Here is a 144179-nt window from a genome sequence, read left to right on the forward strand (position 1 = left end):
AACGAACACTGTGCACGTCTTCGACTCATTACAAAAACCTCAAAGCTCGCCTCGCAACACAAAATTCAAAGCGTTGTTGAATGCGTACGTAATATTAATTATTTTACCAATTTGATTTAATTAAGTGTTATATATATATATATATATATATATATATATATATATATATATATATATATATATATATATATATATATATATATATATATATATATATATATATATATATATATATATATATATATATATATATAGTATTACTTTTCCCATGCGTTTCAGCACAATGAAAAAAGTGCGTGGACAAATGGGATCTACATCCAGAGCCACATTTCTAAAATGGACAGCAATAAAGGTTCACAAATTCGATTTTAAGCGTTTTTAAGCGTTTTTGTCAATTTCGCGCGTAAAGTAGCTCAAACTTGGTTTGTTATGCACGAAACTTGGCACACAACACTATTTGGTATATATTATTGTGTTGAAGTGGTTAGAATTGAAAATCATAGTCATATGTTAGAAATTACGTGTTAAGTTGCGATTTTATACGTTTTTAACCGTTTTTAACCGTTTTTGGCACTTTCGAGCGTAAAGTAGCTCAAACTTGGTTTGTTTTGCACGAAACTTGGCACACAACACTATTTGGTATATATTATTGTGTTGATGTGGTTAGAATTGAAAATCGTATTCATATGCTAGAAATTACGTGTTAAGTTGCGATTTTATGCGTTTTTAACCGTTTTTGACACTTTTGCGCATAAAGTAGCTCAAACTTGGTTTTGATGCGAACCCGGGGCTGATTAAGGCATTGGTTATGCAAGGATTAATGTTGTGCGGAAGCTTTGTTTAATGACACAGACAAAAACTACAAATGATCATGAAAAGAACACGAAGCAACCACAAACACTTAGACAATTTTAATCTAGCAAACTGTCGATTAACCCTCTTTCAGCTCAACTTCTAGGAGTCCACGGGGATTGTTAGAATGGTTTTAGGACCTTGATAGCTAGATCTAAGTACCAAGATTCCATTTCCACTTTAGCCTAGGTCCTGGATGCATAGGTTTGGTCTCCACGTGTCGTGCAAGGTGGTCTGGTCACTAGTTTGCTGCTGTGTCGTGAGGTCTGTATGTAGCCTTGTGTGGGCTCCTTTGGTATCTTCATTTCATACAACCACATTTGTATCAGATTTGCACGAAACTTGGCACACAACACTCTTTGGTATATGTTATTGTGTTGAAGTGGATAGAATTGAAAATCATAGTGATATGCTAGAAATTACGTGTTAAGTTGCGATTTTTTGCGTTTTTAAACGTTTTTGTCAATTTTGCGCGTAAAGTAGTTCAAACTTGGTTTGTTGTGCACGAAACTTGGCATACAACACTATTTGGTATATATTATTGTGTTGAAGTGGTTAGAATTGAAAATCATAGTCATATGCTAGAAATTATGTGTTAAGTTGCGATTTTATGCGTTTTTAACCGTTTTTGACACTAACATCTATTTTCTCTTAGTGCTTTCAACAACCTTCTTCTTCCGTTGAATGCGGCTACTACGCGCTGAAGTACATGGACGATATTATAAAATCCGTGAAGGAGTTTGGAGTCAAAAATATAGATACCGTAAGTATTTGTTACGTTCTTAAATATTATTGGTAAAATCTAATGTTTATATATTAATCTTTTATGTTTATATTATATTATAGGTTTTAAACGACATTCCGAGGGAAACACGCCCTTTAAGAAGTGGAGAGATGCGCGAATTAAAAGACAAGATTGCCGCGTATCTTGCTAATTTTTGTCCTTGATAAATTGTAATTAGTATAGATTATTTTTTAGGACTTTAATGTATATTATACATACATATATATATATATATATATATATATATATATATATATATATATATATATATATATATATATATATATATATATATATGTATATATATATGTATATGTATATATATGTATATGTATATATATATATGTATATGTATATATATATATGTATATGTATATATATATATGTATATGTATATGTATATATATATATGTATATATATATATATGTACGTACATAATATTATATTATATATACGAGCGAGAGTTTATTATTACAAAGAGATTATTGTTGATTATTTGTGATTATCATTGGATTAATTATTGTTATTACATTGTATTATTATTGGATTATTATAAGGATAAAACGAAAAAAGAAAAAAAAAATAGAAGTATTTGCTGCGGTCTGAGGCAAAACCGCAGCAAATAATGCCCACTTATTTGCTGCGGTTTTGCCTCTGACCGCAGCAAATACTCCTTCTTATTTGCTGCGGTTTTGTATTGACCGCAGCAAATAATGCCTTTTTTTGATGCGGTTTTTAACCGTGGCATTTAAAGTAGGACATTTGTTGCTATCACTATTGCTGGGGGCCAAAAGCGCAGCAAATAATGGCCAAAAAACCGCAGCAAACGAGGTTTTTTCCACTAGTGTTTGTTACTGCAATTAAATAGAAGATTTTCCCTACTAATTGCTGTAATTTTTAATCCAAATTTAATTATTTTGATTTTTAGGGTTTTTCCTCATTTTTCATTCATGCACACAAGGTGCTTGATGAATTATTTGTGTGATTACAGATTCACACTTTGTTGATGTTTGTGTGACTATAGATTCACACTTAGTTTATATTTGTGTTGCTACAGATTCACACATTTTTCGAAGAAGCAATTATAATTGCTATTGATTGATTTTTTTTTTTTCAAGTTTAACCCATTTAATTGAGAAATTGAAGTGATTTCTCTTTGTTGAAGTGTAGCCATTATACTATCTTGCTTTTCATGAATCTTGATTATGTTTTGTAATTTTTTGTTATGGGTGCCTAAATTGAAAGAATTGATTGTTGGTGTTTTTTGGTTATTGGCTTTTCTTTGATTGTTGGAGAATGGAGTTTTGGGCTGTTTTTAAGTGTGGTTTGTGACACTCTTGGTTTACTTGTTCGCCTTCTCCTAATCATACTTGTAACACATTCATCATGTTACTAATTGTATACTGTATATGTAATGTGATTATTTGTATTTCACCATAAATATCATTTTATTATTCTTAAATGCCATTGTGAGAGAAATATAAAAAAATAAAATTATACCTCTAATATGTCCATTTGATATTCATCAAATAAGGATCTCTTGCCATATATACAATTGAATACAACTAGCTAATATATACTCGATTAGTCTCTTGAAAGACTGTTTCTTTGAGAGACATATCTCAAATCCAGTCCATTAAATATTAATGCCTACTTACTATATTCTTAACAGCTAGTCTCTTGAGAAACATATCTCAATCCCAGCCCATTAAAGATTCATGCTTACTTATCGTATTTTTAATGCCTGCTTACATTATCCTTAATGCTTAGTTATCGTATTCTTAATGTTTACTTACATCATTCTTAATGCCTACTTACAATATTTTACAAAATATATAATGGGTTGGCCCATTTAGAGATGGTCTCTCAAAGAGATCGTCTCTCACAAAAATTTGTGTATTCTTAATGGCTACTTAAATTATCCTTAATGTTTACTTACCATATCCTTAATGCCTACTTTTAATATCTTAAATGTCTACTTACATCATTTTTAATTCCTACTTACAATATTTTAACAAATATATAATGGATCATTCCAATTAGAGATAATCTCTCAACAAGACCGTCTCTCACAAGAATGTGTGATATACTCCCTCCTATTCAACCTAATTGTCCCATTTAATTTTGGCCACTATTCACTTATCACTCTTAATTTGTATTTTACTCTTAATCTATAAGTTAAAATATAGTCATGTGAGATTTTATTTGATTCATCTTAATACAAGGATTATTATATCAACTTTTTATAATTTTTAATTAAGAATTATTTGAGATATTAAAGGTTAAAATGTTACCTCGGCAAATGTAAAAAATTAAATGGGACAATTATGCTGAATAGGAGGGAGTATACTATTACTTGTATGCAATAGTTGCATGTAGGGATGGTCATGGAGCGAGTCCAACTAGATCCGAACCCGGACCCTATTATTTTTTATAGATCTTGACTCGGACCAAGACCTGGACCCTTAGGGTTCAAAATTTCCAAACCCAGATTCAAACCCTCCGGATCTCATGCATATAGAGTACTTAATGAATCCTTAATGGGTCTAAAAAAGAGTCTCTTTGATTTGTCAACTTAAAATAATCAACAGATCAACAAATACTCAACATTAATAATAAAATAAACAACAATCAACTTAAAAAAAACAAATAATCAACATTAATAATCAAATAAACAAATAATCAAGCAAAAAAATAATCAACGGATGAAATTCGATGATAATCAAAATAAATAAGCAACGCACATCTATTGATTATCTGATGATATTCAAAGCAACTTAAAAAAAACACCAAACAAACAACAGAATTAGAAATTCACACGAATTTTATGAAATTCCAAAACAAAATAAGAATTAGATCACACCTTGAGGCAGAATAAAAAATGAAGAAGGCTGAGTTGGGCTTAGGAACTAAGGAAGAATTAAGGAAGAAATAAGGAAGAGATAATGAAGGCACCGTGGGTGTCAGAAGAAATAGGAAACAAAGCAGGTTTAGCAACTTACATTTAGGAACATAGCACTATATGAAGTATATATGATATGAAATGGGTCAGAATATTTAATTATTATTCGGGTCTGAGTCTACAGGTCGGGTCTGAGTTCGGGTTCAAGTCCAAACCTTTGGATCTAGACGCGAACCCTTAAACATTGTTTTTAGATCGACCCGATCCGGATCCGATGGGTCTTAAAATTTAAGACCTAAACCCTTAAAAATGGGCCGTTTCGGGGCGGATCCAACAGGATTCTGGGCCCATAACCATCTCTAATTGCATGTATGCAATTGTTCATATATGTTCTAAATAGTATGCGGCCTACTTTTCTTTCAAATCTTAAAAATATTTTTATTATAAAATTTAAAAGTTAAAAGATCAAATTCAAGACTTAAATGACCAAATCTAAGATTTAAAAGACCTTTTTCAAGACTTAAATCGATTTGGTTTTAATTCTTATATTATAATTTTTTAAAAAAACCTTCAATTTCAAGACTTAAAAATTCAAAAAAGCTTAAAAGATCGATTTCAACATTATTTTGGATTTGGTCTTTTAAGTTTTAAATTTGAATTGAAAAAAAATATATAAAAATTTTTTTTTTAAATTAAGTTACTAGTTGGGCTTTTGTTGAGATTAATGTTTGGAATTAGCAATTTAAGTATTGAAATTGGCATTTTAAATTTGCTTAAGGCATATACTTGGGGTTTTTAAGGCATATATTAGAAATAGTGGTTTCACAAGAGATTTGCCTTTTAACTTTTAAGTCTTATGACCTTGTGTAAGAAGCGTTATTCACTTTTCAATTAAGACAAAACCTGATTTTCAAATATAGATTATAGAAGTGGATATCCGACATTTCGTATACCCAAAATCCGAGTAGCAGGCTAGTTGGGTAGTTGTTTGATCAATGATCTAAATCTCGACCCGATTTATTTGGATAACGGTAATTATTGGATAGAAAATAATTACTTGTAAATTTCATGGAGAATATAATGTAAATTATACATACATTAATAGATAGAGCAAGAGATAACTACGTAACTATTTGTACATGGCTAGATATAAGGAATCAAAGAGATAATACTGTAAGGGAGATAATCAAGAGAGTCTAAGTTAATATTAGTACAATTTTAGAGATCAAAATCAGTACGATATTCAATCCTTAATAGTAATTGGATACCTTGATATATCGGGTCGGAATATCGGATGCTCGATTTCGTCGGTTATGTTTACTCTGTCAATTTATTTGACCAAATTCAACGTGGAAGAATTAAATTTCTGGAATAATATTGAAATCAAGTAAAAACAAACTATAATATTATCATATTATAATGAAATCAAGAAAAGATATTGAAAATATATTCCGGATCCAAGAAAATGAGTGAATTACTTCTTAACAATAATTTTAATCATAATTTAAGTTTATATCGTAGAAAATTATAATGCGCAAATAAAATTAATTTGGGTTTTGAATACGTAGTTTGTATTAAATTATCAATAAGAGATCACAATTATGACTAAAATAAGGATACAAAATATTAACTTAAACAAAATAATAGAAAATAAAATAACCTTACTATCCTACATATTAAAAAAAATCTTAACATCCTAAGTCTAATATTCTGAAATAATATCTTTATTTTATTCTACTTCTTAATTTTCTACACTCCCCCTCAAGTTAGGTCTCGAGATCACCGAAATCGTACTTGCACAATAATTTTCAATTCTTCAAATCCAATCGCCTTTAGCAGAAAGTCTGCTAGTTAATCTTTTGATTTTACAAAGGACATTTTAATGACCTCTTCGAAAAATTTGTCATAATTGATTTTCAATTTTTTGAGTTTGGATAAAAGGTCATAAAATAAGTTGGGTTGATTTATTTTTATTTCGAGTCAACAATTTGAATTTTGGGTTTTTGGATTAATAGAGATTCAAGGATAAAATTGGGTTGATTTTGTTTATAGGGTAGATAGGTAGAAGATATGAGTTGGTGCGTTAGTTCGCGGGGTCAGTGGATAGGGGATTTTCAATTTGGGTAGTTTTAGATTAGATAAGGGTAACAAATGAGTAGTATCCATATAAAACTCATTTTTTAGAAACATACTCTTAATTTTCATATTTGATATTTCTTCCTCTACTGATTTTTGGATTTCTGAATTGATGGGTTTAGGAATTTGGTTATCCTTGCTTACTTCTCCCTTAGGAAAACATTTCTCGGGGTGTTTTTTGGGTTGGGGTTCGGGTGTTTTTGCTTCTGGTTCGTTTGTCCCTTCTTCTTTTGGAATATGATTTTTGTCTTTGTCTTTACTCCTTCTCTCGCCTTTGACCGCGTACTAACTTCTTCTATATTACTCCCCCTCGTGACCTCACGTTGGATGGTGCTATTCACGGGAGGTAGAGAAATTGGCCCGTATAGAGTATGAATCCAAGTCCATAATTCATGGGCAGTAGTTGTGAATGAAATAACGAGGTCGATAATGTCAGAGTAAATACATGCGAGAATCCATGACATAACCCTACTATCATTTTGTTTCCATTGTAGAGTTATGGTCGTCGGGGGAATGCAGTGATATGATTAAGCATCCCTGATCGCCAAGTTTGATTTTCATTTCTTTACACCACTTGGTATAACTTTTTTTGTTAAATTTTTCGAATACCTTTGTTTTTTTTTTATTGACTTTTTGGTTTGTATCGATTTTTTGGTTTCTTTGTTGGAAAAGGTTGCTCAACCTCTGCCAATGAAAACATCTTGTTTTCCTATCTGATTTTTTTTATTGGTTTGGTTTGATTGGTTTTGTTTTGATTTGTTTTTTGTTTGGATCGATTTGGATCAATTATGATCAATGATAAAATACCAATAGAGTTTTTCCGTCCAGTAAAACCTTGAGGCGTTGATACCATGTAGAAAATCATAACACAAAAATATAACCGATTTGAGTTTTAAATACTTGATTTATATTAAATTATTAATGAGAGGAACACCTCTATTTATACAAGAGATTAGGACTAAAATAAAGAAACGAAATATTAACCTAAACAAAATAATAGGAAATAAAATAACTTTAATATCTTCAATATTAAAAAAATATCTTAACTTCCTAATTCATAATATTATGAAGTAATATCTTTATTTTATTATATTTCCTAGTTTCCTACATATATAATGTATAGAGTCTTTTCCCTTAATATTGCCCCCAAAAAAATAATTCCCACTTTAGGTATTATGGGAAAGTATTTCCCACAATACCGTCCACGTAGGATGGGTTTTAATTTATTATTTTTTTTATTTTTTTAATATAACCGCCACATGAGACGGCGGTTTTGTTTAGAAATCCTAAATAAACCGCTAGATGAAATGGCGGTTTAGAAGAATTTCATCTTTTTTTTAAAAAAAAAATAATAATAATGTAATGAGTAAACCGCCACATGAAGTGGCGGTTTTATACCTGTACAAAACGCCACTTTCTATTTTGTTCTTCACTTCATTTGCCTCCTTCAAACAAGCTGCTGCCGGTTATCTCTTTAAAAAAAAAATTCTTCAATCCTCATTTACTTCATATTCACTATTCTTCTCATTCAACTAAATTAATCAACTACATTCTCATCTTCTCCTTCTTTACTTGTTTAATTTCATCATCATTTAAGGTAATAACATAAACCCTAATTTATTTCAATTTGCAAATTGAATATTTTGTTCACTATTGTTGTCATTTGAAGTTATAAATACATTGATTGTTTGTTATATTCTCCTTATTTCATGATTTAAGCTTACATTCTACACATTTGTAGTTGAATTTTATGATTTGATTTGTATGCATATAAAGTGTTTGATGAAATGCTTCAATGAAAGTTTATTACTTTGTAGGGTTAGTTTAATGGTTTTAGTATATTTTCATGGTATTTTTAGCTTTTATATTTGAAATGAACCTTCTAATAAGTGTTCTAATACCTTAATATCACACATTCTTGTATTCAAATTTACACTTCCCTTTCTCACAATGAACAATTAAGTGTATGTGAAATCACTTGAAAAACATGTTTATATTTGCAGAATATGGATCATTATCCCGTTATAGTGTATTGGGGTGGGGAAGTAAGTTATATTGAATCCGATGTTGAATCTGATAATATTTATATGATTATTATAACACTTATGTATGTAACAGCGATCATGGCGATGCCGGGCCCAATTGATCCATCAGTGCTTACGCTTCAGGCGACACACAGGAGCGTATCTGCGTGGGAGGGCTCCACTGCCCAATTGGTTACTCGTCAGCACTACCAGGCGAGTACGTTACGGTGGGAGGTGGATGACAGGGTGTTAGACGTAGTCGAGCTAGCTGGTTTCAGATACTGGGAGACTTGGAGCGCGTAGATGAGTACAGTTGGGGAAGTGCTACCCTAGCGTATCTGTATCGTAACTTATGCCGAGCATCTCGTAAGGGTGCCAAGGACATGGGTGGATGCTTGATGTTGTTACAGATATGGTCATGGGAGCACATTCATATAGGGATGCCCATTATTCGGACGGTTCGACCGGATGGGCAACATGATCAGGAAGATGACGCGGATGATTTTGAACCGATATTAGGGTCACAGCATCGGCGCGGGATGGATCCTTTGGCAGTAAGGTAGCAACACTCAATTCACTATTCAAATTCATAATTTGACTATTTTATGATAGATGAAAATGTTAATCAATGTTTATTTGTTTGCAGCTGGCTTCGCGTATATCTTTCGAGATCCCACTCCCCACATACTCTCGTCTACTACAGGGATGCACTAGATCGAAAACGGGACGAGCAGGTTAGTAACATTTACTATTTGTATTAGTTATGAATAAATTGTATACATTACTAAGCATATTGATTTCTATTACAGATGACATGGCAGCCTTACACAGCGGCTAAGATGGAAGCTCTACCGCACATATGTACATCGGGCCACGAGATTTGGAGATCGCGTTGTCCTCTTATTTTCTTTGACATCGTCGAGCTACATCTCCCGGATCGTGTCATGCGTCAATTCGGTTTGGAGCAGGTAATTCCGCAAGCCTGTGACACCCAACGTCAACTACATGCGATCGATCGGAGGACTGGGGACAAGAACTACCTCGTACGACATAGATCGCATGTAGATGCGTGGAACGACCGAGCATCTACATTGGTTGGAGGAGATAACTTCACAGGTCATAGCTCTGCTATGTACATGAGTTGGTACAGGCGCATCTCCATATTACGTCTAACGAACACCGCAATTGCGCAGCCAGGATCACATTACCATCCGACATCTACATTACTGGTACGTTTTCTTTCAACACTCATAACAAATAGTAATAGTTTTAAGTAACTGTTTTAACAATATAATGATAACAAACAGGCTGAGCGCATCCGATCAGTGTTGATACAATGTAATGACACGATTCAAGGGGCCGCTACATCGCCAGTTGACGTGGGCTATCGGCTATGTTCTCAGACCTTAGGCTCCATTAATGCGTCGTTGACCGATGCATTGAGTCAAGCGGGTTATGAGTACCTCATACCGACTCCACCCGTCATTGGCGACGTAGATGACACATTCCACACTCCTTCTCCAAGGAGTTCAGCCCATCGAGGTAGCTCTTCCGGAGGATCCAGTTCTCGGTCCACAAGAGGCCGCCAGCGTTCATCTACTCAGGGTCGGTCTTCCAGATCGCCATCGACATCCGCTACTATGTCGCCGTTCGTTCCCCCGTCTTCCATCAACACTCCTCCGCCACATCCATCGCCTCCGCAAAGGATTATCACATATCAGCGTGCTAGTCAACGACGAGCTCCTACTCTTAATGTCATTGCGGAGGTTGACGAGTTCACACCATCATCATCCACCGGTGCGCAAAACAAAAGGGGCCGGGGGTTGTAGTTTAACAAACTTTGTATATTCTTATATTATTTTAACTTCTTGTATATTCTTGTATGATTTTAACTTTGTATGTTCATGATTGTAATATATCTTCGCATTATTTTCATAATTAATTTTTTCAAATCAAGCTGGTTCGTAATTGATTAATATGGAATAGATGGTATTGAACTAGTTTAATGCAAGTTACGTTCACTATTTAGGGGAAATGAAAGAAAAAAAAATTGTTGCAGGCCACCAGCAAACCGCCACATGAAGTGGCGGTTTACCAGGGACCAAACCGCCACATAAGATGGCGGTTTGCCTTGACCAAACCGCCACTTCATGTGGCGTTTTTGTGCTTTATGTAAACCGCCATCTCAAGTGGCGGTTTGGTCTGAAAAAATATAAAAAAAAAAGGACTTTTCCACGTGGACGGTATTCTGGGAAATACTTTCCCAAATTAGATAAAGTGGAAAATTTTTTTTTTTAAACATTATTCTGGGAAATGTCTCTAATATATAAAGTACATTATTATTTTATCCACGTTCTGTCTCAATATTAAAACTAAATATATGTGTAGTGAATCAATTAAAATAAAAGAGTAAATTACATTTTAGCACGTTTTTTAAAAAATTATAAATTTGATACTCAATGCTCCTTTTATTCTCGTCTTCTCTATGACAAAAATTTGTGGTAAACATCCCCCTACAATGAAGATAAGAGAAAGAAATAAGAGATGTAACAGTTTTACATTTCTAACTAACGTAATTTAAGTTGACATCTGGAAGACAAATTACGTTTAAAAAGTATTATTACTTGAATTAGATATTTAAATATTCAAAATCAATTTACATACGAGATACGACTCAACGCATTTCGTTTTTAAATTGGACAATAATTTTAGATTAGGATGAGAAGGACGGAACGTGACTTAAAAAAACACGAGTGAAAAATGATACCCCTCCATCTCAAAGAGTTTGCAATATTTAGATTTTCCACGTCAGAAATTTTTGGGAGATTTGTTACAAATTCTATGAGATATAGGAGTATAACGGATCTAAACTTACAAATTGAGATACTTGAAAACCGAAATAAATAGAGAAGAAGAATTCATGAAACTGACATCAATCTGTTGACTTGGGCCCGTTCGGTGTGTAGTAATAAACGGTGGTAATAAACGGTGGTAATGAAAATGAAAAACTAGTGTAATTTTAGTTGAAAAATCTCTTGCCTACCTTGATGGCCATGCTTGTCCAACTCCAATCATCATATTTTCTTCATAAAATTCATTCCAATACATTGCCATCAGGAGAAGTGGTATTAGGTGGTAATGAAATTTTGTAAACAAAAAAAAATTTTGCGATCAAAGTTTCACAATGGGAATGATATGGAACTTTGATGAAATTTTACACTAAAATTCATTCCTATTACCACTATTTAGTACCATTAATCAAACGGATCGTTAAGACTCTAACATTGTTCTCGTAGAAAGTGATCAAAATGGTTATCAAAACAAAAACTAACTTGTGTTCAATCAAACATACATGAGCCAAAATACTAAAATTCTCAAGTCATACCTTGATAGTTGATAGTTCGTCGTTTACAAAGTAAAATGAACTTGTCAAAACTCCAAAAATACCAAGTTAAATCTTAAATTAATTTTGAATTGAACATAAATCAAATATTAAAATAATTTTTACTTGAACGTAATCATTATAAATTATAAGAATTCAATTATTTTCACGGAGAAGAGAATCAAGACGCTATTAAATTAAACTCTATTGTAGATTTATAGCAATTGCACTAGGGATGGCAATAGGTCAGACTCGGCTCGAATTATACATATTCCGACTTTGCTCCGGATTTTAGTCGAACTTTTCTTTTTCAGTCCACCTCCACTCGGAGTCGGATTATGCATACTCCAAGTTTGCCCCGATTTGGACTCTCGGACCTCCAACGGAGTTGGATACGGAGTCGGATTATTATCAAACTTTATCGTTGTGATATTGTACTAATGATTTAAAGCATACGAAGTTAACAAAATATATTTTTTAAATGCAATTTAACAAAAAAATATGTACTTTGAATTCAAGTTTAACATGAGAAATATTCCTATTACTACAATTTAACAAAATTTTCTTGCATTTTAATTTGGCGTATTTTATTTCTTTTGATCTGATTTGTCGTATTTTGATTGATTGATCTAAATAAAAATACCAAATAGTTTTTCAAAATCGAAAATTACAATTAGTATGAGAGAGAGCTTGAATTAGTCACGTCTAGAGTTTTAAAGGAAACAAAATATTGGGTTAAAAGTCAAATTCAAAGTCGGATTTCCTTCATGGTCGGAGTCGGGTCGGAGTGTCGGATTTTTAATAAGGTCCAACTCCGGTCCGTCTCTAACTCGGATTCGGATCGTGAAGTCAGAGTTGAAGTTGGATAACCTTTTCCTCAGACTCGAATCGGATTATTTTCCTCGGATCGAGTCGGACTAGGGTCGAATTCGGAGTGAATTGCCATCCGCCCATCCCTAATTGCACTCCTTGAGACATGGTACAAAACTTTATCTCATTTATTTAGACATGGGTGATTTTAGACATGAAATATAAAGTGTCAAACTGAACAAAACTCCACATTAAAGATGCTTAAATTTTTAATAACCTAATTTATACTTCTTTTACTTTATATTTATATGCAGTTTAATTATTTTAGTTTTAGACTATAAAAGTTATTAAAAAATATGTAAAAGAAACTGACTTTATAAACTTATTATAAATTTTTATTCCGTCTCATTTACCAACAACTAATAACAAGTCTCTAATAAAATAAAAAATGTGATTTTCAAAACAAGTGTCTAGCATGTATAAAATATAAGCACCATAATTCATCATCTTACTTGTACTCCATATTTAATTTATAGTCCGAGTTACTACCTCCCATTCTTGCAGTCAAGTAAAATTTTATTTTAATTTATCTTAATATTAATTATACTTATTAATTTTTTATAATTTATAATCATGCGCAATAAGAATTATTAATATATTGGCTAGCGAGCAATCTTAAATGGCACATTAGCCTAGGATAGGAAAAATTAATGGAATAGAAAAATAGAAACAAAAATTTGAGATGAGGAAAATGAAAGCTACTCGAACTTTAGTGGGCAATTGATAGACATTTCAGAAAAAATAAAAAAAAATAAAAAAGTTTAAGAGTAGTCATTGTTATTTGTTACAGAATAGAGAGTATGAAAAGGAGTTCATTTTTGTTGAAAAAGAAAAAGATTAGAAATTGGTTGTTAAAAGGGTCCAAGTTAATGTAAATAAGGTTGTCTTTAAGTATATTGAATCCATTTCCGATCTTATGAAGTACTTGTATCGGTTTCATAGGCGAGCCACACGGAGGCCAGACACTTTTTGCCTCCTCCTACTAATATATTATATACTCCCTCCTATTCACCTTAAGAGTCTCATTTGACTTTTTACGGATTTTAAGGAGAGTTAAAAGTGAGACCCTAAGGGTAGGAAAGAGAGTGGTATTATGGGTTTTTAATGTAAGGGAGGAAAATTAGTATGGGTAATGGAGAGTATAATTGAAAATAGAATAAAGCTACTAAGGGCATAAAAGTAAAAAACCCATACCAAAAATAGAAATAGGACAATTAAGGTGACTTGACCATAAAAAGAAATGGGACACATAAGCTGAATAGGAGGGAGTATAATTTAAAAAGTGTATAATTGTAACAAAAATTACTATAGGTTAATGGTAGGGATAACGTATTTGTAATTTAAGGTTAATAGATCAAACCTAAATTTGAACCATTATTTTTTAATAGACTAATAAATTTAACTAATACTATAATGTCATCACTATTTATCTTTCATAATTTCACATTTATCCATATGTGTGCTTATATTTTTACTACCTTAATTTAAATAGTGTTTTTTTTAGAGACTTAGAAGGCAAAATATATAGAGTCAAAAAGACTTAATTTTTTTCAAAAAAGATAATTATAGAAAAGCTTCAACTTTATTTGTTAAATATAATTTTTTTGCTATGATTCATGTTCATTTCAGTCAATATGATTTTAAAATTTTCATAGTTTAACTAGTTTTTATATGATAAATAATTTGATAGTATATAGAAAATTTACCCCGTATTTCAAAATTCTGGCTTCGCCCCTGATTGGTTTAAATTACAAAATAAGTAATTTTAATTTAAATTTAATTGAAATATTCTCAAAAAATTTATCATATTTTTAAATTTTAAAGAATATCACAAATTAGATTTTAACAAATTTACAATTTTGTAATCTAAATTTATGCACTATAATATATATGTCAATGGGTCCATTCTTATGAATTGAAATAATAAAAATTTGGTAAGAAAATAGTCCTATTTGGTGTTCTTAATAATATTGTTGTTATTATAGAAATTACTTTTCTATTCGACAGCATGTTTGTATTTTATTTTATTAAGAAAAGAAAGCAAAATGACATTATATATGATAGACTTAAGAGACTTAAATAAGAATATCGAACTTAAATTTTTTTTTAAGAAATACGGTATTTATTGGACAAGATCATATGCTAAAAAGAAATAGATATTGATTTATGAATTGTTATAATTTGCATGCATTGTTTTTGAAGATATATATAGTCAAGTTGGATCTAGAACAAAATCAAATGATCTTGATAGTATTAAAAAAAAAAAAATACATTCATCAACATTTTGAAAATTGCAAAAAGTTTTTAAATGAGAACCCCCACGATTATCCAAGAGCTTTTAAAAACTAACATCTTGATTTAATATCTTTTCAGTCAAAAGCTGACTTTCATATAATGCTTTTGCATCATTTATTCTTCTCACTTCTGTGAAGACTGAAATGTCGATTAAAATGGATAATTATTATTTCCAGATTAAAAAAAATACTCCATGCTTGGTAAGACTTGAACATGAGTAATTGTTGTGATATAGCAAAGCTCTACCAACTTAACTAGTTTACATATTATATATAGTATCTTTAGATATGATTTCAGTTCAATTTAACTCAAATATAATAACTCAGTTAAGTATGTCTAAGTTTAACGACTCCTATTAATAGGTGAGTATCATGTGTTAGTTTGGTGATTAATTACTTTTTGTATTTATTTTTGTGACAACGATTTGACATTCACCACCATCACAAGAAATTATTTTTTTCTCCCATACTTTATCGGTAAAGATTCTCTTGCCAACCTATATTAAAAAAAATCTTATGAGAAAAAAGATAAAAATGGTCTTATAATTTTCAATAAAGTGTCATTATAGATAGTACTCCCCTAAGACAATGGGACCATCATCATTATTATCATCAAACTTAGTGTATTCCGCTCGTAAAAAACTATAATCAGGGTCTAAGGAGGAAAGAAAGACGACAACTCATACCAATAAAAAGCTGGGACCATACTTATGAAATGATGGGAAATGAATGGTCCTTGGATGCTAACTAAGTAACTATAGCCTATAAATAAGAGGGAATATTATAAAAGTATAACCTCACAACCTAGTACTGTCTTTAAAACACACAAGAAATTAAAGTAGAGAATGGGAGATTTAATGTGGGTTAAAGTACTCTTAATTGTAGGAGTCTTAATTATCCTTAATTCTCAAGCTCAATCTTTTCCAACTAATTTGGAAAGCAGTATAAGTAATTATAATTCAATTTCTAAACATAATCTTAATATTTTTGAATTAGGAGATTATAAAGTGACAAACTCACCCATTAATGTTAGGAAAAGAAGATATTCTGCTCCAGAACCATTAATAATTGTTTCACCAATACAGGAAGGTTTTTACCCTGTACTCTTGTTTTTACATGGTACATTGACTTCCAATGAAGCCTACTCTGAACTCTTTTATCACATTGCTTCCCATGGTTATATTGTAGTTGCTCCTCAGGTAATTTTACTGTCTTTTTTTAAGCTTATATAGCGGTATAAATTCTTCTATTTGAAGTTGGTGGGTAACATAGAAAAATAATTGTCTCGGTTAGAGTTCATTTGGGTTAACGTTTAATTTCGAGTCAGGTGTTACAGTTAGTTTAAAATCGGTTTTTGTGTTCACGTTGATTTTTACTTTATTTTAAACCCATTTTGAAATCGGGTTAAGTCAGGTTCGGGTTAAGGTCGGATAAATATAAAGTCATCGGGTCTGTTTTGAACAGCTTTAGAATATTATATTATACTTCATAATTAATGACTTTTTTAAAAAAAAAATTAATGAGCTTTTTTCAAAAATTTTCCAAGGAAAATCATTAAATCTACTTAATTGGGTAATTGGTATTGTTAAATTTGTTGTATTATTCTTTGTTAATTAAGTTAGTTGGCCAAGTTAACTATTTGGCTAATTAAAAAAGTTAAATTCATACTTAATCGATTCATATATCTTAAGGGTTTTGAGTTAGTCGGGTCAGGGCTCCTAAAATGTTCAAAACAACCCTGCGTTTACATCACACATGGCCATAGTTAGTTAGTTGCTTACTTTAGGTGGGTAAGTTAGTAATTTGGCTAATTAAGAAAGTTAAATTCACTCTTAATCGTTTCATGTGTCAAAGGTTTTGTGTTTTGGTTGCGGGTTCAGGCGCTTAAAATGTCGAAAACAATCCTGCGCTTTCATCACGCATGGATGGGTGATAATGGTCTGATTTGGTCTAATCTGATAGTAGACCAAACTAAAAATTCAGGTTTAAAAATCTTCCAGATTGGATCGAACCGTTTAAATCACTAGACCAAACCGGAATAGTTTGTTCTAATCTAGATTGTGGTTTTTATATTTATATTTTTTCCAATTTAATATATGCGTTTATACAAATATTTCCCAACTACAATCACCAAATATAATAATTTGTAATTAATTGATTACATTTACATCATTCAAACATAAAGTATATTACTATAAAAATAACTACATTTCGAAATATCTAGGTAATGACCTAATTTTTTTTAAAAAAACTATGTCTTTTAGTCATTATACGATTTGTGGTCTGGTCTAAAAAATGAAAACCAGGACCATACAAAAGAACTATAATTTTTTTTGAAAAAAAGAACAAACCGTTCACATCGTAGATCAGACCAAATACTAAAACTTCAATTTGATTTGCGGTTTAGACCACATGGTTCACCCCTGGACATGGGCATAGTTTGCAATCTATATAACGCTCATATATACTTTGTACAAAAGAAATACTTCAGCTAATTAGTGTTGCAATGAATCTCAAATTCCTCAGCTATTCTCCAAATTCAACTTCCCAAGTCAACAAGCAGAGATAGACATGGCAGCAACAGTAGCAAACTGGATACCCTCAAATCTAAACAAAGTCTTACAAGACAGAATCAGCCAAACAGTACAAGCCAATTTCAAAAAACTAGCAGTATCAGGTCACAGTAGAGGAGGAAAATCAGCCTTTGCACTCGCCCTTAATTACACCAAAACCACTAAACTTACTACCCACATTTCAGCCTTAATAGGTCTTGATCCAGTCGCTGGAAAAAGCAAAAACCAGCGTTTCGAACCTTACATTTTAACCTACGAACCCAACTCTTTCGACATTTCGATTCCAGTTACAATTATAGGCACAGGACTAGGCAACATAACAAGGCTATTTATACCGTGTGCACCCAATGAAGTGAGCCATCAGCAGTTTTACGATGAGTCTAAGAAAGCGTCACATTTTATTGTTTTGGAGTATGGTCATATGGAGATGTTGAATGATCGGTTTTTCGATTTGTCGTGGATAATGTGTAAAACTGGGGATGGGCCTAGAAGTGTGATGAGAAGAACAGTTGGTGGGATTATGGTGGGTTTTCTTGATGCTTATTTTAGAGGTGATGGTGAAGAGTATTTTGAGTTGTTGGATCATCCTTCTTTGGCTCCTACTAGTTTGTTTGTTGAAAAGAAAGGGTACTCTGGATTTGTGTCCAATTTTTGAGTTGATTATTGCATATTCTGTAAGACAGTATCAATAAGTTGGGCCTATGAATTATCAACAATGATGTTATGAAATAAGTTGTACAAATTGTATAATCTCTAATTCTTTTTTGTTTGCGTACATGTTTGTCATCGATACAATTAAATTAACCAATAATTATTTGTCGTACAAACTGAATATGATTGTAATTATGGGGCAAGGGCAAAGAGATCGAAATATATGGTAGCAACGAGTAGAAAATTAAGTGTAAAATGAAGAAATCTCTTTTGAAAAAGTCACAATGAAGAAACTCATAAAAAAAATCAATTATAAACGAAAGATACGTCGTTACTTAATTGAGATTTCCAATATAGTTTAGAGATTTTTAGTATGCTTTGATTATTAGAGTTTATGAAAAAGTCTAGATCTATAAACAAATATAGAAAGACTAAAATTATTAAGTTTATAAAGCAACGTTGTAATTTGGGACTAAGACTAAAAAATGAAACGGTTTTGGTGAAACTTTATCACCATTATTGTTTTTCTTCACATAGGTTCCTGACATACATGACAACGAGTCGCATTCGTGCTAACTCCTCAATGTGTTTTGCACCCATTTATACGATAACTTATCTTCTTCACAAGTAATCTTAGAGTCATTATTTGTGTTTTAATTTGTATTATGGATAAATCGTTTGTCATCTTATTATTTTCCAAAAAAATCTTCTTTCATCAAAGTATAGAGCTTCACAAATTATTAAATGAGACAATTTTATAGTGAGATTATCTATCAGACTAACTCATTTACATTTAGTCTATTAAAGTGGTCATTTATAATTTTAAAGTGATTAATTAGAAAATTAAGCTAAATATATAGGTCGATCTTATAGTAAGAATGGTCTCATATAAGACGATTTGTAGCTTTATATCGCCTAAGAATATAATATTAACAAAAATTTTCATATGAGATGATCTTCCTATTATACTATTTAATATATTATATATATATATATATATATATATATATATATATATATATATATATATATATATATATATATATATATATATATATATATTAAAGTGATCAATTAAAGTGATTCAAGGATAGGGATGCAAGCGGGGGGGTCTAATAGGAGACCCGCCCCATTCCCGCACCATCAGGGCGGGGATAGGTCCCGGTTTGATGGGTCATGGGGCGAGTACATGTATAACATTTATACCCACCGTGGGGATGGGGATGGGTTTTAGGTGATACCTGCTCCATTCCCGCCCCGCCCCGCCTCAAGATTTGTACAAATTTTGGGACTTTGGATTGATTTACTTTGGATGATTTTGAGTTGATGTTGAAATACTTTTGTTTTAGACATGTATATTTGTTTGAGATTTTGGTTATGTGTTTGTTTGAGACTTTGGATATGTGTTTGTTTGAGACTTTGGATATGTAATTGTTTGAGATTTTGGATGTGTGTTTGTTTGAGACGGAGTTTGTATATGTATTATGGATTTTTAAGGCCCAAATTATTGAATATAAATATGTGCACAGATGGATATTAAGCGGGAATTTGACGGGTGGTAGGGCGGGAAAAATGTATATTAGACGGGGATGGATACCCAGATGGGTGATGGGGCGGGGATGGTTTTAGATATAAAACCATCGGGAAGGGAACGGAAAAAAAAAAATTATACGATGGGGATGGAGATGAGTATTGCATTAAAAATGACGACGCAATTTATGTGTTCTGAATAGCAGATGGCTTTAAAAATGACGACGACGCATTTACTTTCTAGAACCTTCTTTCCTCTCCTTCCCTTTTCTTCCAACAACCTTTCTCTTCCTCTTCGCACTCGCTACAGATCACCCTTTTGCTTCTCCATCTCTTCAATGTCCTCCGAGTCATCACCTCCACTCACTCATACCATCACCCTTCCGGGTCAACCTGTCGAAATCGTTGCGGCACCTGGTCTCACTCCTTCTGATTTCAGGTAAATTACAGCATCATTATAACGTAGTAGTTGTGATTTCTTGGTGAATTTTGCAAATTGGGTCCTAACTTGTAATTGTTAATGGTGTATATATAGGAATGCCATAGAGTGCTCTTTATTTCAACAATGGCTGAAAAATATGCAGGGTGAAAATGGGGCACTCACTGATGGGGTCATGTCTTTGAATAAAGTCCTTATCCAGGTAATAAAAACCCCTTTATTCTCTTCTATTGAATTTTATCTACAAATATGATTTATTAGTGAATAATGATAGAACAATCATGTTGATATTTTTATTGAATGATGGGAATTCAATCTTGTTTGAACTTCACAAGGTACACATGGAACAATAAAATAATAAAAGATAGTGGTAGATGGAAAAATATAATCATGTTTCTATATGGATGATTGATGAAATGAAACTATAACCGTGTGATGGTATGGATGAAGTCTTAATATTATTCATCGGTTGGCTACTAAAAGATGGCATATATTTGCTACTGTGAGGAAGGTTTTCTTTGCAGCTGCTAGTTATTTTGTGTACTTCATTTGGTGCAACTGGAACTTGGCTGTTTGGGAGAGAAAGGTCTTGACTATTGAATCTTTTGCTTTTGACTAATATTAAGTAAAGAGCTAAACGTACTCTTCATAAGAAGACTCCTAGGGAAGTTTTTGATTGGCTAGATTGTTTGTAATTTAGCTAGCTTGCTTGCTGGGGATGGTTCTGTTTGTCTCCCCATGTTCCTGTTGGAAAAATAACTTACATATGATCCTACATCGAAGAATTAAAGAGAAGCTTACTAACATATAAGCTTGATGGGCTACTACTATTACCAATTGGTTTTAGGATGGACCTCACCGGGCTACTACTCCTAGTACCAATCAGGCTTGTGTGCAGTTAGCTCATGAAAAATTTATCAGTTCCTGGTTGTGTTCTCTTAGTTGGTTTACAATGATACTATCATCATCTTCCCAAAGACAGATATTAATTTATCAGTTAGTCAAATTAGTTGATTCAATGTGCTGTATCACTTATCAATAGATATAATCCACTAATAGATTTACCCTTGTTTCCAAACAAGACTATAAATTCCTTGAATATGATTGGTTAGGAGTCGAACATTGTGAATATTATGTTACTAGGTTTCAGGCTAAGAGCAACACCTCACATATTCACATTGCTATATTCCTCCCTATCTTCCTACATGTGGGTATTTGATGCTTGTTAGAGGTGCTTGATCAGTTTTTTGTTGATTTGGATGTCAGGGAGTGGATTACTTTGGCAAGCGTGTTGGTTTTCTCAAGTTTAAAGCAGATATCATTGATAAGGAATTAGGAAAAAAGGTATACATCTCTGGTCAGTTAGATTTAATCTTTAGCAATCAATTCTTCTGGCTTGTATGTATGTGCCTTATAAAGATCTATATTCAGAGTTTGCTATCCTGGATTGTTGAATGTTCACTTACCATTTACCATCACAACATTCTTACATTTCCGAAAGGCATGTCTAGGTTCCAGGGATTGTGTTTTCTCGAGGACCAGCTGTAGCCATCCTTATCCTTTTGGAGTCTGAGGGCGAGACTTATGCTATTCTTACTGAACAGGTACCATGCTTTTGTTACGCGAATGTGATACTGGTACTAGAACCTATGTGGATGAATTAAGCTGCAAATAAATTCTGGCCAAAGTTATAAATTAATTGTGTTAATTACTACAATAGTTGATACTTGCCTTGACGCTAAATTTGCAATAAAAATCTTTTAACGTGCTATGGATATCCCCTTGGTGCAAGGTTAGGATCCCTACTGGGCGAATCGTTTTGGAATTGCCTGCTGGAATGTTGGATGATGACAAAGGTGATTTCATGGGAACCGCAGTTCGTGAGGTCTGTCTTTTGCCTCTTCCTCTTTTCCTTTCTATTATTGTTTTATATAATTAGTTATGAATGTTGTAGTTCTAATCTCATTCTAGACTCTGTGGAAGTGCTATCATTTTGTTAGAATTGTTCTGAAAATGTTCACTTCCAAGTTCCAAGTGGATGTTTCAATTAGAAACATAGCATTCTTGATTATAGAGTGGCAAGCTTTTAATCACTCCATATTAACGAGGATATCAATGAATTGAATTCATGGTTCTTGAATTTTTTTTTTTTTTATGGTTATGGTTTCCTCGTAATTTAATATGCATGTTACAGGTTGAAGAGGAGACTGGTATACAGTTGAATAAAAAGGACATGGTTGACCTTACAGCCTTCTTGCATCCATCAATCGGAGGGAAAGTTTTCCCGTCACCGGTTAGTAGATCTCAAAACCTATTACTATCTTTTATTGAATTTGTTTATGTGAGTAATGAATTTGGATTTGTGAAGCTTGAAAGATATGTTCATTGTGTCTTGACTTGATTTCTTACAGTAAAACATACTCCCGCCATTAGGCATGTCAAATAGCTTAGGTTAAGTCAAGTTTGTGGTCAAATCTTATATAAACGAGTCGGAAGCCCTTGATCCGGACCTAAACCGCTTAATTAATTGGTTTGGAAATCGCAACTTTGACCTGATCTTTAATCTTGTAACAAACCCCATCAACTTGATTTCAAACCACTTAACTTGTTTAGAATAATAGGGTTTCATTTAGGGTTGTTAACATTAACTGCTTATTGTTTAGGCCTCAATTTTAAACTTTTAGTTTATGAATTGTCTATTTTTTATTTATTACGAAAATAGGAAAATGATAAATGAATTAAGTTGACCAAGTTTGTTTCAGGTTTAAAATTTTCACCTTAACCTAAACAAATTAGGTTAGATCATTGGTCATTCTTTATTATCGTTCACACATTTAAATTATCTTTTCATCTTATTCGCACATCTCTCTCACTTTCCTATCATTTACTCCATTCGTCCCATTGAATTTGCATCATTTTCTATTTTGGTATGCCCCACTTAATTAGCATCATTTCTATTTTTGGATAATGGCTTACCACTTTCTTTTAATCTTATCCATGCATTTTAACACTTTTTTAATTTCATCCACACAATTTATATTTCATTTCATTTATTACTACTTTTTAAAAAATACTCATCTTTCTCTTTAATGCAAATCAAAGAGGATGGAGGGAGTACACTTTTTATCTATTTTTATCTATTTTCTTGGTTCTCTTAATATTTGTCCTTGAAGCAAATGCTATAGGACATATGTAGTATTGGTTATATCCTTCTCTCTAGCAATTGCTATATCTTGAATGAATTGTCATCTATTTAGCATTGCTTACCAGATCGTTTTTTGTCTGAATTTCTGTTAGGGAGGGTGTGATGAGGAACTCAGCGTCTTTTTGTACCGAAGTCAGGTGGGTAAAGATACTATTCAGCAACTGCAGGGTAAGAAAACTGGGCTTCACGAGCACGGTGAGCTCATAAAAGTGCATGTACTTCCATACGCACAACTTTGGCGCTCCACAGCTGATGCCAAGGTTCTAATGGCAATTGCACTTTATGAAATGGCCAAAAGAGATGGACTGTTGTCGGAAGTTTAGACATATTACGAGAGGTTTCTTACTTCTCCGTGTTGCCATGACCACAATAACTTCATTAAAAGCTTCAGCGGCTGATGCCCTACTATGGAGATCATAAATTTTGAGAGAATTTCGTCCTTGAAGTTGTCAACGATCATGGTAATTTTGTTAGGGGGCATTTCAATTTGGTTGTATAATGTATTAGGTGTGTTAACTAGTCAATATCAAATAGTGGGGGATGATAATGAAAATGTAGCTTAATTTTGGTGAGAAAATCTCTTACAAGTTCAATTGTTATGCTTATTGTACTTTAATCATCTCATTTTCTGTTTTTTAAAATACTCCAACTACAAAATTAACAAGGAATACTATGAAAATTTGAAATAAATGAGATTATTTATCTACTTAATTCCAAATATAAGATTCGCCAAAATAAGCTTCCGTACGTCCAAGCCTAGCCTCGGATAAGTCGCTGTTACTAACAGCGAATAAAGAGAAATAAAAAAAAATTAAAAAGTTGAAAGTCGCTGTTACTAACAGCGACTATCAGGTTTTTATTTTTTATTTTTTTTTAATTTAAAAACTAAACTAGCCGTTGTTAATTAGAAAAATAATCGTTAGGAATGTGAAAATAGCCGTTGTAATGTTGTTGTATAAATAGGTCCATCATTTCTCATACTTCATTTTATCCATTCTACATCATTCTTCTTCTTTTCAATCAATTGTTAAAGTTAACATAAGGTATTTTGTTAGTTTTATTATTGTAAATGTAAATATTATTTTTGAAAGTTCACTAACGTTACTATATTATATGTATTATGTAGATGTCAAAGGAGCATTGTATTGAAGAGCTTTGTGATTGTGGTTATGAAGTTGAGATTAATACTGATTGGAGCGACTTCGATCCAGGGCGTGAATTTGTTGCTTGCCCTTTCTACTTGGCTGACGGATTGGGATGCACATACTTTCGCTGGATTGCTCCGGAGGGTACAAAATGGCATTAATAATACGGCTTGAGAAGGAAAAACAAGAGCTTAAAGATGAGGTATTTAATCTAAAGAGACAAATGAATGATATGGCACATAGGAAAGAAGAGACTGAAAGAATTATGAGAAAGTTAAATAAGCCTTCTTATTTACGGACGCTAGTTTAACTTAATGCATGAAGTATGTAATTGGATTTGGATTTGTTGAACTTGCTTGAAATTGTGTTGAATGTTGGATAGCAACATCCTTATTTGAATATGATTGTATGTTTGTTTTTGATTAAATTCATGCTGCATTGTTCGCGGAATGATTCATCGCCCAAAAGTCTGAGTAGTTAACATCAATTAACTCATAATAAACGTGTGATACTACGGTAAAAATATATACATCTACATATATGTTACAATTTACACACAAAAGACCAACAGTTACAAATGAGTATGTACAAATGTTCAATAATTACAAAACTATTGTAATGCTAATCCTCCTCCTGTACCCTGTCTAATTGTGACGGTTTATGACGCCTCCTACGATAGTAAGACTTAATTATTAATGAAATGTTTAAAGTGTAAGTTGTATGGACAATAATCAATGTTGAAGAATACTTACAAAGTGCGTCATCGTCGGTGCTGTGGGATTGTACTGGGATGCCGCCAAGATACCTCGTGGTGTCATCCATCGTCGAGTAATGGAGAGGAACCACGGCATGTAATCCGCCGTAGTAGGTGCGCCTGCAGCGTCGATCGGCGCACCTTGGGCAACCAGATCTAGCCTGTGCTCCCAACGAGCGACATGGCGCCAGTTGACCTCTAGCCAGTTCTTGGGTTCCCGACCCTTGCGAGAGTGGTGGAGCTCCGCTTCTGTGTCACATGGAGGCGGGATGCCCTGTACCATCCCAAATTGGCGCAGTACGCGCTCAGGGAGATGCACTTCGACTATGTCGAAGCAGATCAGAGGTACAGATGCTCTCCACGCCCCTGACAATATGCCCGAGTGCTGAGGCAATGCAGCGTATGCCTCAGCGGGGTAAGGGTCCCATAGAAACTAAACGTGAAAATTCGATTAATAAATTACTCAATGTGATACTTATAAAACAAGTTGTGGTGAAGTTGTTACCTGGTCAGCACGTAATAGATCGAGTTGATCGCGGTAGAACCCCACGCCCGATCCAGTGTGGGTCTTGTTCGTCTTTCAAATGACCACCGCGATCCATATGGCACATGCGGGGGAGGAAGCAGTGGTGGCGCAAATGCACCACGACCCACACTCCTCATCGGTTGACCAACAACGTATGGCGATACTTACCATACAAATGTGTTCCGTCAATGGCAATAACGGGTTTGCAATACTTGAATCCCTCAATACTAGGTTGGAAAGCCCAAAACACGCGTTGGAAAGTTCTAATACTAGGACGGACATACACACCGACATCATTATCTTCCTTAAAGAACCACTCAACTACGGTGCCGGGGTTTGAAATTTGCAGTGCCTTCAGGAAGCATGGAAGAAGAGGATAAGAATCTTCCCACGTACCATAGATGGAGAGAAGGGCTTGTTGTTTAGCACACCATGCCCGCTTATAGGTCACTTCGACACCGAATTGGTCTTTCACCATTTGACGACAACAGAAACCTTAATTGATGGGTCTTGAGCAACACAATTTCTAATACGATTGTTAATCACGGAAGATGTCAAATGAATGTGCCCAGCTGACACGTTTTCAGTACATAAAACACAACCCCCATGCTTCCCTTTATAAGTTAATCTCCCATGACGGTGAATAGGAGCTCTTCCTAGCCCTAAGCCTCCTACCACACCCTCTCTTACACTTCAACGTGAGCAAGGTTTGATTTGAAGTCTCAGTTCGGTACTCAACGTTCCTACGAATATGATACAATCTAACAGCGTCCAACAAGGCATCCTTGTTGTCAAACATCATACCCTTTTGAAACTCTTCTTCGTCGGTGTAGGTTGTATCACAATCCCAAGACCTCCAAGAGTTGTCCTCAAAGTGTTCATCTAGAGGGGGAACCAGTGCATAGGGTGTAGGAGCAACGATTGTTGGAATGTTTCCTAAGGTCATGTCATTAGCTAGAGCCTCCTCATCAACACCCACATCGTCCTCAGAAGGAGCTTCAACGAATTCATTACTCTCACTATTAACATCATCCCAAGGCTCATTTGTATCTTGTAAGTTAAAAGTAACATCATTTGAGACTTGAAATTGAACTTGATTGGGTTCATTACAAGGATAAGAGGAAGATGGAATAAAGGAATTTTCGGTTTCTTGGGTAGGGAAGGGCGTATGAGAAGGGGCAGAAGAAGTTATATTCATAAATGCATTTGTTTCCACAACGTTCACATCTTCGTTCCCTAGGGGTACCTTTTCTACATATAACTCTAAAGAAGGACTAGGGGTAGACCTTGAATACTCCCACATTGCATCTATAGCCTCCTCATCCTCAACCGGAAAAGCTAACAAATCTCCACTCAGATTGTATTTAAAACTTAAATTAACAGTACTTCTTGTAGTGTCAATGCCAATCCTAGAGCATATAAAATGTTTAAATTCATTCAAATCCATGTATGAGTTGCATGCAAACAGTTTACGTTTTCCCCCAACATACTTAACATTATTACTAGTTGATCGAATTGAACCATTCCAAAAGCATACAACAGTCATACGAAATGAAGCCATTTCTACAACAACACATAAAAAATCAACATCACCATCAAGTTCATAAATATATGACCACTATACATTTTACATTCAACAACAAATTCTGGAACAAACTTTTAAAAATGAGGATCAATGTAAATAACAACTACATTTGATATAATCGTAGAGCTCAAGTGTAAATGCCCACTACACATGACATACAGTTTAAAATCACCACCAAATGAAAAAATTTATAATAAAAACGAACCTCAATTAGCTGTAGATCAAGAAGAATTACTTAATTGCAAGCTTGTCAACCTACATTAATGTGAAAATTGATTAAAACACAACAAACCCTAATTTTTCGAATATTGAAAAAAACCACAAAAAAAATTACCTTAGGTTGATCTAGGAAGACTACAACACTAATTACTGGTACAAACTTGAAATTTGATGACTTTAGTTGAAGGATTAAAGTTCCTTACAAGGTTGGAATGAAGAAGGAGAAATTAGGGAGATTGCAAATGAAAAACAAAATCGCGAAATGAACTGAGGAAGAAGATGTCTGGAAAATTAAAAACCTGATAGTCACTGTTAATAACAGCGACTTTCAACTTTTTAATTTTTTTTTTCCCCTAATTCGCTATTAGTAACAGCGACTTAGCCGAGGCTAGGGTTAGACGTACGGAAGCTTATTTTGGGACATAAGTTTTCCCGAATCTTATATTTGGAATTAAGTAGATAAAAAAACTCATTTATTTCAAATTTTCGAATACTATTAGCTACTTACCTCTACTTGAAAGATAATGTTTTGCTGGAAGAATTAGAAGGATGGGACACATCAGATATATTTATGATGAAAAATTGACCTTACATCATGATTGATGATCAAGGTGCAAGGTTGTTATTCTAACAATCCTGCAAAAATAGGCTGTATGATATAATATAATTATACATCACCTTGACGTTGTAAAAAACATCAGTTCAACTAAAGATCTGTAAAACACCCAGGAAAAAGGCTACAGTAAAAAGCATATCAATGTTCGAGTAAGACTATTAAGTTACAGCAGAATTTTCTCATCAAAATGACGAGGGGAATTACAAAACTAGTTGTTGTAAGCAGCATCTGCGGACGATGTATCCATATCATTCAGGCCAAATTCCTCATTCTGCTCCCAGGTTCTTTCATATTCCTCGTCTGCAAAAACAAATCAAAATACCAAATTTTCTTAGCTTTTAGCCACAATTGAGTACGCTTCACGTACACCCTGTTCAAACTACTAAAAAAATATGAGATTTCAAAAGAACTAGTGTCATGTTTTAGCTGAAGAGAAGGGGGGTGGAAGACATCAAACAAGTCATAGTGGCTTGTCACAAATCATATGCAGTTGTACCATCAGAAGCACAAAACCTCACTGCTTGAATAAACAAAACTAGCAGCGGGGCCAATATCAATCGTAAAAGCTAAACTAAAAAGTCACCAGTAGACTTGTATACGAGATTTTAAGCAGACTACCCCATCTCCCGTCCATTTGATTCATGACATACAGCCCTTCATTAAAATAAAAGAGTCTCAAATCAAAGTCTCAAATCAATACTTCTCTGCTCTTGTAAAGTAGAGGCAAACGGACATAGATATTCCCTTTAAGGGCTCACTTGGATTGAGTGTAAATATTTAAGGGAGTAAATAAAAGTCAAAGTAGGATAACAAAGTTAGTTAGAAGATTAAGGAATTTGATTGTTACAGATGTGGAAGAATTGGTTAGAAAGTAATGGAAAATGGATAAAATAGCAATTAGTTCCTCATATTGGGTATAAATTTACCCTAGAGAAGGGTGGGGGAATAGTTTTCTCCAAATGAGAGAAATCATCCTCCTTTTTTATTCATTTTTTTAGTTTACACTCATTCTACCTCTTTCACAATTATTTCATTTACTTCATTTACATCTCTACTTACCTTTATTTCATTAGTTTGACTTTATTACCCCCTTAAATATTTACACTCAATCCATCCAAGCCAGGCCTAAAAGGTTACAGAGTTACTATTAATAAAGCAGGATGTATAGTTTCCGTTTGCCTCTACTAGTTGCATCATACTCGTCTTTAATTAATAGCGTCTGAAGGGAACTGTATTTGTCACAGCACAAAAGAAAAGACCATAACGAACTCACATGTGAGCTGAGAATCATCTTTGATGTCATCAGTAACTGGCGCAATAAAAGAGTTGGCCAGAGCATCATCAAGAATCAAAGTCCAGCATTCTTCCAGGCTCAAAAGCTGTAAAAAGAGCAGTATAAAGTCCGATTAGATACATGTAGTATTGCAGACTTTCACATCACTGCCAACCATATACATTACAGAAGTACTCATAAAATGTACCTTGTTCAATCTTGTTTTGAAATCAATCCATTTCTTTTTTTGTTCCTCATCAAGACTGTCGCCATCGGTAAATCCATGCAACCTCTCCAGATCTGCACAGGAATATTTTAATATTGATGATTAAGCAAGATAAATGCACCCTAAACAGAGTGTATCGAACTTCAACAAGCATAGGTTACAGCACAAATACACAACTAGTTAAAGGGTGTCTAAAAGTAACAAGTTGATAAAAGAAACACATGTTTAAAAGAAGCCACAACATTTAATAAAATATAAAAGAGAAGCAACAGGCTACTATTAATATCTTGTAAAAATTTTCATTACATTCCGATTCTTTATGTCATTTTAGCAAAATTATCTTCAATATTAAAAAGTTAAAAGCTAAACTGGCAGCACAATTTGTTTTGAACAGCCTCAGCTTTTTCGAACAAATTAAGGATCAAGCAAAAGCTTTTAACTTTCAAGATGCATCATGCATATTTATCAAGAAAATTCATGTCTGCCCATGGAATAAAATGAGGCTGTTACATTACATAATAGCCTCTTTATAACGGATTTTGAGCCTACCAAACCGCAAAACCCCGTTATGTAACCAGTGATTTAAAATCTTGGAGTAAAACCATCATATGTTGTTATTCTAACATATTAAAAACCATTATCCTTTTCTATAGTGTATTAGGTTCAAAAAGGTCTAATATATTTAATTTTTATATATATTTTTTAGAAAACTTGAATCATAATAAAAAAAAATTTCAATTTAACATTTCACATTGCAATGTCCACAAAATGAGTCGTGATACCGAGAGATGCCGCATCTGCGACATCACGACTGCTAATGAACATCCACAATTTTGCTCTAAAAGACACAATGGAACTTCAAACACCTCGCCTATGTGCAGCAACTTAGTAAGCAAAAGTGTGAAACTAGTATGCACCAGTGACAAGCAACTAACTGCTAAGGTTCCTGGGAGTGGTTAGTACCACCAGTAAGGTTTCCTTTAGAGAAATATAGCAATTTATAAGACACAGTGACGGCAACTAAAAGCACCAAGTAGTGATAGAAGAGTACTTACTTTCACAAATTTTAGTCACCAGACCTTCAATAGTTGTGACCATTCCTCCCAATGTTCCACTGGCAAGCTCCAAATCGATTTCTGGAATCTTAACGCTAGCACTATCTGACTGTTCACGAGAGTAAAAAAGGTGGTAAAATTCTCATATGAAGTACATAAATCTGAAAATGTAGTAATTGTGCTTTGGAGCATATGTAGCAATTATGCTCTGCAACATATAAAACATGTAATCTGAACCGAGCTCCAAAAATCAACCAAAAAAAAGGAATGAATGTCAAAAGATAGAGAAAAACAAAAGGCAAGAGACCATTTGAGTTAGACTCGTTTTTTAAACACTTCACTGCTCTTTTAGTAGTAAGCTGGCTAATGATGATTATTTCTGATTCCAACTATTGTTTTACTTTAAACAATCCCATTTGTTCTCCTAAACAATCCACCAATCCAAAAACTTTCAAAGCTGATAAGTTTCTTTTCAAATTAAAAGGTCAATCCTTCATTCCCCTTCTATTGATTATATGTATCTATCTTCTATCTCTTCCATTCATTCACCACTACTGGCAATTGTTCCCCTCTCAAGAAAGTATTCACAAAACCCCACTTCCAAGCCACACACTTTCTCTCAACCACCTTTTCCCTTGACCTCCCTTGCTTCAAATCGATAACCCATCAAGAGCTTCAAATCGATAACCCATCAAGAGTAAGAGGAAGAAAAAAAGTTGGAAAAAAAAGTAAATTCTAAAATTCATGAAAGAATTCACGGCGTCGTTTTCTCTTTCTTCAACATGAAAGCAAATGTAAGCTTTTTTTCTTTTCAATTTTTTTAGTTTTTTTTCGCCTTCTCTCTTTTAATTGTATTTTCCTCTTTCTCTGTATTTTTCCCTTTATCTTCTTCACAAGTACTCCCTCCCTTCATCTTCTTCACAAGCTTCAATGGCAAATGTGAGAATGACAATTGGGTTTGCAAAATGGAGTTGTAGCCTTGTGCAATTTGACGTACCGGGAACGTATCCAACACTGGTATCTGTACCGGACATCGGTGAGCCGGCGAAAATGGAGGGTCCGAGTAACAGCTGACCGCATAAGTTGAAACTTCCCAGAATCAATGTCATCTCCTTAATATAGTTCACCCTTCTCCAACTCACCATTTTTTACAAGAGAACAAAACAAACATCCCATTTTTGCATAATATTGATTCGCATTGCGTTATTGAAGAGATCGTTTTAATACTCCCCTCACCATAGTAATTCTCCTACTAATCCTCTTTAGTTACAAATACGACCGTCCAATCAGTTTTTATACCTATCATCCTCACACATGTTATAAGACATAATACAAAACATCATATACGAAGCTCATTGTGCTCTTGCATATAAAAAAATAGCATATTATAATGAAGAATTTCAATCACAATACTTGCTACCCTAAATCAAAGATCTGCGAAATTTATTCTTACTGAAAACTAGAGAAATACTACATGGAAACCCTCTAATTTTCACTTTTCTACATGGTAAACAAAGTTTTCCTAGTTCTATGGCAACCTCAAGTTTTGTGAATATACATTGCTGTGAGCTTATTTAGTGAAAAGAAATAAATTGTAGCTAAAAGGTCAAAAATTACTAAGATACTCATATTGCATTCAATCTCATCAACTCCCTTCTTCCCCTCACAATTCGTTCTTCCCACCTTTATTTCTTTATCTTCAATCCATTAAACACCCAAATTCATTGTCAAAGGCAATCCCATCAACAACTCCTTTAAAATTACAAAAGAAATCTGGATTCACCACTATCCACTTTCATATCTCCGTCCCTCTATTGGACTTTGAAATATGCATTCCCTTTACTATAACCCATCGGCAACCAACCTCCTCGTTCTCCTCTTATAAATTATTTTTACAACTTTTCCTTTCCTACTGCTATTGAGACCACTAGTTTGTATATTTAGCTAAAGAATTTTTCAAATCGCACCAACTAATTTGTGCTTGATCTTTTAGTTAAACTCGTGCAGTTGCTTCAGCAAATTCTGAGTCTCACACCAGAGCAAATCATGTTTTGCCTCCGAAGTAGAGGCATCAAGTGTGCTTTAATTGCAATAATACCTTCGACAATAATGTCCACATTACTAATACCACATAATTATTTTTCTAGGGTTTCTATGATGCATTGAGTTTTAAGGCAAAAACAGATGGCTCGTGTCTTTTTTTTTAATACAAATGAATTCTTAATTTTTTGGTAGAGTGAAAGAAGTTTTTATTGATGTCTTGATCTTCCATCCTTTTTGGATTTTTGCGTTGAAGAGGCCCCTAGCTTTGGAGATCCAAGAGTTAATGCTAGGAAAATGAAGGGTAGACAAAATTCTCATACAGAATTTTGATAACACAACAGCAACAATAACAATCCAAGAGCGTTAACCCAAAAGATTGGATCGATTACACAAACCAATATATCAGTTCCACTGGTTGTCTATACAAATTCTTCTACACCATTCATTCCAATTTTCAACCATCTCAATTTGTAAGTCTAGATCTTTCATATCCTTTTTCACTCTCGTCTTCCAAGTCATATTTGGTCTTTCTCACACTCTTTTTTAAGTTTCCTGACTCCTGAGCTTTAAATTTTATCTTCCTTACAAATTCGCTAATATTATGTCTAACACATGCCCATACAAAAATTTGATAAATTATTCTTATTTTGATTTTAGCGCTAGATTGCAATCAAACTCAAAACAAATGGTGATCACTAGATTGCGAATTTATGAACACAGCTAAATTTGGCAATATATTTCTCAAGCAAGCTTTCATTAGCAAAAAGTGCACTAATTTTCTTGGCCTTATTTAGTTTATTTTTAGAGCACAAACCACTAAGTTTTGAGTAAACCATTTAATGAAGAAGACTTGTCAGACAAGAGGTACTTTTAAAGGAGCGGATGAAGCTGTGGGTAGTGACTAAGACTTGGAATATGTTTCGGGGGATGAGATTAAATTGTTAACTAATCTCTTTACCAAGATATGAAGTACAAGCAAGATGCCAAGTGATTGGAAATTAAAAACTCGAGTAGCTATCTACACAACAAAGAGGATGCATAAATGCACAAACATTTCCTGAAACTAATTTGGTTTCATGTTGAGACCATCTTCCATGGAACTAACTATTTGAGGCCATGACAATTGGAGTAGGGCATGTCATGTAGGTATATCAGTTTAGTCCAAGATATGTATGAAGAAGCCCAAATCAATACAAGGACATATGGAAGAGCAATAATCACCTTAAAGTCCTTTTTAAATAGATGAGATCACATATCCTATAGAAAAGAAGTTTCATGGTGCATGTTTTTATTGTATTAATGGACAAATCAACCAAGGTGGCCACAAAGGTTTAAATAAATTCCACCAAAGTCCCATTCGACCAACACTATATTATACGGGTCAAAGTGAGAGTTAGAAGAGAAAGACATAAATATCAAAGCTTGGAACTTTGAAGAGGAAAAGATAGGCCAAAGATGACCCGGATAACATTAATGATGAATAACATGAAGAATTGTAATTTGCAAGAGCATATGATGATTTAATAAAAAATAGTTCCAACAAAATACAGATGGATAATCATTGGAATTGATATTCTGAGTTGTATATTAGTATTAGATAGGATTAAAGAAAGTAAAATCTTTATTTCCAACAGTCTCTCACATTAATTAGGACTAGTTCATGTAGATGACCTCATTTGTAGGGATTAAGAATTTAATGTTGTTTTGGTAAAAAAATTGAAATGCATCTTTGAGCTTGCATAAAATTTCTTCTAGTTATTTTAAACTATGAAACAAACTAGTTATGAACGCACACCACAAGACATGGATGTTGCATTCTTAAATCTTAATCTTCCCAAGAGCTCCTGTTTCTTACACTATCAGCTCATTTTCAAACAAATAAATCAACTAAACAAACGAAGAATTAGATTGTGCAATGTCCACAAGAAATGGAAACAGACCTTAATCACATCACGGCTCAAATCTTTGACATTTTTTATAATAACTGTGGTTCGCTTTGCTTTCTCAGATATACTACCTCCGGGCTTCAACTGCATGGACATCATAATATGAGGGTTGTAGCAAAGGCATATAAAGAAACATTCTGCAAAAGTACTTCTACATAAAATCAAAGAGGAGAAATACATACATACCTCAGAATTACGGTAGCCACAAGCATCACAAGTTGATGCCATGACGATTACTTCTTTAAAGTATGGAATGTCTTTCTTTTGTAAAGGTCAACAAGAACACAAGAGATACACTATTTTACTCTGATTCACTTACACTATTAATAAAACTGGTTGCTTTTATTTTTCCATGTGTTTTCATGCATATGAGCTTTTCTTACCATTAAAAAATATCTCCCAAAAACTATAGAAAAAAGAAAAAAAAATCTACATAGAAATAAAGAACTCACGTATAAAGTATATATTTAAAGGATACTAGTAACAAACATTCTTGTTTCGCATCTACTTGAACAAGTACCACATGTTGTTGGGAAAGTCATCACCTGCCAAAAATCACTAGGGGCACTTAGATCACAGAGCTTAGCTTCTTCAGATTTATTAATAATGTTTCTTTTATTGTGTACTGAGACAGTACCTCTTCTGGTGCAGTATATCGGCATATAGCTTCAACAAATTCAGCTGTATTTCCTTGTGCTATAGCTTGGCGACCAGCCCTAGCTCCAACTGCACCATGCGGTTCCCTAGCAATCTGATGAATAGCATGATTTTCTGTTCCAGTCACTGCTTCCACAGACTCTCCTATCTGAGGTGTGTCAGCAACATAGCCGAGTGCCGCTTGCTGCTCAGGAGTTCGCTCATAGAACTTGAGAGATAGTGATGGATCTGGAGATGGAGCATACCTACATTAGATAAGCTAATGTCAGCTTTAACAACCTGACACCGACATAAAGTGCCTATCAAGTACCAAATAAAAGAAGATAAAAGGGAAAAATACCTATGGAGGCTAGAACTAGGGGAAAAAGAAAAAAAAACCCTTGAACATTTTGACAGCGAGACAACAAGTGTTCAAAAATAAAAAGAAACTTGTTTATTTTATTCAGTTGTGCAGCCTTAGCAAATCGACATGCATCTGTCTGGAACATTAAGAGAATATAGAAGAGGATTGGGAAAGGTGAATGCATAAAAAATAATTACTCATTAGCTCTCAATAAATGTATTAAAAAGAGAAAAGAGATGCATAAAGATTAGCACTTACGGGTTCTCAATAAAACTATTGCCAGCAGGATCATCCAAAACAAAAGTAAAGGAGAAATTTGCAGTAGCGCATGCCCTCAGCTTCAAAAGAAACTGGTCTATTGCTTCTGCAGTGTTAGGGTCCACTTTCTACTCACACAAAAAAGATTTCAGAATATCTTAACAACCTAGTACTTGAAATGATTTGATTACAAAAGGCACAAGCACACACACCTTTCGTTCTTCTTGAAGTGCTTCCAAACCTTCTGCAGCTCGAGTTAATATCCCTTCTACCTAAAAAAACAAATAATTATTATAACACAAAGGGTAGAGTGAGGAATAAAGATCTGTTTACAACAGTCATATAAACTTGAAAAGAGAATCATGAGCCCCATCGAACACGTAACAAGCTCATGATCACAGAACTACTGACAAGACTAGCAAATTGATCTTCTCAGTAATTTATGAGCTCCTCATCAATTTGATTAGAAAATATGCCTTCACTTTATTTCAACCACGATAAAAAATATACAAGGGTAGAATTACATGAATATTTCCCAAGTAACTCAAAAGATTTTAAACAATGGCAAACAACTACAAAAATCTGAAACCAAAATATAACAAATCATGGATATACGTCAACATAGAAATTAAAACATTTACTCCCTTTTTGCTCCTCCCTTGGTCTTTCTCCAAAATATATTACGAGTTACTTAAAATTGTAGCCTTTTCCTTTCAAATTTTGAAGGTAAAAATAACTGAATTTGAGCAACTAGTTGCACACATTCCACATTTCATTACCCCAATGCCATCAAGTGGCTCCCATCTAGGATGGGGATTGGGAGGGTCAATTGTACACAACCTTACCCTTATGCCATATGTGTAACAAAGCGGTTGTTACCGAATACCGATTGACCCTTGGTAGCTGACGTCAAATGCAACTTCACATAAATAAGTACCCATGATTAAATGAGTCATTTCATTTTAGTCCATAAATAAGGACTCCACTTACAGTAGACAAGCTTCCACGCTGAGCTTCTGGAGGAATCTCAAAATCCAGCTCAGGAATCTGCAAAAAGAACAATCAGTTCAATTTAGGAGGGTAAAATCTGTTGTAAACTTCTAATGCTATCAAAAGTAAGGATACAATAGTAATTGGAAAGTTGAATAAAACAACCAATCGGGTACTCCACATAAAGATGACCAAACAGTGGCTAATCATGGTGAAAAGATCAGGCAAAAACACATAAACAATTATTTTAACTAGCCAGTAAACATGCAGTAAGGGACATCGTATGTCACTCACTCCATAACCATGTTAATTGCATAAAGTCAACAATTTATAGATATAACTAACTAGGCTACCTAGCTACATTTCATAGAGAGATATGGCCGAAGGAAGGCTTATAGGAAATTTTGACAACCAGAAGTTCATCTCTAGGTATAATGGTCACTAGATGTTTCAAATTTCAAAGTCTTTAGAGAATATGTTATGTTGTGCTGCACATAGGCAGACAGAGATTTGGATCACCATTCACGACCCAAAATAATCATTTATCAATTAAAGAAATAGATATCTTGTATAATTGATGGTAATTTTCAGGAGAAAGTTAACTCGTCAGATTACTAAAAATGGCATTACATTTACGAGGATGACCATCTAATATCAGTTAATGAAATAAAGATCAAGATACAGAAGCATCAACACTGTAAATATATGTAATATGTGTAAGATAAAAATTGTGTAAGCTAAGAACAATAAAATCAAAAGCTAATAAGCCACAAGACTTGCGCTGCAGTCAGAAAAAGCTAAATGCATTTCAAAGAAAGTACCTTTATTGTAGTAGATTCAGATTTCACAACTTGTCGATTTAGCATCTGCAATCAGAAACTGTGAGACCAGCTTATGAAACATAAAATTGTAGAGATGGGATAATGTTTATATAAATACATCTTTGGACTCATAAAAACTGGTTTTTTGAGAAACTAACATTAAGCAACACTATTCAAGTACAAATTTATTACAGGCATGTATAGACCTTTGTATCTCCAGCAGGAAACTTTAGAGTGTAGCAACATCCTCGTGGCTGTAACTCACCCGCGAACTGAACCTCATTGTTCCTGCCACGGGGAAAGGAATCATAATTTCGTATTTTTCAAATCACACTTCTCACTAATTACATTTACTAAAAATAAAATGAAAATGAAATCAATGAGTCTAAAATGCTGAAAAATTTTATTTTATCAATATAATTCCTTTCCAATAAAAATCATCCCAAAGGTCCAAAAGTCCTCCAAAAAAATAATTGGGAGACACTAATGACAAGCTAGTTTTTGGAAGAATGACCACCATGATCACTTAAAACTATTGTTGCGCCAAAAAGCATGAATCAACACAATCTTTTGAGAATTACTAGTGTAATTTACCCACGGGGGGGGAGGGGGATTAAGACAACCATAATTCTAAATTTTCAAGCGTTTTCTCTAATCAAGGTGAATAATCTACAGCCATAATAAGCATGCAAAGAAAAACTACAAGTGATATTACCTCTCACCACAATGTGGGCAATCGAAAGCCGATAACAAAATCTGCAATGAGAAATGAGATGTAAACTTAAATTCAAATATGCCATGCAAATTGCAATGCCAAAACAAGAAGTGCACTGAAACATCAACAAAAGTCAATGCAATCCAAAATTCAAAATTTATTCTTACACCATTCACTATCATCAACACAAATCAATACAATCCACAATTCTAAATTTATTCTTACATTAATCACTATCATCAACAAAAAATAATCAATTAATTGCAAAATTTTGAACCAGAAAATACAAACGCCAATTAAATTCAATTAGCAAAAAAAGGACAAACCTTTCTGAAATGAGGAATTTGAGTAAGCATTAGCCTTGTGGTACCCTATCAAAAGAATAACAGTAAATCAATCGAAGCTAGTTTAATTCACTAATCACTATATATCAATCAAAATCAAATTTTAACAATTTAACAACGCAAATTAGCTGAAACAAGAAAGAAGCGCAGGACATACATTTTCGCCGCAACGCATACAAAGACTCTCAACTTCATAAATAGGAACATCATCATCTTCGGCGGAGAGAGCTTCAACAACTGATCCTACATCGACAATTTGGTCCTTGCTTCCCTCCATTTTTATTTTGATTTGAATTTGTAAGTTATTTTGAGTTTGCGGAAATAGAATAGCAGATAAATTATTTTAGGGTTCTTCTGGTTTCAATTGAAGAGATGCCTCTGCAAAGAATTTGAGTAGGAAAATGGAGTGATTGTGAAGAAAAGGGAGAATATGGAAAGAGAGTTTATGGAGTTAAATTAGGAGTTCTAGAGCAAAGAAGAAGGGTCTAACTCTTTCGATTCTCTATAACGGCGCTTTGCAATACTCTTGTATGTAATACGGCACTAATCGTTTTCATATTTATTTGTGTCCAAGGATGATATTCAGGTGAAATTATAGAGGTTTTATATTGTATTATTGGTATAAATTTGGTGGATAATGTGTTATTACATGCATAAAAGTCTTACTCGATATGGGTATTGAGTCGTAGGTATCAAGTTTTACTTGTCTCATATCCACTTGCTCTGTATCATGTCTACCTGCCTAGCCGCATGCCTATTTGACTCGACCCATACATGCCCATCCTATATCTTCAATATACTACTTTATAATCAACTTTGTATATTTTTATTAAAAATTATTGACAAAAATCAAATGTGTGTGGTGCTTTGGAGAAAATAAATTTTGTAGAAGGCGGTTGAAACTAGATGGTTTACTTATTGAGGTATGGAGATGTCTAAGAACAATTGAAATGACTTGGCTAACTAATCTTTTCAACAAGATTTAAGAGACAAATAAGATCTCCAGGACTAGAGAAAAAAATATTATAGTGCCTATTTATAAGAACAATAGAGACGTCCAAGATTGTTCTAACTATTAAGGATAAAACCTATGAGTCATACGATGAAGTTATGGGAAATATAATAGAGATACGTATGAGGAGATGTAAATCCATATCAAAGAACCAAAAATTGTATGAAACAAGTAATGGAGTACTTTAGTGTAATGATTTGAATTGAAGATATAAAATAGGAGTAGAGAAACGCGAATGCTTTTATGGATGAGTAGGCATATTTTGAGGGATTTGAAACAAAGATTTAATAAATGGTTTTGCAAATATTGAGGGAAAGATGAAAGAGAATCGTTTAAGATGGTTTGTGCATGTACAAAGATACTAGCGAACCGGTAATGAAATTAGAAAGTTGGAGCACACGAGACATAAAAAGACGGCGAGAAAGACCGAAGATGACTTAAAAGGCATAAGTGGAAAAAGATATAAATGACCAAGACTTACGAATTGAGATGATAGGAAATCGAAATAAAGGGCGAAGAAGAGTCCATGCGAACAACCATTGAAGCTGATAAATTAGTTCATGTAGTCGATCTCAATCTTTTGAGATTAAGACTCGCGTGGATGGTGAATAGGTGATGGATATGAAAATTTTAAGTGGGCATGGTAAGAAGGGCATAACACACCCGCCCCCATTTTTATATCCCTATATCTATGTTTTGATGTCATTACTCATCAACATTTATCATTTATATATTTCAAAGTTGGGTAGATTTAATCTTTAAGGTTAGAGGAAACCCATTAGATTTTAACTTTATATGTATCTATCATTTTGAGTTTAGTATTAATAGTGATATGTTATAAATATCACTGTTAAAAGTAAAATTTAGAGAGATAGAAAGTGTAATTAAAAAGTCTTTCATTTAAACTAACAATATCAACAAGATGGGATAACTTTTGTTTTTCTTCCAGTTTCTAAAATTTTATACACTTTGAAATAGAGCATAGGCTTGAAACTTCAAGTCGAGCTTTATTTCAACGCCAAATCAAGGTCTTGGGTTGGCCGAGAATTTATCAAATTTAAGCTATATTGTAACTTGTAAGCATTAAGAAATTATAAAAGGGTCTAAACGAGCCGTATTCAAAAGAAGATCAAAGCTACAAAATGTTCCTAATAGGCACCAAATAGTATTTGATGACAAATTCCTTCCGATAAACATTTTCTATCGCCAGATGAATTCAAATTTCTGCCCATACTCATCATTTCAACAATATGAATTAGTCGCCTTATAGAAAGATAAAGTATGCTCCATTATTGGCGAATGTACTTACCCAATAATAGATAACTATTCGGACAATACAACAATATTTCGTTATGCAATACTATTAAGTGACTCCCATTAGTGTAAAATTTGTGGGTGTCAAATTTGTGCAACTTCAAAAAAAAATGTACTATAAACCATTATAATTGAAAACCGGACAACACAAGATTCATCGTAAAACGGAACAAAATTGTAAAGGGATTGCTTCTATATTATTAATCTCTTTCGATGAAATCCAATAAATAACCAAAATCTGTAATTCCTATGTCAAATTCTCTCCTTTGTAATTAGCAGCTACTCTTGTGAGAGATCGTCTCTCAAAGAGACGACCTCAAAACAAAAGGCCCACATTCTTATTTTTCTCTTTAATTTGTATTAATTGGGCTATTTAGCTCATATATCTAATACGTCTCCCGGAGAGACCGTCTCTCACAGCAATTTTTAATTAGACTTTGCTTACAAAATCAGGTTTTGCTTCCCATATGGTAGTTCCGTCGCATGTGCAAAGCTTCTTATAGTTCTCACCTACTCCTGCACTCCTAGCGATCACTGCAGCTGCAAGGCCAGGATCAGACTTGTCCTCTGATGAATATAGAACAATGGACCGGCCGATTAAATCAACAATCCTCAACATCTTCTTGGTTCCTGAATAGTAACTTTCGCCTTTCTCATCAACTTCTAGTGTTCCCAGATCACCCAGGGCCTGGGGAATAAAAATCATGCTTGTCATTTCAAATAATAAACAAATAACATAAACTTTTATCAGCACGATTTCCCTTCACAACAAATAACTACTACCATCGAGGAACTCCCTCTACATATTATCCCTGTTAAACTACAATCAGTTTTCATAATAGGTTTTGTATGATACTGGATGTCGGAAGGTAGCTCCCAGAAATCTACCATTATAGTTCTTTGAATTGCCAGATTGTATGCATGCAAGGAAAAAACATCTAGAGTATGTATACATGCAAGACATGCATAGACTAACATGCCTCAGTTCCACTTCCTTCAATGGGTGGATTGTAAACCTTCCCTGTACTAGCTGGACCTCTAGTAAGATCACCAAACTCATTTATTGACCAGCCATGCTTCCCCGGACGCAACCCACTGAAATTTGCCTCGATTCTAGCCAACTCCATATGTGTCTGGGCTAGACGAACTACTCCGAAGATATCTGGGCCTTTAAATTCAGCGACAGCTGCAGAAACAAGGAAATCTGCCAAAATGATGCAAGATTAGCTAACATATGGTCGAGAGACTCGTCTCTTAACTTAAAAAAAAAAAAAAATACAGCCACCCCACTCCTCTCGTCCAACAAGGAGGCAGTTTTCAAACAAACTTATAATTTAGTATTTTAACATCTCACATTGAGAGAAACCAATGACTCTCATAAGTTTAATAGAGTCATAGACCAATTCAAGACACATAATTATAGTTTGATGAAGCAGATAGGTGACTGTAACACATTAAATACATAAACTGTAAAGTAAACTTCACATCAAAGTGAGTTATAGGATTGGCACATAATGAAGACAAACTTAATATAAAAGTGAATTATTGGATTGGCATACAATGACTGCGAGTTCACGCTAAAATCATCATCTTCAAAGGTGAGACATATTTATCAATCAAATTAAATAATCCAGAATTACCCACCTTCAGGTAAACCTTGACCAATCAATCGAGCTTTACGGCCGGTTTTCTCCAAAGCATTTTCCATGGTTTTCACAGGTGAAGAACCAAGAATTCTAACAACTTGATTGCTCAAGTCTACATCAACACTCTTAATACCTAGTAAATGTAAGACAAAAGAATGTGCAATCAAATAATATTGAAATTCAAACATGTTTTATGTGCGCTAGTAGTTAAAGTCAGATTAACATATACCTTCCAAACTCTCTAGTTTACTCTTGACAGCACTAACACAGTCTTCACACTTCATATCCACCATGAACTCTGTCTGTTTTAATTCAAAATTGGATCACATCATAACAAACAATAACTATTTTAAGGACTAAAAATCCAATAATTTCAGCCAAAGCTAAGGTTATTAGGTCTATGGATCACCACGGCTTTACTATTAGACCCACAAATTTATTAACTTCCAATTAAAAATCATGAAAATATTGTTTGAGCATCCAAAACTACAAGGTGTCAAGTACACAGCCTTCATATAAAAAGTTCAACCTCAATGCTCCACAGAATTCCTATAATGAGATTAAACTCATATCCTAGTGCCAAACATTTTTGGCAATTATAAAAGATTTATAGCTACATGAAGAAATATAACCAGGAAAATATACCTAAAGTGCATATCTTTGATACTTCCACCACCAATATGGAAAATAAAAGATTAACACAAAGCATCATAGTTAAGAAGTCTCAACAAGAACCCCACACAGCCAAAGCTGCAGATAAATCACGCGAGACATTGCTATTTGAATAAAGAAACAGTGAAAAGAAGAGAAGCTAAGGGGAGATGTATTTTTCCTCATTTGGAAAGAACGGGATGAGGGTGAGAGGGAGGGAAAGAGGAGAAAATGGAGGGAAATGTCCCCTTTTTTCTTGAATATTAACAGACTTGGAAGGAAAAAAAGAGAATTGAAAACCATCCCTATCCCTTCCCTCTTTTTCTGCTTCATCCAAACATGGAAATAGCTCTCCCCAAACTCCCCTCCTTCCCCCCCCTCCCCACCCTACATTGATATCAAAGTTGCCTAGTTGTCAATCTCATAGTCATATGTTAATGCAAGTACTAAAACTCTTGAAAATAACAATAGATTTGAACACATAATCGAACATGCTCTATCGTGTACTTTGGAGAAGGAGAATATGGTTGTGTCGAGTTATGGTGAATTGAGGTTTGGGTCGATACATGAAGTGGTCGATGTGCGGGCGCATGAGGCTTGGCTAAGGATGCTAGACCACGCCTTGAACGAGGCAAGGCATGGTAGAGTAGTTGCTCGAACAAGGCAACACGCAAATAGCAAACAGAAGAGTCTGCTCGTTCAAGCCCCATGAAGGCTCATTCGAGCAGATTAGAAATCAGCAGGCAGTAGATTAAGGTAAGGCCCTTGAACGAGCAAGCCATTGGCTCGAACAAGCGGCATGCCAAGAGTCCAACCATAAGTTTCTATTTACGTTTTGGGGATTGAAGGGGGCATTATTTCTGAGTTTATTGTCATGCGTGATTCTAGAGTGTAGTATACCTCTATATAAAAGGCACATACATTCCTAGAATTAACACAGAACATTGTGGTGAGGGCCAATATACAAGTGAGAGACTAGGGTGTTTACCAAGAGAGTTTTAATCTTTGTATCAGTATTGTTAGATCTCTATTGTTAGGTGATAGTTATCTTGAGAGATTATTCTCAAGTTTGGAAAGGTTATTTATATTATATTGTTGAATCAGATATAAATTAACAATTGTTGAGGAAGGTATTCAAGATAACTCATACATCTTGTGTTCTTCTTCAATTGATTCTTATTGTTGTTTTCATTTGTAAAGCTCATTTATAGCTTTCATTTCATTACATTTTATGAATAGGAAGAAGGACAATAGAACATTTCATATACAAAATTAAGCAAGCAAACGCATAAATTAGCATATGCTTAGTGTTATAGCAAATAAGAAAAGTATTAACACATAATAGTGATTTAAGTGAAACGATGCACAATAATCCATCCTCCAGAATACTTTTAATCACTTGCTACTACTTGGATAAGATATTTTCATTCAAAACAGCAAGTATTACTTATTTCTAAGATCCCTAAAGTATTACAATATAAGCTTTAATTGTTTCTATAATTCCTAATTCGGCATATCGTAGTATTACACAAAACCAACACAAAAAAGGAGAGAAAACAGATTGGAAAACTTACCATTAAGTCCGGCAAATTCATATTTTCCTGCAAAGCAAGCAATAATCAATTTCAGTCTAACAGCTCTAACAAAAATCAAAAATTAAAGAGAAGGAAAAGAGAAAGACAAACATGAGAAGATTTGGCATCCTCCATTTGAAGAGCAGAAGGTGGAGAGATAAAATTCTTGGCAAGTCCCAATCTAGTACCAACGCCGGAACTCAGAATTGATTGAGGAAAGAGAAAGCGAAAGTCGAAAGGTTTGAAGATCGGAGAAGGAGAAGAAGAAGAAGAAGAAGAAGAAAGGGAAGAAGCGATGTAAGCAGCAGGCAGAGCTGTGGCTGCAATGGCGGTGGTAGTTGTGGCAATTGACCTCAATATCATCATTTTAGTATAATTTTGATTTTCTCATGGTCAATTATACAACGCAAATTCTAAAATCACTGTGATAATACTTTTAAAGTGATGATTTTACTTACTTTTGGAATGTTTTTTTTTTTTGCATTAATCACTATTTAATTTAAATTTATTATTTTTAATCTTCAAAAGATAGAAATATACTAGTTTCAGAATGAGATGATCGCATATAAGACTTATTGATATGCATATTTTTAATTTTTCAACAATTTTTTTTTAAATTACGGCAAAAAAGGTTAAATGAATTGAACACATAATTTTAGCTCGAATGAATTCCTATTTTTTAACTTAATTTTAGCTGCTTTTGATTTTTTTCATCTTATTTCAAGTATCACTTTTTAGATGTATGTTAATTTGCTATTTTATATCAGTTTAGTTTAGTTTTATTTAATTCAATATTTTCATTCTAAGACAACATATCTCTAATTCTTTTTAAGAAAATTATATATTTATCACATTTCATCATAAAATATATATTGAAAAATTAATATTCCTAAACACAATATTAATTTTATTACTTTGTTAATCCTTTATTTTAAAAAGGTGAAATTTATTAATAATAAATCAACTTTACCTCAATTCGATGAAAAAAAAATGTTTAATTTTAAATAAATCCACATATTGAGTATTATTGTTGAAAATAAACACTCATCGTTCGTTTATAAGCCTCTTTGTAAGTCAAATAATTAAGAATAAACAATAACTAAATTTATTTTTAGCAATTATATTAAATAGATAGATTATCAAAAAATAAATAATAAATGAGTTTATTTCTAGCAGATTAATCGATGTTGGTGAGAATTTTTTGCTAATATCTTGCATTAATGAAAATAGGAAGAATTATGCCCTTTCTCTATTTGTTTGACTTTTGTCTTATAGCCCAGGCTGTGGTAGTACTATTAGCACATAAATAGTGGAAAATGAACAAGCTTAGATTAAATAAAAAGATTGTTACAATATTGATGTCTACCCTAGAGAACTACAATTTCTCTATTAATTCTACAACAGCATTTAACAATAAAGGTAGACTTTACAAGAAGTTTCTGTAACAAAAATGCTTCATTAACAAATCATCTCAAATTAGCCAGTGTTGAAAGAGAACCACACCAGACCGATCAACCAAATCCAGGCGGAATATCAAGATCCTCATCATCGGCATCAGAAGCTCGCTTGTGCTTTCCAGATGATGAAAAACTAGGAGGAGGACTAGAACCATCTTTCTTTGGTGATGGATCAACATCGTTACGAGGTCCTCTCGTAAGTTCTTCAGACTTATTACTAGGATGAGACTGTTGTGTTTCAGATTCTGAATTGTGATTGTTTGCTACTGTATGATTGTGCTGAAAGCAACCTCGAGAATCTATATGATTTCCATCAGACATTGTACCATTATAGTCTCCAGAAGCTTTGACAGAACCACTTGATTCAATTTGTTCCTTTCCTGACGCTTGACCCGAGGAAGAAGCTGATTCAGTCTCGATTTTTCGATGAGGATTCAGTAGTTTATCATAGACTGACTGCACTGTCTCTCTTATTTCAGTTTTCATGCTGTCCCCAGATCGAATAATCTCCCATAAACCTTCTGAAATTTGATTCATTACGTTTTCACTGTTTTAAAGATACAATTTAGACTAGTATTTCATAATTTGGTATGTCATAGTTACAGCTCAGAAGGTAAGCCATGAAAAGTACAGACCACAGAGTAACAGAATAATGATGCAATTCTTAGTTCTAATATTTACTAACTGCTGCATCAACTCTCCAAGCAAACCAATCAAAAAAATAAGCACCAAAGAGCTCAAGCACATAATCAGGCTGACATGAAGAAATATAGAGTAAACCAAAGAATAGTTAAATAGAATACCAAATGACAACATGATCAATCTGACTGTACTTGACCATTTTAGTATCTGTCTGTAGTAGCTGCTTCTTTCTATGTCTCAGTGAAAGTAGAAAAAGAAGAACATGGTGTCTTTGTTAAAAATTGAAAATTTATCCGTACTGTGGAAAAACATCACGATGGTTTCCACTGCCGGAACATCAATTCTATGTCCAACAATCACATGCCACCTGATGTGGTCAACTTCATTTGTAATCAAGATCAAAAAAATTGGACTATGCGTTGCTCAAAAGGATCTGAGATTCATTGCAAACTAAAGCTTCTAAGGCTTCGCTCACAGAGAATAATCAGTGCCATGCATTGTACTTAATCAAGCAAGTGGAACGGCTTGTGGGATAATCTGATTTATGGTGTTAAGTCTAGGAAATACATAAGAACACAAAATAAAATGGGTTGGTGGAAAATAATGTTGGTAGGCTAGATTCAGCTCAACCTATTTTACTGGCTATTGTATTTTGCTCAAATCATTTTTTTCAAAGGTTGCTGAGCAGGATCAGCCAGGTAAGTCGGAATCAGCTCATACTTACACATGCATGAATTATCTTTGAGGCTAGTTAAAGAGGATTTTAGAAGGGTGAATTGTGTTTATAATAAATCACATAATATTCATGTACAAAATGAAAAGATCAAGGATTGATGAAAAAAGTACTTTAACGATTTGTTAAATGATGTCAAGGGTGGTGACATGAGACACCTTGATGGAACGGGTGAAAGAAAGCACAGCTTATGAGATGGATAAACAAATTAGAGGTAAAGGAATCTTAGAAGAAAATGTATTACATTTGAGTCTTGGATATGTTTAGGGAACAAGGGATTGAATTCACAAACCTCTTTTACAAGATATCGAGAAGAAACAAGATACTGAAAGAAAGACCAGCAAATAAGCACTATATTCCTATCTTCAAAAACAAAGGGGATGCAACTACCGAGCAATTAAGCTTATTAGCCACACACTGAAACTATAAAAAAGGGTTATAGAACATCATCTGAGAATGTATACGAGCATTTTAGAAAACCAATTTTTATTTTATGTTACGACGATCTACCTTGAAAGCTATACATCTCATGCTGAAACAAAGGGTAATTGCACGGTAAGGAAAAAAGAACCTCTTATTTTATTGAATGAGGTGTATGATAAAGTACCAAGAAAAGTAATTTGGTGAGTTGTGACAAAAAAGTTTGCCACGTGTGTGGATCATTATAAGATTTATTCGTATATAGTTCTTTGGAGTATGACAAAAATGCATCCAACTTGTCCCAGTTGGTAGCTCAAAATGGGCAAGTTGGTACGCTATGTCCCTCCCCATACGCATACCCATCACCTAATTACCACCCATGACCGAGGTAAGCATTCAAATCCATCCCCACCGACTATGGCCAACTTGGTATACGCTATGCCCTCCCTCACCTTAAATTTTCATACTCCATGTCCTCATTATATGTGCTCCATACATACGTAATTCCTTATAAATTTAATTGTATATCTAATTTTATTTGAACCACACAATCTAATTTTTGTCAATAGTTTTTAATAAAAAGATAAAAAATTGATAAAAAGTAGTAAATTGTAGCTTTGGTGTGACCGGGTATGGGGCGAGGTGGCTAAGACCTTATACCCATCAACTACCCACTACTCATGACGACTAAGACATTTCATACTTATATCCACCTATTACCCACCAAATTCATACCCATGTCTGCTCCAACTGGGGCGGATGCGGTGCGAAACCTATGTAATTTTACTCGGCTTCCATCCCTAAGTACGAGGAAGTACAAACTAGAAATAGTCATTTTATTAAGTTATAACGAGAGAATGAGACAAAACACAAGTTAATGCAAGAAATATCTAGATGAGATGAAAATAGAGAATTAGTTGTGGATGAGATGAAATAAGAGAATTAATTCGTGGATGAGATTCGGAGTAAGAATGTGGGACCAAAGCCAAAAGTAGAAATGTAACAATAAATTGAATGATCCAAAATGAAAACTATAGCAAAATCAAAAATACAAGGGGAATATATCCTATTTAATGCAATAATAACATAGCGGAAGTTGAAACTAACCGAATCTCATCATGAATTGCATCACAAAGCTGCCTAGGTATCATATTTTCTGCACCAGGACGATTCAGTGCTGCAGACTGCTTAACTGCAGAAATGATATTGTTCCGCAAGGTTTCCTGTAATGACCAAATATCAGAAGCCAAAGAAATATCCATAAACCAAGCGGAAGCAATGCAATCACTGTAGGAACATTGAGGAATGTGGTGTGTGATGCAAACAATAATAGTGCAAGTAACTAGAATGAAATAAGCAATAAACATTAAACAAACTAAACAAACAACAACAAATTTACGAAGCTCACCAAAATTTGTTACATCCTCACTAGGGGCTAGTGTTTGATTCATATGTTTAAAGAACAAAAGCTTGAAGCTCAGAAATTTGTAGGTATTACAATGGTAGAGCAACTGATGAGAGTAGGAAAGAGATATACAAAAGCAAGGGAAGCACAATAGGAACATTGAATCTAGTCCTAACTCCTAAACACACAAAGAGTGACTATTTATAGGCAAAGAAAACAAGGGGCAACAACTTAGAACCTGGCAGAAACTCGTAAATGAAGCAGAGTTGGGATGCTCGTTCGAGCGCTCCACTACTCATACGAACAGCCTCAGAAAGCGACCCACTACTCGTTCAAAGCTTTTCCAAAAAGCTTCATACCAATGCCAAAATGTTCCAACTCCCTATACTTGTATCGATATAGCAAGAAAACTCTTTTGCACACTCTTCTTCACAATGATTCATCTTCTAGATAACACATCTTTGTCTCCCCATGTGCATATGTATGGAGATTCCCAAGCTTACCTCAATTCAGGCAAGACAAAGATTTGAAAATCAAACTCTTCCTCCCTTACTCTATGAGTCCAAAACTTAACCAAGTTAATGTAGGAAAGTAGAATAACTCTTAAGAGAAATTAGTTATTTTTTTAATTAGTCATTATTTAGTTTTCTTAGATCCATAAGATTAGGATATTCTATTTTTGTTATATATATACGAGCTCACATTGTACATATGAGATTATGAATGAAATATAGAAGTTCTTAAAAACCCTAAATACTTGTTCATTGTTTTATCATAGTATCAGAGCCTTAAGGTTTCTAATTGATTTTTTCTTAAAAACCAGAAACACGTTCTTTAAGCCTCATCATTTACCCTGAAAACTTACCAAATAAAAAAAATGGTTGGCGATATTTTCACAGAAATCAAAGCAATAGAAACCAACCAAGAACAAAACTAACAATTAATTCCAATGGAGCAAGTCTTACAAGTTACAACTTCTCCAACAAGTTTTCTTATTATTTTCTGCTAATCAAGATTAGCCTATTCACCATAATGACAAAAATGCCTTCATTCATGGGGAAATTGAAGAAGATGTGTATGCATACCACTAAGTTTGTCTTAAAATTTTAAAAATGGAGAAGGTTGTAAGCTTAAGAAAGTTATGTATGGGGCTGAAACAATCTCCCAAAGCCAAGTTTGAAAGATTTACCATAGGTAATAAGAGATATAGATACAGACAAAAGCAACTCTGATCACACATGATTTTTAAAGAAATGTAATAATCAAGTCACTTGCTTGATAATCTTTGTAGATAATATGATTATTACAAAAAATGATACAGATGAGATATAGGCATTAAAGAGAAAGTTGTTTCAGGAGTTTGAAATGAAAGATCTTAAAAACCTCAAATACTTCCATGGTATTGAGGTGCTAAGATCAAAACAAGGAATAATTCCCCATGAATGAAGGCATTTTTGAAGTATTTGAAGAATTTGTGTAAGATGGATATTCAAAATCCTACCACTTAACTTGAGAGTGTACGAAAGTAGAACAAGTCTTAAGAGAAAAGTTAGTTATTATCCTCAATATTAGGATATTCTTTTTTATAATTATGTTATATCTATGTGCTCACAATGTACATATGAGATTAAGTATGAAATCCAGAAGTTCGTGAAAACCCTAAATTACTTATCTATTGTTTATCAGTTCAATCAATTTCTTGGGCGAATAACAGTTACTGATAACAACAAATCTAATTCTAACAAATGGGTATCAAAATTTCCTCAACGACATGTTACTAGAAGGAAAATTAAAGTCCAACAATTAACAAAGTGATAAACTGAAAAAATCAAAAACATAACCAATGATAGCTTCATTCTATCGATTACTTCTTTCAAAAGCATTGGGGTTTAACATAAGTATAGAATTGAACATCTGTACTAGATCAAAACCCGAATAAATCAGCATTATTGCCACAAAGCTTCAACAATGGCTCAAATCAACTATGATTACGTAATATGCAATAGACTATACAGCAATAAAAATACTCCGATCATAATCATATTATTATATAGAACATAATATATCAACGAACAAATAAATAAAAAATTGAAGAAGGAAGGGAGAGAAAAAAGAATACGTTTTGCTTGAGCTGACGGACGATTTTGAGACGGAGGCGGTCGAAATCGCCATCATCTTTGAGTTTAGATATCACTTCTTCTGCATTCATCTTGTCTTCCTTTCCTATTAGCGCCTGCGCTTTCGCTCTTCTCTGTGATTATGATGGACCATGTCTTTTTAACTACTCTAAGACTACACTAGATAGTGAAATTGCAATTTTGCAATTGTTGCATTGAATTCTTTTTCCACAAGTAATTTTTAAATCCACGGATAATCTTAAACTTCCAAATTTTTTGTTTCTGGTCAAGTACTTATTTTGATTGGATACTGAAATATGTGGTTAATTAGGGTGATTATTCATGACGTTTGTTTTTTGAAAAAAATTTCATTACATTAGGTTAGAGTAGCACAATATTGACAAAAAAAGTTCTCTTTTGTATATCACGTGGAAATGTTAGAAGGTCAAGATTACCACGTGAATTAAAAAAATGTTCGTCTACGACGTGGAAAAGCTGAAAGTTTAAAATTACCACATATTTGTCTTTATAAATCCTAAAAATACATATTTGTCTAAAATAAACTAAAGTTGTAAACCTTTAACCAAAGTTGGAGTCGAATGTCGGATTGTATTGAAATAGGAGTCGAATGTCGAATTGTATTGAAGTAGGAGTCGAAGAGGATTGTCATTTTATAAGATATTACTCCAAGTAGGAGTCGAAGAGGATTGTCATTTTATAAGATATTACTCCATCAGATTTCGACTTGGAGTAAGACTAAATAATCAGATTTTAACTTCTTTTCATCAAATTCGAATCAAATTGTTTTTCATGGATTTATTTTGAACGTCTTGTAATATAGCTAAATATGACTAAATACATTTTTTGTCTAAGACTTATAACTTCTGATCAACTAAAAATATTTAAGTTTAAACATTACAATCCAAATCAATTTAAAACATGCAACAATACTAAATGTCTTTGAAAACAAAAATAAAAGCATAAAAACATAAATAAAAGTAACTCCATATTAAAAGCTGAAACACATTTAGCTTTTCATGGAAGAAATGGATGTAAAATTGAGATGGACTTTGGTAGCAAGGGTAGATTGCCATTGCCAACAGTACACGACGATCATCGCTACACCAACAACGAAAGTTATGCTTTAGAGTTCACACTAACAGATCACATCACAAGGCAATAATATATCCTTACTACTAAGATTATTCGTTGATACAAAGTTTACATGTTGAAACATTTTTGACCATTAAAATTAACAAGCAATTATCATTAATCTGACTAGCTATAAGGAAACCATTGTAACATAATTTGTCAACTAATTTTTTTAAATTCATGATTCGTAATATATATATAAGTAAATTAATGAATCACGTGACAACGAATGAAACCCAACACTCACATGAACTAACAAAACAATTGTTTGTCAACAAATTCAATGATGTATACATATTATACTACACATAATGTCTCCAAAACCTACCCCCAACCCTCCCCCGAAAATTTGGCCGGGGGAATGAATGAAGTATTTCAGCAGTTTATCAAATCCTAATTCCTGTACAAGTCTTCTCTAATCCTAAGATCATGTACTGTGGGTCCATTAAGTACAAAAATATTTTACAACCAGAACAAGAGGCCCATGAATATTAAAATTTATGGTCCGTAAACAATACTAGTGAGACTCCTGCCTATGATTCCATAGTCTCGATGACTAACAATTCGATCAAGCCAGCAATTCTAGCCAAATTAGAGATATGAAGATCAGTGACGGGACCTTTTATGCGAACCTCCATGCTCACTGTGGCTATGTCTACAAAAACAGGAGTACAATAAGCAATATGTACTTTGATTTTGTACAGCCAAAATAAGAAAGAAAGTAACTTACAAATCATCATCTTGTTCTTTACCAGATGAATTTTCTTTTCTTCGTGATTTTCTACTTTCCTGAAAGTAGATTACAGAAACTTGTAAGTTGTCAACAACTAAAAACATACCGTGAAACTAATCTGCAAAGTTATAATTGATAAGGTCATTCTTTCTTTCATTTATATTATTTGGAATCTTATGTATATAAACAAATCTGAGGATACAACAAGAACAATATGCGAAATCATGTCAACAAATCAAGTCTTCAATACCCGAATTTATTCAGCAGGAGTTACTGAGTATAAGCACAAAGGTTTAGAGCTAAGATTGTTTTTCTGGTCACAATACAATATAAAAAAAATAGTTACACAAGTAACTAGATTTACATTACTATGATTAAGACTACAGAGAGCTACCATGGTTTTTTCTTTACAGTTTACACAATTTTGCTATTCAGGAAGATCTAGTAATATCTCACAAGAGTAATTTCGAACATCATTTCAAAGAGTAATCCATCTGATAATAGTGACAACTAACAAACCGATATTTATTGGAAATAACTTGAGTTAATGCCAAAGAGTCGCCTATTCTTCAATCACATTCTATTATTTTGATGACATCTAGTGTATCCCAACTAGTTCCCACCTAAACAGGGTTTGGGAGGTCAAATGAATGCTATCTTAACCTTGTGATAACAAAGATTGTTTCCATCTGACCCTTGATAGCATACATCATTTGCAACTTCACGTAAATAAGTGCACACAATTTACTGAACCATTTTAATTAAAAAAAAATATTATTCGGCCTATTATAACTAGGACTTCACATATAATATAAAAAATTGAATAAATCCCTAAGCACACTGGTCCAATACTCCAATCAGCTACATCAATTTTGGTGAGATATGTATGGTCTCACATATTATATTACTGCTGGAAAAGGTCTTAAAGGTTAAAGCTACTTTTTCTTGCCCATATTGTCTGATTAATAATGGCTGAATGGAGCTAAATATATAGACCATAAGAGTATAGTATAGTTTGATAAATTTAACTATAGTCTATTCATTCATTTTCCATCAGCCACCGGAATGAAATTCTGAAGGCAACCATATGCATGGGCAACAAGAGACCACCCTAGAGTTCAAACCAAGGATGTAAAGAAAATAGACAAATCATACAAATTATTTGAATGGATTACCTGCGAAATGCCTCTAGCATGAGCCTCCAGGTATTCCTCATAAGACTGCGGCAAAATTTCGGGTCAACAACATCTAATAAAAAACTTAAACCAGATTCCGTAATGAACTAGCAAATTAAGAAAATCACAGAACAGATTTTAAAAAAGGACAGATGAAGATTTAGATAGGAATGAACGCAAATTGATGGAAAATCTGCAGCAGAATGCTTGCAGTTCAGATTTTCGAGAGGTCTGTAACGCTTCCAAATAGGTAATAAAATAGCACACATATGTCAAGCCTCATATTCTAACCTTCCCCTGTTCTGTTTATTCTGCTCAAGCATGATAGATGCTTGTCATTCCAACATCCTGATCAATAACAAAATTGTAGATAAAAACTGCTCATAAAAAAATTATTTCATCTTTCCCAAGTTACTCTTCTTTTGGTGCCTTTATAATTCATGAAATAGGTAGCTTTTCTTGATTCCTAACAGTACCCGAGACTGCTATCAAAGAAAAGACTACTTCCCATCAATCTAAAGGTGAAAGAATTACAAATTGGACGATTGCTTCAGTATGAGAAATTGCTTTGAGGAAATGTGAGTACATCCAAGAGCTTAAAGAGTTCCACAATGCATTTCAAACCTTAAGTGAGCTACTAATATAGCGCAAAAAGGCATAAGAAGACACCTAAACCTTCATTCTAAAATATTGTGTCTAATTGTTATTAAAGAAGAGAAGAGGAAAACATGAAGAATTCAGAAGACGACGACAACGACGACGACAACTACAACAAAGATGCCAAGCCTTTATCCTAAAAGATTGGGGTCGACTACATAAACCAATATATCAGTTCCAATGGCCATTCACATAGAATCTTCTTCTCCATTCATTCCAATTTTCTACGATCTCAATTTATAAGTCTAGATTTTCAATATTCTTTATCTCTGCTCTCCAACTCATTATTGGTTGGCCCCGCCCTCTTTTTAAGTCCCCTTAGCTCTAACTTTCTATCTTCCTTACTGATTCGCTAGTACCCCATCTTTGCACATGACCAAATCATTTTGAACAATTTTTTTCATCTTTTTCTCAATATTGGCAACTCCTATATCCTTTCCTATATCATCGTTTTAAATTATATCCCATCAAGGTATGCCCACTCATCCGTTGAAGCATTCACATTTTTGTTACTCCTATCTTCCAACTAAAATTCTTTCTATAGGCCTAACATTTTGATCCATATAGTATTGTTGGTTTAATTTCATTCAATAGAACTTGCACTTTAGCTTTAGAGGAACACCTCGATCATATAATATCCCAATAGTTGTTCTCATTATTGCTACCCCACACTTAATTTTGTAAGTTACATCTTATTGGATGTCCTTCACTACTCTGAAATACAGACCCAAGGTATTTAAAGCATCCGCTTGGAACTATTTATGTCTCTTGTTATGTCGTTTGTCCGAAAAATACACTTTATGTACTCCGTCTTACTGCATCTAATTTGAACCCTCTTGAGTGATGTCAACAAGGGTTGAGCCTTAATGAAGGTTAAATATGATTGGGAAATCTTTTGTTGCCCTCTACATGTCCTAACATTCGTTTTCATTTCTCCATGTATATTTTGCAATATATTAATGCATTATTTGGGAATACCCTTCTTTGTCATTGCCCACCAAAATACTTCTTTACCTAGTCGTATGCTTTATTGAAATCAATAAAAATCATGTGCAACTTTCTTTTTCTAACCCTGTAGTACTCCATCATTAGTCTCATAAGATAAATTGCTTTCATTGTAGATCTTCTAAGTATAAATTTAAATTAATTCTCTAATATGTTGATGCATCTCCTTATACATATCTTTATCACTCTTTCCCACAACTTCATTGTATAGCCAATGAATTTAATTACTCAATAGTTTGAGCAATTTTGGATATCTCCCTTGTTCTTTTAAATGCGTACTAGAGAACAAAAGGTTAAGAATCTAGAAGAAAGAAGATGAATTAAAGAAGAAAAAAATTGAAAGGAGAACAAAAAGAGGAATATTAAAAGAAGAAACCATAAATAAAGAATTAGACTAAAATTTGGAGAAAAAACTAAAAAATGGATGAATAATGCATAAGAAAGAAGATAGAGTGAGAAAAAAGAAGTAACCTAGTAAAGGTGGAGGCAAATGAAAGTCCGTTGTTTTGGAATTATAAGCAAATCCTTATTTTCTTCTTTTGCTCCTTTTATCTCTTCAAAAACAAGAGAAAGTCCTTTTTTATCTTTCTATTTCTTCAAAGTTTTGTCTAATTGTTCCATTACATAATAAAAAATGTTTTCTCAATAGAAAAATGCAAAAGCGCATACAGGGAAAAAGATGTAAGGCACAAAAAAGCACACAAAAGCATACACCTTTTGTATCTAGATGAGCCCAAACTAAGAAACGCGATTTTTAAAGTCTACCTTCGAGGTGTGCTTTATAATACTAGCTTAAAGCCTCATAATTCATGCCAAAAAATGTTCGTGAGTATCTATCTATTCTCGACCTGACACGATGATAACTAGAAAACTATGAAAGTGTGCTAGTTCCTTGCGAAACACTTTAGCCACAAAATAGTATAAGCGTGATTCACACATGTGAGGTGAGAACATTTGTCAAACAATCAACCACTACCAAAGCCACACAAAAGGGACAATCCTTTAATTAAGCCCAATAAGAAATCATCCAATACTTGGGGTGGAATAAGAAGAGGTTGAAGAAGCAATGTTGAACTATGGAGTCTTGCATGTGATACCAAGCTTGTAAGGAATTTCAAACTCAAACCACATTAATTACTAATCCATTCATGTATCCTATAGCTTTATTCCTGCTCACTGCTCCACAAATACGTTAAGCTTTGTTGATCTATACTTTGTGCTTTTTGTGTAAATAATGTCTAACCCAATCATAAACATCTTTTTCCATAAATGGATAAATGAGGCTTCAAGGACCAAAGTTTTCACTAATAAGAAATTGATTGGTTATTTTGCATTAGAACATCCCTAAGTCCATGCCCTGCTGCATCCACCTCAAGAACAAATAGGAAAAATTAAGCATGAGTACTACACTAGAGGCATTGCCTTGATTAGTTGCAGAAATGCTTGTGGCTGCACAAGAACATCGAAGAAATTGTTCTTGGGATGAGATGTAAACGGTTATGCAATCCGAGCATAACAACCTTAAAAGTTTATGTTGTATCGTATAAAACCCAAATGCATGCATTTCCATCAAATTTCTTATTTCTAGCCATCTACAATGGAAGTTATCCATCTTATGTGACAACAAACAGAGTACTACAGTCTAAAAAATTTTACATCATGATGTTTATTTATTTGGAGTAAGAACATGACAAGGTCTCAATAGATAAACAAGGTGCCACATAAGTATATCACTATAATCCAAGAAATGTATAAGGAAGTATAAACCAATAGTAGGACATATGGAGGAACGACTTACAGCATACCAATTACGAATAGTCTACATCAAGACTCTTCTTTGAGACCTATCTTTTTTGCAACATAATAAATAAAATACCTTGAACTCTCCAGAGAGAAGTATTATATCTCAAGTTGTTTGCTACTACATCTTATCAATGGACAAAACTAGAGATGGAGTCAATCTAAGCTAGAGATATGGAGGTAGGCTCTAAAATCATAATGATTTATGCTAAGTTAAATTAAGACCATAGTACAAAAATGCAGTAAAAGTCGAGATCACGATAACGACACTATGAAACAATTACGCGAGATATGTGATTATTGACAAGTCAAATGAGTTGAAAGCATGAGATGTCTTTTAAGATGGTCCAAAACGCGGTTTTATAACACCCTCATAATGCGAAAAGTATCAGTTTGTTTTTTTGGAAATCCATTGCAACGCGACTGATGTGATATGATGTGTCCTTGTTTTTGTACTATGTAAGACAAATATGAAATGTCGCTTCAAGATTAAGGATCATATAGAGGTGATGTGAAGCTAGATACAAAAGGGCTTGAATGTGTTTCAAATACATCGGTTTAACTTTTCACGAAAATGGAGATATTGGTTAGATTTTTAAGCATAGGGTTCATTTTGGATGGTTCAAATTCAGAGTTACGATCGAAATATTATGCAGTCGAGATATGCCAATTATATAAATCAAATATTCTACAAAAATTGCATAAGACCAATACCTATATGGATTAAAATGTTGGGCTTTAAAAGAAAAAATCGTTCTAGGACGATAAAGGTAGTTGAGATGCATATGTTAAGATGTGAGTATATCCTAAAGGAAAAAATAAATGAAGAAAGAAGCAAATGCCCTCGAATATTGATGACAAAACGAGAGAAAACCATTACATTGGTTTGGTCATGTGCAAAAAAGAGCAAAATGAACTATTTAAAAAAGTGGTAGGTTAGAACTTTGAGTAGCTTAGAAGAAGAGGTTGGTCGAAAATGACATGGATAACAAGAGGTGGAATGACATGAAGAATTAGAATTTGCACGAGGATACGAAAATAGATAGAATTGAATGAAGGGAGAAAATATATGTAGATGATCATTGAAATTGGATTTCCATAGTTGTAGATTATATTACATTTAGTTAAAAAAAAGCATGATCTTTATTATCGACAATTCCCATGTAAATTTGTTATATTTATGTAGCCAACTCAATATCGTTGGGGTTGAGGCTTTGGCGTTATTGTTAGCTGGGTTCAGGCACTCTCCGCCTTAAGCCCTTAACACCCATATCAACTCCTTCACTTCACAAAAAAACCTAATGCCTACGTACTATCATCAAAACCCACTAGACATCAACCTACCTATAATAATTAAACAACTTCATATATTCTTTTAATTAACATACTCCATTCTGGATACATGTACCATTTATTCTGTGTGAAATGCACGAGTATAAAAATCACCCACAAGGGCTAAGGCCACAAACATGTCAAAGACAGAGGGACTCTCAAAGAGAAAGAGAATTATAGGATAAGTCATGGGAAAGAATGAAAATGAAAGTGATAGAGAAAGAGCAGTATGTGGGTCATATACTCGGACAGGCAGAAAGAGTGAAAGAGAGAAGGTTCACCTTCACAAGGTGTTGCTAACAGTAGAGGACTAGGTGATAGAGAGGCTCTATAAGATCAGGCTTGAATTGCTTTTTTCCGTTTTCATATTTAACACTTTCCCATCTTATTAGAAGTCTAGAAAAATAAAATGAATGGCTAAACCAGAACCATTTAGTAACAACCTTAAGGCCTAGGGGCATAAGCAATCTCAATAGAAGTAACAAAAAGTCGATATAATCTCGAGCAGAGAGGAAATGATTACACTTTCCCTATATTTATGAAGATCATGGTGTTTCTTCTCTCTGGGTTTCAATTTTTATTTACTTGATTTTAGAAGACTAAGGATGAGAAAGGATGTCATACCATTTCCAGAAATTCTTCTTCTGAAAGGGTGCTACAAAGGGGACTAGTTTCACTCAAAAGCTGCTGCCCTTCAACTTGAGAGGATATCTTGTGATCAGCCGGCGAGTCAAAAATATGTTCGCTATGGCGGGTAATATGCTTAGGCTGTGAACCTTTACAAGTATTGATAGGAAAACTTTCAAGAGAATATAATCCAACAGATCCTTGATGCGCCATGACAGACCCACTAGCATCAGTATGATATTGATAAAGATAAGATGGATAAAGCATGTTTTTTGTTGCCCAAGTCAAATCCATAGAAGGGGAAATATACTCCTCATCTGAGAAACAAGATCCAGACTCCAAACCAGGCTTCCGCATAGGCAATATGTCCCTGAAATAGAATATCCAAATCAGATTACAAACTACCTACCAGATCTAACCTGATTAGCTTTGCAGAACTAAGCCTATCATAAACACACCTTTTGAGAGTTGGGTCCTCTTCAGGTTCTCTATCAATAAGTTGACAAAGTGCTTCTCCTATTTCCGGAGGCAGCTCCTGAATTTAACAAAAAAGTTGTAATACATCTTTACTTCACTGTGTTCAAAGTTAAGATAGTAAGGGAAGAAACTCTTCACATATTTAGACCTGACAATCTCTGCTTATTTTGACAGGTTTGAACTCATTCAATGGATTTTTGAGGTGAAGAGTCTTATGAAATGCTAAATTACTTAAGCGCAACCATTTGACCCTAAAACTCCGCCCCCATGGATTATTAGCGCCAGTTCCTTGAGTCCATACATTGTCCCGTCGCCGACCTACAGAAGACATCATTTGTGCATACCCTTGGAAGAATCCGCTTGAATTGACACTAAATATCAGTATTACTTTATGACAATTCTGCAACACAAGTGTTCTTCGGTAATATACAATATCAGCTAAATAAAACATCACATCAAATGGGAATCAATCTTACATAAAAAGCTTCTTCCAGTATTGGCTCATTCATTACTTGGGTGGCCCATATTCCCCTTTCAATTGAGAGTTGGATATTTTCATGATTTAAACTCTTAATGATGAAGTACCTTGTGTTGCACACCTTATCTTCTACAACTAGATTTGAATTGTCCACTAAATCATTGTGCTCCTCTTCTTTTGCCATAGGAGGGTCTCTCTTCTCATATATTCTACAACTGGAACTCTCTAAGAATAAGATACAGCCATGTTTAAGTCAGCATTTGGATTATAATTAATCAAAAATTCATAATGCTGAATGGAAAAATCAAAGTGATAGATATAAACTCTAACCAAAAGTTTCCTTAATGCCAAATAAAGGCATAGCAGTATTTCCAAAACAGAACAGTAGACAAAGTAAATCAGATAAGCCTAGTACATTGAAATCAATTGAACGAATCATAGTGCAAAAATATGGTTTTGGTTTCGGTCACAGACGCAAAAACGGATTTTTCGGTTAAAGCCGATGATTTAAGGTCAATGCGGCAAATATTTTGATTGCGGTAAACATTACGATCGCAATACGGTGATGTGACCTTGTTTTAGCATTATGCATCAAACACAACTCATCTGCATGTATGAATAACTATAACTCCTGGTTTATGGAAGAGCAAAATATGCACCCAACCAAAAAACCAACGTTTGAAAAGAACTATTTTTTGACAGAAGGATGCTTTGAAAGGAAGGTAGAAATTCCCAGCATAACCAGATGAAAAGGTAGTTGATATCATCCCTTTTATTGAGTTGATATTATATGAAGAGATAAGCTTGGTTGCTTACAAAGAAAATGCTTAAAACGATTGGACCGTAATGCATAGTGCTTGGCAGAACAGTGAAACTACCAAGTGCCCAGTAGTATCTTATACTTCACAGTTCACACTTCTACCATGAAAACACACTATGAATCAACATTATAGCTCTGTGCCAAAACTGAAGTCACCAAATGACAAGATACCACCAGGACAGGATTTTTAATGCCATAGATCATTAATCCTACAGGAAAACTGACATTTCAGCCACAGATAGAATATTCTGACCTACATTTCTCCCATGGATCAACTAGCACAGCTATTTATCACCCGCAGGGGCAAAAAAATGGAATAAGACCTATAGTAGTTATTTCACAAGCATATACAATAATACTCAAATCCTCCACATACCTTTTGAAACTTGCTTCAAATCCATGTTGAACATGGATGCTAGCCTCAAAATAGTAGAAACCAAGGGAAAACTAGTGGCAAGCACAATATCCAAGCCCAACAGGTGTGATTAACATTTAACATCAGAAGTTAGGCCAAGAGACAATGGGAATTGTACTTCAAATATCTCATCCTCTACGGTAAAAAAGATTCACTGGAGCAAAAGTGTTTTTGTTCTCTTACAATGTCTCTAAAGGATATAACAGTCATAGTAAAAATCGCGAATTTCATCGTGATTGTGGTGATGGTCACGATGTTGCGAAAGCGACATGCCGCAGTGTTACGACTCATTTTGCAGATATTGCAACGTGAATTGTGAACTTTTGAAAAATTCACTTTATCAAAGTAATTAAAGTTTTCTAGAATATAGATTTACATCAAAGCTTATAATAGACCTTTGAGAACCCTAATACACTTTTAAAAAATAATCACTAATATGTTGAAACAACAACTTATAATGGCGGTTACTCTATGTTTTTAAATCCTAGGTTAAGTAACGGAGTTTTGCAGTTCGGCAAGTCCAAAATCTGTTATGAAGCGGCCATTATGTAACATTATGGCCTCATTTTATTCCATGATACAAGTACATATTTAATCTCTCCAAAATTTCAAAGATAGAAGTTTTGATAGTTTGAGATGAATGCTAAGAAAATACTAAATGGAAGGTAGGATTCCAACATATTTATCTGATCTTGTCCAAGGTTAAAAAGATGGAGGAGTCATTTTCTTGGCATTGGTTGTCAGCCTATCCTTAACTAGATGGGAAGTGTATGCAAATTGCAACGACTATGACAGAAGTTTGTTCGTTATTAAAGCGTGCATGTATTGAGAGTTGAGATTTGCCATTGTTAGGAAGAAAGAAAAAGGCATGCATCTTTCAACCTCCCCTCTGGCATGGAAAGAGGGGATGAAACCAAGACCTAATGGCTTTGAGAGAAACTCGATCAATTGAAGCAACAATTTCTTGAGTATCCTGGCTGGTTGCCAAGAAGAAACCTATAGCCGCCATACTTTTGGACAGTAATATTTCAAGTTTCAGCTATAGGATACAACTGACAGCTAAATTTTAGACATAAAACCTCTTTGAAGTAGGTATAAACAATAAGTATAAAGAATCAGGTACTCAACTTCTTCAAACCTCTAACAAGCACCCTTTCTCCAGGGGCAGGGTAAAGGTTTTGAGGGTCCTGTTCATTTGAAGTTGTTAAGAAAAAATGGGGCCTCCTATTCATAGTTCGAAAGAAATTAGCTATTTGAAAATTGAAAACAATCAATATTTCTGTTTTCTCGTGTTGGAAAATTGAAAAGGAAGCAATACAATAATTTCTAATATTTTCAAGTAAATTACTGACAACAAAATATGCCATAATCCAAAGCACAAATGTACCCTTGAATTAACAACAAAGCTGTTTTTGATTGACCATTCTTTGCAAACTATAAAACAGCTATAAACGAAGAAAGAGAAGTTGAAATGAATTAACTAGATTAGAGCTGGCTTTGCCATAGACATTGGAAACAGGGATGAGAGCTGAAAAAATTTTTAATTTCAATTGTTAATTGTTTAGCTTATGTTCTGATTTGAGAAGTACACTTGGTAAAATATTGTTTTTGTTTGCTGAAAACTATAGATATTGAAGAATGCACTTCGAGAGCAAAAAATGGTCAGGTAATCAAAGACTTGATTTGGGGAGAATTTAAGGAAAAATTTAGGATACATTCATAAATATGAAATTATGTGCAGAAGATGAGATGATTATCAAGTAGAAAGTAGGAATATAGAATATTTATTGGTTAACAATTGCAAATTGCAAACGTGGAAGCTTGAGTCATGGGCCTCGATTTATTACCCAATTAATTTTAGAATTTCCAAAATGCTTTTTTACAATTCCGAATCAGCAACTTACTACATTAAAGATACAACATCAGCCAAGCAACTAACACATTTAAACTGTGTATGACTTCAAGCAAATCCAAATGCCCCATAGTTTTTGTGCCCTACAGTTGTCCCCCATGTAGAGATTAACCAGCACCTCCTCTGCCTTTCTCATTTCTCCAGTCTCCAACACCACAAATTCAGTTCTGAGAACGAGTTTAATTGAGTGATACAGTGGAAACATTTTTTAGCTCACCAGTGAACTGTTTAACTTACATAAGTGCACATGTTTCATGTTACTACGGTGTAGATCAATGGAAAAACTTATAACTTTCTAATCATACCCTATCTAATGCCAAATATATTCTTACTTTTTATTATTGGAAACCCAAGCATATTGATCCTATAAATACATGTGAAAGTAAATAAATTCTGTAAACTACTCACTTAAGTGACAACCTTCTTTATTACTCTTTACAATAAAAGACAATAGGCCCGCAACCACAGCTAAGTATTTCCATTGACCACACAGCCTAGTCAATTTTATACTGAATACCTCCACCCTAATCACGATCTTCTACTAGGCCTAAAACAGAAATAAAGCTTTTTAAAGGCCTACAATTCGAAAGAAAGAAGAGAATAAATAGACAAAATAAGTTATTTACTCCATTATATTACCCCATTTCAATGAGCAGCTTCTACCTAGGCTCCACCTAGGCAAAGTTTGGGGGTCAAATATATGCAACTTTACCTTTATGATAACAAAAGGTTTAAGACTGACCCCTGATAGCATTTATCTGTTACACATCAAAAAATTGTACTTTCAAATGATCACGCCTGAGCATGACCAACATATAGATAGAAAAAAAAATCCCCACCCTCCTCTCATCCTTCTAATAAAACTAAAGAAAAGAAAAGAGAGAAAGAGAGAGAAAGAAAAAGAAGAGAAAAGGCACAGGAGAGATTAGAGGTGTGTGGCATAGAGTAAGAGCAAACCATTTCAAAGTATATGCAAGCTCGGAACCGACAATGATAAACAATTTGGCTTGTTGAGGATGGAATGACTATTGAGTACACAGAAATTATGCACGTAACCATGGTGAGGAACGAGAAAATGGTGAGTGTCTTTCACATTATTCCCATCTTTTATCACAATGTTCTTCCGCAACTGGATCTAGAAATAGTAACAGCAAATATTTATAACCATAATTGAATTTAGGCGATATTTGGAGTTGGTTGGAGGATGGAAGTCAGTAATGTACCTATGATTGAGTTGCATACAAAGATGAATGTGACATTCATTCTCATCCAACCATTTCAAACATTGTGAAGGAAAACCATAAAGGCACAACCTAAGTGGCCACAAACCTTAAATTTGTCATCACCAATTAACCATATGTGGCTGGCAACAATGTGGAAAACAATTGAGAGACAAACAATCGACAGATAAAAGAAAAGTCAAGTTGGGGAGACATTCGAGGTTGGCGTGATAGTTGTCGATAAGTGGGTCTACCAAGAGACGTAAGTGGGCAGTAAGATAGAAATCAAATCAATTCTGCCATTCAATGGGGTTATCCCTACTTCCAAGCATTGGCATGGAAAGAAAACACCCTAGGTAGACAACAAAAATGCCAAGCCTTATCTTTGGCTACATAAACCAAAACAAATTAACATAAAAAATCATCAATAACAAATATTATACTTTATTTGAGAACTATCAAATACTAATCAGTTAAAATACAACAAACAAAATCAATTTCAATGACCATCCACATAAATTCTTTTCTTACATTCATTTCTATTAATTGTCATATGAAACTGCAAATCCCCATTTTCCATGTCATTCTTCATTTATGTTATCCAGGGTCCAACTCTTCTTCTAAGCTACTCAGAGTTCTAATATTTCAGTTTTCTAATTTGTGCATTGTCCACTATTCTTTGCATATGGCTAAACCAATGCAAATTTATTTCTCTCATTTTGTTTTCAATTCGAATTATATCCTTTAGGATATTTCTAATTATACATCTTAACATACGCATCTCAGTTACACCTATCTTCTTACAATGATCCATTCTAAAAGGCCAAGATAGTCCAATGGCAGCACTGTGAAATTTCTTATTAACCATAGTGCCACACGTTGATCGCATAATATAATGGTTGCAACTCTCCATTTGACCTACTCGCATTGAATTTTATACTTTACGTCACAATCAATAAATCCGATTTTGTGAAAAAAGATTCAAAATACTTATAACACTCGCTTTGAAGGGAGCTCCTTCATATCTTACTTTATTGTATTTAATCATCCATGCCAAAAAGACATTTCCGAAATTCAAATTCTCTATCTTACTCTAATTTAGTTAAACCCTTAGGATTCTATGTTCTAACATTTGCCTTCACTCCTCTAACTCATTAACCCTATCTCTCATTTCTTTTATAGCTCCAATACAATACCATGAAACTTCGCCCATATAGGTCTTGTTATTTCATCTAGAATCATTACAAGTAGCAAAGGGCTTAAAAATAACCTCAATGTAGATCAATCATGATTAAAAAAAAAATTAAAAAAAAAAAAAAAAAAAACTCCAAATGCTCCTCCACGTCCTAATATTAGTCAGTATCTCCTTATACACATCTTGGAATCTCCTTATATTGATAAATTGGTTCATGTCTTCAAATTTTCTCAAAATCTTAGATGAAGTAGTGTCCATGTTTTTGTATCTATATTTAAATCCCTAGCAAACTGCATAGACTATTATCTACTCTGCAGCAAGGGGGCACAATTAGTTGGTCCATATCTTTAGATTTTCCCATTTGTGTCCTTGTTTTATATTTGTGTCCAAATCCATAACCAGACTACATGGATTGGCGGCCACTTCACATTAACAAGACCGGGGACATACAGATATCAATACTGAGTGATGCAACACAAATCAATTGATGCTTATATCTTTTTAGCTTATAAATATGGTAGTGTCACCATATATCCTAGTTAGAAAGTTCATCAAAGGCCTCGTGATGAGGTATCTTATACTATATTTTACTCGTAGATGACCTAAGCCTCAAACATATGGAATAAACCAAAAAATCAAATGATGAGGGTTTATATTCAACAAGTTTTGGTAAAAAAAAAAAAAAAAAAAAAAAAAAAAAAAAAAAAAAAACCAAAATAGAGTTGCAAATGTGCAACTAACATCTTTAAGGTGTTTTCATAAACCTTTCAAGATCTAAATAGTAGATAAACTATATCAAATAACAAGTAGAATATACTCTCTTAGCTAAGCATCACTAAGATTTCTCGAAACATAGTGAGGACTCCATGAAATAGAGACATTTGATAGTTGATATATTATGTATTCAGAAAATTACGAAAATAGATATTTCTAAAATACATAAAGAAACAGCACTTACTAACCCCACATAAGAAAGCTTTATTTAATACTATATATTAATGGAAACATATGACTAAGATTTGTACAAACACTTATACAAGATTTAGAAAATTTTATAAGCTAGCGAGAATCAAGATCACAATACAAAAACCCTCAAAAATCTACAAAATCAAGCATGAGTTATTTCAAAAGTGTAAGCTTGAAAAAGGATCACCGACTCAACAACATGGACAATTTTAACACAAAGATCATAATAGCACACTGAAGAATTTTGATAAAGTACTTTTCTTAACAAAACAAGACAAACTCCTTACTAGCCAAATAAAAAAGCTTGAATTAAGTACTTGCCATGGCCCATGAACATACCTGGTTCTTCCAAATTAACAGCATCACGCTTCTGAGATTTAGATGAATCAAACGTAGATGGACTTTCCTTTAAAGTGTCAGTGGACATATCCTATTTCAACAGTTATAAGACAAGAGAATATGCACTAGAATAACCAATTTTTATAAAGAAAAATCTACCACTCCACTACATCTACAATACTACAACCAAAAAGGATTTTGAAAATCAATAAAGGGGGGAAAATAAATATTTGTGGCTTCAATCATCTTCAGCTAAAACCACATAGAATTGAGTAACAATGTTAGTAAAAATAAAAGATAACATGCCAAAGATTTTGGAAAACCTTCTTCATTTTGAGGAGTAAGCCTTTATATTATAGCTCGTTGTTCAGGTTTGAAAACTTGCAATTTAGCACAGTATGTTCATTTTAATCAAGATGTTGCTCATCATATCAATGCAATCTCTAGCTCAGCGCTCTAATAAGTCAAGACAACATGCAATCTAATAGTAACTAGTTTTTTAAAAACAAGGTCACATGATTTCAATTTAAGTTGGTCGATTCAAGATATGAAAGAATCAAGTTAAGCAACTCAGAGTGCGACTCAAAAATGCATGATTATGTAATATTTACTTTCAAAAACGTTTTCATTTCAAGCAAAACATTTTTCAACTATATTTTGAACATGTCCATGTCATTTTCCGAGACTAAATTGGATTAACAAAATTTAGACATGTGGGCATTTGGTTTCAAGTTTAAACTCAACTCGATCCCAAGTTTGAGTTCAAGCTCAAATTGCAAGCTTGAACTTTGAGTTCAAGTCAAGCTTCATAATTTTAAGCTTGTGACTTCAAATGAGTTTAGCCAAACTTCAGCTCAACTCGCATTATTATCACCCTTATCTCTACTTTTCAAGTTGCAAAACACAAACTATCTATATGTTTGTAATGTAGATGAGGTATTTAGTCTCAAATGATATTGAAAATTTAGGCTTTTAGTTATCGCACTCTTTGCCAATATCCAATTCCATCTGCTCACAAAAGGGTAGACCAATCCTTAGTTAATATTGGGTTCTTAGAAAATTGGGACTCGTATAACTGTCAATGACGCACGCACTTGGGAGGCACCCAAATGAATTCATCCTCCCAGACTCCTCTATGTGACTTAAAGGTACTTGAGACAGCACCATTCACCGCTTCTAGATTACTAATACCCTTTCATATATAAGAAATTATCTAATTTAATCCTAAGGGAGCAACACAAGAGCAAATGAACATTTCATTTATACAACATATAAGCAAGTAATTCAAAAAAAAAATTGCCTATGTTTGTAATAGCAAAACCAGGAGTTTGGTTTCATATCCCCTCCTCACCTCCCAATATTCCCCATCCCCATTCCCGAATAAAGGGTATCCAAAGATGCATACCTACTACACTAATAAATCCATGTAACAATACATGAAAGACATTATATAAATAAGCCTACAAGGCCACAAAACACTACTTGACACATCTCTCAGCCTCAATTTAACTTCAAATTACCAAGAATTATAGATGAAGGGTACGCACTAGTGCAAATTTAAAATATTTTGACACCATGGACATTAATACAAAAGCAAAGAGGTGGCATATAATAGACCTATAAGTAGAAGTCTTCATTGTGTCAAGGGACTAGTAGATTGGCAAAGATTTGCCTAATCTTTGAGACATTGACGGCTACCCCTATTTTTCCTTGCTCTTCTTTAATGAAATTCATCACTCAAGACTACCTATATCACCTTAATCAACAAAATAAACACTAAACTAGCAAATAGTTTCTTAAGCACAACATGGAATTTAAAATTAAAATTTAGAAAAAATAATAATTTGGTTTGCACCCAATGCCCAAAAATACTTAAACTTTAAAATTTTCCTAATGTTTGTAATTACACCTACTAACCTCCTTGAAGAAACATGCTTACAAATCCAAAGATTGTATTGAACAACAGCAAAGTGAAATTACAAAGGACAGAAAACGGGTACAAGATTTGCTACAAAATCCAATGACTTACCTACTTGATTCTCAAAAAAAATATTATATGTATATATTTTTGGATTAAATTTTTAAATAAAAAAGAAGAAATCCCTCAAATGAAATACCTTCACAAAATAAAATTGAGGACAAGTAGGCAGCATACCTCAAAGAGTAAAGGTACAAAAATCTTCAATTGGTAGATCAATAATTTGGGCGCAACTTGGGGAGAAAAGAGGAGATACAAAATCAATATCTAAATCACACTTTTATGAAGAAAATAATAATCTTCCAATAAAAATGAGAGGAAAACCATCAGACTTATGATATTCCGTCCAGCCTAGAACGGTACAAGCCTCCTTTTTCTCTTCATTAATGTGGTTTGCTTTTTTTCTTTTATATTCAACCCAGTAGGTTCTTCTACAAAGAAAAAACACGATGTCATATAATGGTCAAACTTCTCAATTAGAAAGAGGATAAGTAAGGAAACTCTAGATAACTTCGATAAAAGCTTTAGTCTATTCACTTGAAATACAACAATATGAGCTTTTTAAAACTTATGAGAACTTACATGAACTTAACTTATTTTATTGGTCAATAGAACTTACGTAGTCCTTATCTTAGCTTATTGGGACTAGTAAACACTAACAGAAACACAATATAATTTGTCAAAACTTATATTTCTAAAATGTGATTATGTTAAGGTCAAAATCACGAATCTTAAAGAAAAAAATTTAAATAACTCTTCTTTAGGTACATTATATATACAAACTATTGCTATAAAGTAGTCAACACTATCGCTGAACATTTTGTACTTGAGATGGGAAAATAGGTAAGGCTATAGAGGTGCAGAGGAAAAGATACACACATTTAAATAAATAAATTATTGATACCTAATGAATATATAATTCTAAGGTTTTTTTGTAAAGAAAAATTTATTAAGAATATAATTTTCTAAGTTAGCATGGACACACCAAACTGTCAACACACGTTATATGCTCCGAAAATTTCCATGTACAGATTAATAACATCCTTAATTTATTTGCTACTAAGTCCTATTATTAATTTCCATCAACAAATCACTTATATATGGCAGGCCATCTCGGATAATTTAAAGGCCCCGAGCGAAAATGATAAAATAGGCCCTTAAATGGAGTGCATCATATTTTTTTGATTTACTACAAGTTTATCAGTTGAAAACACTAAATCAATTATCAATTAGGCAAAGCAACAGATTTTGATTTTCAAAATTTAAAATTTAAGTTAAAGCCAATTTAGTACTCCCTCCAATTCTTTTTAGTTGTCCCCTTTCCTTATTTGGACAGTTCACCCCTATCGTCTCAATTCCATTTTAAGACATACATTTTTAGGTGGTCCCCTCATTTTCTTAATATTAAAAATACCATTAGACATGGATCTACTAGTTTAGGCGATCCCTTCATTTTCTTAATATTATAAATACCCAATATTGTACATCGGTTTACTATTTTAGGTGGTCCCCTCATTTTCTTAATATTAAAAATACCCAATATTGCACATGGGTCTACTATTTTAGGTGTTCCCTTCAATTTCTTAATATTTGTGCTTTAAACTAAAAGGGACAACTAAATTGAATTAGAGGGACTATTACTTGACCATTGATTTTAACATAAGAAACATATAACAAAGAAGGACTATACAATAAATTAGAAAAATAAAACATATTGTCAAAATGTATCAAATTAGCAGATGACAACACACACATATAAAAATAATAATTCGTTAGCCTACTAATAAAAAATTGACAGTCTCAAACTTATTTTAACAATTTAAACTATAATTTCATATGTTGATTTTCATCACCAAAAGCATTGTTTAATCTCTCAATAATCTCGATTGAAAGTTCATTTTCCCAATCTTAGAATAAATTTTCTTACCATTAATTTTCATAAAAACTTCCTCATCTTCATAAAAAATTTTCATAAAAAATCTCCCACCAACACCATTACCACTTCCTGCAAACCCTTTAAAATCTCGAAGAAATCGAACCTCCCTTTCCTCTCACCACCTTATTAGTATTGTCATTATATCATTATTTCAGGCATCTTGAAGATTGGCTTTCACCATCATCCAATAGAATTCTCATATCCCATTTCTTGTTTCCGTCTGAATCAAAATGAGATATCAACAAAGTTTCTTGAGGAAATGGGATTCGAGAATTTGAGGAAAAGGCTTTATATCAACAACGTTTCCTGTATATGGATTTTTATAAGAGAGCATATGAATTTGAGAAGAAGTTGGAGTTTAAGTCTAGGAAATTAGGTTTTTGGGACTTGAGATACATTAAAGCATGAGTAGTTGAACTTGAGGAGCAGACAATTTGGGAAAATGAAACTGAAATGGGTTTTAGGCATGCGTATTGATAGTTGTAGCACCTGTTACACCTTTAATTATTTTTTAAAATAGCGGGTCACTGGGCCTCCCAAAAAACAAGGCCCTGAGCCATTGCTCATAGTACTCCTGTTTTGGGCTAGGCCTGATATACGGAAATATTAGTAATATTCGTGAATTTACATGTAATTTTGTGAACAAAGTCCTATTCAATTGTCCATATGGACCTTGTAAATGGATGGTGGTGGATATTGGGATATTCAAGGGTAAAGATTCTTACCTTAGAATTACCATGAGCCTTACCTATAAAGTCACAAATAAGCTCATTACTATTACCAAATTACTACCATATATTAAGCACAATTACACAATATCCATTACCTCAATGCCATAAGTGGAATAATAAGATTATGTGATTAAAAAGGACCTTAGACAAGGAAGTGGTAGGCTAAAGTTGACGTGGATAATAGAAATAAGGAATGACATTAAAAAATTGAAATTTGCACGAGCATAGGATAATAAATAAGAATGATTAGACCATGGTCATATCATAAGATATCTCATGTTTTTGACTGTCATTATGATAATTGCATCACTCGGGCTACCGCATCACTATTCCATTATTGCGATCACAATGGTTACCACATTTTCAATGGCATGGTATAAATAGAAATATTGCATCAAAACTAAAAATTGAAGTAGATAATACCATACTTGAACAAAATCTAATTTATAGGCTTGTACCTTTGTATATCTTTCCTATGCTGCAAAATTACTCCACAGCTTGGAAATAAGACTAAACAATTGTTATGAAAAAGCTTAAAGACAACTATTGTCAAGTCTCAACCGTTAAAAGTCAAGATCAACAAAAACATACTTTTATATGATCATTCATGCCTCCAAAACATGATGCAATAATACAATTCTGATCACAATGACGGCGCGATAACAGCCAAGAAACGGATATCTCGGTCAATGTGGATGATTTTAAGACCAATACAACCTATATTTGGTCGCAGTAAACTCAAAACCCTATAAAATATAGTTGCGATAAAATTAAGTGACCTTGCTTTTACACTATGCTCCCAATGACCACTATTACAAAAATCCATGCCTCAACAATCTCCTTAAATTTTTATGTTTTTAGGTCCCTCTCCTAATCCTCAATAAACGCACTACAAGTTTCCCAAATACGCCACATTGATCCTTCAACAAATGAGGCCACCCATATGACTAATAAGAAAAGAAAACCTTGTGAATTAGCAATTACAATCAATTAATGGTCAATGCTATTGCAATCTTTATAATAACCATAAAATCAACACTTCCTTTAGTTATAATCACCAAATGTCCAAAATAGCTCAATATGACACTCTGAACACTAAAACATACTCCCTTGGTCCCCAAACCAAATGCCTTACAATTAACAATCCCACCAGGTTCTTTTTCATGAAACTTTGCCTTTTAAAAGGGAGAATTTCAATTGAATATAGAAGTATAATATTATCCAAAGCAATATGAAGTTAAACAAAGTGAAGCATAGTAATCAACCCCTAAAAATCAAGCAAAATAAAAGAAAATAATCGGAAAGAAGCATAGAAAATATAAGAGGAAGCATTCAAATTCAATTAGGAAAAACATTCAACTACACAGTAATCGGAAATAAAAAGAAAGGAAAGAAATTGTTGATATGTTTTGTTCCCCGAATTAAAAATAGTGTGCACCCTTTCATTGAAGGACTCTTGCCTTACAAAGTTGTGCTACTCGTATTTTTCCGATTATATTCCGATATTGATTATAAATCCAACTCAATTTAACAGAAATTAGCGCAAAATCTAAAGAAAACTTGAATTAGAAACTCTAAGCATCAATAAAATCAAACAGTAAATTGAAGAAGAAATAAATTATACAACAATTAAGCAGAAAAAAAAAAGAGTACCTGAGAGAGAAGACGTGGAAGACAAATATTGCAAGGATGAAAGTGCAGGAAAAGGGGGAAAACCCAGAGTGGAAGAGAGGGACTGAGGGACTCTGGAAATTTTTCGAAAGTTCAAAATGGAAAGGATTTTAAGAGTAGATAACATTGACAGCCTTTCGGTTTCCACGCGGTGAAAATACTTCATCAATTACTTGCTTCCAATTATATGAATGGGTAACGATCAACATCCAGACGGCAAAATGGATATACATATGCGGTTAATCTGTTAAATTTTATTTACTCCGTTCTAAATTAGTTGAAAATGACATTATTTATTTATTATTTTTAATTTAGAATTAGTTTTTAATTTATAGATTAAAATAAAGTTAAATAAAATTTTGTTTGATTCGTTTCATTGTAAAGATTATTAGTATCAAATTTTTATAATTTTTTATTACCCATAATTTGTGATATTTAGGATTGAATTAGTGCATTAGACTGCTTAAAAAAATAAACGTTGCAAGTAAATTGAAACAGAGGAAGTACATGATAAAAATAATAACGAAGAACACCGTCTTTTCCATTTTTTTTTCACGTGGTAGTTATCAGGCTTCTAGTCTAGTTTATAAAATGGAAAATTTAATTTTAAAACTATGAATTTTCCCTATTCGACTTTTAAAGCTTTCAACTTTGATTTATTCTTTAAAAGAATTCAACTTTTAACTAACTTTACTTTTAAGATATTCCAATTTTAATAATTTGAATTATGGGTTACCTTCTTCCTCTCTTTGATTTTTCTTCTGATTTCTTCTTTAACCAACCTCTTTACCATAGTCTCTTCATCTGATTTCTTAACCAATTTTCATCTTTTTTGATTCTTCATCTAATTTCTTCCCATCAATCATGGTCTCTTCACCATTTTAATCTTTATTTATCTCTCACATCCTCATTTTCTTGCTCTTTTCAATTTATTAACTATTTGTGTATTAATTAAATAGTAAGTCTTTAAATCTGAACAAAATAAATTGAAATCATGCATAGGTTTGAGTTCTTGGTCTTAATCCATTAGAAATCTCTAAAATTTAATCACAAACTCATCTCAATTTTTGATTTAAAAACTCATCTCAATTTTTTTGGGTAATCAGAAACCTAATTTAAATTTTTTAAGGAAATATTAATATGAATAATCTAATTTTTAAGCCATATGTTGTGAATAATCTGACTTTTGACGTATTGTTAAATAATCTAATCTTTTACGTTTTTTTGCTGCCAACATACCCTACAACCTTGAAACCGGCAATTGCAAATCACCACTAGCCGTTACAACATCGGCAGCCCATCTTCTTTATAAAAGAGCCCTTCTTCTTCATAAAACAATCCTCTTCCTCTTTAGAACACATCCATGAAAGTACCATATTTTTAACCCAAAAATTTAAGTGAGAGAAAATCAATTAAACCCACTTCAAATTTTGTAAAATTCCTTCAAGTTCATCAAAAATGAATTTCCATTGTTTTTTTTTTAATCATTATTACTAACAGCGAGGTAACCCATACCATAGGCAATGTAAAAAATAGCTTATTTTTGTGATTAATTTCAAAAGACGTTAAATTTTTAACAAAAATGAATCAAAAAGACTCATTTATTTCAAATTTTCTATCGTAGGTAGTATAAATTGAGTTCATTTGTAAGGTTTGATTTTGCTTGTTCAAAGTCTGGACATGTTTGATACATTTCAGATCACACCAATACTACAAAGTATAAAAACAAATTGTTGTATGAGATAGTCTCATGATAAGACGCACCACATATTTAGTTTTATTAATTCACTTATTAGTTAATTTTTATAAAATGTTTTTTTCTAACTACTCAAAAAATTTTAAATGAAAAAATTAGCCTCTCAAAGCATAACTGACGGAAAATCAACTTTGGTTGTTACAACTCTCACTTTTAGATGTTAAAACGTGTGACAACTTGTTTGGTAAGCGATCATCGATAAGATATGGTCATATGTGTAGTCATAGGATGGTGTGCGTTGATAGGAGGTTGTTGCATTATCAAGACTCTGTAGCTTGTGGCTTGGTGGTCTTGGGTAGGATGCTTGCTTATGTGTAACCAATGGGCTTATGATTGGAGTTGTGGTTGTTTTTGACTGGGGTTGTGTTTAAGCTTGGCTCAAACTCATTTTTTTAGTTTCATTAGTCATGGGTTAACTCTCTTAAAAGGAGGTGCACCTCGATGAGGTAGGTACAATTTTGTTAGATGGGTATGGATGAATTTCGGTTTTGGAAACATTGTTGATTGATATGGTGTTTTGGCAAGCTAGTGTTTTCGTCAAGGTGGAGAACTATTGGATGTGGTGACTCATACTCAATCTCAAGACTCTTAATGATGTGGAACTTTGGAGGTATATGCTGTTGAAAAGGGTGCATTTAAAGTTCCGAAGTAGTTGTGCAACATTCTTCTCCAAATTCTGATGCTCGTCCAACCAAGCCGCTCAACCCTTTTAAGTCACTCGACCAGATCGAGCAGATTAGTCAAGGCTATTGTTTTGTTTCGAGCGGGATATCTTTCAAATATTGTTATAAACCTATATAAAGCTCAAGTACATCTTTAATAGTAATGAGAGGAAGACCCTTGTAATCATCAAGAGGGAAATTAGTTTAGAGAGAGAGTGTGCCACAATCAAACTTAGTGTTTTGGTGAGAAGAATTGAGTTTTTTCTATTTTTTCATAGAAGCATTCTTTGGGATTTTTTGTAAGTTTGGATTATAAAATTGTAATCAAGAAACTCCACATTAATAAGATTGTCTTCAATTGTTTTGGGTGGGGCTTTATAGTCTGATATCACATTTGTTATGGGGTCAAATAAATAAACGCATAATTTATTTAGTCAAATCCTAAACCACTCACCTTGGTCCACTAACTTTCTAAAATAATTATCTACTACTCGCCATGATCTACCACTACCACCTATCTTGCCCATGATGTCCATTAATTCATTAACAACCTTTCATTCCACCATTATAAATACTTGATGCATCATTCATTTACCTGGAAGCTTATTTATTCCCAATGTTACTCCGCAAAAATACACCGCCATCCTACTTACAATCTATACTAACCAAATATTCATTTAATTGATCTGAACTCCTCTTACAATCTGTTAATCTTGTATTCATTAAATATCATACATTCATTGATTTTTGTTTTCCGATCTAAGCGTCGGAGGGGTTTTCCGGGAAATCTCCTTCGGGCAAGGCTAACGTTATATTACAGGATTTGAGGTCTCATCAACGGAACAATTATAAGCACTTCAACATACTGACAGTTGTCCCCCACTACACCTTATTTTCATGTATTTTAAGTGTCTTTTGCACTTCCTCATTTCATTACCGAAACAACATTAATTTTATGATTTCCTCACCTTCCAAATTATTATATTTTCTTTATATTTTGCATTTCTTTACTCATTATTTGTAGTAGAATCATCATAAGAGAGCAATTGCTCTAACAAATTGCTTATTGATTATATGACCGTTTAATTTATGAAATAATATTATTTATACAATATAATTAATAAAAGATTTAAAGTTTTTCAAATGCCAATTTATTAGAGCTCCAATAAATGAAATAGTTTTAATTTAAAAAATAATATTAATTTAAAAATTAAAAATTTTATAATAGACATAACTTAATTTCTCTCATGAAATGTATGTGATAATTGAATACAAATATTGCACCTGTAATTAATCATTGATTAAAATTAGAACTATTAAATATTTAAATACTAACAATTATCGACACATATGATATTTATCATTCTTAGTTAAGAATTAATTAGTGCATGGCGGTTGGGCTTTGATTAATTAATGTCGTCTTGCTGACAGTGATGTCCATTTTTCTGGAGTAATACTTTATATTATACAATCTCATTCCAAAACTTTACGCATTGAATAGGGAAATCGTAAAAAATAAACTAATATATGTTCGATCCGCTAAAAATAAATTTAATTATTATTTTTTAAAATAAATCAACCTATTTGTTATAATTGTCGAAAAATAAACTTAACTATTGTTTATTTCTAATTCTTAACTTACAAAGATATTTTGAAGATTGTTAAAAACAATAAATCAGTTTATTTTAACCAAATATATTTAATAGGTGAGTTTATTTAAAAATAATTAATAGATGGGTTTAATACTTTATTATACAATCTCTTTCCAAAACTTTACACACTGAATGCATTATTATAAGGGGAAATTGTAGAAAATAAACTAACATATGTTCGATCCGCTAAAAATAAACTCAATTGTTATTTTTTTAAATAAATCAACCTATTCGCTATAATTGTTGAAAATAAACTTAACTATTGTTTATTTCTAATTCTTAACTTACAAAGATGTTTTGAAGATTGTTAAAAATAATAGGTCGTTTTTTAGTAAATATACTTAATAGGTGGGTTTATTTAAAAATAATAAATAGGTGGATTTGTTTTTAGCGGATTAAGCATAGGTTGGTTTATTATTAACAATTTAACCTTATTATAATGGATATAAGTGGTAACTGTTGTTTTGTCGTGACTCAATTTTAGCTATATTTTTCCTTTTGAGTTACTATTAAGGTTGAACAAAATTTGGTCTAAATCGCAAACCAAATCGAACCAAACTGTAATTTGAATATTTAATTTAGTCTACGGAATAAACAGTTAAATTTGGTTTTTTTAAGAAAAATTACAATTCCCGATTTTTATTTTTTTTAGACCGGACCAGACCCACAAATGTAACCATCCCCATATAGTATAGCTAATTAAAGTGAATCAATATCCCAATTTAATGAACAAAAGTATGACCACATTGTAGATTCATCAGCAAGCATTTCAACATTTAAAAAATTGACCAAATACATCAAATTCAGTTTTAAACTCAATAATTTCAATTCACTAACTGGGAAGCTTACAAAAGAATATAGAAAGATGATTAAAAATTATCTTTTTCTGGAATTCAACCATTACTACTGTGATGCTATTAAAGTAGTAATGGTTCGTGGTTGCTTCATTTCCAGCAAAATTAAAGCCTACCTTTAAACCCATTTTCAACTACTCGTCCACTCATCTCACTTCTTTCTTTCTCTCTTAATCCAAATCATTCATTATACATTTATAGTATCACAAACAAACACAAAGATTTTCTTTAAAAAGCAACAAAACACAAATTGTGCTATACTTTTGGGACGAAAGAGTAAAATATACTCCCTCCGAACCAATTTAGATGTCCCATTTGCTTGGGCACGGTTATTAAGAATGGTGTGGGGTCCATTAAAAAGGGTAAATAGTAAAGGATAAGTAGTGAAGGGTAAGTAGTGAAGGATAATTAGGTAAGTAAGATATATGGGGGTTTATTCGTAATTACTTGTGTGAACTAAGGATATTTAGGTAAAAAAAAATTGACAAAAATAAAAATGGGACAACTAAAAAGACTTTGCCAAATAAGAAAATAGGACAACTAAATTGATTCGAAGAGAGTATTAGACAAAGGATGTTATTTTATTCATAATTAAAATTGTTCAATTAGTGATTCATTCAAAGCAAGGAGGTAACACCCGTAATTCATCGGGTCTAGAAATAAATAAAATATAATAAAATAAAGTATAACAAAATAAAATAAATAAGTAGTAATAAATTATGCTACTTTATATAGTTAATTATAAGTAATAAAGTAGGTTAATTTTAACGGTAACGAATTTTATCGCGTACGAGGTTATCGCGTGACAATTAACAATAGTATAATAATTGTTTAATTAATTAATTAACAAAAAAAAAATAGGGGAAGGGGAATAGGGTAGCCGGTTGTGTCGGAGTAAGGGGAGGAGTTCTGTAACTCCTCTCATAAGTGTGAATTATGACACTTTAAGCCATCCCTTAATTTGCCTATTAATCCTTAAGCTTCAATTTGAATTCCTCACATTCTTAATCTTCTAAGTGAAGAAAAAAATTCAGAAAATTCCCCCTTGTTGCTCTTGGTTTCGGCACTCAAGAAAAAAAAAACATTTTTTTTTTGTTCAATCCAATCTTCTAATTATTTAATTTAATTAATTATCATGGTTTATGAAATTTTAAGTGCTCTTGAAGGATCTTGTGGATGAGTATGTCTTAAGTTGTTAGCCTTATGTTTTGATGATGGTTTAGATTGATGATGGAATTTTGTGTATTGTTAGATGTGTGGAAATATCAAGTGGTTGTGTGATAGGAGAATTGGTCTTGTTTGTTTTATTTTAGTAGAATGTAAATTTGGTTTCGGTTAGGTGTATCTTGGTTATGAGATTTAAAAAGGATTAAATAATTTAAAACAAAAAAAAATAAAATAAAAATAATTAAAGTAAAAGGAATTTCGGACAGCAGCTGCTGCCTCGGTAGTGGCACCCCGATCCGAGTGTTGGGTGTGTTTCGTTGTTGTTTTATTTAACCGATGTGTTTTAAAACTCGTTAAAACGCTTAAAATAACTAAAAATAGTAATTGGATGCTAGAAATTATGAAATTTGGTACTTAAGGTAATTGATGCGTTCCGGACGCAGCGGTGAAGTCGGATTTTTAATTTGAATTTTCTAAACTGTCCGAAATGGCCATAAAAGTTTCTGGTCAGAATGTAAATTTTGGAACTATTGGGAATTGGATGAAAACATTTGAAATTATCAAGTCTTAGTGATATCTTAATGGTATTGAGTGGATTAAATGTTTAAACACGATCTAATACGCGATCGTTTTGTGTGTGTGTTATTTAGGATCTCGTTTCATAAGAGGGCGAAATTCTTATTGCGCTTGAACAACGTGTGGTTGCAGCGTTCAAAGGTACACGCTTAGACCATACTGTTTATATGGTTGTGGAAGCAATGTTGTTTTATTTCTAATCGAGGCTTTGTAAATCACATAAGGATTATACACCTCAAATAATATGAAATAATTAAGTGAAAATTGAGAATTTATGTGTTGTCACCCAAAGGGATTGACGTTTGGTTATGTTACCCAAAGAGGGTTAACAAATGGTTTGGAATATTATAAATTATTGTTCCCATGGAAGTTTTGGATCATTACGGTCACCATGGGGGTATGCATACTTTAGCCTTTGGCGACCCGAACAGGACGGGCAACGTCTTAGGTCGGTGGTTGCCTTGGGATTAGCTTTCCCAAGTGTATTCCACCAAAAATATTTGAAATTATACTTGAACGACCCGAACAGGACGGGCAACGTTACAAGTTGGAATTATCTAAAAATAAATGGTTTATACTTGAACGACCCGAACAGGACGGGCAACGTTACAAGATTGGAAATATTGAATAAAGAATATGTATTAGAGTCTTTGCATGCTAGGGTAAACACAATGCTTGTATTCAACCTGTTTGATATATGTATGAAGTCTCTGACGTGTATTGGTTGTTCTTTGGAACCTGCTACGTGTTGTCATACGACGTGCAGCAGGTTGATTGCAGGAGGGGGCTGGAGTGAGGACTCAGCTTAGAACCCGTAACCATCAAATCTAAGACATACTTTGTAATAAGTTTATGAGTCGAAATAACTCAGTTTATGTAACGAAAGTTTATGACGTTTTCTTTTTATCTCGTACAACTTTTTAGCTAGTCTAGAGGCCGGTAGGCTCTCGAGTTGTATGTAAAGACTTCCGCTGACTTGTTTTATTTTGTTTGGCGTTGTTTCCTGCGTTGACCATATTCCTTTACCGTTGGAACGTTGACGATCCGAGTGAAAAATGAATTTTCTTGTGTCCGTTTGTGAACCGGAATCATGTTTTCATATGATTTTCCGGGTCACCTAAACCGGGCCGTTACAAAGGAGTCCATTGCCATACACAAAGGAGACACTACAAACATCATCTTGTATTTGTATTTTATTTTCCGCATTATTATTTGTAATATACTCTTTCACACAAATCTTCCTTGATGAACCAACAATAACACTTATGAAAGTCTATCTTTTTTAAAAATAATCCTTTTAAAAACATCATAATTAGATAAAAAAAAAATATCACTTACTGCACGTATTTATAATATGTAAATTATGTAATTATAGAATATAAAGCAGGTGTTAATAGTAGGACAGTAGAGGTGTTCAGGACACACAATTTGACTTGTTAATGCCTTAAAATTTTTGTTTTTTTTAATACAATTAACGGAAAAAAACACTGCTGGCCTCATTAATACTACAGAGCTTAAGCTAATTAATAGTGTCGTTAATTATTTCCTTTATTTTATTATTCCGTACAATAAATCGAATCATTAGTGTCTAATAATTTCTTTTATAATAGCAGTATATTTATTATTATCTTTGGATTGTAATGGACTTGTGGTACTAAAATTGATTGACAAATTCATTCATTTGTACTGCAGCAACCATTGACACCATATATATATATATATATATATATATATATATATAATTGCTTATATTATTCATTAATAATATAAACAATATTAATTAAAGTTCTGTATAATGGAAGAGCCTAAGAGCTAACCTATTACTATGGAAGGCTAGGCCTAGGATTATGATGCGCATTTAAATTAGGTAAAATATACTTCCTCTGTTTAAAATATTTGTAACGTTTGACTTTTTTACGGTCTAAGATATTAATTTAATTTATTATTATCTTTAATTATTTATAATTAAATATTATGAATGTTTATTATTGAAAATCTTTTCATTCTATTTATTTAAAATAAGTAAAATATACTTGCATTTTTTTCATTTTTGACAAAAAATAACTCATTTACTTTTTATTTTACCTTTATTTTCACAAAAAATAAGTAATTTAGTTATGCATTAACTAACTTTTTGTTTCTTAATTGTATGATGTGGAGTTGTTACTGATGTTTGATGACTTGTGCTGTTGTCTTGCTCATGAGTTCCAACAACTTTCATTCTATTGCGATGGCGTGCGTGTGATTTTCAAATTGAAGGTGAAATATAAATAATTGAGATGTAAGTATGTTATTCATACCATCATTTGCTTCATTTTTATTAATAGGAGGTGGTGTTATTAACGAAAACAAGTACAAGAAAGAAATAAATAAATTAATAATAGATTATCACATAAAGTTTTACTATGGTTCTGTTTGCTACATGATGCGAGGGAGAAAAAAAATACAAAATAATGATGATTGATGGATTATAAATAATACCCAAAAATAACATAATTTTTTTGATATGACTAAACATATTAGGTTAAAACTTATTCCAAATTTAGATCTAGAAACAGTCAATTACAAAAAAGAACTCTAAATTTTGAGAGAAAATTGCCTAAAGTACGAAGATAAGAAAATTTAGCTCATATTATTATCTGTGGATTTCTAGTTTTAAAAAGCTTTATAAAACTTACTATCAACTAGTATTTGATAAAATCTATTCATTGAATAAACTTACTATCAACTAGCTATTATTTTATTATTTACAGGGGAATGAAATTTTGAAAAAGAAATAACAAAGTAGAAGTCATTATCTATTAGCTCACAAATTTTAAAACATCTAATAATAATTAATATTTGTTAAAATAGTAAGTATACATGCCTTTGGTGATATATAATAAATTAGATAAGTGTAAAAATGGATATTTAGGCTCTCGATAATTGAATGATGTGTTGTAGATCGGTTTATACATGCTAATTAATGGACAACGACCATGTCCACAAGAACCACACCTCAAATCCTCAACAACGCGCTGAGTTATACTTCTACCAGTTTTCTTTAATTTCACTTTAACTACACGATTAAGGGTATTGATTATTTTTTTGTGGGAAAATACAAAATTATTTAGGAAAAACCTCTATCACAAAATTATTTAGGAAAAACCAATGGGCGAAAGTACTTGCATTAGAGATGTGGCAACATGTTGAGATTCGGCACCATCGACGGTTTAAAGGTTGATAAAAAGAGGCGAGATAAATGCACATTCAAATCCATTACACCTCGCTTTAACCGATGCCAACAAAATAAGATGGGTGGAGTGATTTTTGAGCCTTATCCAAGAAGACACCATTCAAAGACACCCAATATACAAAGCCATGTACGGTTTTATTCACGTCGACAACAAGTGGTTTTATTTAAATAAGAAAATGCAAAGGGTTTATTTAGGAGAAAAGAAAAGGTCCTGTATAAGGCAGCGAAGTCATCAAAATTCATACCTAAGGCCATGTTCTTAGGGGCGGTAGCAAGGCCTAGATGGAATCGATATGGCCAATATACGTTTGATGGAAAAATTGGAATTTTCCCTTCATCAATATGGTGGCAGCACAAAGAGACTCAAAAAATCGACCAAAGGGATCAATAGAGATTAAACCGACCGAGTCAGTTACTCAAGAGGTGTATACACTAGTGGAAAAAAACGTATTTGCTGCTTATCATTTGCTGCGGTTTTTGTATATTCGCAGCAATAAATAGGAAAATGAATTAGAAAAAAAAATATTAATTGCTACGGTTTTCCATGGGACCGCAGCAAAAAACCCTTCACAAATTCATTAATTTCTCCGGTTTTGCTTGAACCGCAACAAATAACCCTTCACAAATATTAATTGCTGCGGTTTTCCATGGGACCGCAGCAAATAACCCTTCACAAATACATTAATTGCTCCGGTTTTGCTTGAACCGCAGCAAATAACCCTTCACAAATACTTTAATTTCTCCGGTTTAGTTTGAACCACAACAAATGACCATTGGACATAGTTATTTAATTAAAACCTGCCAGTTTCTTTTTTCACAAAACCCTTCACAAATACGTATTTACACTTTGCTTTATTCTCTCAAACGAACCCATTGAAAAAACGTTTCATCTTCATCTTCATTTGCTTCGTTCCTCTTCTTCATCCTCACAAACGTAAGATTAAGCATCAAGATTTGTGTTCATTTCTTGTGTTCATCTTCATTTTCACAAACCCAGAAATCAATTTTCGAATCTGAAGGTAAATCCTTGCTGCTGTTCATGTTCATCATCAAACTTCAAACTTCGAATTTTCATTAACCCCCTACTATTCTTCTTCTGTGTTCTTGTTCATCATCATTCTTCAAAACCGTTTGAAACCAAAGGCATTTGGTCTTGTTCATCTTCAAAACTCACGAATTAAGGTATTATTTCTCTTTTTAATTTCAATACATACGAAAAACCTTTAAAATGTGGTTTGTTAATCTACTGCATATGAAAAATCTTCAAAACTTAAAGGTCTTGTTCATCTAATACAGCTTTAAAAATCTACTGCATACGAATTATTATTATATTTCTCTTTTTAATGTGCTTTGCATACGAATTATTCTTCTACTACATACGAATTATTCTTCTACTGCATACGAATTATGAAAATTAGTGCTAATTAATTTTTTTTTCTTTGTAGATTATTACATAACCCACGAAATGAAGGTAATTTCTATTTGTTTTGTAAATTTGCAAGTTTATATTTTTATTGTTTCACTTGTAATTTAGTAATTTAGTTAAAAATGTGGTTTATTAATTAATTATTTGCATATTTAGTAATTATTTGTGAATGTGGTTTGTGTGTGGTTTGTTGTTATACTTGTCTTTAATTATTAGAATTAGAATACTTATATTTCTAAGGTTACACTAGTGGAAAAAAACGTATTTGCTGCTTATTATTTGCTGCGGTTATTGTATATACGCAGCAATAAATAGGAAAAAGAATAAGAAAAAAAAAAGCCAAACAATTGCTGCGGTTTTTGAACATAACCGCAGCAAATAATCAATTGCAAGCTTAATTGCTGCGGTTAAGCTTGTGACCGCAGCAAATAACCGTTACTCAATTACCTTAATTGCTGCGGTTAATTTGGGGCCCGCAGCAAATACGTTTAAAGCACTTGAAAATTATGTCAGCAGCATTAATTGCTGCGGTTTATCTCTTTGACCGCAGCAAATAGCATATTAAAATGGCATTTTCATAAAATAAAACCCTTAAGCTTCTCTTTCATTACCGCAAACAAACACACGCACGCGAACAGCAGTGCTTCTTCAAACTTCATCTTCATCAAACTTCATCAAACTTCATCATCTTCTTCATTGAAAAAACATCGAACATTATCAAACTTCTTCAAGAAACTCAAATCAAGTGCAGCAGCAATGGCCGCCTTCTTCACCTCGATTCTCTGAACAACACAATAACAATATTCCTTCTTGCCTTCGATTTTCGAAGAAATAAGGGGTAGTTGGGTTCCCTTTGATTGCTGGGGCGTGAATTTGAAGCAAACAATCAACTTCTTGTTCTTCCTTTGAAATAGACGCCCAATTCTTCCTGCAAATTATGGTAATTGTTTTATCTATTCAATTCTTTTGTAAAGCGTAAATTTCAACCTAATTTTACTGAATTTTTGGGTTTTAGTGATTGATATTAGTTACTGAACGTTCGATTGCGAACCTTTGTGGTTATCCGCTGTGCCCCAATTTGTTGCCAAAATACCCTAGAAAAGTTCCAAGTCATTATCGAATTCTTCCATCAAAGGTGAGATGAAATCGTGAATTAAGATTTTCTTCGTAGATAAATAATTTCGATTGTTGAATTGTATTGTTGCTGGACGTATTCAATTTATGGCTGCGCATTACAGGATTTGAACCAGAGAATGCCAAGCCGAATGTGCAAACTGATTCAGTTCCAAACGAGATTGACTAAGGTTACTGTCATGTCCAGTGAAGATACTACTAGATCCACGAAGGTTTCGATTGACTTTAAGCTAAATAAATTCTGTTGTTTGGTGTTGTAGTGTTTTGCTGTTGGTGTTTGTTTTTGGGCATAGCTCCTACTATTTTGATTGCAGCTACATATTTCTGTTGTTGTGCCCTTTATTAGGTTGAGTAGTTGGTTTTAGAGTAGGTGGTAAGTGTTGGTTTTGTTTAGGTTTGAGAGAATTGTTAGTAGTTTTAGCTTTAAATCTTAGTGTTCCGTTGCAAATATATTGATTGGAGTCTAGCTAAGGTTTGGGTTGTCTGTTGCTCTGCCGTTGACTGCGGAGAAGGAACACAAAGAATATCCTTTGTATTTCAATGGGCCAAAGCCATTTGCGTGTACAGTTAAGGCTGGAGAGATGTTATACTTGTAAGTCCCTCTTATGCTCATTCATGTCATCGTGTTTCTTCCTTTAGAATGTCAAAATTTTTATTTACAACTTGTCTTGTGAAAGCATGTATATAAACAGTTTGAACTAGTTTTCTCTAATGATCGCCCAATGACCACCGAGGGTCTCTTGTTTTCCACGCAGAGAGGTCTTTGTTTCTGGATTGTGGTTGTGATTTAAAGGAAGAGTTTTCGTACTGCACATGTAGGAAGGTTTCCGGCGACGGTAATTTGGGTTATTGGCTGTATAAATATCGTATGTTACTTGGACTCGGAACTCATATCCCACACGTGTACGTGTCCAAGTGTCAGACTTAACTAATGAAATCACTCGCAAAGGGAGTTTTTTTTTTTAAATTCCACAGGCTACTTTTTGGGGAAGGGGTTATTGGCACGAGTGCTTTATTGTTCTCTGTTATCCATTTTGGAAAGATCTTTTAGGCAGTTAGGCTGGTGTCTAATTCCTTTGATCTCGTTTGGGCACTTGAAAGATGGTGGTACATTATTTAGGATGGGTACATAACACATGCATTTCTACGATTTTGGTATGCTAGATTAGCATCAGTTATGCCAAGAATCAATTGTTGATTGATATTTGTGTTTAGAGTATATGAGACGGTTGATATATTATGGGGTTGTTGTAGCAAAAGCTTGGTAGTTGGAATGCTAAACAAAAATGGGCAAAAAGGAACTGCAATGGGAATGTTTCTAGAGAGGAGGTTTACATGAATTTTGACCTTGGAGGCTATGACCGGTATTGCTTTGGCAAACCAGAGTGCCTAAGAAAGCTATGATTCTGGGAACCAGTACACCTGAAAGCATAACTTTTCTGTAATTAGTATATCAGCATATCGCTCGGCTAGAGTAGTACCCAGAAAAAGAAATTAAAAAACGCTATGCTTAAGATAGTAAACTATATGCAAAACATTGGTGTTAATGACGTGATTGGTACTGTAAGAATTTGGAGCGTGTGGATTGATTATGGAAGTAAGAACAACGTGCAACTAGTGCTGTTATGATTCTTCACGCTCAAATTTGGCCTCAATATTGAAACTTTTAAGTGTATGTTTTTACATTAAATGTTTTGTATAATATTAAATAATGTTGAAATTTATGCAATGGCATCATGTATTAGATTAGTTTTACTTTAAATGTCTTTGGCAGTGTATATCTTTGTGGCTGTGTGAGAAAGAGAGAGGGAGAGAGGAAGAGAGAGAGAGACTACTTGGTGCAAAAATACAGTAACGGCCGCGGTGCGATAACGGATACGGAATTACGGTAACGGCGGTTGCTAGATAAATGTATTAGATCAGTTTCTTCCGTTGACTGCGGCTAATACGCGCTGAAGTTTACGGACGATATTATAAATTCCGTGAAGGACTTTGGAGTCGAAAATATAGATGCCGTAAGTATTTGTTACGCTCTTAATTAAATATATTATTGGTAAAATCTAATGTTTCTATATTAATCTTTTATTTTAATATTATATATAGGTTTTAAACGACATTCCGAGGGAAACACGCCCTTTGAGAAGTGAAGAGATGCGCGAATTAAAAGACAAGATTGCCGTGTATCTTGCTAATATTTGTCCTTGATAAATTGTAATTAGTATAGATTATTTTTTATACTTTAATGTATATATATATATGTACGTACATAATATTATATTATATATACGAGCGAGAGTTTATTATTACAAAGAGATTAATGTTGATTATCTGTGATTATCATTGGATTAATCACTGTTATTACATTGTATTATTATTGCATTATTATAAGGATAAAACGGAAAATGAAAAAAAAAATTGAAGTATTTGCTGCGGTTTTGCCCTGACCGCAGCAAATAATGCCCTGTTATTTGCTGCGGTTTTGCACTGACCGCAGCAAATAATGCCCTGTTATTTGCTGCGGTTCTGCCCTGACCGCAGCAAATAATGCCCTGTTATTTGCTGCGGTTTTGCCCATGACCGCAGCAAATAATGCATTTTTTGCTGCGGTTTTTAACCGCAGCATTTAAAATTGGCTATTTGCTGCTATCACTATTGCTTGGGGCCAAAACCGCAGCAAATAATGGCTAAAAAACCGCAGCAAATGAGGTTTTTTCCACTAGTGTTAAATGATTTAATTTTATTATTTATATTTTGAATGTTATATTTCTAAGGTTATACAATGTTAATTATTCAAAGTATATATTTTTAGGGTTAAATATGTTTGTTATAAATAAGTATATATGTTCAAAAGTTGTGTATTAATTTTGTTTTGAATCAATTAATCACACTAATTAGGATGACAAAAGATCGTTCTTGGATGTATGGAATTGAAGCATTGAATCGTCGGAATTTATTGATGGCGTATTAGAATTTTGTAGTATTGCGGTTGAACATCAAGTTAGGACGGGGGGAGTTGGTTTTTATTGCCCATGTGTCAGTTGTGGCAATGTATCAAAGGTAGATAGTGTTGATATCCTTAGGGAGCACATACTTCGACGTGGGTTTAGGCCTCAATATCATGTTTGGGTTTGGCATGGTGAGGAGGGAGTTTACAAAGAGAAAAGTGTTGTTGAAGACGTCAATAATGTGGCCGATGTCAATGAGGATGTAGTAGATCATGTTGATGGGTATGAGACAGATGAAGAGAATGTCGATGAGGATGTGGATCGTGTTGATGAGATGATGGAGGGAGTCGAGGATGAGTTAGGAAAACGTCCTCGTGTTTTTGACTTGTTGACAGAGGCTTCTCAAAAGCCTTTGTACCCTGGATGTACAAAGTTCACCAAACTAACAGCAGTGTTGACAATTTTCAACATTAAGTCAAAGTTCAATTGGAGTGACGCTAGTTTCACAATGTTATTAGAAGCGTTAGGTGAGATGATTCCTGAAGGAAATGAACTTCTAAAGCCAACATATTATGCCAAAGTCGACATATGGTAGAAATTAGGCGTTAAGTTGCGATTTTATGCGTTTTTGGCACTTTTGCGCATAAATTAGTTCAAACTTGGTTTGTTTTGCGCGAAACTTGTCACACAACACTATTTGGTCTATATTATGCGTTGAAGTGGTAAGAATTGAAAATCATAGTCGTATGCTAGAAATTACGTATTAAGTTGCGATTTTATGCGTTTTTATGCTTCTTTGGCACTAACATCTATTTTCTCTTAGTGCTTTCGACAACCTTCTAATTCCGTTGATTGCGGCTACTACACTCTAAAATACATGGACGATATCTTAAAATCCGTGAAGGAGGTTGGAGTCGAAAACATAGATGCCGTAAGTATTTGTTACGTTCTTAAATTATTATTATTGGTAAAATCTAATGTTTATTAATCTTTTAATTTTATATTATATTATAGGTTTTATACGACATTCTGAGGGAAACACGCCCTCTGAGAAGTGGAGAGATGCGCGAATTAAAAGACAAGATTGTCGTGTATCTTGCTAATTTTTGTCCTTGATAAATTGTAATTAGTATAGACTTTTTAGGACTTTAATGTATATTATTGTATATATATGTACGTACATAATATTATATTATATGTACGATCGAGAGTTTTTTATTACAAAGAGATTATTGCTGATTATTTGTGATTATCATTGGATTATTATTGGATTAATCATTGTTATTACGTTGTACATTATTATTGGATTATTATTATTATAAAACGAAAAAAATAAATAATTGCTAATTCGTTTAGATCATCATTAAAAGTGTGACTTTAAAAACTTAGGAGTAACAAAGTGTCAACCACAATCCATATCAATGATTAAAGTTCATGTTTTTGCTAAGTCACTTCGTTATTTTACATTATTTCAGAAAAAAGCCCCCTAATTCATCACAGAGTTTATGAATCCTCTCAGATTATAATTGTTCATCAGCAAATGAAGCAACCAAACATGAATAGAATTGATATGTTTAGGTTTAACAAATGCTACTCAACCAAGTAATTAAAGTTATTTTTTCAGAAATTAGAGGTCAATAATCCTCAACAAAATTGACATCACAGGGGCATATACGAACATAAACATCAAGAAATATCAGAAAACATAAACTAGAAGAACAAAACATCAACACATTTCAGAAAACATAAATAAAAGATCAACATAAACCAACAGCATACATGAACACAAAAACCAGCACCAAAATGTCAAGTGTAATTCTAAAAAGCGCGAAATTGTTGATCTTCAGGAGTGTTTGTTTTAGCCCTAGAAAAAAAAAACAGCAAACATGAACACATCAGATATGTTTTTTAGGGTTTTTTTTAGCCCTAGAAGCAATAACATCTTCAGGAGTGTTAGGGACAACCAAATCAAGTTGATCTTCTTTCACATTTGGTGAACTTGAAGGATTTAATTTAGATGGAGAGTCAAACAACCATTTAACAATTGTTGGTGGTGGTTCCTTTTCAACAGAAGGAGAAGAAGGTAGAGATTCATGATAAGTAGATGTAGCATCATCTTCGAGGGACATGTGATATGCCTCAAGATCCTTTTTGGACCACCTTAAAATTTCATTTGAGTATATTTGAGTATGAATGTGAACGACCATGAAAGGAATAAGAATAAAACTCGCCATACTCACATAGACCATCATAAAGAAACGAAGGAATTAAAGAGTCACTCTTAGATTCATTATTTTCCATCTCAAAAAATTAAAGCTTCAAGAAGGTAATGGCGGATGAAGGAACCTCAAAATAAGGGGCATGCAAATTCCAAACTTTGTCAAAAATCACAAAACGAACCTCAAAATGTTGAGAATAAACAAATCTGTATTTTAATTCAGTTAAAATGAACTAAAAATGAACAAGAAACTTGAGGATGAGAGCTATAGAAGTCATGAAAATGGGTTCTTGAGGAGAGAGAAAGTAACGTCTACAAGGAGAAGGAGGAGAAGAAATTATTCAAGGGTCATAATGACATACACAACGACCAAAACATTTAAGAATTCAATGAATATAACCGGTTAAAATAAAGGGAAAGGGGGGGGTTTTTAAGGGGTAAAAATTGGGAAAACGAACTTTTCAAAAATGAAAAGTATTCCAAAGTGTAAAAGCTTATGAAACTACTCGTTATAATAAAGTAAAAAAACATAAAAAAACGCAGAGAGTACTATTAATAACTCTAATTTAGAATAAGAGAATGTTGCAAAACAAATATTATTATATTGAATTAAATAAATAATAATACTTCATTAAATTGTAGAAGTATTATGTAATAAAAAAGATAATGCTATTGCCTATAGCTAGCCTACTTCTTAAAGGCTAGGCCATGAACTATGATGGGCATACTAAATTTTGGTCACAGTCCTCTTATAAAATAAAAATAGAGAAAAAGACAATGTAACTTGAGATTTAATACCTCCTCAATGGCTCATTGCTCTAAATTATACTTGTTTGATGCACTTAGTTTTTGCTAAGAATATATAATATATTATGGTGTCTTAATTATCAATTTAATCATTTGATTGAGTTACTTTATTAATATGGTATCAGAGCCAACGTAATAAGGGGCTAGGGGTTCAAATCTCAACCATCCCTTTTATATTTAAAGTGAAATATTTAGCACCAAGTATGAGAAATGTCTGTATTGCATCTACATTTCTAGTCGAAAGGGCTCTTGTGTAAGAAAGCGTGTAAGAGTATATAACATATCTTGGAGCCTAACCATCAACTTAAACTTTTGATATTTATAATATATAACATCTCATGAAGTCTTAACCAAAAACTTAAATCGATAGTTATATAATATTATTATATACTCTAATAGTTTTCACATACTTTTATAGAGTGGATTGTACACTAATTATTATTACGTTAGTATAACAAAGAATCTGATAATTATTTACATGATAGTCTGAGAGGAGTGTATAGATCAGAGACTAAAAAACGCCAATGATAATCGAACAGATACCTCCAAATTTCATTTACTCAGGTAGTGTAACTCCAATGTTTTGGGCAACGATAAATATTATGTTTCTTCGTTGGGTTTGTTTTTGATTTCTCTAAATCGTATTGTATTTATTTTTGAAATGAGCTCATTTTTTAAAAATAAACTACTTAGATAATTCTAAATAAAAAACTTTTAAGAATTTTAGAATGAGTTGATAATGCATCAAAAAAATAATGTTCATATGGTATATACAAGAGTTCAAGTCTTATATTAATTAAGGTCGTGTCATGCGTGTAAGTAGAAAAACCAATCTATACCGATATAGTATAAATGTATTATTTTCTTAATGTCATATATATCACAATTATATTTAACTTCTCCGACAAAATCTAATTGAATGATTATTATTTTGAAATGCATGAGTAGGCTCTTCATGTATTCCTAACACAATAAAAAAGAATGTCATGATTATTTACGAGAAAAGGAGAAGAAAGAGAAATAATTGTTGAAGTAATTGTAACTTGAGTGCATAAATAAAGTCTAAGCATCGATGTACGCACAGAGATGTGTAATCCTATGGGTGAGTTATTGTGTGACTTAAAGTGGGGTGTTTAAGTGTGTCTTAATGGAGTGCATTAAGAAGTGAAATATAATGGGTGTTAAAGTGATATTAAAGTGGTGTTTAAAATGACAATCAATGCATAAAGTTATGAAGACATTGAAGTATGTCTTAAACATGTGGCTTAATGGTGATAGTTAAGTGTATAATTAATGTACTTAATGGAGAAGCTTAAAAGACCAAGAATCTAGCTTTGTACGAGGTGCTTGCAGAAGGAATAGGATGTTGTTTTTCGACTGTTCATGTTCTTGGAGCTAATTATTATGTTATTATCTCAAGGCCTTAATCGTGTATACTCATTAATGCAATTACCCCTTTAAATACGAAGCTCATATGATCATTTGTAATCATCAAACAGATCAAACACAAACCCCTCAGCCTATAATATCTTATTCTCAATTGTATTTCTACACTGTAAGAGTTGTTGAAACCAGGAGCGGAGCAAAAATTGAAAAATTCTTCGAAGGTCCTGTGTAATTTTAAAATTTATGATACTTTTCTAACAATTTGGTATATTTAAACAATTAACATATACTACATAATTTAATATTGATGCCTCCAAATTTTCGGGGCCCTGTACGATTGAATATGTTAAACATGCTCAGAACCTCCCATGGTTGAAACTCCATTGTTATAGTATAAACAAAGATACTACACACCTCCGAGAACGTAGCCTACATTGGGTGAACCTCGTAAATACTTAAGTCAATTATTTGCATTCTAATTTCCTTCATACATTGTCATGTTCATTAAAAGTATAATTTGTTTATCAAAATATTTCATACCTTCAATCTTGGTGATATTAGAGTTTAAGAATTATTTCTTAGACTTTAATCTAGCTCTCATTTCAATAATAATTAACATTAGTGGCGAATCTTAGTTATGCCCTACGGAGATCGAGCCTTGTAAATTTGTTTCTATAAATATTATAGATTTATAATCGACACCATGATTATTAATTATTAGTTTAGAAATCCGTACAATACACGGTTTTTTAGCATTGGCATATATAGTAGAAACACTTAATTTTGACAATTATATATATAAAATTAACTCTGTAATTTTAGAAATTGTCAATAATATATTATGCAGTACATTATATTCTTTAATTTACTTATTTAACTATAAATAAATGATAGTTAAAGATACTTTGATGATAGAAATATTAGTCAATATCAAAGGACATATCATTTTTCTTTTAGCCAATAAATGAATTTAAATTGACAAACTTTCTTTAATAATTGTGATGTTTGGAATTTTCCAAACTTTTTAATATAATGTATGATTTCAAATTAAGTTGGTCATCATATAAAATCCGCCACTAGTCAACATAGTACAAACGAACTTTTAATCTTTCCATAAGCTTTGAAACAATTTAATTTGGTTATTAACGAAATTTAAAAATTAATTATTTAATTTACTTCAGTTCAAAATTGAGATTCAAACAAGGGAAAATGTTTTCTTCAATTAATTTTTCTTTAATTTCTTTTTTATTTCCTTAATTCAAACTTAGAATAATACCACAGAACAAAAATTAACTAATAACGGTAGTAGCCTAGTAGGATGAACGATAAATAATCACTAGGATCCAAGTGATGAGTTGATGACCCTAAAACAATAACAAAATCAGATTACTTCTCTGATATTGAACTTTATTTTATTGTTGAAATTGAAATGCACAAACCATATAATTGCGATGTCAATCAGTAAAGGTTGTGATAGAGAAATCTATGATTGAATTAAATATACTTGGTGGAAAAAAGCAACTCTAATCAATACTGCCTAGAGTTATACATAATTAAAAATTATAAAAATTTGATATTATGAAAATATGCGACAAGATGAACAAAATTAGATCTCACATGATTATGTTTTTTTCTCGTATAATAGTCGAAATATGTAAATTATCATAAAACAATGAATAATGTAAAAAGTTAGTTTAGTGCAAGTAATATGGAACGGAGAAAGTATAAGCTAGCTTATGCACCAGAGACTTAGTTGTTTGGCAAATGACATACAGTTTGACGGTCCATTGTTGGTCATTAGTTTTTGGTTTATTTGACCAGTTAAAGGTGTTGGTTGTTTTTGTTTGTTTTTAAGCTAGTTGGATACGTCAACTATATAAGGTAATATTTGGTAAAATTATAGATTGATTGTTAATTATTGTTAATGGTCAACGTGCGTTGTAAGCTGCAGGCTTTCGAACATTTGCAGATTTTATTTCTTTCAAGATCTTTCTTGAACCGAGGAATTGTATTCTTTGACCGGGTTCTCCGTTATGGATATGAGTTGTCGTCTTTTATCCCTCTCAAGACCCTGATTATAGTTTTACTAAGAGCAGGACATATTAGGTATGATGATGATGATATGTATTGATTACTGATTGTTTGCTTGAGAAAAAGTGGACTGACAAGCCAAAAATCATTGTAAAAAGCTAATAAAGTTAATTTATCGATTTGACTTAAAAGCCATTTTTTTAGTTGGTTAAATAGTCATTTATCAAATATTTTTTTTACTAATTTATAAGCCAAAAACCAACGAAGAAATAAACTCAAAAGCCAATTTTCAAACAACCCCAACCATTAGAGGGGTCAAGCTAAGTATGTATTTAGGTTAAAATCTGCATAATTATGGATATTTCTTTAAATAATAATTTTTATTCAATAAACTTGATTTATAAATCACCATAAAAATAATAATAATAAAATTAATAAAATCAAAAAAATAAATTAAAATTACAAAACTCTCATTCTATCAAATCCTACCATATAAGAATAATTTGTTAACTTCACAAATTACCGTTGTTTACTAAGACCCCATTTTCTTTATAGGGCATAGAAAAGCAATCATGTACCTTTTTTTTATTCTTAATATTTACAAAGTTTAGTCAATAGAATTCATATAACATAGTCAAGTACTCTCTATCAATTTGTACCATTATTTATATTAGTTTGTGCCACTCATAATGATTCTACTCATTTTCTTATAATTTTATTCAGAAACTTATTATCTCTCTTTATTTTAATTATTCATTTTCATATAGGGTTTTCCATCGAAAGAAAGTAAGAATCAAAGAACGTATTTGGTGGTCAGTTTCCATCGAAATCTATTGGTTGTAAAGTTTTATTGCGAAGAGAGAAATAGAAGAAACATTGATATTTTTATATAGGGTTTGTTTGAATGAAAGAAAATTAAAAAAAAAAGTTAAAAATCTGAACACATAAAGGATATATGCCTGAAGATTGCGCAATTGTTGGAAATTTTTTTAGTTTCATGTGTTAGATTTGGATTTGAGTTTCAAAAATAAATTTTGTTTACGAAATTAAACCCCAGCCTAAGAAGATTACTAATACTTCTATATAACTTAATTAAAGAGTACAAATAGATTAGTTTTGAGCTGTGATAAGTGGAAATTATGAATATGTCTCTCATATAAAATATTACTTTTTTATATTTTAATTAAATATTTGATTTGAGTTTACATATATACTTGTCAATGTATTATTTTAATCTTATTTATTTCTAATTATGTCTGATTGAAAATCATAAAATTAAGTTGATATTTGATCGATGAATAGTGTAAAAAACAAAAAAGATATTTCATCATAATAGGAATATGAGTATAAAAGTAATAATTTCAACACAATTGTGATTTTGCTTTTGATAATTAATGAACAAATGTGAAATTAATGATGCATGAACCTGCAGTAATTATTCATTTAAAATTTTAAAACTAACTAATGTAGCATATGCTATAATATAGTATCATTCTTAATTTAGAAATAATTAGTACATGAACCCATAATTATATTCATTTAATATAATGTAACTTATGCTATATATATTGTTGTGCGACAGCGGAAGCAAATTTGGTGAACAATAATAAAACAATAAGAAAATTCAAAGCAAAATAAGAAATTGACACGAGAGATTTAACGTGGTTCACTATCAATGTGATAGCTACATCCACCGGCACCAAGATTAAATAATTTCACTATGATCGCAAAGAATTACAAGATGAATCTCAATCACACTCACAAATTAATGACTCTCTTGTGATCTCTCTCAATTTTGTGAATCATCCTGTATTAATCCTAAAATGGGAGTTTATATACTAATGCCCAATAAAAGGAAGTTATTACATAATAAACACAACGTAACCGTCCCAAAAGACACCTCCCGTGAAAAGAAACCGCCATTTCGCGAGCCGTGAAATGGAGACAGAACGCACTCCACGCCCCGCGGACTGAGGCAGCAGCTTCTCCGCGCCCTGCGGACCTCCTCTTTGACCCATACTCATCTTCTTTGATGGTGCTTGCTGGTTTGAGTCACCATTAACAACATATATCATCATTATTAAATAAGAAATATTAGTGCATGAACCCGTAGCGTAGCTTTTTATTAATTTCTGCATTGCTGAAAATGACGTCCATTTTTTTAAACCATTAATTAATCTAATCTAATGACTGATACAGTTAAATTCCATTTTAATCACATTCCAAAATTTACACAATAATACATTATTATTATAATGAATAACTGTTCATCTTTGACATTAATAAGGTACGAAACATGAATATATTATTAGTAATCTCTTTTTATTACATTATTTTGATATCAATTTGTATCGTAGAAATACTTCTTTCAATTCAGAGTAAATATCTCATTTTTATTTTAGATTAGTTCATCTCAATTGTCATATTTTTTATTGAGTAATGAGTTTGTCTTTTTGTTATGTTTTCCTCCTTAATTTGTACACGTGAATATTTTTTGTTTAATTTATACATGTGAAATTTTTTTTATCATATTCCTCTATAATTTATATATTTTTATGATAGTTCTTTTCTTATGCAAATCCCAAATAAAATATAATTTAGTGGTACTCCATTATTTTAAATCAACTAAGCTACACTACTAGACCCTAGTAGCTTATAAATAGGCAAACAATAATGGTAATTGAAAAGAAAGGAAACACATTTCCTAATTTGCACTAATATTAATAAACCTTACCTTAAAAACCAATTCTAGGAAACACTTAGAGAATTAAATTTTGTCTCAGATTAGACATAACCCTAGGCTTCGACTCAAGCTAAAAAAACACTTATAAAAATGTCAATGAATTACAATGACCCACCAAATAATAAACCAAACGATCCATTTGATTATGATCCAAACTTATTACTTGATGATGAGTTATTAGAGTTCATTAATAGTGTATATACTCCTCAAATTAATGATATTTCAGCTCTTTTTCCAGCTGCTACAACATCACAAAATCAGAGCCATGATCATAATATTGTGGTTGATGAACATCATCAATCCCAACCGCTGCAAATAAACCCACCAGCTCCTCCCAATGGTGATGTAAAGAGAAAATCAAAAGCGACTGAAATTGAAAGAAAAAGAAGAAAAGAAATGTCTTCCCTCTATCAAGATCTTCGGGCTTTACTGCCTCCTGAATATCTTAAGGTTAGTGCACCTAATTAAGCTCTACCCCAACAACAATTTTCCATACAAATAGACCCAATTAATTTCAATTATTTTTGTATGTATGTATATATTTTAATAATTTGATGAGTTTTTATATATTTATTGATCGAATCAAGTTGAGTCATATTCAGTTTTAACCGTTAATTAAATTACATAATTTAAGGGTTTTATCTCTAATTATACATTAGCAAATTATTTAGAGATAAATATTGTGTAAATGGAACTATATACATGAGATAAATTTAATAACGGTACTTTTAGTTTTACACTATTTATATATAATAATTTTCAAATATAAACTTTTTATGATTTTACATATCAATATTAAATTAAGAAATCATATAGCCAATAGTGGAGTTTTGTTAATCTATTTTAAAATAATAATTTTCAAATATAAACTTTTTATGATTTTTTATGTACATAATTATGATACTAATAATTTAAATATTGTATTAATTGACCTGAAAACCCTAATATTTCATTCAAACAATATCTAAAAAAGTACTTTCACCGATCCTAATTAAATATAAGGCTTGTACTTTTTACACGGTTCATATTTATTTCTCTATCAAATTTTCTCACTTTTTTGTAAGATAATCAAGTGAAGTCTAAATTAGTATAGTAGATTAGTTTTCAAATATAAAATTTTTGTACTTTTTGAATGTACGGACGTTTTGAATCCTATATGCTCCCTCCGTCCTTTTAAGTTCTTCCACTTTGAGTTTTTCACACATATTAAAGAAGATGGAATCTTTAGGTTGCAATGGGTATTATTTTAATTAAATTATAGTGTGAAGTAATGATTGCATTGGAAGTATGAGAGAGAAAATAATTATAAATAAAACTAAATCAAAAAAAAAATCTAATTTTATTAAACACTTAATGAGGAGAGAGAACCGTACATTTAGGAGAAAAATTAACAAACTTTCCAAATTAGGAAAGTTTGGAGCTCTAATCTAAAAAAATAAGGGAAGTTAACCCCTCCATACAAAAAAAAAAAAACAGAACAGTCTTGTATTGGGCAATTTATTTTTACATGGATTAAAATTATTTTTTCCTCTAATCTGAAATTACAATCTTCTAATCTGAAAAAAATGACTTTACAAATTCCTAATCACACTATAAAGGCTGTTGTGCAAAACAGTAAACCAAAAGTCAGCAACAAAGCCATAATTAACAATCCACAAATTCTTCAAGTATCTTCAAAAACAGTAGCCAAAGCAGTTTGTGAAACAGATCATCGCATCATTAGCCAAAGCCATAATTAACAGTCCACAAATTCTTCAAGTATCTTAAAAAACAGTAGCCAGAGCAGTTTGTGAAATAGATCATTGCATCATTAGCCTTCAATAGCTTCAAGAAGTGAAGATGAGCAACAGGGAGCTTGGTACTTTGGATCGAATTCATACGTTCCAGAGTTCAGTTCTGAATTAGAAGAAGAACCACAGAATATGGAAGAAATAGAACCATAGCAACAAAATCAACCTAAGCCAAGAGTCACCAATGAGTTAAGGCAACTTATTTTCCAAGAGATGTTGTCACTAAAAAGTTAGTGACTCACTTCCTCATGGTACATTCAAACGCATAGCTAAAAAATACGGCATCACACATAGAACCATTAGAGATTTATGGAAACGAGCAATACAAACCAAGGAAGCAAACAAACCATACATTGTAGAATCGAAGTACAAAAATTGTGGAAGAAAAAGAGTAGTCGTACCACCAAACATACTTGAGTCTAGACCCATAGGCGAACACACTTGCATTAGAGATGTTGCAACATGTTTAGATTTGGCACCGTCAACAGTGTGGAGGTTGATAAAAAGAGGCGAGATAAAGGCTCATTCAAATCCACTACACCTGGCTTTAACCGATGCCAACAAAATAAGAAGGGTGGAGTGGATTTTGAGCCTTATCCAAGAAGACACCATTCAAAGACACCCGATTTACAAAGTAATGTACGATTTTATTCACATTGACGAGAAGTGGTTTTATATAACCAAGAAAACACAAAGGGTTTATTTAGCACACGAAGAAAAGGTCCCATATAGGGCAGCGAAGTCATCAAAGTTAATACCTAAGGCCATGTTCTTAGGGGCCGTTACTAGGCCTAGATGTTTTGGCCAATGTACGTTTGATGGGAAAACTGAAATTTTCCCTTTTATCAATAGGGTGGCAGCACAAAGAGACTCAAAGAATCGACCAAGGGGGTCAATAGAAATTAAACCAACCGAATCAGTTAATCAGGAAGTTTATAGGAGTATGCTTATAAAGCAATTGATTCCGACTATACTAAGAAAATTGCCAAGTAAAGGACCTTCTATTATTTTTATTCAACAAGATAATTCAAGGGTTCATATCACAAACGATGATCCAATATGGCAACAACACAATAGGCAAGGGGGTTTAACTTTCATTCTTACTCAACAACATCCAAATAGTCCGGATTGTAATATTCTAGACTTGGGTTTATTTAGAAGCATACAATCACTTATGCATAAAAAGATGCCCAAAAACATGACAGAATTAATCACAGTGGTTGAGGATGCATTCAGAGAGTTACATCCAAAGACCTTAACTAATGTGTGGATCTTATTACAACACCATTTAAGTGAGATTCTAAAGGTTAAGGTGTATAATAACTAAATACAACCACACTTTGAAAAGAAGATTCAAGAAGACAATGGCAGGTTAAGGATTTAAGTGAGAATCCTAACACAATTGGTTAGAGAAGCTGTAGCTTTTCTTAACCCAAACAGGGATCAACAACAAACACAAGCATTAACAAAGAATGAGGATGCTACACAAACAACAGAGATCATTCAAGAAGCTTATGATTAGGCATTTGAAGAAACTCAAGGATGACAAACATCAAAGCCCCTCGGTTTATTTTGTTTAAATCATCATTAAAATTATGACTTTTAAAACTTAGGAGTAGGGATGCAGGCGGGGCGGGTCTAATAGGAGACCCGCCCCATCGGGGAGGGGATGGGTCCCGGTTTGATGGGTCATGGGGCGGGTACGGGTATAAAATTCATACCCACCGCGGGGATGGGGATGGGGATGGGTTTTAGGTGATACCCGCCCCATCCCCGCCCCGCCCCGCCTCAAGATACCCGCCTCAAAATATATACAAATTTTGGAAAACCGGGTACCCAGTATCCGTTTTATATTTTTTTTTTAAAAAAATTATTTTCAAATACTGGATTGATTTACTTTGGATGATTTTGAGTTGATGTTGAAATACTTTTGTTTTAGACATGTATATTTGTTTGAGACTTTGGTTATTAAGCGGGGATTTGACGGGTGGTGGGGTGGGGAAAATGGGTATTACACGGGGATGAATACCCAGATGGGTGGTGGGGCGGGGATGGTTTTAGATACAAACCCATCGGGGCGGGGACGGGGAAAAAAATTATACCCGCCGGGGGGATGGGGATGGGGATGGGGATTGCATTAACAGATGGGGATGGGGATGGTAATTCCAATACCCGCCCCGCCCCGCCCCGTTTGCATCCCTACTTAGGAGCAACAATTTGTCAATCACAACCCATAACAATGATTAGTGTGCATGTTTTTGATTAATCACTTCATTATTTTACATAATTTCAGAAAAAAAAAGTCCCCTCATTCTAGATAGAGGTTATGAAACCTCTCAGATTATAATTGTTCATCAACAATGCAGTAACTGAACATGCTAAAAATCAAGTGATGGGTTTTGGTTAAACAAATGCTACTAAACCAAGTAATTAAAGTAAATTTTTCAAAATTTAGAGGTTCAACAAATTGACATTACAGGGGCTTGTGCACATAAAACATGCAGCAAACAGCAACCCATAAATCAAATCGCAAAAAAATTACCCATATACAGCAAACAACAACATAAAACCAACACCAAAATGTGAAGTAAGAACCAAAAAAAAAAACCATGAAGAATATCAAAATCAACAAGATCGCAGAAAATAAACTAACAACAGAAAAATATAAAAACCAAAAAAACCCCAGAATATAAACCTAAACATAAATCAGAAGAACATCAACAGAAGAACACAATATCAACAAAATTTCATCAAACATAAATAAAAGATTATCATAAGCCAGCAGGAAACAACAACATATAAAACCAGCACCAATATGTCAAATTTAAGTACAAAAAGAAATTCCGAAAAATCAGAACAACCTTACAATCATCAGACACGTTTTTAGGGTTTAATTTTGCCCTATAAGCAATAACATCTTCAGGAGTCTCAGGGACAACCAAATTGATTTGATCTTCTTTCACATTAGTTGGAGTTAAGGGATTTAATTCAGATGGGGAGTCACACATCCATTCAACAATTATTGGTGTTGGTTCCTTTTCAACATAAGGAGAAGTTGGTGGAGATTCATGATACAAAGCTGTGGCATCATCTTCAAGAGACTTGTGATATGCCTCAAGCTCTTTTTTTGACCACTTCAAAATTTCATTTGAGTAAGAATGGGAACAACCATGGAGGGAATAAGAAAAAAACTCACCATACTCACATAGACCATCATAAAGATATGAAGGAATTGTAGAGTCACTCTTAGATTCGTTGTTTTCCATTGCAAATAATTAAAGGTTCAAGACGACGAAGGTAATGGCGGATTCTAGAACATGGGGCATGCAATTTCGAAACTTTGCCAAAACTAACAAAACGAACCTCAAAATGATGAGATTAAACCGATCTATATTTTAGTGCAGTTAAAATGCACTAAAAATGAAGAACAAACAGGGGATAAGGGCAATTGAAGCCATGAAAATGGTTTTGAAGAGGAGAGAGAAAGTATCGTTCAAAAGGAGAAGGAAGAGTAGGAGTTACTAGGGGTAATAATGAAAACCCCAATGCCCAAAAAAACTTAAAGAATTCGAATCACTATTCCGTGTACAAAAAAAGGAAAGGGGTAAGGGGTAAAAGTGAGATAAAAACTTTCTAAAAATAGAAAGTATTTTAAAGTGGAAGAACTTATGAAACTACCCGTTATAGTAAGGTGGAAGAACTTAAAAGAACGGAGGAAGTAGTGTACTAGATTTGATCCTTTTTATAATTAAATTTATCATTTATCTAAAAACTATCAAATAAATCGAAACCTTAACTATTTAGAAAATGGAAAATACTACTATTATCATAATGCCAAACATTTTTATTTGGTTGGTATCAATTTCATTGTATGCACTTTAATTGTCTCATTATATGAAGACAATATTGGTTCCGTCAGATTTAGAAAATGGGATCCATCACCTCCTACAGTCCTACTTATACTACTATAAGGTTGCCTTTCAATTAACAAAAATATAATAATAAATTATTGGAGTAGTTGCCACATATTTAATTTTTTGTAATGTCCAAATAATTGCAATATTTCACAATGAGTACTAATTTATCTTACCTACCTTAACTTTTGGACCACCCTAAGGAAGTATATATCTTCATGTGTAAAGTCTGACTATAGTACAAGGCCTCAATTCAAAGGGGTAAAATAATTGCAATATTATAATTAATAGTCTCAAAATATTTAATTAAGACGATCTTGGGACAATCTCACCCTAATATTTAACATATAATAAGGTGTGTTAATATATTTATTTCGGATCTTCAACTATGAGCATAAGTTTATACAAAGTTAGATTTCTTAACCAACCTCATAGAATCCCAGTATTTAATATCAATTATTTATTACAACATACCTCTTTTTAACTCTCCTAATTTCAATATCTTAAAAAAAATCTATTGAATTCAAAAATAAACCAAAACCCATAAAGATAAAAAATAATTTCATGGATGAGGCACTAGTATATATCTTATATGTTTTATCACTGTTCGGGCTAAAAGTTATATATCTTATATGTATTATCACGTCTCCTCATACAAGAGCTCTTTGGGCTAAAAGTTTAAAAGTGTAGATGTAACTCAATTGTCTAGACTTCCCTCTACAGGGCTGGCTATAAGGGGGAGCACCATGAGCTACTGCTCAGGATCCCGATTTATTGGGGCCTCATATTTTTGCTATATGGTTAAAATAAAAATGAGGGTCTTTTGTGTATTGTGTAGCAAAATTAAATGAATAGGGAGAATATTAAAATTTAATGTGAATTCACATTCAATCTATTTTTTAAAAGATAATTAGATAAATTGGTTAATAAATATGTATTATCAGCTTGTATTGAATGATTCAGATATACTAGTATAAATTATTTTAGGTGAGCAATATAATCTCTCTTGATAATTATTAATTTACAACTTTTACTATTAGTTCAATTGAGATAAATAATAATAGTGGTTTAAACTTTAAACCTAAAAGTACGGCTATTTGAAATTTATGATTAATCGTTGTTGGTTCCATGTAATTATTAAATTTAGCAATATTTTAATATATTAATAAAAATTAATTGTACTAATTAAAGTATTAATAAACAAATTTACAAATGCCAAACTGTAAGAAAAAAGTAATTTTAGATTTTAGAGGCCCGTAATTTAGATTTGCTCAGGACCTTTAAAATGTCGGAGACGACTCTACTCCCTCATACTTGGACGAGGCTGGCATTCATAATTCTACTTTAAAGAAGAGGTGAACAAGGGCGAAGCAAAGATATACTATAATTATGAAGACCCTGTTTGTTTTATTTTTTCAAAATTTTGAGACCTAAAAACAAATACTTAAATAAAAAGCAAAATATATGGGGTTCCTAAATTTAGGGGATCATGAGCGGTGGATATGCATCTTGCATACTCAAAATCACTCTAGGAGTGAATGAAAATCAAACCCGTAACTTAGACTTATCAACTCAACTAAAAATTTATACACTTAGAGTTATGTCATATACATTATTACTACCAACTATTTAATTTTATTTTTCATCTTTTTATTTTTTGATGTAGAGAAGGCGGTCAATAGCAGATCTTTTACATGAAGCAACAAACTATATAGTGAATTTGCAAAATGGTGTAAAAGGTTTGACTGAAACAAGAGCTGAACTATTGAAGTCAACTACAAGTTGTAACAATAATAATAATAATAATAATAATAATAATAATAATAATAATAATTGGAACCCTAAAAATAATGTTACAGTAAAGTGTTGCAAAGATGGACTTATTGAAGTAATTGTAAGCACAAGTGCAATTTTTGATGATAATAACAAATGCCTTCCGCTTTCACGGTTGCTGCATTTACTTACTCAACATGGGCTGAATGTTATTAACTGTGTTTCATCCGGATCCAATGATAACACTATGGTTCACACAATACAGTCACAGGTAATTATTTTATTGTTATCTTAATTGTTAGAATATATAATATATTATAGAGATTTTTAACCATAAACTTAAATTTTTGGTTAAATAATCCGTTCTTTGATATAATATCAGAACTCAGAAGCTAACGTGTCAAGAGGTCGTAAGTTCGAATCTCAATCTAGCTCATTTAAAATGGAATATTTAGCGAGGACCTATGATGCATCCACTTCTATCCATAGAGCTCTCATGTGAAGGGTCATATTACGGTGTATAAGCGTTTGTTATGAAGATAAAATTTAAGTAGATTGGAAAAAAGATAAAAGTTGGTAAAAAGAGTGACTTGTAAGAAAGTAAAAAAAAGGTGTAAATAAGATAAAAAAATAAATTAAATGTATCTGTAAGAATTAAAGAATTAAATCAGTCTAGGTGATAGTCAAAAATAAAATGGTAGCAAATTCTATTTGACGGATAAAATTAAAAAAATGTAAAATGTAGCCATGTAGGAATTATCAAATAGTAGTTAAGTTTCTTTTTGTAAACAACTAGATTATAGCTTAATACAGGATGAAAATAACTTCTTTCCAAACTACTTGTGAGAATCAAGAAATTAATATCGTTAACAAGATATATTAATTATTTTTAATTTAAAAACTCATTCAATATGAATAATAGTGAACCCATATATATTAATTATTAAGTTTTTTTAATTGTATATTGAAGTGGTTGTACTGAATTCTGATGACTGGTTCCGGAAACTTTTGATCCTACAGGTTAAAGATGAGAGGCAAATTGATCCATGTGAACTCCAGCAGACACTCATGGCTTACATATGATTTGCTTATGCTATTGAAAAAGTATGATAAATTAATTAATGTATTATGTCTTGAATTAAATAATGTTTCTTGTCAATTTAGTTTGACATATTTTTTTTTAATTTTTCTTTTAATTTTGAGCATTTTCCCTTTGGCTGTTAGATTCTTTTTTTTTTTTTTTTTTTTTTTTTTTTTCTTATTTGCATACTCTTCTATTTTGTTACTTGTAATATGGTGGACAGAGAAAAAGTCAAAAACTTTCTATAAAAAGTTTTTTATTTTTAATTTTAGGCTATTTTTTTTAAGTAAATCAACTTTATTTTCATAATCAAATCTTAATAACTTACCCATTATTAAGAAGCACATTTATTTGCACAAACTAGGACAAAAAATTGGATGAACTAAAATTCCCTTTCTATTTAACCGTATCATATATTCTTCATTTACACACTTAAAATCACTTATACAAGCTATTGTCATTTCCTTATACAAGCTAACCTTTTGACTATACTCCATATGTATGCAATTTATAGTTCAATAATTTTTTGCACTATGCCCGAAGAGATAAAAATGATTTTCTAGTGCGCTGCTTTAATCCTTTTTAAACTGCAATGAAGGAATTTTGCACAGAGATAAAAAAAATGGTAAGATTGCTTGCAAATTGAAGCTCTTACCTCTCTAGCTTATGAATAAATCATCGATCAAAAGAATCAAATTAATTGTATAGATGAGATTAAAGAACGCTTCAAATATATGAATATATAAAAGAGAAATCAGTAGAAACATTTTTATAAAAGAAAATTATTACAAAATTAAAAGAATGAATTAAAAAAGTGTCCAGTGGCCAAAACCTAATAAATGAAACAATTAAACATACTTCTTAATCTGGAGAATTTCAAACAAAATAAACCTACGCCAAATTAGAAAACCCACATTTATCCTGTCTGTAACTGGCTATTAATGGCGAATACCGACAAGTCTTCCTCTCACCAACCCAACAAAGAACCAAAGCCCCTTCTCGTAATTCATCGCATACCCGACTACAATTTCTTCTTCCATAATCGAATCGCTCCATTTTTCTCTCTCCTTGATCCCCTCGCCACCTCCATTGATACCCTCTCTTTCCTGCGCTCACACGGAGCTGCTGCACGTGCACTCGTCTGTGTGGGGCCCTCTCCATTGAGGAAGGACATATTAGATTGTTTACCTTCCTTGGAATGTGTGATAACTTCCTGTATTGGAGTTGATCATATCGATCTTTCCGAGTGTCGCCGCCGAGGGATATCTGTTGCTAATGTTGGTGAAGCTTTCTCTGATGATACTGCTGATTGTGCGGTTGGTTTGTTGCTTGATGTGCTCCGTAAAGTATCGTCCGGTAACCGTTTTGCTCGGGCCGGATCTTGGGTTCAAATACCCGTATTTCCTCTTGGTTCTAGAGTGAGTAAAATTAAATGTTAATGTTTCTACTTCATAGTTATTGTCATATGAGTCAATTTATTATATTGTCTAATTGTTGTTTAGGATATGTTAATAAGTTAAATAAATGGATATTTTATGTTGTACCACTAAATTTCTCCAAAATTCATAATATACCGCATCAAATTTTTTAATTCACCATATATTATTAAATTTTCGTACGTTAGCACAAAATACCATTATGACAACTGCCGTCAATGTGCCGTTTGTGGTAAATTATTAATTCATCATATACCATTACTTTTTTTGCCTCAAATATCATTTTTTTTAAATATAGCCGTTGGAAGAGTGTAACGGCTAGTTTGTGCATACATTGGAATTGTGATAAACAAAAGAAGTGTCGTACAAATCAAGTAGTTAACATTTTGTTCAAAAGCAATTTGACACTAAACACTGTTCACCAAAAAATGACACTAAACAATGCTAAGTAGCAGTCTTTCTCTTCTTCACCCTTGTGTTGCCTTGCTGTGAAGAGGAAGCTGCATGTTCTGCCTTCTTTACGGATGCCTTTTTTGCCTTATATGTCACTGCATTGTGGCCTAGTTCTTTGCATAAGCTGCATTTGTTATTCTTGTGCCTCTTTCCTTTTATTGCTTCATGAGCAACTCTTCTCCTTTGCTTAGGTGGTCTGTTAGCATTTCTTTTCCCTTGGGGTGGTGCAATTTCAGGCACATCAAGTGAAGGCCAGTGAGTTGGATCAGCCATGGGTGGATGTGGTCTCCATAAGTGAGTTTATATGCAGCCCCCTTGTAGAAAAGTGAGACAATGTCCCAAGGATCAAGTTTCTGCTTGTAAATGACCCTGAGACCATGCTTGCAATGGATCCCTGATCCTTGCCATTTCCCACACCCACGTCATATTTTCAAGGGTGACAGGGAACTTGACATGGCTATCCCTCACCTCAAACTCTCCACCACCAACTGCAGTGACATGGCAGAACCTAGACTCATCAGTCCTAGTCTCCAGCACCCCTTTTCCATGCTCAGTCAGCTCATTAGGTTCCATGCCCACTGCTTTATCGAACCTAGAACCCATCCTTTTCATGCACCAATTCCTGACAGCTTAATTATTCAAAAAAAAAACCACAGTAAGCAACATTAATTTTTTTGCATTTAAATGAGCAAAATAGGGACACAAATTTACCTTCCAGTAATGTTAACACAGGCATATCCCTGTTGGCCTTTGTTATTGCATTGAATGACTCTATGAAGTTTGTTGTGTTATGATCACAACAAACTGTCCTGTCAAACATGTGCACACTCCACTGCCGTTCTACATTTGTGAGATAATCATATGCTGTTGCATCATACTCTTTTATCTTGGACATAGCTTTTCCAAACACATACTCATTGTAGGCATTTGCAGCAATCCAAAACAGCTTATGAAATGTTGTCCCACTCCATCCTGCAGCCTTGCGATTTGAGTACAAATGCTGGCAGCATATTCTCCTGGTAGCTCTTAGGAACACCACAAACAATGCTGATTCAACCCCGTAAAAAAAAAAGACTAAGTTAGTAAACAACTTCATAATCTCAAATTAAAGACAAAGAAGAAACTTACCCTCATCCTGTCACTGATAAAAGTCCAGTCATCCTTCTGAGATCCATAGAAAACAGGCACCTCAAGTTTCTGAAGAATTAAGTCCAGGACTTTATGCTCTCTGTGTCAACAATCCCATAGGCTAACACAAAGATCTCCTTATTTCCATCTATTGCAACTACAGTGAGCATAATCCCTTTGTAATACCCACTTAAATGTGTACCATCTATTCCTATGATAGGTCTACCACCACCTAAGAATCCTCTCACTTGAGCTGCATAAGATATGAAACAGGCCGTGGATTTCAAACTGTCAGTCCATGTAATCGAGCATAAGACCTAGGATTTGTGGACTTTATCATTTCAGCATACTTTGGAAGAGCTGGATAGGACTTAGCAAACCCACCATGTAATTGCTCCCTGCCTAAACTCTTCACTTTGTATAACAATCTCAACTTCACATGGATCCTGTACCTTTCCATGCACAGCCTCTGCAATGAATCAACTGGGACATCTAGGTTTGCCTCTAAGTCTTGTAACAATTGTCTGCATAGCCATGCTGAAGAGACCATATGATTCTCTTCCAGCCTCTTACAAGTTGCATGCACTCCTTCTAGCTTCTTTATGGCCCAACTGACTTTGCCTCTTAGAACTGAAGCATGAATCCTCCAAGTGCAATCCCTCATCAAACACCTTGCTATGTACCTCTTACTATCAGCATGGTTAATTGAAACAGAGAAGCCCTCTTGTATGCAGTAATCTCTAAATACATCTAGAAACTGTGTTTTGGTTTCAAAAATCAACCACTCCTCAAGAACAATGGATCCAAATGGTAAGTGAGACCAGATTTTTTTTTACCATTTTTGTACATTTTGTCTAACACATGAGACCCATCTAAATAATCCTCAAAGGTCTTCTCATGTATATTATCACGAACATCTTCTTCTCTCACAATGTACTCATCCTTAATGTCCAACTCCATATCAGAATCAGCCTCAACATCAGAAGCTTCATAATCACCATCTTCACTATCATCAGAAGGCCAACCATCAGACTCAACATCAATTTCTTCAACCACCAATTTTTTTTTGCTCCTAGTGTTGATTTGCCTCCCTACTGCAGTTTTCTTGCTGACATCAAGGCCAAACTTAACAGCAGTGCTTCTAGGCACCCTCCACTCTTTGGGTTTAAGTCTGGTTTGTTCTTTGGGCTAGTTTGGTTGCCTAGGTGCTATTGTTGTTGGATGTGGTGGTTGTACTGTAGGGGTAGGCTGCTTGGGTTGGTCTGTTAGTGGTTGTGCAGGAGGGGGTGTAGGCTGCCTGGGTTGGTCTGTTGGTGTTTGTGGTAGGGAAGGCTACTATTGGGTTGACAGTGTAGGGGGTATTTTCTTCTTTGGAGTAAGCTTTTTTCTTCTTGGAGGGTTATTTGGTTGAGATGTTTTTGGTTGAGATGTTTTTGTTTGTGAGCATGGAGGTTGTGAGGGTTGAGGTTGTGAATCTCCTGGAAAATCCTCATCAGCTGCTGGAGTAGCAAACACTCTTATATATTTAATCCCATCATCATCAACAATCAAAATAGGGACCTCTACAGCCACAGTATATGCCTGCTGGGCCAAAAGCTGTTCATCAGCTTCTGTTTCCTCTACTTTCCTTCTATTCTCTCTCTCCATTAGCCTAATATTTTCAGTCCTGTTCTTTAAAGTTTTTGCCCAACTAGCTTCTGCAGACTGAAACACAAGAGATGGGGTTTCTGTCTCTTCTATAAACACTTCAATTTCACTCTTCCCTTCATTCCATTTTTAACATTGCCCCATCATCGACTAACTCTAACTTACGATTTGTTCTAAGTTTACTCACAAACAGGGTGAAGTATTTAGGGAGATATACTTTCTGTTTCACTGAATCCTCAAACATATACTCAATCAACTCCATCAAATTGGTCTTATCAGTGTCATCCACCTTCGCATCAAAAATACCCCCTGGAGCACGAACTAACAACCACATTGTACTCATCCTAACAACATCATTTACCAACAACACATTATATCACAATCCAAACTATAAATCCCATACAAAACAAAAACACATCACTTTAGCATAATTCAAATTCGCATGCAACACATCACACTTAACTTTTATATAATTCACATTCGAATTTCATAGCAAACAAACTGACACAGATGATCATTTTCCACCAAACCCTCACCCTAACTCAATTTTGCGAAAAAAAAAAAAACAAAATCAGAACTCGAAATGCAAATGGATAAGGATAGTAATACCTTGCGTATGCTTAATCCACCGAATTAGCGAACTTTGTGTGAAATTCAGTCACGACCACCATACTGCCTCACAAACCTCGTCAAACAGACTCTAAGTTCAAACGTCAGTCCCAATTTACTTTCCTACCTGCAATTCACTTCACACAAATTGACACTTTGCAAATTTTTGATGGATTTTTAGGGTTCCAGAACAATGAAGACGAATAGAGTTTCTTGAATGGAAAAGAAGAAAGATAGGGCGTCAATTTTTTGAAGAGATACGTTGTGTTTGGGGAAGTCAACCCTAAAAATGGCGCCAGTTGAATGCGTAAGGGCATACTGGTAATTTACCACAAACGGCACACTGACGGCAGTTGTCATTAATGGTATTTTGTGCTAACGTACGAAAACTCAATATTTTATGGTGGATTAAAAAATTTTATGTGGTATATGGTGAATTTTTGAGAAACTCAATGGGATATCATGAAATTTCCGTTAAATAAATTATCTATTCCTCGAATGAGACTTTTTAGGCTAAAAATAAGGATAAAAGATTTTTAAATTTTGGAACTTTAATCATATTTGCTTTTAATACGCTAACACTTGTAAAATTTGTGACCCTATATAAAAAAAAGTTTAAGGTGATGGTTATAATTATATTTGAGATTGGATAGTTATATTTATTGTTTAGATATGAGTAGTATTGAAATGATGTTGGATGTCTTGGGTGAGTAAAGCGCTCATAAGTCATAACTTAGAAGCTTAACCTCATCATCTAAGAGGCCAAGAGATGCATCAAATATGGGTGAGCAACGGGCTATCCCCTATCTTTAATTAGGCTTTGTGATAGTTCGGTTGAGCTTTAAAAAGGAGGTGCATCTTCTTTTCAAGGGAGACTATTTATTAAGAACTTCGTAGTTAACCATGCTAAGCGGGGAGCAGTAATAGAATGTGTGATCTCATGGTTTGTGAGGCCAGTATATAGCTTCTATAGCAGTCAACCGTGATCTGAAGGGACGGGGTGGTAAAGACTTAGTCATTATTGTTAATGCAATTGTTAATCATTGTTTATGTTACCTTTTTTGACAATAACTTGACCAAAACCCCTTTTTACATATAGTAACCCAAATACCCAATCGTCCCTATGGATTTGATCTTGTAATTTCACTACACTACCGATGGTGTTACTGGTAGCACGTGCTAATGCTCAATTGTGATAAGTTTGTTATTATACACAAGATCCGCATAAGAGGAAAATTAACTGCACATAAATCCGATAATGTTCCATCCTAAAACTAATTGGTATTAGGAGGATTAGTCAATTAAGTATATATGTTAGTCAATTTCTCTTCAATTCTTCGATGTTGGATCACATAAGTTTTTTTTAGATACAATATTGCTTGATATGGTGAGACTTTGTATTATGTATTGTAATGAGGGTATTTATTCCCAAAAGGTTTTATGTCAACTACTCAATTGATGCAGCTAAAGGGAAAACGAGTAGGCATAGTTGGCCTAGGAAGCATTGGTTCTCGGATTGCAAGGAGATTATTGTCATTTGGTTGTGACATTGCATACATCGCTACGAAGAAAAAACCTTCTATTTCATTTCCATACTATGCCAATATACACGACTTAGCAGTCGATAGCGACATTCTCATTGTCTGCTGTTCGTTAACAAAGAAAACACACCACATGATCAACAAGGATGTGTTGAGTGCATTAGGAAACGAAGGAGTTATCATCAATGTTGGGCGAGGGGCTCTAATCGATGAGGAAGAACTGGTTCGGTTTTTGGTGGAAGGAAAAATTAAAGGAGCTGGTCTTGATGTGTTTAAAAATGAGCCTAATGTTCCTAAAGAACTGTTTGGTTTAGAGTGTGTGGTTTTGTCCCCTCACCATTCTGTTTGGACTAATGAATCCTTTAAAGCTGCTGAAGATACTGTGGTTGCCAACTTAGAAGCCTTCTTTTTAAACAAGCCTTTGATAACTCCTATTAAATGGGAGTAGATTTACAAAATTTGTTCATTTTATTTGATTGTTGTATCAGTTTATACTGGAACAATGATAAAATTAGATGGTTTTGGTTGTTAAATATACTAGAATTTACTATTCTTATATATATATATATATATATATATATATATATATACTAATTCAAAACATTGTTTTGTTTGTTAAAAAAAAAATTATCTAGAATAATTCAACTTTTTTATGATTTTCCTACAATAATTCCACCTATTGATTAACAATGAATAATACCAACTTTAGGGGTATTTGCCTAGGGTAAACTTAAGTAACCCGTTGACCTGTTATAATAATAATTCACCGAATAATTAAATTGAAAATCAATGTAAAATTATAGAAAAATTTTGAAAATTTACATAAAAAATTTTAAATGATAAAAAAAAAATCAGAATTTTTTTAAACATTTTTTAATATTTTTTTCCACATTCTATTTTAATTTATCTTTTTTCTAAAAAATTAAAACTTGCTATAGCAAGTCAACGGGTTACCTAAGTTTACTCTAGGCAAATACCCCCTAAAGTTAGGATTATTTATGGTTAATCAACAGGTGGGATTATTATAGGAAAATCATGAAAGATTGGATTATTCTAGATAATTTTTTCTTTGTTAAATATACAAATATTTACAATTCTCAACTACAATTAAGTTGCATAATCTATTATTAATTAATATAGACTTTTGAAAAATTTAATTATATTCCCTACATATTTATGCATAAAAAGGCTAATTTTTTATATAAAAACCAATAAATTATAAGAATTTCAAAATCGTATATCTGGTATCCAATTCGGATTAAATTGACTATTCAATCTTTTTGAATCGAAAATGATCTTGATTTTTACTATTAAAAATGAATATTTGTATTTTTGGATTTGAATCGATTCGTCATCCGATTTTAAACGCCTCTAGCTGTATGAGTTAATCATTTGCTAAACATATAAAGTATTTAATGTGACATTTTATTTGATGAGATGAATCATACACTTCAATAAGTTGTCATAAATGAGGTGAAGTAGATGTAAGTTAAATGACTGATTAAAATATAATCTAATTCTTCTTTCATTTCATATTACTTGTTATTTTTATTATTTTTAATTTGTGATTAGTTATTTAATCTATAAGTTAAAAGATAATCAAGTGGAATCTTCTTTAATTCGTTTCAATGCAAATATTATTAATATTAAATTTTTAAAATTTATAATTATTTATAGTCAGAGATATAAATTAATATATTATAGTGCGTGAAAAGTCAAATAATTTAAAAATATTTTGGAACGATGATGAAAATTTTAGTAATCCATAGGCATTCTTGTTTCAAAAATACAGGGAACGTGTGTTTAATGGACCCAGCTCACCTCAGTGTGCCAACCAAACCCTTAGCAACTATCATCCATATACAACCACGTGTCAACCAAAGACACGTCCATAACATAGAACAGAACGAAAAATCCATGACTTGGCATACCCAAATCAAAAGGGACGACAACAAGTATTCCAACTTCACAGGGACACTATGTGTCTACAAATTCTTATGAGAGACGATTTCTTTAAGATGCTTTTTTTAATTGGGTCGGCCTGGTATATAATTTTAAAAATATCGTAAGTAAGCATTAAAAATAATATAAGTAGACATTTAAGATATTAAAAGTAGGCATTAAGGATATGATAGATAACCATTAAGGATAATATAAGTAGACATTAAAAATACTATAAGCAGATATTAATCTTTAATGGACTGGACTTGAGATATGTCTCTCAAAGAGACGGTCTCTTAAAAGACTAGCTGCTGATAGTGTGTGTATACAGTAGAGTTGTTCAAATGTGACTCGACCTGAAATCTGAACCGAAACCGAAAATTAACCGACCCGAAAATATGTTTCTTTTTTAGGTTTATCAAACCGATATTATCTGAATTGAAGTTGCGCCCAAATCGATTTACGACCGAAGATCGTAAAATCGAGTGTGAACTGCGATTTTTTATAACCGACATATAACCGCTAACCGAGATTACCCGAACCTAATAGTGACCGACCCGAGTCATCCCCAATCCGAATCATGCTCAAAACCAAACTTGATCCAGTTAAAACCGACTTAATTAGAACGAATTTTTAATCGAAATGCTGTAAACCTGAACCAATTTTTAACATAGAAGTATGATCGACTCATATTCAATCATCTTATTAGTTAATCTAATAAAGTATTAGAAATTTTAATAAATTAAATTTTATACATACATGGTTTCATATATTTAGAGTTGATAATCAATGGTCAATGTTTGTTTAACTATTTTTAATCAAATCAGATGAAAAATAATAAAACTTTAATTTTAATTTACAGTCAAACAAGTAAAAGTAACAATAATCACTAACTGATTTGCATTTTAACTATTTTGCCTCAACTAAGGAGAATAATTAAAAAATATTTAACAACTTAATGTGATATTGACTCGATTTATAGTAATTAGTAATTGGTAGCCGAATTCTACTGGAAAATAATACCCGAACCCCATCTGTACCCAGTAAAACCGAACCAATTATTAACCGATGACAATCCGAGACCGATTGACTACTCGACATGAACTTCAAACGACACCGAACTGATGCTAACCTGATAGCTCAAATAACTAATCTTCAACCGAACCATGACTAACCGACCTGACCCGAGTGTGACCCGCCGCAACACGCATCTGAAAAATAACCGATCCAAAATACAACTGAATCGAATGACATCCGTCCAAAACCGACCTGAACACCTCTAGTATACGATACAGATACTGAGATTTTTTGACGCCACATTTTCCCTCCACACATTCAACCCTTTGCCTTATCTCCAAATATCCCTCCCAAATCCCAATCTTTTTTTCTTCACATACTGCCCAGAAACTCCTGTTTTCTTCACCAACTCTGAGTACTATGCTCTGTTTCACCTGAATTTAAGGATACAAATATACGATTTTGAGATCATGGCCTCCAAATTAGGGGTGGGTGCTTTAACTACCCCCAGGATTTTTACTGCTCCCATCCGGAAAGCGACAGTTACAGTGTCTCCATCATCTCAAATAAGTGTGTCTTTGAAGGATGCTTCTGCTCATTTCATGGGTTTTCGTCGTCTTACTATTAGGAGAAAGTTGTTCCATCTTCCCCCTTTTGCTGCCACCGATAACCAAGGTTTTTATTTTATATACTCCTAACACATATGGGTTTCTTATGTTTTTTCATCTTTACTGAATTTTGTCTCTATCAATTCATTGCTATTGCATTTCTAGTTTTATTTTACGTATTTTAATTATAGTTTGGATGGATCATTGGGGTTGTTTCATAAATGCTTTTAGCTTTTGGGTTCTGGTTTTTAAGCAAAAATGAAATGTGAACTAACTCAATTCAAATCTTGAATTGATAGTTAAAATCTTATAATATATTTTAGATACTTTATTATCATACCCTACTCATATGAGTCTTTTGATACAATAAGTCGTGTATGAGACTCTTAAATGGAGTTTTATAATTACTCAATTTTTTAATTGATCATCGGTGATCACTTAAGGTTATGAATAATTAATTTAAGACTAAACATTTATCATTTTAAAACCGTAAAGTATCAATTTAAGGTTATAAGAATCACTTTTATGACAATAATATTAGACTAACCTAATTAAAAATGGTGTTTTATAAGACTATCTATGAGAATTAAGATGAAATGCAAGAACTTATTCGATTAAATTGACTTCAATAGTCAGAGGCTCCTCTTAGAGGGATATGCCATGCGTAAGCAATTTTTCCTACATGAATCATGAAAGAAACTTAATGTATGGGAGTAGAATAGTAGTAGTTGAAATAAAACCACTTTCAGTTTTTTTGTTTTTTTGTTCGTTATGCCCTTTCGAAGGAGCAATAAATTTATAGTTCTTGAGTTATGGACTATAACGAACTAATAAAAATGGCTTGTTGATTCATATACTCTTCTTATGTACGTGAATCTACAAATTATATTGGCTATCGAAGTTAATCAGAAACATTTTTTCTATAGATTTCCACAAGGGTATAGTTAGATATATCTGCTTAGGTGGGCGTCGCTAAATAGCATTAGGATAATAAAATGTTATTCTGGCTCATTTTTTTGTTTGTTCTACTTTGGCAATCTTGATTAAAGTAGAAAAAATTGTAAAATTTTCAGGTCAAGTTGATCAAGCAGAAGAAATGGTTGACAATAATGTGTTGCAATATTGTAGTATTGACAAGAAGGAAAAGAAGTCCATAGGGGAGCTTGAGCAAGATTTCCTACAAGCACTACAAGTATACACATAGTAACTTTTTTTTTTAATTTTTTTTTTATAATCTTTCTCTATGTATTGTGAAGATCAAATTACAAAAACCTTTGAACAACGACAACTTAACGAGACCTATGATCGTGATCAGGCATTCTACTATGAGGGAAAGGCGATCATGTCAAACGAGGAATTCGACAATCTCAAGGAAGAGTTAATGTGGGAAGGAAGCAGTGTAGTAATGCTAAGTTAGTTTCTATAACAATAACCTGTCAAAAACTGTTTTCTAACTAATCAAGATTCTAAAATGTGTAAATTGCTGCATTTTCTTGACTGATTTTCCACACAGGTGCTGATGAGCAGAGGTTTCTAGAGGCTTCCATGGCTTATGTCGCTGGAAACCCAATCTTGTCTGATAAAGAGTTTGATGAACTAAAGCTTAAACTCAAGGTTTGTTCTTTGTATCATACCATTGATGGTGACACAATATCAGAACATACAAACATGATTGGTTGAATATGAATTCTATCTTATTGTCCTTATCTTTTTACCTTTCTGTCACCGGCATTCTACTTGTTAATGTCTCTCTATTTTTTTTTCAGATAGAAGGTAGTATCATCGTTGTCGAGGGTCCTCGATGCAGTCTTAGGAGTAGAAAGGTCTGAATTCTGAAATGTTTTCTCGGCACCTTTATGTTTCTAACCGTCTTATGGATGCGTGTCATGACTTCCTGAATTTTATCCATATCAAAATTTTTCAATGAAAAAATTTCCGAATACTTTTGTTTTCCAAAGTAGTTTATTGTTTTCCATGAGGGTTTGGCTTTTATCTGTCTGATGAGCTTCAGTTTGACAGGTTTACAGTGACCTCAGTGTTGACTACTTCAAAATGTTCCTGCTGAATGTTCCTGCTGCTGTCGTTGCCCTTGGACTGTAAGTATCACATGACCGAGTCTATCATATCTTAATCTACGGTTTCCTATTCCGGCCTTGTTCTTTTCATTTTTTATCTTTAGGAAAACAAGTTTCAGGACAAACAAGTTCAAACTCGTTAAGTTTATAATATGGCCTTAAACTACAAAGAAAGGCTACTCTGGTACAGTTCATTGTAACCAACTCAACCAAAGATTAAAATGATGGTTGAAACCTCAGGATATGTTATATAATCTAACATGAGATCCCTTTGGGCTAGAAGTGTGGATGCAACATAGACCCTTCTCACATCTGGCGCTAGATATTCCACTTAAATGAGGGCTAGTTGAGAGTCGAATCCTTGACCTCATGTCATGCTGACTCTGATACTATGTCAAGGAACTAACTCCACCAAAAGGTTAAGCTGTTCATTGAAGCGCCATTATATTTTATTACTCTTAACAAAATAAGTTCATATACAAGTTACTTAAGATCAATGCACATCTAGTGTAACTTCAAGTAAGAGCTACCAAAATTTAACTATTAAGAAAAGGTTGAAGCAAATTCATTCTACTTATGTTGCCTATTAAAGGTGGGGGTTGATTTCAAAGTTTCCAAATATACACTATTATCAAAGGCTAATGTAGGATGTTTCTACTTTTGTCAACAATTAGGTTTTTTTTCTTGGATGATTTGACTGGATTTGAGATCACCTACCTGTTGGAGGTATTAGCTTCACTTCCTGTTCCAACAGTGGCTTCCTTTTCTTATCTTCATCATCGGTCGCATTGATATTGATTAACCGGTTTTTCTGTTTTATCTCAATACAGCTTCCAGAGCCTTTCAGTTTCATTTTCACATGGTTTGCTGCATTGCCCGCAATACTATGGTTATCACAGGCCATTACAAAATTGATTGTGAACGATTTCCTTATATTGAAGGTAATAATCCGTTATTTTCATGATCTAATTACTTATCTAATTAATGTATGCTTGTAATCTTGTGACTAACAATTTGTTACCATATTGTCTAGGGCCCTTGTCCTAACTGTGGTACCGAGAACCTCTCCTTCTTTGGAACCATTCTATCGGTTTCCAGCGGGGGCACCACGAATACTGTGAAATGCTCAAAGTAAGCTAATCTACTGTGATTTACATATCAGAAACTTGACAAACATATTCTTCTTTGGTCTAAACTCATCGAAAAATTGTTATATCCAGCTGTGGAACGCAACTAGAGTACGATTCCAAAAAGCGCATGATGACAGTACCGGATGGAAGCCAAGCTTAAGGCGAGGTACTCATAACACCTTCCTGCAATCCTCTTCCAATTTTCTAGGCTATAAGAGTAGTGAAAATGTGAGAATGTTGCGAACAAACGATTGATTTAATCGGAAAATTTTGACATGAACATATCCTTGATGAATATACTTTCTGCTGCAGAATTTGTGCAAGATGCTGAAGTGCATGATGAATTAGTACAACATATACGAAGAACTGTTAATTCCGATGTAGATGGAAGTGGTTGAACATTTAGAGCTGCAGGTTATTTTAAAATGTTTGTAGTCTGAAAATCTGCGGTTTACCCATTAAATACTTTAATCTATGTATATTCTAGAAACTTCCTGCATAGTAGGGGCAGAGTGTGAAGTGAATTTTGTAATTTTTACACAGGCTCTTGAACCATTGGAGTGAAACATACAACTTCATCACCATATCGTTATGTAAATTATTTCATCTATATTGTACATGAATGGTTACACAAGAGCCTCCTCCAAGCAAAGGAGTCATTGAGCAAGTTTGGTGAATGCCAAACCAAATCATACCAGATCGTATTAATAATTTAGTTTGATTTTATACCGAATTTGATCGAGTCTGGTAAAAAATTATTTGGGTTTTGGTGATGAATTCAACTTTCATTAGAAAAAACCAAAAAAAAAAAAAAAAAAAAAAAAAAAAAAAAAAAAAAAACTTAACCGCATGAAGTATTTAGTATATGGAACTTTTGATCATATAATTTACATTTTGTTGATTGCTACAATTTGTAATATTAGTTGAGATAATTTAGTTTTTATAGTTTGATTTGATTTTGTGGATGTAATTTAATTTGATTTGGTAAATTAATTGATGTTCGGATTGAAAAATAGAAAACCAAATCAAAAACTGACATCCTTGATGGATGGATGGATGGATTTGACATAGATTTCTGCATTCACTCTTCATAAATACTACTGAATTTAAGGCGAATTAAACTTGGGAATGAAAATAAAACTATCACGTTGATCTTTGAATTTGGATACAAGTTATCAATACAATTCATACTCTCAAAACAGACTACTTAAAAAAGGAGATCATTGGCAGGAATAAGAACTGCTCTACACGCCAAATTTCAGGCATAACAGACGCCAATTCAGCCGAGTAAAGAGCTATGAATAACGCAGGCTAAAAGCATGTACGCCATCCGTGCCCTATTCGATCGATACATCCAAGTAATCTCCAATCTACAGAAATTAGGAAGCAGTTAACTCAGAATTTTTCAGAAATTTTTTTAAAAACTATGAAAACATAGATCAATGAGGGTTGCAAGGAAAGAAATACTATAGCCGCATGATTACGTGTTACCTGGAAGTATATCTCGGCCAAGGCTTTGTTGTCATCTAAGCGTCTCTTATTTGCATTTGAGAATGTCTCACCCACCTAACCAACATTAGAACAAGCTGTCAACTCGCTGAAATCCAATGTTGCTTTCAAAAACTTAAAAACAGATCCGGGGGCACAAGTCTTTCCATTTTTCATGGACTCTTTTTGGTCATGACAAAGGTGGGGGATGTTGCAAGTCAAGAAGAATTAGATTAACAAGTGAAAAGCCTAGAAGCAGTGAGAAACTATTAGTTATACATGATTTGATATAGGGAATTCAGTACATACCTTCTTCACTTGCATGCGGCCATTTTTGTCCGGATATACAACTGCAAATGACAACTTTGCATCTCGTCTTCTGGCAGCTGGGGACACTTCTTTCACCTGATGGTAATAACCAATATCAAGCAAATGCAACTAGAGGCTAATGGGCGGAAAAGGATAAAACGAAAAATCAAAATGCCACGTAGAGATTGGCAAACATACAAGATCAGTCAACTCTCGAAGAGTAGCATCCATCCAAGTATATATTTGAACCTCATCCTTTGGCTCCTTGCCTCTCAGGGAAAAATCTTCTTGGGTATGATGGCCTCCAATCTAGAGAATGCAAAAAAAGTACATTAAAGAACCAGATAACTAGAGAACCCAGGAAACACATAATTTAAGCATAATAACAAACTCATAAACATAAGCTCATTAGTAATGCAAAGCATCCAGATTGTAGTCTCACTCTCAGGACGAGTGGAAAAAAGAAACTTGTAGAGACTGGTACAAGAACATAATCCTTTCCAGCAGAGCCTCCTGATCCTCTATGTTACTAGGGCACTTATAACATTTGCAGAAGGAAAAATTTCAGCAATACACTATCTTAACAAGAAATATATTGTTTTTGGTTAACAAAAAACTAACCTAGGAATTTAAATTCCAAAATAAGTTAATTTCCATAACTTCTAAGAATTTTAATCACCATGGTACCCCCTTGGTTATTATAATTCTTGTGTCAATAATAATTTCCAAGGTACTCACAAAACACAAAAATCCACTACCTAGGATTTTAAGGAAATGATTTCATGGGAAAATAACTTCCTATAGTAATTAAATTCCAATGCCAACCAAGTAAGTCCCTAGAAAATAAGTCCCAAGACAAAAAAACTTAGAGCCAAAAAATGTGGAAAGAGATTAACTAGAACCTAGATAAAAAAAACTCAACTCAAGATAATGTCAACCAAACAAACAATTCACCCTGTGAATAACCAAAAGTTCAAATCAAGATGATCTAATTTCAGAGACCCAATTGAATGTCTAGTTTTTTCTATCTACCTTGAATTGACGATACTTCATCACACTGCATTGTCCACCATCAAGAAAGAAACTATTAAACCTCCATAAATTCCTTTGATTTTCCAAGACTAAATCTAATACTAAGCTGATAAATTATTGTCAAGACCCTTTTAATATTTACCCCCTTGAGAGAATTAAGACTTCAATCTGTCATTCCTAGATGATCTCCCAATAAAATTTCTTTCGATCACTCAACAATTCTCAAAAATCACAAATTCAAGGAGCTAGTTAGTGGATGAAGAGGTGACCAAAGACTTGATGGAAAGTCTACATGTAACGAGAAATATATAATGAAAACAATTCAGTTTATTAGAAGTTCAAAACACAGCAGTTCTACATCATATCCCCCAGCATTTTGTTATGACATGTAACATGATATCTATATAATATTGCTTCAAATATAACTACAAATGATTAAACGAAATTGTATAATAGATAAATAAAAACATATAAATTCTACGTGATATTCACATACCTTGGTGAAAACTCGAAGCAACAACGGACAAGTCTGCATTATCAAACAAAAAACACTCATATTATTAACACTTGAAATTCACACTGAAAAATAGTAAATACATATAAAATTCCTTAAAACAATCTACTAAAAACACCAACAATCACAGATTTCCACTCAAAATAATAAGAGCAAACTCATTTAGTAGCACCAAAAAAAAAACCCATGTGCCCCAAGGGCAGCGTAAAACAACCACCAAAATATCCGGCAAGCACCTCATAATCAAAAAATACTTGATCAAGTTTTTAAAATTTTCAGTCCCAAATGCAACAAAGATATTATTTCTCACTCCATTAATTTCTCTAACATCATTTTGGAAGGAAGGAAACGAGAGCTATGGAAGGGATGGCGTTTCCCTCATTTGGATACCAAAAGGGGCCGAGGGAAATTCGAAGGGAAAACACTCCACATTTTGTTCAATACAAATCCTTTCAACCTTCAAAAAATTTGGAAGAAAAACACAATAATGTGCCCTTCCCTTCACTTCCCTGCCTTCCAAAATTATTATCCAAGCACACTTTAAGTCATTCACAATTGGGAACATGCTATCGCAAAGAAAGTGCCACAAGATCCAGATACTATTCATTATAAGTTAATAACAAAAACAATGAACTCATTAGGTAAACACTACTTACCAGTGAATTCCAGAAAGCTTCTTGAGTGACGCTATCATCATAAAGAACCAATTGAAACTCTCTTAATTACCCAAAAACAACCAATCAAAATGAAATTTTCAAGCCAAAATTTTCAGCAAAGTTCGTGAGCAATGACAAATACCCAATACCAATTAGAGTAACTAAATACTGCAATTTAGTATAGATAACTTAAAACTATCTCCAATTTAGTAAAAAGGGAACTCGAAAAGAAAGGTAAAAGAACACTGCATAAACCCTACTCAAAACCCTAATTTCCATGCTTAAAAGCCCTAAATTTCAAATAGGTACCAAGAAAACTAGACCAAAAAAGGAAAAATAATGGTTGCAAGAAATGATGAATCAAGAGAATTTGGTGAAATTAACATTGAATTAAACTAGAAGGCTAAGGGAAAGAAGTTGAAACCTTTTCACGATCAACAGGCTGAAATCGGGCACGAGGAGGAGGAGCAGGTAGACCACGAGCAGAAAGAGGCGGAGGAGGAGGAAGAGGACGACCGGAGGATCTAGGGGGAGGAGGAGGAGGGTGGTCGCCGCCTACACGTTCTCTTTCCTCTCTGCTCCTTTTTCTCTCCATCGCAGCTAATTTTTTTTTTCTCGCAAAAATGGTTTCTTTCCTCTTCTCTAGCGTTCGCCAATGAGTTGAGCTTCAGGGTGCACGACCCATTTGTCGGACTCAACTCTAATTTGAAAATAAAAAACTTCATAAAATAGGTCTCGAAATTTTTATTTTTAAAATAAGCGTTTTTACATTTGAATTTTATGTCAAATTTATTCACTGTTACTAATCACAAACAAAAGAAAGATAATGTAAGAATGTTTGGAAAAAAATCAAATAATATGTTTACTGTTATGAACAGCAAATATACATTTTTTTTGTCCTTCAACTGTCTCCTACAAACTTATCTCAAAATAAGAGTCTCCTTGTCTGAACTTGTGGTATGGTTTTGCTCGTTGTTAGTATTACCGAACAACAATAAATACTAACAACGAACAAAAGTTTGGTTACAAAAAAGTCAGTCAACACGTTCGCTATTATTGATGATAGCGAACAACAAAATGTTGGTCAAACAAAGTCAATTCTCTTTCTTCGCTGTTAGTAACAACAAACAAGGATCTTTCCGACTTTGTTTAACCAGCATGTCATTGTTCACTATTTATTGTTTGACCAATCCTCAAATTGGATTGTTAGAGTAAGAAGTACATTAAGTCTTCTAACATTGTGGAATCTTTAGTTCATGATCGAATTTTATTAGGGTAATTTTATTAAGTTTTAAGTTCTATGATTTTATTTGTTTATATTCTTCGTTGATTTTCGACATCCAAGATTTTATTATTGCTAATCTCATTCAAGCCACCCCTGAGTCTCATCGTCTTATATTTTTTTTATCCAATCTGTATTTTACATTTCTTTCATTTGAATCTTCATATTAAAATCACTATAAAGACTAGTTCCCAAGGTAATAACGATTCATAAAAGTATAATATTTGAACTCATAGTCATATGACTAATTGTGATTAGTGAAGAATAAAGAATTTCAATGAAGATAAAGATACAATTACATGGAAATAAAGATGAACATGTGAAGAAACAGAGTGAGAGAATAAAGCAAGTAGGGAAATAGATCAATGGAGATGAATGTCTTTGAATTTGAATGTTGAAGGGAGTAGAGTTATGCGAATTAAGTGAGGTTTTATTTAGGAGTGACAATAAGGTAATGTAATACTTAACTATTGTATTAAAGGAAAGAATATTTAACGCTAGTTATTATATCGAAACTTATTGATATGGGACAAAATCATAACATGTTACTTTCCATATGTAATTTCTAAAATAAAAAGAAACCACATGAAAAAAAATAAATTAAAAGTTTTTAAATATATAATAAATTAATAAAAACTAAAAACATTTTATAAATTAAGCATTTTTGTATCCCATTTATTTTTACATCTTTTGTAACTAAGAGCCACTTATTCCCTTTTTAGGTTATACCACTTCAATACCTAAATAAAGGATAGGGCTAATAAAGAGAGATACATTGAAAGTTTTTTAAGAATATCTTGATCAAGGCCAAAAATCAAGGCCTCATTAGAATCAAGAATTGTGATGATACTACAATTACATTAACCAACAAAAAAAAAAAAAAAAAAAAGTACACAAAGTCAATGGCTGTGATTGGATCAATGGAAGTTGACTTTGGCTTGATAAGTCATGCCCACTCTCCAATATGGTGGGATGACATTGTATGCAATAATAATTTCTCGATCAGAGTAAGATTGAAGTTTGAAAGAGAGAGATTGGCCTCCTAATTGAGCAAAGGCTTGGTAAGCAGTTCCCCAATTTTGGGTCATGCTTATCCAACCTGTTCGACAACCTTTAACCCACATTTGGGCTATGTCCCCAGCTCCTCCAACGTTCATAGGAAATGCTAGTAGCCAATAATTGTTCCCTTGTAAAGTAAAGGTTATGCCTCCCTTCCTTACACATGGAACCCTATTAACCAATACAAATAAAAAGATTGATTATTATTTGATTAAGAGCTATGTTAAAGTGTAAAAAATAAAAGTACGTGTTGCAGTTCTAAAAAAATCAACAACAAATAACACATTATATCATAGCTGATAGTTAATTAATTACCTACGATATTTGATGGGAATGATGCCACCTTGTGAAATTGCAATTTTTTTAAATGCGGGCACAGATAAATCAAAATGTACGCCTGGTGTGTATCCCTTGCTAGGTTTTAGCCAACTTGGTGGTGACAGATTTGTGGCGGTGACTATGACGGAGGTTGATCCTCCACCATAGCCGCCATAACCACCACCCTTAGTAATACACCATTTAGAATCAACACACATAAGTTGATAACAACCTCCACATCCTTTTCCATTCATGAATAACACCGGGCTTATTGCTGCTGTTTCTTTGCCATACCCATTTTTGAATAAATCACCATATCCACATGCTCCTCCTATCAATTTTACCAATCATTAATTTTTAGTTAATTGGAGGGACCAAGGGAGTAAGGTAGTGTTTGGCCAAGCTTTTACAACAACTTCTGCAATAGAAAAGTCAAAATTTGGCCAAACACTGTGTTTCTGAGAAATTGAAATAATTTTGAAAAAAGCTAAAAACAACTTCTACAAGGGTCAAGAGGAGAAGCTACAAATTGACTTCTCCTCCCAAATTCTCAAAGAGCTCCATACTTTCTCATTTTATGTTAAAAAAATTCCTATATTTTCTCCAATAAACAATGAAAATCTTTTTCATTACTTTTTTTTTCCCATATCTTCCTCCAAAATTCAAAATTTTCTACTTCATTGCATAATTATTCATTTGTTATCACAATCAACATTCCAATTATTTTAAGTAATTCTACGCTTATTGAATATTATGCGATCAAATTACATTAAATTTTCATATATGTTTTATCTTTAAATTTATTAACACATATGTTTTTCTATATAATAAATTGTCAAATTTGGTATTTATTTTTATTTTCAATTACTTTAGTGTATTTGAATTTTTTTCTAACATTATAGTGATTATTTTTTTACTATATGCTATATGTTTTTGGGTGTTTCTCTTAAAATCAATGCTTTCTGACTTAACTCAACTATCTTTTAGTGTATGCTATATGTTTTTCCATCATATAACAACATTAACTTTAAGTAAACATAGGAAAAAAAAAAGGCCAAACACACAAATTGTTTTTGTTTTCCAAAAACTCTTTTTAAAAATATGAGGCTAAACATATTTGTTTCTGAAAAAGTATTTCTCTAAAAACAGTTCCTACAGAATTACTTTTAGGAAACAAAAATTAATTTCCAAAAGTTAGGCCAAACATACGCTAATAATTAGTTCTAAGAGTTTATTTTTACTAGTAACGAAAGTATGTCAAATTTTTAAGTTTTGAGAATAAAGTTTTGTGTTTTTTTTTCCCACAAAAAAGGTTTTATGTTTTTACTAATCCACGAAATAGTTACTAGTGACACTATATTTTATTATACCCTATTTAAAAATAAACAACACAATTTTTTTTTTTTTTTGTTATTGTTAAAGTTAGAGGTGCACGTTTGCTTTAGTGTAAAAATTGGTTTCTAATTTCTCCCAATTTTTTTGTGTTTTTGAACAAAAAAAAACTAATTCTTATTATTTAATGTACCTTTAAAGATTGTGAAAATAAATAGTGAACAAACAATTAAAAACGAAAAAAAACAAAAATCAAAAAATTATAACAAAAATTGTTTACCTATTGTGGCGGATGCAGTTTCATCACCATAGAAAGTGGCATGAGCGAGGCTCCATTGAGTAGGCTTGAAGTTACAAGGACCATATCCATCCGACAATAATACCATTCCTAATAACACAAATACTCCTAATGAGTAATTAATGCTAAATCGCCATGATCCCTGCACACAAAATTCCATTTACAAGTGTTTTATTTTTTGAAAATAACACTTTTAATTAGGTTTTAAGTAGAGTTGTAATACAAGCTAATTAAGTATACAGTTGTAATAGATTCTTACATGGTACAAGGCTTTTTATAGTATCACCAAACTGGTATGAGTTAAACTGAATGTTGGTGTATCTTATGTTAGTGATTCCCACGAAGAGTAGAGCGAAATATTCATATTAATTAAGTCTATGCATTAATATTAATTATTTTGTGTAATTCAAAGTAATTGGATGATGGAAGATTGAGCAAAGCCGTCCCAAACGTGCTCTCAAGTTCGATGTCATCGTGCATGGTTTGGTAGGACGAATCTCAATTATGTAATTAATGTAATATTGATCATATAGAAGTATATAGTTTATTGTCAATTGTTTCGATCAGACAAAAGATTTATAGTTTTTTGGTTTCGTATTATAATGCATTGGACTATATATAGTACAATTATACGTTAAATTATGTGCACGTCTTATTTATATGAATTTGCAGATGACGTTTGTTGTCAAGAGTCAATTGAAAATAACATCTTTATTAGTTTTATTATTAACATGAGTAAATTAAAATTATGTACAATTTTTGTTAACCACTTGTCCAATAAGTATTTAACTTGAGAGTTTAATTGGATTAGATAGTAGGCTGAGAGAAGAAGAAAATCACAAGGAAATTAAATTTAGGATCTTATCTTGGAAAAAACGATTGTTGCTTTAATTGATTAGACAAGACCTGATTCTAAATAGAGCATATTTGATTACTAGCTATTAAAAGTCTACTCCCTCTGTTATGAATAATTTGCATTAAGAGAAAAATGTTGTTTTTTAAGAAAAAGGTGAATAATGGTAATAAATGAAGAGAGGGAGAGTGAATTGTGTGGATGAAATTAAAAGAGGGTTAAAATATGTGGATGAGATTAAAAGGAAGTGGTGAGCCATAGTCCAAAAATAGAAATGATGCAAAGCAAGTGAGACGGATCAAAATGGAAAATGTTACAAATTAAATGGGACGGATGGAGTACATATTGGGGGTGTTTGGCAAATTAGCTTATTGACTAATTTTAGCTTATTTTGATGTAAATAGAGGGTTGAGTGGTCAAACCAACTAATGTTAGTGTTTGGTGAACTAGCTAGTTGAAACAACTTAAATATATGAATAAGCTGTTTTTAACAAGCTGCTCATAGCAGCGGGTTCAAAATCAACTAGTCAAATCAGTTAATAAAATCAGCTGGTCAAATCAGCCACTATAATCAGCTATCAGCCGTTTGCGAAACACCCTCATTATTTTTTTAGTCTATAATAATGAACCAATTAATTTAATTTTTTTTAAATAAGAGTCGTAAATTGAGTTGTATATTATAATCAACCAATCCATGTTTTTTTACTAATAATGTCTATATTCTTTATTTTGGCATTGTATTCTAAATCTAGAACAAATTGGATTTGATTTTTGGTGTCATCTCCTAACCTCAACCTACTATGAAGAAATAAAGAATTGGTCTAATCTAGTGGTAGACATGTTAATTAATTTTTTATGTGAACCAAATTTAATACAGTATTTGTCCAAATATTAGCGAATTATCGGAAAAAAATTGAACTTGTAACCTGAAAATGACTTGACATGCATTCTAATATTTTCTCGTTGAAGCATTAAATTGTATATTGGGATAAACATAATAATCTCATAAATCATACATAAAATAAAAAAATTATGCATGACATTATTTTAAATAAAATTTAATAATAAGAAGTTATAACCCTTGATTGATTGAGTAAATTCAAACTTAATGGAATAAAAAATAATCCTATCGACTCAAAAAAAATTTGACTCAAACAATTCAACCTAACAATAGTCAAATCTAAAATAAAAGGCTTAATTGACAATTATAAAAATAATAATTCATAGAGGTGATGTCATAAAAAATACACTAATCTTTAAATAAGACGATTTCACAGTTAGACCATTTCTATTGGGCTGGCCCAATATACATTTTTTTGTCTTAAAGTGATTACTTATAATTTTAACATAAATACTTTTTATAGTCTTAGAGTGATTACTTATAATCTTAGAACGATCAATTACACTCACCCGTCCTAAGATTGCTCCACACCAAGCACGTTTAATTATGGAGTTCTTAACAAATGAGCTCCCATGAAAAGAAGATGCACCTTGTTGATATGAGTAGTCTATCAATCCTTTTACAAGCTAAATCTGGGGTATTACACTCACCCCCACTTAAGAATACAACGTCCTCGTTGGACCGTAACTTCAGGATCTTTTCCTTCGCTAGGTGCACTAAACACTATCAGCCACGGTCGCAGGGTTGCTCTGATACCATTTGTAACACTCCGGCCCCTCGGACCGCTGGTAACTACTCATAGAGACTGTAGATTGGCCCCCACAAACCAACACAAGTCTTTCCAGCGCACTTTGGCCTCACTCGTGCACACCCGGGAACACTTCCCAGTAGGTCACCCATCCTAAGATTGCTCCCACCAAGCACGCTTAACTGTGGATTTCTTAGCAAATGGGCTCCCTAGAAAAGAAGATGCACCTTGTTGATATGAGTAGTCTATCAATCCTTTTTCAAGCTAAATCTAGGATATTACAGTATTAACATAAAAAAACAGAATAATGCTCGAAGATGAAATTATTTTTTTTAACAAACAATTTTATTTACCTTTTTTACATTGTTGAGGTAATATTTTAACCTTTAGATTTTTATTTGAAATAACCTTTAGATCTCTAATTGTGCATAAGTAAAAGTTATGAAAAATTAATATTAATAATCATTGCATTGAGACGAATCAACCAAGCTAGTGTCATTAGACTATATTGTAATTTATAGATTTAAAATGAAGTACAAATTAAAAATGATAAGAAAAATAGTGACCAAGAATACGTAAAAGAGACCAAAAGACAAAATAAAAATAAAAGGAAATAATAACTAAGAAATAAGTTTAAAAAGAAAAAAAAAGTATGAAAAAGACATTGACTAAAAAGTAAGAAATAGGAGTATGAAGTAAAAGGAAAATTTGAAATCAATAAGTGAAAAATAAAAAAAAATGAATCAAATAATCTAAGTTTCAAAATTATTTCAAAAGTAAGCGTGAAAATTCTAAACATGTGGTTTGTAGCTGTTCGCACTTAGTAACTGCGAACAATTATGTAATATTTTTTTTTTCCTAATTTTTGAGTTGTTATTTGTTATATTTGCATTAGAGACATTAGAATAAGTAATTACAAGTCAATGTATGTTTCAAGCGGTATGATTCATCGCCAAAATATATACAAATGTTTGAAATATACAACTAAATATATATATATATATATATATACAAATGTTTGAAATATACAACTAAATATATATATATATATATATATATATATATATATATATATATATATATATATATATATATATATATATATATATATATATATATATATATATATATATATATATATATATTCGATCCAAATACACAAAAATTAAACGTCAACGCTCACGACCCTCATCTACCCTATCCAACTGAGTTGGTCTCCTACGCCTCCTACGATAGTAAGACGCGTTCGGGTGTCGCTCTGGCAGTGGAGGGGACTGGTACTGTGATGGCTGTGATGGCCCAAGTTGCGAGGTCCCCGCAACGTCAACGGGGTATGAATGGTCCATCTCCTCCAAATGATAGGCATAAATAGGAGATGAGACGTGCGTATGGGCGGTAGTCGGTGAGGACTCTACAGCGACTTCCGGTATGAAGTGCTGGAACTGCGAGCCGACGAGCATGCCATGCGCAATCTGGTGTAGAGGAACCACGGCATGTAGTCTGGTGTAGTAGGTGTGCCATGAACATCGATCGGCGCACCTTGTGCCAGCAGCTCCAGTCTACCATCCAAACGAGCGATGTGATGCCAGTTGATGTCCACCCAGTTTGCCATACCCTGATTTTTGCGCGAAATCTGGTGCAGTTGGGGTTCAGTATCACAAGGCGGTGGAATGCCCTGTACCAACCTATATTGGCACAATACGCGCTCTGGTAGATGTACTTCGAGAATGTCGAAGCATATGAATGGCATAGAAGCCCTCCACGCACCCAAATGAATCCCCGAGTGTTCGGGTACAGCTGCGTAGGCTTCCGCAGGGTATGGGTCCCACAAAAACTAAAATACATGTTATGAAAATGTAAGTGATATGTTAATTAAATTGTACTAATGTTAATGAGTACTGTAATATTTACCTGGTTGGGTCGTAGCAGGTCTAACTGATCTCGGTAGAATCCGAGACCGGTGCCGGTGTACTTGCGCGTCCGGCGTGCAAAATTCCACCTTGAACCGTACGCAGCATCTGGTAGGGGTTATGGTGGAGGAGCAGTATCACCACGACCAACGGTTCTGTAAGGTTGGCCGATAAGAATATGCTCCCACGCCCATAGTTGAACATTGGATATGTAATTAGTATGTAATTCAACTACAGCGGATTAGAATTAAATGTTATTTTTATTACCTGTAATATGATTACTGGCCCTGTAATCTCCTTGACGTTCTTGTGGTCAGCACCACATAGCTTCCTATACTGGTATCTAAGGGCTACGGAGCCCCAGCTACACTCGGCGATGCGCTCCCATGGGTCGTCAAGTAAAGTTAAGTAAAGGAGCTGTATTTGGTTGTTTGTTTTATCGGCAAACAACATAACTCCTATCAAGTATAAGAGGTACGCCTTGGCGTACCTTGAAATGGTGCCTTCATCAGCATCTTCGGGGAGATGCGAGAAGGTCTGAACTAACCACGCGCAGCGCAAACCGCTCCCCCTGATCACTTCGGGTGGAGGGCGTTCTCCTATTATGCGATGCACCATGTCACGCCAGCCTGATAGCTGGCGTCCGGCTGTACACACGGCACGTCCCTCGATGGGAAGCCGCGTTAGTAAGGCTACATCAAGCAATGTGATGGTAGCCTCACCTAGAGGGAGATGAAATGTATGCGTCTCCTGACGGCACGTAACAACACAGTATAGATTTACAAGTTATGGACCCCTGTTTTCAGCTTTCTTTTTCAGCTTTCATGTTAGGGCACAGTGCCATTGCACAGTTTGTACAACCCAATAGTCGGCCCTGAAATAAATATGTATCTCTTTAATGTAAATTCATTATATTAAAACTAAATACAAACTCCCTCAATGTAGCAAAACTTTTAAGTGGTTGCTCTCAAACACAAACATCATACATAGTGTTTGCTCATAAAGAAGTTCTATCTCTACGTTACATGACCCTAAAATGAAGCCCTTACATAACTCCTAGTGCTTTGCTTTTAACTCTAAGGCTCTTGTAATTCTAAAATCCCAAAGGAATAAAACCTTGGAGACCCAAAGGTCTTCATGTGTACGAGTTTGGCATAGAGTACAACCTTGTCCGAGCATGTTCATGGATCTGTTCAATAATACATTATGTCTTGTGGCTATAAACTGCTCATATGTCATAAGTTGCTCACACGAGCCAAATTTTTTATCGCTAAGCTCTTGCTTGCTTGTATTAGCATAAGCTAAAAATTGCTTGTCTCACCACACATCTTAGCATGATCATTTGATTGATCCCACATAACCATGGACATCATGTCAAGATGCGCGATCCACATGTCATGCCTCGTGCCGGCTCGACCCACTTCCATCTTTAGATCCATGCAAAAGAATTTGACTTTTGAACCATCACTAACGCAAATAACGATTTGTATATTATCACAATCTTATAAGTTTGAACCAGACATTATTCACACGTTTAAAGAATCATAACATACTAAAAACAATCTCTTTTATAGAAGTTTTTTTCACTATTACAAAATCAAAAAAATAACTTACTAAAGAAGCATAATTAAGTGCAAACTACACATGTCACAAAAAATCAACTAGTTTTGGACACAATTAGTATCAAAAATAAGGTGGTCTATAACTATGTTCAATAATAGGCACGGTTCTAGTTGGAGGAGCACTCGGAGCCCTAACATGTCCAACCATAGTAACTTGCAAAGCTTCCTCTTCATAAGCCCTTCTCACCATCTCTTCCAACTTATTCCTCTTCTTTGCCTTCACAAACATAGCAATCAACAACAACCCCAACAAGAAGGCCCCCAAAGCCGCCCCGACCGAGCTCCCAACCGCCACCTTCCACCGGCTAATCCCCTTACTATACTCACTCGGCGGGGGTGCACCATTATCCTCAATCACAAGCCCAATATGCCCATGTTTTTTGGCCTCACAAACATGTGGTGACACCATACTTGTTAATGTTACCTTACCTTGACCCTCAAATATAACACAATAAGGCATTTTACCCATTATAGACCTTGCATTTACCCTACTAATATTAGTAAAATCCACCTTAATTGGATCTAGATCCGCAAAGATCCGCAACTCAAAGGGGTCCGGACTTGTAATATTTTGATAATCATCTCCACCATTATAAGCTAAAAGCCCTAAAATTGGTGTAACAAGTTGATACCCATTAATCTTATAACTATTATAATACATTGTAGACCAATTAAACCCAAGTTCTTGTCTAATTAATATAACTCTTTCTACACAAGGATTGATCATAACACCTTTAGGTAAGTAAAACTCTTTAATCCTACCACCATATCTTCTTAAACTTCCACATCTAAATCTCACTGTATTAACCTTAATTCCTGAAAAATTTCCTGGTAAATTAATATTGTTTACTTCCCCTGTTTTGAAACTGTTTTGATTAAAGAGTTCAACTGTGTAATCTCTAATGGCAAGATCAAGAAGACGAGCAGATCGAATATCAAACACATTTGATGAAGAAAAAGATGAGAATGACGATAACAAAAACACTAACGTCAGAGTTTTAATCGAAAAAGATTGGGGTGGGGTGATAGAACCCATTAATTTTAATGGGTGGTTTAAGATTTTAAGACCAGATTTGAAATGGGTTTTTCATGAAAAGAAGATATTTTTAGAGAAAGGTAGGAAACTTTAAGGAAGAAATGGGAGAAAAAGAAGGAAAGGTTGTTATAGAAGAACAGAGAAAGAGAAGAGGAAAGTAAAGTAGATGTTTGTATATGATCCATAGAAAGGAGTTAAATTGGGATAGAATATAGGTTAGTTGGGCCATGATATATAGCTTTTACGTTAAAAGAGTAATTTTGGGGTCTTATAGGGATTGTGAGAATGGCAAATGATTATGGGGTTGGCCATTAAAGGGATGTTTGGTTTGCTTTGTATTGCATGTAAATTGTAATTCATTCATTTGGTTGTGTACTGAAGGGTACTGTAGGAACGGTCACTTTCTATGTTGTTTTTCGTTTTTTGAATGAATTGGTGTTTTAACTTTGGTAAGAACTATTGGTCTTGCATGGAACAGAAATTTATTGTTTCTTCTTTTAGTTAGAGGAATTTAGTCAACTTGAAGTGTGATCAAAATACGGGAAAAGAATTGTGGATAAATGATGTTGGACTGGTGTGGGGTTGAGGTGTTTATTAGGGTTATTAAATCGATTTTAGATGGGTGTCATTTGATTCGGTTGGATTTAGGGTTAGTTAGATCGATAAGTGACAGGTTGATTTAAGATCGATTATTCGAGTTAACGAGTTTGTATCAGTTCAGTTGAAGTTTTGAGTTTGAGTCGGTTACAGGTTACTATCGATCCGGACAACTTTAGCTAAAGTTGCTAATCAATATTTTTAGTTGACTACTATAATTAATTTCATTGGGAATGTTGTTGATTTATTGAAAAAGTTGTTTACATTGTTGCACCATTGAAAATTATTTTTCAAATAATAATCAATCAGTCATAAATTTGCTGAATTAGTTGATAGACTTAATAATATTTTATGTACTGAAATTAATCATATATTTTCTAGTAGTTCAACTTGTTTTCGATTTAAAATCAATTCAAATTGTAACACTTCCGCTTAAAAATCAATTCGAATTTACAATAGGTCTGATTAAAATTGGTTGGGTTAAGTCGATTTTAAATAATGATAATGCCAATTTTGACGCTAATTTGATTTGGCGATAAAAATGAAAACAAAAAACTTTTGTTGCCATTTTTTTTTAATGAAGCCCATAAAATTTTATGGAATGAATTTTAGTACTACAAAGTTAAAAAAAATTACTAATCTATCTAATTAGAACCAAAAATATAAAAAAATTGAAGTAATCACATCGGATCCAAATAATTAAACTTTCTCATGGATTCATAATTACTCCAAACCCATGTCAATGCTAATTAGCTAGATATAATAGGTTGTTTATTATAACACACATTATGGTCAGATCAAGTATTTTTATGAAACACGCTTTATACATTAATTAAATAATTTAATTAATATAAATTATAAAGATATCAATTATTTATCTTAAAATAATTTTATTGATAGACAATTTTTTATAAGAATAACTATAATTAAAAAAAGGTACAAATTGTGGTGAAGATGAAGAATAGGAAATCAAAAATAGGAAAAACACAATCAAGAAAGGTGAAAGTATTGACTAATGAGGTGGAAAAGGTCAAAAGTGAGGTTAATAAAGGAAGAAGGGAAATGATTTGGAGCGTGAGGGTGATGATGATCATTCATATGACAAAAGGAGATTGGGGCGTGCTTGCAAATACTTATCATGGGTTAAAGAAAGATAAATACTTGTATAAGAAAAACTATCTATTCATTGTGTTGCTATTATGTTTCCCTACTCTAACCACCTTTTTTTGGCTATATTAATCTCATCTCACCATATTTGAAATTTCTATTGACTTGGACTACCAGATAGAATTGACTTTTTGATTAGTTGTTAAAGACAGTTATTAAGATAATGCTTAATAAATATTAGTTGTTTATTAGAGAAAAATAGATAAAAAACTAGCTAATAATCATTGTAAAAGATACTTAAAAGTAACCATCAAATTTAGTAGGCTTAAAATTCATTTACAGAAGTCATTTTTAATAAAAAAAAATTTAGACAAAAAGTCATTTTTTAAACACATCCTTTAATATCAGCAGCTATGAATAGCCACGGAACAAATCCATCCATACTCGAACAAACACAACTATGTATTGGACTCAAACTCAATCAATTGAGTTGAGTTTGGTGAGTCTTAATTTCTTCTAGCAACTGTTTATATTTTCAAGAAAAATTATCTAGAATAATCTAATTTTTTTTGTGATTTTCCTACAATAATCACATGTTGATTAACCATGAATAATTTCAATTTTATGGGGTATTTGTTTAAAACAAATTCGGATAACCGGATAACAAGCTATAACAAGTTTTATTTTTTTTAAAAAAAATAAAATTAAAATAAAATGTCAAAAAAATATTTAAAAAATATTGAAAACTTTTAGAATTTTTTATATGAATTTTCAAAATTTTTTCTCTAATTTTATATTAATTTTTAGTTTATTTTTTTGGTAAATTACCTACAATAGCAGGTCATCCGGTTACCGAGTATACTCCGAGTAGAGGTGTTCATTCGGGTGATCGAGTCGGTTTCGGACGGGTGTCATTCGATTCGATTGTATTTCGGATCTGTTATTTTTCGGCTGTGTGTTACAACGGGTCACACTCGGGTCAAGTCGGTTAGTCACGGTTCGGTTGGAGATCAGTTATTCAAGCTATCGGGTTAGCATCGGTTCGGTGTCGGTTGAAGTTCGTGTCGAGTGTCAATCGGTCTCAGGTTGTCATCGATTACTAATTAGTTCGATTTTGTCGGGTACAGATCGGGTTCGGGTTTTTTTTTTTAACAGAATTCGGCTACGTAGTATTAATTACTATTGATTTAATCAATATCAGTCATTTTTTAATTGATGACAAGATTCTCTTTACTTAAAGCAAAATAGTTAAAATTAGAGGTGTTCATTATGTTGATCGGGTCGGTTTCGGACGGGTGTCATTCGGTTCGATTGTATTTCGAATCGGTTATTTTTTGACTGTATGTTACGACGGGTCACACTCGAGTCGAGTCGGTTAGTCACGGTTCGGTTGGAGATCGGTTATTCAAGCTATCGTGTTAACATCGATTCGGTGTAGGTTGAAGTTCGTGTCGAGTGTTAATCGGTCTCGGGTTGTCATCGGTTACTAAATGGTTCGGTTTTGTCGGGTACAGATCAGGTTCGGGTTTTTATTTTTTTAAAAAAATTCGGCTACGTATTACTAATTACTATCGACCAAATCAATATCAGATCAAGTTGTTAGTCATTATTTAATTGATGACAAGATTCCCTTTACTTAAAGTAAAATAGTTAAAATGCAAATCAATTAGTAATCATTATTATTTTGTTACTTTTACTTGTTTGACCGAAAATTAAAATTATAAAGTTCTATCAATTTTCATCTAATTCGATCAAAAAAAGTTAAATAAACATTGACCATTGATTATTAACTCTAAATATATGAAACCACGTATTTATAAAATTTAATTTATTAAAAAATCTAACACTTTATTAGATTAACTAATAAGATGATTGAATATGAGTCTATCATACTTCTATGTTAAAAATTGGTTCAGGTCTACAACAGTTCGATATAAAATTCGTTCGGGTTAAGTCGGTTTTAGCCGGATCAAATTCGATTTCGAGCATGATTTGGGTCGGATATGACTCAGGTCGGTCATTAATAGGTTCGGGTAATCTCGGTTAACAGTTATGTGTCAGTTATAAAAATCGGTTACAGCTCGGATTCAGCTTTCCCATTTTCGGTTGTCAATCGGTTTGGGTACTGTCGGTTCGATAAACCTAAAAAATGAACACATTTTCGGGTCGGTTTACTTTCGGTTTCGATTCGGGTATTCGAGTCGGGTCACTTTTGAACAGCTCTAGTTAAAATGCAAATCAATTAGTAATCATTATTACTTTGTTACTTTTACTTGTTTGATCGGAAATTAAAATTATAATGTTCTATAAATTTTCATCTAATTCGATTAAAAGTAGTTAAATAAACATTGACCATTGATTATTAACTCTAAACATATGAAACCATGTATTTATAAAATTTAATTTATTAAAATATCTAACACTTTATTAGATTAACTAATAAGATGATTGAATATGAGTCTATCATACTTCTATGTTAAAAATTGGTTCAGGTTTACAGCAGTTCGATCTAAAATTTGTTCGGGTTAAATCGGTTTTAGCTGGATAGAATTCAATTTCGAGCATGATTCGGGTCGGATATGACTCGGGTCGGTCATTATTAGGTTCGGGTAATCTCATTTAACGGTTATGTGTCGGTTACAAAAATCGGTTACAGTCCGGGTTCAACTTTCCCATTTTCGGTTGTCAACCGGTTCAGGTACAATTTTGGTTCGAGTAATGTCGGTTCGATAAACCTAAAAAAGGAACATTTTCGGGTCGGTTTACTTTCGGTTTCGGTTCGGGTTTATTAGTCGGGTCACTTTTGAATAGCTCTAACTCTAGGTAAGCACTCCATAAAGTTGAGATTATTCATGGTTAATCAATAAATAAAATTATTGTAGAAAAATCATGAAAATATTAGATTATTCTAGATAATTTTTTATTTCTTTAAAATCTAATATGACTCTAAAGGTCAAGTCAAGTACATTTAAAAGGACCAAAATGGTTCTAAAATTTTTCATAGATCATGTTTTAACTGGGTTTAAAAATAAAAATGTTGGATTCAGACCTATATTAATTTCCAAACTTATTGAATTTTAAAGTTTTGGTCTCAAACTCTAAATTTAGGAAATAGATCCGATAAATGTGGGAAAATTTTAAATGATTAAGACAAATTATCAATAAAATGAATTAAATAAGATAAGTTTCAATTTATTTTCAAAAGTAAGCGTGAAATCCTAAACCACAGGTTTGAGGCTGTTTGCAATTAGTTAGTAACTGTGAACAGGTCAAAAAAAAAAAAAACACAATAGTTGTTCGCAGTTAGTAACTGCGAACAACTTTGACCTTTTTTTTTGACCTGTTCGCAGTTAGTAACTGGAAACAGCTAGCTCCACAAATACGCACAACAGCTTCCACCATGAACAGGTCAAACTGCGAACAGGTCAAAAAAAAAAAAGTCAAAGTTGTTCGCAGTTAGTAATTGCGAATAGCTATTGTGCTTTCTTTTTACTAACTGCGAACAGCCCCAAACCACAGGTTTGGGAATTTCACGCTTACTCTTGGAAATAAGTTGAAACTTATTTTATTTAGTTCATTTTGTTGATAATTTGTCTTAATCATTTCAAATTTTCTAAATGTGGGACACTAGAATAATGATCATGGCCCATAATTATCTCTATCTACAATTTTACATAAATAATATATGTATACGATAATTTAATGAATCATTTTAATAGTAGTTGAATAACAACTTCACATTAAGTTTTGTGATGATTGGATTAATTAAACATTTTTGCCTTGCTTTAAATTATTTGCTACTATATTACTATTTTTGGCAAAAAATTAACCCCATAAAAAGTCTATTTTTACCTTGCTTTTTCCTTTACTCTTGATTTTTTTAATTTATTCAATCAAACTCAACTTATTAAGGGACACTTTTATTTGGACTAATGAAAAATTATAAAAATTACATATTAAAAACTAGGTTTTAAGAAGAATAAAATAAGATTTTATAACTTCATTATTTCTTATACATAAGTTGAAAATCAAAATAAGATTAGAGATAATATTACTATTTAAATATAGCGAGTATTATTAAAGGAACGAAGAATTATATTATTTCTTATATACAGACGAAATAAAGCAAGAGATACAAAACGAGCAAGTAAATCATCTTATAAAAGCTAAATTTATGTAGGTACTCCCTGAGTACCTTACTTACCTTTCACACCTCCCAACTCCCAAACGATTGGACAACACTATACTAAAGAAAATTGTGGAGTAGGCAATTAGTGTCTCCGACTTGATTTGAGGAAAATAATTCGATTTGAGTCCGAGAAAAAAATTTATTTGACAACGACTCCGACTTTACGATCCAAGTCCGAGTCAGAGATGGACCGGAGTTGGACCTTATTAAAAATTCGACACTCTGACCCGACTCCGACCCTGAAGGAAATCCGACTTTAAATTTGTCTTTTACCTCAATATTTTGTTTCCTTTAAAACTCTAGATGTGACTAATTCAAACTCTCCCTCTCATACTAATTGTAATTTTCGATTTTGAAAAACTACTTGGTATTTTTATTTAGATTAATCAATCAAAATATGACAAATCAGATCAAGAGAAATAAAATATGCCAAATCAAAATGCGAGAAATTTTTGTTGAATTATAGTAGTAGGACTATTTCGCTTGTTAATCTTGAATTCAAAATACATATTTTTTGTTAAATTGTATTTGAAAAATATATTTTGTTAATTTTGTAGGCTTTAAAATCTAGTACAATATCACAACGATAAAGTTTGATAAAAATCCGATTCCGTTGGAGGTCTGAGTCGGGGCAAATTTGGAGTATGCATAATTCAACTCCGAGTGGAGGTGGACTAGAAAAAATCCGACTATTATCCGGAGCAAAGTCGAAATATGTATAATCCGAGCCGAGTGCGACCCATTGCCATCCTTATTGTGGACACAAAAAATGGGTTAGAGATAGACACTAGCACCATGAGGAATCAACTTTATACGCCAAAAAGAGCGACACTCTTTCATCAAAAGTTTGTGTTTTTGTTTGACTATTTTTGTAGAAATGATGCGTAAACTTAAGGGTTAAAAGTTGTTAGGCATGCGGCTTTTTTTTAGATTAAATGGTTTTGGTAAAGTCAAGAAAGAAATGGATTTGATACAACATTTTCATATCATGATTTTGTATGTGTGTCTTGAGTTACAAGCATGACTTGGTGTTGAAGGACGAGTTTCGAACTTGCTTGAGTGAGTAAGACGGACAAGGAAGAATTGTGTTTCGGAGACGGAAATTTATATGCTTCGGTGAGCTATATTTTACTCATAGTGCAAAAATAAGGCTGCATCACTGTATCTCAATTATATTGTAACGGTTTTTGAATAGCCGAGATCAAAATATATGCTGCATTAACAGTGAAATTATCCGTATTTTTACACTATGCGGCTTTCACTAGTCGTATTTCTTATTTCTTTGTGATTGTTTTGAATTTTAATCAAGCCTTAATGCTTGGGCATGTTGATCATTAATACTCCATTAGTCTCCAAATTATGTATTTAGCCACATTTGCCCCTAGAGTCAACGCATTAAATTCTAGTGATCTCTATCTTTATTGTAAACTTTTTCTTTATGATT

At 33.0% G+C, this 144179-nt stretch overlaps 13 protein-coding genes across 20 annotated transcripts; 5 read left to right on the forward strand and 8 right to left on the reverse strand.

Moving 5' to 3' along the window:
* The first annotated feature begins 16038 nt into the window (after positions 1 to 16038).
* LOC130803877 (chlorophyllase type 0-like) lies at positions 16039 to 18645 on the forward strand. Its single transcript, XM_057668099.1, has 2 exons — positions 16039 to 16444; positions 17772 to 18645. The coding sequence occupies exons 1-2, from the start codon at positions 16091 to 16093 to the stop codon at positions 18471 to 18473; spliced, it is 1056 nt and encodes a 351-aa protein (XP_057524082.1). The 5' UTR covers positions 16039 to 16090; the 3' UTR covers positions 18474 to 18645.
* A 947-nt stretch (positions 18646 to 19592) lies between these two features.
* Positions 19593 to 24387, forward strand: LOC130803878 (nudix hydrolase 14, chloroplastic). Its single transcript, XM_057668100.1, has 7 exons — positions 19593 to 20438; positions 20535 to 20640; positions 21705 to 21782; positions 21950 to 22042; positions 22231 to 22323; positions 22633 to 22731; positions 23736 to 24387. The coding sequence occupies exons 1-7, from the start codon at positions 20206 to 20208 to the stop codon at positions 23964 to 23966; spliced, it is 933 nt and encodes a 310-aa protein (XP_057524083.1). The 5' UTR covers positions 19593 to 20205; the 3' UTR covers positions 23967 to 24387.
* A 586-nt stretch (positions 24388 to 24973) lies between these two features.
* LOC130803880 (uncharacterized) lies at positions 24974 to 27919 on the reverse strand. The gene is made up of 3 exons (XM_057668101.1): positions 26048 to 27919; positions 25541 to 25975; positions 24974 to 25458 (listed from the first exon to the last, which is right to left on the reverse strand). The coding sequence occupies exon 1, from the start codon at positions 27627 to 27629 to the stop codon at positions 26685 to 26687; it is 945 nt and encodes a 314-aa protein (XP_057524084.1). The 5' UTR covers positions 27630 to 27919; the 3' UTR covers positions 24974 to 25458; positions 25541 to 25975; positions 26048 to 26684.
* A 603-nt stretch (positions 27920 to 28522) lies between these two features.
* Positions 28523 to 39727, reverse strand: LOC130803881 (uncharacterized). The gene is made up of 16 exons (XM_057668102.1): positions 39317 to 39727; positions 39142 to 39186; positions 38816 to 38856; positions 38307 to 38388; positions 38101 to 38145; positions 37280 to 37336; positions 36502 to 36561; positions 36290 to 36417; positions 35669 to 35933; positions 35510 to 35576; positions 35218 to 35288; positions 35026 to 35115; positions 31043 to 31151; positions 29970 to 30061; positions 29762 to 29867; positions 28523 to 28788 (listed from the first exon to the last, which is right to left on the reverse strand). Exons 1-16 carry the CDS (start codon positions 39434 to 39436, stop codon positions 28697 to 28699), a joined length of 1470 nt encoding a protein of 489 aa, XP_057524085.1. The 5' UTR covers positions 39437 to 39727; the 3' UTR covers positions 28523 to 28696.
* Positions 39728 to 41595: 1868 nt separating this feature from the next.
* On the reverse strand, positions 41596 to 45771 carry LOC130803882 (copper chaperone for superoxide dismutase, chloroplastic/cytosolic). Of its 2 annotated transcripts, none has more exons than XM_057668103.1 (6): positions 45468 to 45771; positions 45357 to 45383; positions 43361 to 43433; positions 43130 to 43264; positions 42466 to 42689; positions 41596 to 42173 (listed from the first exon to the last, which is right to left on the reverse strand). In XM_057668103.1, exons 1-6 carry the CDS (start codon positions 45720 to 45722, stop codon positions 41916 to 41918), a joined length of 972 nt encoding a protein of 323 aa, XP_057524086.1. In that variant the 5' UTR covers positions 45723 to 45771; the 3' UTR covers positions 41596 to 41915. The 2 variants fall into 2 exon arrangements, with proteins under 2 accessions (XP_057524086.1, XP_057524088.1); XM_057668105.1 differs by having other exon boundaries at positions 42033 to 42173; positions 42462 to 42689.
* An 892-nt stretch (positions 45772 to 46663) lies between these two features.
* Positions 46664 to 52356, reverse strand: LOC130803883 (uncharacterized). Its single transcript, XM_057668106.1, has 3 exons — positions 52133 to 52356; positions 49716 to 49831; positions 46664 to 47360 (listed from the first exon to the last, which is right to left on the reverse strand). Exons 1-3 carry the CDS (start codon positions 52220 to 52222, stop codon positions 46868 to 46870), a joined length of 699 nt encoding a protein of 232 aa, XP_057524089.1. The 5' UTR covers positions 52223 to 52356; the 3' UTR covers positions 46664 to 46867.
* A 1169-nt stretch (positions 52357 to 53525) lies between these two features.
* LOC130803884 (uncharacterized) lies at positions 53526 to 74902 on the reverse strand. Of its 7 annotated transcripts, none has more exons than XM_057668109.1 (10): positions 74732 to 74900; positions 70589 to 70839; positions 68434 to 68524; positions 61565 to 61791; positions 61237 to 61488; positions 61070 to 61146; positions 60609 to 60981; positions 55191 to 55235; positions 54013 to 54071; positions 53526 to 53937 (listed from the first exon to the last, which is right to left on the reverse strand). In XM_057668109.1, the coding sequence occupies exons 3-10, from the start codon at positions 68519 to 68521 to the stop codon at positions 53889 to 53891; spliced, it is 1170 nt and encodes a 389-aa protein (XP_057524092.1). In that variant the 5' UTR covers positions 68522 to 68524; positions 70589 to 70839; positions 74732 to 74900; the 3' UTR covers positions 53526 to 53888. The 7 variants fall into 7 exon arrangements, with proteins under 7 accessions (XP_057524092.1, XP_057524090.1, XP_057524095.1 ...); XM_057668107.1 differs by having other exon boundaries at positions 70589 to 70842; XM_057668112.1 differs by having other exon boundaries at positions 68434 to 68500; positions 70589 to 70842; positions 74732 to 74899.
* A 26413-nt stretch (positions 74903 to 101315) lies between these two features.
* On the forward strand, positions 101316 to 102653 carry LOC130803730 (uncharacterized). The gene is made up of 3 exons (XM_057667930.1): positions 101316 to 101319; positions 101401 to 102445; positions 102542 to 102653. The coding sequence occupies exons 1-3, from the start codon at positions 101316 to 101318 to the stop codon at positions 102651 to 102653; spliced, it is 1161 nt and encodes a 386-aa protein (XP_057523913.1).
* A 6076-nt stretch (positions 102654 to 108729) lies between these two features.
* On the forward strand, positions 108730 to 115239 carry LOC130803886 (glyoxylate/hydroxypyruvate reductase HPR3). Its single transcript, XM_057668114.1, has 2 exons — positions 108730 to 109317; positions 114637 to 115239. The coding sequence occupies exons 1-2, from the start codon at positions 108841 to 108843 to the stop codon at positions 115159 to 115161; spliced, it is 1002 nt and encodes a 333-aa protein (XP_057524097.1). The 5' UTR covers positions 108730 to 108840; the 3' UTR covers positions 115162 to 115239.
* Positions 115240 to 117970: 2731 nt separating this feature from the next.
* Positions 117971 to 122118, forward strand: LOC130804032 (PGR5-like protein 1A, chloroplastic). The gene is made up of 11 exons (XM_057668326.1): positions 117971 to 118346; positions 119353 to 119471; positions 119595 to 119691; positions 119793 to 119893; positions 120046 to 120102; positions 120299 to 120375; positions 121029 to 121080; positions 121185 to 121295; positions 121388 to 121485; positions 121575 to 121650; positions 121797 to 122118. Exons 1-10 carry the CDS (start codon positions 118142 to 118144, stop codon positions 121642 to 121644), a joined length of 987 nt encoding a protein of 328 aa, XP_057524309.1. The 5' UTR covers positions 117971 to 118141; the 3' UTR covers positions 121645 to 121650; positions 121797 to 122118.
* A 488-nt stretch (positions 122119 to 122606) lies between these two features.
* Positions 122607 to 126175, reverse strand: LOC130804033 (histone deacetylase complex subunit SAP18). The gene is made up of 6 exons (XM_057668327.1): positions 125908 to 126175; positions 124810 to 124842; positions 123480 to 123590; positions 123282 to 123377; positions 122976 to 123050; positions 122607 to 122854 (listed from the first exon to the last, which is right to left on the reverse strand). The coding sequence occupies exons 1-6, from the start codon at positions 126076 to 126078 to the stop codon at positions 122822 to 122824; spliced, it is 519 nt and encodes a 172-aa protein (XP_057524310.1). The 5' UTR covers positions 126079 to 126175; the 3' UTR covers positions 122607 to 122821.
* A 1507-nt stretch (positions 126176 to 127682) lies between these two features.
* On the reverse strand, positions 127683 to 131569 carry LOC130804356 (putative expansin-A30). The gene is made up of 4 exons (XM_057668769.1): positions 131552 to 131569; positions 129755 to 129914; positions 128140 to 128473; positions 127683 to 127995 (listed from the first exon to the last, which is right to left on the reverse strand). Exons 1-4 carry the CDS (start codon positions 131567 to 131569, stop codon positions 127683 to 127685), a joined length of 825 nt encoding a protein of 274 aa, XP_057524752.1.
* Positions 131570 to 135208: 3639 nt separating this feature from the next.
* LOC130804096 (uncharacterized) lies at positions 135209 to 137091 on the reverse strand. Its single transcript, XM_057668424.1, has one exon. The coding sequence runs from the start codon at positions 136840 to 136842 to the stop codon at positions 135868 to 135870; it is 975 nt and encodes a 324-aa protein (XP_057524407.1). The 5' UTR covers positions 136843 to 137091; the 3' UTR covers positions 135209 to 135867.
* Positions 137092 to 144179: the final 7088 nt, after the last annotated feature.

This window comes from Amaranthus tricolor, chromosome 17 (genome assembly GCF_026212465.1).
Source record: "Amaranthus tricolor cultivar Red isolate AtriRed21 chromosome 17, ASM2621246v1, whole genome shotgun sequence".
Classification (NCBI taxonomy): Eukaryota; Viridiplantae; Streptophyta; class Magnoliopsida; order Caryophyllales; family Amaranthaceae; genus Amaranthus; species Amaranthus tricolor.

Bases quoted from the DNA above. Each gene is read 5' to 3' on its own strand.
- LOC130803877 (XM_057668099.1), top strand. From the start codon at position 16,091: ATGGGAGATTTAATGTGGGTTAAAGTACTCTTAATTGTAGGAGTCTTA. The intron at 16,445-17,771 runs GTAATTTTACTG...CAAATTCCTCAG, and splicing joins ATATTGTAGTTGCTCCTCAG to CTATTCTCCAAATTCAACTT.
- LOC130803878 (XM_057668100.1), top strand. From the start codon at position 20,206: ATGGCTTTAAAAATGACGACGACGCATTTACTTTCTAGAACCTTCTTT. The intron at 22,043-22,230 runs GTACCATGCTTT...CCTTGGTGCAAG, and splicing joins ATGCTATTCTTACTGAACAG to GTTAGGATCCCTACTGGGCG. The intron at 22,732-23,735 runs GTTAGTAGATCT...AATTTCTGTTAG, and splicing joins GGAAAGTTTTCCCGTCACCG to GGAGGGTGTGATGAGGAACT.
- LOC130803880 (XM_057668101.1), bottom strand. From the start codon at position 27,629: ATGGCTTCATTTCGTATGACTGTTGTATGCTTTTGGAATGGTTCAATT.
- LOC130803881 (XM_057668102.1), bottom strand. From the start codon at position 39,436: ATGGAGGGAAGCAAGGACCAAATTGTCGATGTAGGATCAGTTGTTGAA. The intron at 38,389-38,815 runs GTAATATCACTT...TCCCCGTGGCAG, and splicing joins TGCCCACATTGTGGTGAGAG to GAACAATGAGGTTCAGTTCG. The intron at 36,418-36,501 runs GTGTGTGTGCTT...TTGTGTGAGTAG, and splicing joins CACTTCAAGAAGAACGAAAG to AAAGTGGACCCTAACACTGC.
- LOC130803882 (XM_057668103.1), bottom strand. From the start codon at position 45,722: ATGATGATATTGAGGTCAATTGCCACAACTACCACCGCCATTGCAGCC. The intron at 45,384-45,467 runs GTTTGTCTTTCT...CTTGCTTTGCAG, and splicing joins AGGATGCCAAATCTTCTCAT to GAAAATATGAATTTGCCGGA. The intron at 42,174-42,465 runs GCATGTTAGTCT...TTTATTCCCCAG, and splicing joins TTGAAGGAAGTGGAACTGAG to GCCCTGGGTGATCTGGGAAC.
- LOC130803883 (XM_057668106.1), bottom strand. From the start codon at position 52,222: ATGAATGCAGAAGAAGTGATATCTAAACTCAAAGATGATGGCGATTTC. The intron at 49,832-52,132 runs GTATTCTTTTTT...TGGTCATTACAG, and splicing joins TCCGTCAGCTCAAGCAAAAC to GAAACCTTGCGGAACAATAT. The intron at 47,361-49,715 runs GTTAGTTTCAAC...TCTTTAAAACAG, and splicing joins GCAATTCATGATGAGATTCG to TGAAAACGTAATGAATCAAA.
- LOC130803884 (XM_057668109.1), bottom strand. From the start codon at position 68,521: ATGTCCACTGACACTTTAAAGGAAAGTCCATCTACGTTTGATTCATCT. The intron at 61,489-61,564 runs GTAAGATTGATT...CTTGTGTTGCAG, and splicing joins TACTGGAAGAAGCTTTTTAT to AATTGTCATAAAGTAATACT. The intron at 60,982-61,069 runs GTGTGTTTATGA...ATTCTATTTCAG, and splicing joins GAGGACCCAACTCTCAAAAG to GGACATATTGCCTATGCGGA.
- LOC130803730 (XM_057667930.1), top strand. The intron at 102,446-102,541 runs GTATAATAACTA...ACAATTGGTTAG, and splicing joins GAGATTCTAAAGGTTAAGGT to AGAAGCTGTAGCTTTTCTTA.
- LOC130803886 (XM_057668114.1), top strand. From the start codon at position 108,841: ATGGCGAATACCGACAAGTCTTCCTCTCACCAACCCAACAAAGAACCA. The intron at 109,318-114,636 runs GTGAGTAAAATT...CAATTGATGCAG, and splicing joins TATTTCCTCTTGGTTCTAGA to CTAAAGGGAAAACGAGTAGG.
- LOC130804032 (XM_057668326.1), top strand. From the start codon at position 118,142: ATGGCCTCCAAATTAGGGGTGGGTGCTTTAACTACCCCCAGGATTTTT. The intron at 120,103-120,298 runs GTCTGAATTCTG...TCAGTTTGACAG, and splicing joins GCAGTCTTAGGAGTAGAAAG to GTTTACAGTGACCTCAGTGT. The intron at 121,296-121,387 runs GTAATAATCCGT...CATATTGTCTAG, and splicing joins ACGATTTCCTTATATTGAAG to GGCCCTTGTCCTAACTGTGG.
- LOC130804033 (XM_057668327.1), bottom strand. From the start codon at position 126,078: ATGGAGAGAAAAAGGAGCAGAGAGGAAAGAGAACGTGTAGGCGGCGAC. The intron at 123,591-124,809 runs GTATGTGAATAT...TGCATTCTCTAG, and splicing joins TGCTTCGAGTTTTCACCAAG to ATTGGAGGCCATCATACCCA. The intron at 123,378-123,479 runs GTATGTTTGCCA...TATTACCATCAG, and splicing joins TTCGAGAGTTGACTGATCTT to GTGAAAGAAGTGTCCCCAGC.
- LOC130804356 (XM_057668769.1), bottom strand. The intron at 128,474-129,754 runs GTAAACAATTTT...TAAAATTGATAG, and splicing joins AACTGCATCCGCCACAATAG to GAGGAGCATGTGGATATGGT. The intron at 127,996-128,139 runs GTAATTAATTAA...ATTGGTTAATAG, and splicing joins ATTCCCATCAAATATCGTAG to GGTTCCATGTGTAAGGAAGG.
- LOC130804096 (XM_057668424.1), bottom strand. From the start codon at position 136,842: ATGGGTTCTATCACCCCACCCCAATCTTTTTCGATTAAAACTCTGACG.